Raw genomic sequence first — 144,179 nt, forward strand, 5'->3', positions numbered from 1 at the left:
TTGGCATAACTGAACCGCCTGTAGAAATACATTTCCACAGGCGGTTCTCAGTTACCCGCCTGTGGAAAAATTTATTTCCACAGGCCACCAATCAACCGCCTGTATAGTAGCTCTGTGTACTACTGGGTCGCCCTTGGGGGGCAGTACCCGCAGAAGGATCCACCTGTTGGGGGGCAGTACCAGCACCAGGTGCCCTCTCTGATTTCTGACCAGCAGCAGATCGCCGTTGGGCGACAGCACCAGGAGCCAACTCCGAAGCAGGAGCCACCAACGCGGAAGAGAAAGATAGCAGTTTGTGGGATGCTGGAATCTGACAAGAGAAATGTAGATGAGCTTGTTCACTTTGTGCCAGTTTTGGATTTCATTTCTAGTAACCCGCTTGTTGAAAAGGTTATCTGGGATCCATACCTCACAAAGGATTGTAGATTGGCGATCGGCAATGTGGTTAGCGTCAGTGATGAGGATGATCCAGCTAAGGAGAAGAATGATCCAGCAATTGAAAACTCAGATACAGGCTATTGGGTTGCAGAAGGTTTTGTCGCTGAGATATGTGATGCACATGAACATGGACTTAGCTGGGCTGGCAACTTTGAGGAGAAACACATGTTTGCATCAACCCTTGGAAATTTTGTCATAACAGCCAAAATTCCAACAGAGAAAGCAAGTGTTTGGAATAGGCTTCTGGATATTGGTAACCTCGCCTCACGACTTTTCAGTCGATATCGGCTTGGTAGTGGCATAAGACAACCTCCGTATCTTAAGGACTTCAATAACCGTGTTAAGAAGATGCTGAAAGAGCAAAATGAGCAGGAAGGTCTCTCACATAATTTAGAGGAAACAAACCAAATGGATGACGAGACCAAACTGAGCTTCTGGATGATAAAAAATCATCCATTCTTTGTAAGACCACTAAAGATTAAGGGCTTATTCGATTCATTCTATTCATCGTACAAATCAATAGATACTGCTGTGTGGGATGAGGAAATCAGTAAAAGGCAGAAGAACACCTGCAACAATTGGCACATTGAGAGAGTTCGAAAAAGTTCCTTTTTATATATGGTATACTGGTCAAAGTCAAAAAGAACACCCCCAAATGACTACTATACAAGAAGCTCAAAGTATAGGCCGAAGGATAACAGCTACAGCATATTTCCTTACACACATGAAGATGAGTATTTGGCTTTGTACATCAGAACTTGTTATGTGCATGGCCCTGATATAGTACATGTAAGTTTGGATTTATTTTTCACATTCGTTGTTTCACTGCTATAAATGTATATGCTATCAAATTTCTGTGGAGGTGCTATAAATGTATTCTTTTTGCTAGGATAACTGGCTTGGGTATCATGTACTCTTGAAGCAGATATTGGCCATTGTGGCTTATCACTTTGAGGACTTTATGCCTACATTTATAGAAGATGCTGCACGGAACCAAGATAACTGTGCTCAGTAAGTATTTGTATCAAGTTTCATTTAAAGAGAATCCATAATAGCCACGCACACCTTTTTAACAAAAATAATTGTTACAATGCAGCCTTACTGAGGGCAAAGAGACCTACATAGATCGAGAGCCAAGAAGTTGGAGGATCTTGAGTGCACGGCAGCACAAGCAGGAGCCACCTCCAATGGTCGCCCTTGGGGGGCAGTACCCGCAGAAGGATCCACCCGTTGGGGGGCAGTACCAGCACCAGGTGCCCTCTCTGATTTCTGACCAGCAGCAGATCGCCGTTGGGCGACAGCACCAGGAGCCAACTCCGAAGCAGGAGCCACCAACGCGGAAGAGAAAGATAACAGTTTGTGGGATGCTGGAATCTGACAAGAGAAATGTAGATGAGCTTGTTCACTTTGTGCCAGTTTTGGATTTCATTTCTAGTAACCCGCTTGTTGAAAAGGTTATCTGGGATCCATACCTCACAAAGGATTGTAGATTGGCGATCGGCAATGTGGTTAGCGTCAGTGATGAGGATGATCCAGCTAAGGAGAAGAATGATCCAGCAATTGAAAACTCAGATACAGGCTATTGGGTTGCAGAAGGTTTTGTCGCTGAGATATGTGATGCACATGAACATGGCCTTAGCTGGGCTAGCAACTTTGAGGAGAAACACATGTTTGCATCAACCCTTGGAAAATTTGTCAAAATAGCCAAAATTCCAACAGAGACAACAAGTGTTTGGAATAGGCTTCTGGATATTCGTAACCTCGCCTTACGACTTTTCAGTCGATATCGGCTTGGTAGTGGCATAAGACAACCTCCGTATCTTAAGGACTTCAATAACCGTGTTAAGAAGATGCTGAAAGAGCAAAATGAGCAGGAAGGTCTCTCACATAATTTAGAGGAAACAAACCAAATGGATGACGAGACCAAACTGAGCTTCTGGATGATAAAAAATCATCCATTCTTTGTAAGACCACTAAAGATTAAGGGCTTATTCGATTCATTCTATTCATCGTACAAATCAATAGATACTGCTGTGCGGGATGAGGAAATCAGTAAAAGGCAGAAGAACACCTGCAACAATTGGCACATTGAGAGAGTTCGAAAAAGTTCCTTTTTATATATGGTATACTGGTCAAAGTCAAAAAGAACACCCCCAAATGACTACTATACAAGAAGCTTAGAGTATAGGCCGAAGGATAACAGCTACAGCATATTTCCTTACACGCATGAAGATGAGTATTTGGCTTTGTACATCAGAACTTGTTATGTGCATGGCCCTGATATAGTACATGTAAGTTTGGATTTATTTTTCACATTCGTTGTTTCACTGCTATAAATGTATATGCTATCAAATTTCTGTGGAGGTGCTATAAATGTATTCTTTTTGCTAGGATAATTGGCCTGGGTATCATGTACTCTTGAAGCAGATATTGGCCATTGTGGCTTATCACTTTGAGGACTTTATGCCTACATTTATAGAAGATGCTGCACGGAACCAAGATAACTGTGCTCAGTAAGTATTTGTATCAAGTTTCATTTAAAGAGAATCCATAATTGCCACGCACACCTTTTTCACAAAAATAATTGTCACAATGCAGCCTTACTGAGGGCAAAGAGACCTACATAGATCGAGAGCCAAGAAGTTGGAGGATCTTGAGTGCACGGCAGCACAAGCAGGAGCCACCTCCAATGGTCGCCCTTGGGGGGCAGTACCCGCAGAAGGATCCACCCGTTGGGGGGCAGTACCAGCTCCAGGTGCCCTCTCTGATTTCTGACCAGCAGCAGATCGCCGTTGGGCGACAGCACCAGGAGCCAACTCCGAAGCAGGAGCCACCAACGCGGAAGAGAAAGATAGCAGTTTGTGGGATGCTGGAATCTGACAAGAGAAATGTAGATGAGCTTGTTCACTTTGTGCCAGTTTTGGATTTCATTTCTAGTAATCCGCTTGTTGAAAAGGTTATCTGGGATCCATACCTCACAAAGGATTGTAGATTGGCGATTGGCAATCTGGTTAGCGTCAGTGATGAGGATGATCCAGCTAAGGAGAAGAATGATCCAGCAATTGAAAACTCAGATACAGGCTATTGGGTTGCAGAAGGTTTTGTCGCTGAGATATGTGATGCACATGAACATGGACTTAGCTGGGCTGGCAACTTTGAGGAGAAACACATGTTTGCATCAACCCTTGGAAATTTTGTCATAACAGCCAAAATTCCAACAGAGAAAGCAAGTGTTTGGAATAGGCTTCTGGATATTGGTAACCTCGCCTCACGACTTTTCAGTCGATATCGGCTTGGTAGTGGCATAAGACAACCTCCGTATCTTAAGGACTTCAATAACCGTGTTAAGAAGATGCTGAAAGAGCAAAATGAGCAGGAAGGTCTCTCACATAATTTAGAGGAAACAAACCAAATGGATGACGAGACCAAACTGAGCTTCTGGATGATAAAAAATCATCCATTCTTTGTAAGACCACTAAAGATTAAGGGCTTATTCGATTCATTCTATTCATCGTACAAATCAATAGATACTGCTGTGTGGGATGAGGAAATCAGTAAAAGGCAGAAGAACACCTGCAACAATTGGCACATTGAGAGAGTTCGAAAAAGTTCCTTTTTATATATGGTATACTGGTCAAAGTCAAAAAGAACACCCCCAAATGACTACTATACAAGAAGCTCAGAGTATAGGCCGAAGGATAACAGCTACAGCATATTTTCTTACACACATGAAGATGAGTATTTGGCTTTGTACATCAGAACTTGTTATGTGCATGGCCCTGATATAGTACATGTAAGTTTGGATTTATTTTTCACATTCGTTGTTTCACTGCTATAAATGTATATGCTATCAAATTTCTGTGGAGGTGCTATAAATGTATTCTTTTTGCTAGGATAACTGGCCTGGGTATCATGTACTCTTGAAGCAGATATTGGCCATTGTGGCTTATCACTTTGAGGACTTTATGCCTACATTTATAGAAGATGCTGCACGGAACCAAGATAACTGTGCTCAGTAAGTATTTGTATCAAGTTTCATTTAAAGAGAATCCATAATTGCCACGCACACCTTTTTAACAAAAAAATAATTGTTACAATGCAGCCTTACTGAGGGCAAAGAGACCTACATAGATCGAGAGCCAAGAAGTTGGAGGATCTTGAGTGCACGGCAGCACAAGCAGGAGCCACCTCCAATGGTCGCCCTTGGGGGGCAGTACCCGCAGAAGGATCCACCCGTTGGGGGGCAGTACCAGCACCAGGTGCCCTCTCTGATTTCTGACCAGCAGCAGATCGCCGTTGGGCGACAGCACCAGGAGCCAACTCCGAAGCAGGAGCCACCAACGCGGAAGAGAAAGATAGCAGTTTGTGGGATGCTGGAATCTGACAAGAGAAATGTAGATGAGCTTGTTCACTTTGTGCCAGTTTTGGATTTCATTTCTAGTAACCCGCTTGTTGAAAAGGTTATCTGGGATCCATACCTCACAAAGGATTGTAGATTGGCGATCGGCAATGTGGTTAGCGTCAGTGATGAGGATGATCCAGCTAAGGAGAAGAATGATCCAGCAATTGAAAACTCAGATACAGGCTATTGGGTTGCAGAAGATTTTGTCGCTGAGATATGTGATGCACATGAACATGGCCTTAGCTGGGCTGGCAACTTTGAGGAGAAACACATGTTTGCATCAACCCTTGGAAAATTTGTCAAAATAGCCAAATTCCAACAGAGAAAGCAAGTGTTTGGAATAGGCTTCTAGATATTCGTAACCTCGCCTCACGACTTTTCAGTCGATATCGGCTTGGTAGTGGCATAAGACAACCTCCGTATCTTAAGGACTTCAATAACCGTGTTAAGAAGATGCTGAAAGAGCAAAATGAGCAGGAAGGTCTCTCACATAATTTAGAGGAAACAAACCAAATGGATGACGAGACCAAACTGAGCTTCTGGATGATAAAAAATCATCCATTCTTTGTAAGACCACTAAAGATTAAGGGCTTATTCGATTCATTCTATTCATCGTACAAATCAATAGATACTGCTGTGTGGGATGAGGAAATCAGTAAAAGGCAGAAGAACACCTGCAACAATTTGCACATTGAGAGAGTTCGAAAAAGTTCCTTTTTATATATGGTATACTGGTCAAAGTCAAAAAGAACACCCCCAAATGACTACTATACAAGAAGCTCAGAGTATAGGCCGAAGGATAACAGCTACAGCATATTTCCTTACACACATGAAGATGAGTATTTGGCTTTGTACATCAGAACTTGTTATGTGCATGGCCCTGATATAGTACATGTAAGTTTGGATTTATTTTTCACATTCGTTGTTTCACTGCTATAAATGTATATGCTATCAAATTTCTGTGGAGGTGCTATAAATGTATTCTTTTTGCTAGGATAACTGGCCTGGGTATCATGTACTCTTGAAGCAGATATTGGCCATTGTGGCTTATCACTTTGAGGACTTTATGCCTACATTTATAGAAGATGCTGCACGGAACCAAGATAACTGTGCTCAGTAAGTATTTGTATCAAGTTTCATTTAAAGAGAATCCATAATTGCCACGCACACCTTTTTAACAAAAAAATAATTGTTACAATGCAGCCTTACTGAGGGCAAAGAGACCTACATAGATCGAGAGCCAAGAAGTTGGAGGATCTTGAGTGCACGGCAGCACAAGCAGGAGCCACCTCCAATGGTCGCCCTTGGGGGGCAGTACCCGCAGAAGGATCCACCCGTTGGGGGGCAGTACCAGCACCAGGTGCCCTCTCTGATTTCTGACCAGCAGCAGATCGCCGTTGGGCGACAGCACTAGGAGCCAACTCCAAAGCAGGAGCCACCAACGCAGAAGAGAAAGATAGCAGATTGTGGGATGCTGGAATCTGGCAAGAGAAATGTAGATGAGCTTGTTCACTTTGTGCCAGTTTTGGATTTCATTTCTAGTAACCCGCTTGTTGAAAAGGTTATCTGGGATCCATACCTCACAAAGGATTGTAGATTGGCGATCGGCAATGTGGTTAGCGTCAGTGATGAGGATGATCCAGCTAAGGAGAAGAATGATCCAGCAATTGAAAACTCAGATACAGGCTATTGGGTTGCAGAAGGTTTTGTCGCTGAGATATGTGATGCACATGAACATGGCCTTAGCTGGGCTGGCAACTTTGAGGAGAAACACATGTTTGCATCAACCCTTGGAAAATTTGTCAAAATAGCCAAAATTCCAACAGAGAAAGCAAGTGTTTGGAATAGGCTTCTGGATATTCGTAACCTCGCCTCACGACTTTTCAGTCGATATCGGCTTGGTAGTGGCATAAGACAACCTCCGTATCTTAAGGACTTCAATAACCGTGTTAAGAAGATGCTGAAAGAGCAAAATGAGCAGGAAGGTCTCTCACATAATTTAGAGGAAACAAACCAAATGGATGACGAGACCAAACTGAGCTTCTGGATGATAAAAAATCATCCATTCTTTGTAAGACCACTAAAGATTAAGGGCTTATTCGATTCATTCTATTCATCGTACAAATCAATAGATACTGCTGTGCGGGATGAGGAAATCAGTAAAAGGCAGAAGAACACCTGCAACAATTGGCACATTGAGAGAGTTCGAAAAAGTTCCTTTTTATATATGGTATACTGGTCAAAGTCAAAAAGAACACCCCCAAATGACTACTATACAAGAAGCTCAGAGTATAGGCCGAAGGATAACAGCTACAGCATATTTCCTTACACAAATGAAGATGAGTATTTGGCTTTGTACATCAGAACTTGTTATGTGCATGGCCCTGATATTGTACATGTAAGTTTGGATTTATTTTTCACATTCGTTGTTTCACTGCTATAAATGTATATGCTATCAAATTTCTGTGGAGGTGCTATAAATGTATTCTTTTTGCTAGGATAACTGGCCTGGGTATCATGTACTCTTGAAGCAGATATTGGCCATTGTGGCTTATCACTTTGAGGACTTTATGCCTACATTTATAGAAGATGCTGCACGGAACCAAGATAACTGTGCTCAGTAAGTATTTGTATCAAGTTTCATTTAAAGAGAATCCATAATTGCCACGCACACCTTTTTAACAAAAAAATAATTGTTACAATGCAGCCTTACTGAGGGCAAAGAGACCTACATAGATCGAGAGCCAAGAAGTTGGAGGATCTTGAGTGCACGGCAGCACAAGCAGGAGCCACCTCCAATGGTCGCCCTTGGGGGGCAGTACCCGCAGAAGGATCCACCCGTTGGGGGGCAGTACCAGCACCAGGTGCCCTCTATGATTTCTGACCAGCAGCAGATCGCCGTTGGGCGACAGCACTAGGAGCCAACTCCGAAGCAGGAGCCACCAACGCGGAAGAGAAAGATAGCAGATTGTGGGATGCTGGAATCTGACAAGAGAAATGTAGATGAGCTTGTTCACTTTGTGCCAGTTTTGGATTTCATTTCTAGTAACCCGCTTGTTGAAAAGGTTATCTGGGATCCATACCTCACAAAGGATTGTAGATTGGCGATCGGCAATGTGGTTAGCGTCAGTGATGAGGATGATCCAGCTAAGGAGAAGAATGATCCAGCAATTGAAAACTCAGATACAGGCTATTGGGTTGCAGAAGGTTTTGTCGCTGAGATATGTGATGCACATGAACATGGCCTTAGCTGGGCTGGCAACTTTGAGGAGAAACACATGTTTGCATCAACCCTTGGAAAATTTGTCAAAATAGCCAAAATTCCAACAGAGAAAGCAAGTGTTTGGAATAGGCTTCTGGATATTCGTAACCTCGCCTCACGACTTTTCAGTCGATATCGGCTTGGTAGTGGCATAAGACAACCTCCGTATCTTAAGGACTTCAATAACCGTGTTAAGAAGATGCTGAAAGAGCAAAATGAGCAGGAAGGTCTCTCACATAATTTAGAGGAAACAAACCAAATGGATGACGAGACCAAACTGAGCTTCTGGATGATAAAAAATCATCCATTCTTTGTAAGACCACTAAAGATTAAGGGCTTATTCGATTCATTCTATTCATCGTACAAATCAATAGATACTGCTGTGCGGGATGAGGAAATCAGTAAAAGGCAGAAGAACACCTGCAACAATTGGCACATTGAGAGAGTTCGAAAAAGTTCCTTTTTATATATGGTATACTGGTCAAAGTCAAAAAGAACACCCCCAAATGACTACTATACAAGAAGCTCAGAGTATAGACCGAAGGATAACAGCTATAGCATATTTCCTTACACGCATGAAGATGAGTATTTGGCTTTGTACATCAGAACTTGTTATGTGCATGGCCCTGATATAGTACATGTAAGTTTGGATTTATTTTTCACATTCGTTGTTTCACTGCTATAAATGTATATGCTATCAAATTTCTGTGGAGGTGCTATAAATGTATTCTTTTTGCTAGGATAACTGGCCTGGGTATCATGTACTCTTGAAGCAGATATTGGCCATTGTGGCTTATCACTTTGAGGACTTTATGCCTACATTTATAGAAGATGCTGCACGGAACCAAGATAACTGTGCTCAGTAAGTATTTGTATCAAGTTTCATTTAAAGAGAATCCATAATTGCCACGCACACCTTTTTAACAAAAAAATAATTGTTACAATGCAGCCTTACTGAGGGCAAAGAGACCTACATAGATCGAGAGCCAAGAAGTTGGAGGATCTTGAGTGCACGGCAGCACAAGCAGGAGCCACCTCCAATGGTTGCCCTTGGGGGGCAGTACCCGCAGAAGGATCCACCCGTTGGGGGGCAGTACCAGCACCAGGTGCCCTCTCTGATTTCTGACCAGCAGCAGATCGCCGTTGGGCGACAGCACCAGGAGCCAACTCCGAAGCAGGAGCCACCAACGCGGAAGAGAAAGATAGCAGTTTGTGGGATGCTGGAATCTGACAAGAGAAATGTAGATGAGCTTGTTCACTTTGTGCCAGTTTTGGATTTCATTTCTAGTAACCCGCTTGTTGAAAAGGTTATCTGGGATCCATACCTCACAAAGGATTGTAGATTGGCGATCGGCAATGTGGTTAGCGTCAGTGATGAGGATGATCCAGCTAAGGAGAAGAATGATCCAGCAATTGAAAACTCAGATACAGGCTATTGGGTTGCAGAAGGTTTTGTCGCTGAGATATGTGATGCACATGAACATGGCCTTAGCTGGGCTGGCAACTTTGAGGAGAAACACATGTTTGCATCAACCCTTGGAAAATTTGTCAAAATAGCCAAAATTCCAACAGAGAAAGCAAGTGTTTGGAATAGGCTTCTGGATATTCGTAACCTCGCCTCACGACTTTTCAGTCGATATCGGCTTGGTAGTGGCATAAGACAACCTCCGTATCTTAAGGACTTCAATAACCGTGTTAAGAAGATGCTGAAAGAGCAAAATGAGCAGGAAGGTCTCTCACATAATTTAGAGGAAACAAACCAAATGGATGACGAGACCAAACTGAGCTTCTGGATGATAAAAAATCATCCATTCTTTGTAAGACCACTAAAGATTAAGGGCTTATTCGATTCATTCTATTCATCGTACAAATCAATAGATACTGCTGTGTGGGATGAGGAAATCAGTAAAAGGCAGAAGAACACCTGCAACAATTGGCACATTGAGAGAGTTCGAAAAAGTTTCTTTTTATATATGGTATACTGGTCAAAGTCAAAAAGAACACCCCCAAATGACTACTATACAAGAAGCTCAGAGTATAGGCCGAAGGATAACAGCTACAGCATATTTCCTTACACACATGAAGATGAGTATTTGGCTTTGTACATCAGAACTTGTTATGTGCATGGCCCTGATATAGTACATGTAAGTTTGGATTTATTTTTCACATTCGTTGTTTCACTGCTATAAATGTATATGCTATCAAATTTCTGTGGAGAGTCCAATTCGGGGACAACACTCCACCGACCTAATACTTCAAGGAAAACCACACGATCAATGTCGGTTTGATCCGACGGCCCAGATTCACTTGAAGGGACTCTAAAACCAGACCCTCCTGGCCCCTGGAGATCATACCTCTTCTACAGAATCAAAGCTAGGGTTTCAATTCTTCATCCAAGTAGAGAGGATCCCTCTAGTTCTTCTAGTTCTACCTCAAGTTCATCTAGTTCTAGTTCTAGTTCATCTAGTTCTAGTTCTAGTTCCTCTAGTTCTAGTTCTAGTTAGTTCTAGTTGTAATCTAGAAAATAGGGAGAGAGAAGAGGAGAGCGGAGGAGGAGCCGGGTCTGTCGGATCTTCCTCAACATTATACTTTTGCAGCAACTGGTTCGTTCTTCATCGTTCTCCAGGTTCTTCAATTCATAATTCCTGAGTTCTTTAATTACTTTTATTTACATTCAAGTTATTTATTGGATTCCCGCTTGCATCAAGTGCTCTAGTCTTTATAACGCTAGAGTAGTAATTAATAGATTAGACGTGGTGTTTAGTCTTGCGATTACCTGGAATTGCACCCAATCCTGCGGATTGTTGTGGTAGCCTTAGGGTAGTGACAGCCCTAACGGTCGACGTATTCCACCTCGTTCGGATCGGTGTTTGTAGGACCGTAGTCAGACCTTTCTAGCCCCCTTCTCATCTCTTTCCGTGGTTAGTGCTCTGATGTCCTGATATAGATAATCTTGAAGTAATTCTTGATTCTTGGATCAACTAGAGAACTCTCAGGAAACTTCCTCTCTTCCCACCAAAAATAATTATATAGTTATCCTTGGGCGATCTTGGATCTTAATTAGTACACTCACGTTCTCTGTGGAAAATCGATACTCTGGAATACTCCCGGGTGAAAGCTACATCGGTATCCGTGCGCTTGCGGATTTTTTCTGTTTGCGTTTAAAATACCCAACAGGTTGCATTTGGATCCTTTTCTTTATTTATTTGATGATTATATTTGGTACTTAAGGACCGTCAACACATGCTTGGGGAGTGCTAGTAAAGCCTCTAACTCACATATGGTTGATAGTGATCATCCGTTTGTGTGTGTGAGCGATTCTAGTGTGTTGCATTGAGAGATTGCATCGAGTGGCACTAGGTGTTGGTGTTGCAAGCTGGTGGTGCATGTTACTCTTGGAGGTTGCCACCTCCTAGATGGCTTGGTGGCTTGTGACTCCGTCGAAGCACGCAAGGAGATTGTGCAGTGCTTCGGAGAAGAGATTGTGAGAGGTACGGTGCTCACCCTGCAGGGATCGCGAAGAGCAACTCTAGTTGAGCGAGACATGAAGGGCGACAAGTGGTTCGGCCGGGTCAAGTGCTAGAGCTTGTGGTAAGAACTCCATGTGAGAAAGTGTGACTTGTGGGTCACCACTAGCAAGAGGACCGGCAGCAACCTTGGAGCTTGTCTCATTGGGGACATAGCTTGGTGGCAACCAAGTGAACCTCGGGAGAAAATCATCGTGTCAACATTGTTCTTTCTGTTGGTTTGCAAGTCTCTAACACAATCTTGTATTTACATTCATATATACTTGTGCTTGTGTAATTGCTCTTGTAATTAGTTAGCTTGTATAGCTTGCTAGTTATCTTCTTGCTTGTGTAGCTAGAAGTAGTTCCCCTTGCGTGGCTAATTTGGTTTGTGTAACCTTGTTAGTCACATTGCTTAGTTTGTGTAGCTAAGTAATTTGCGCTCTCTAATTTGGCATTAGTTTCCTTGTTATTGAGCTTTGCTAGTGAGCTTAGTAGCTTTGTGCTTTTGCTTACTAGTTGTGTAGGAGCTCCCCGGTTTGCAAAGTACTAGTGGCATAGGTTTGTGTGACCTTGCTCCTAGAATTGGTTAGATGAGTTCTTGCTAAGGTAGCACCTTGTTTGCTTGTTTAGAATCTTTTACAAGGTGCTAGAGAACTTAGATAGAGGGGTGTGGTCTTGGCTAGACCGATAGTTTTAATTCCGCATTTGTTTCGGTTAGCCGGTGTGATAAGTTTTAGAAAGGACTGTTCACCCCCCCCCCTCTACTCCGCCATCACGACCCTACAGCATGTCCTCATATACAAACGGTATGAGATAAATAGTAACACATTTTACACAGTAGGCCAAGAGAAAAGGAGCACAAACCAAAACAGTGGTGTACGCGTGGATGCCACAGATCTAAATGGGAATAGACAAACATATTCTGGACGCATAGAAGACATATGGGAACTAGACTATGCAGCTAATTTTAAAGTTCCTTTGTTCCGGTGCTAATGGGTGAAGACGACCGGAGGTGGGGTAACAGTCGACAAAGAGTATGGGATGACAACTGTGGACCTTAACAATAGTGGGTTCAAAGACGAACCATTCATCCTTACTGCGGATGTGAGTCAGGTGTTCTATGTGAAAGACATGTCTACTAAACCAAAGAGAGGAAAAATGATGACCACTTGATCGTCAATGAGCCAAAGCGCCACATTGTCCTTTATGGGAAAAGAAACATTGTCGGAATTGAGGACAAGTCAGACATGTCAGGCGATTACGAAAGGGGTGACCGAATTCCGCCCTTCATAGTCAACAAAGACGCAAACATTCTGTCAAACAATGAGGATACTACATGGTTACAGTAGGATCATAACCAAGGGTCATACGTTAAGAAGAAGTTCAATGTTGTGCCCAATATAAAGTCATGTTTAATAGTATGTGTTGTAAAATGTAAGAATTATATGAAACTATATGTAGAACTGCAAAAAAGGTCTATATATTAAATGTAGATCTTGATGAGTGAAACAATATTGGTATTCATGACTTTTCCAGTCGAGACCATATAGGGTTCCGAAAACCGATCCGTGGCTATGAATTCTATCAAAATTCAAAATTGAGTGGTTCAAACTTTTCCAAGTGAAACATTGACCATTAGACCAAATGTAGAACTTGATGAGTGTAACAAACTTTGTATTCATGACTTTTCCATTTGGGACCATCTAGGGTTCGGTCAAAGTGTGTGTTTGTAAAAACCAATGCTTTGACTTTGGTCAAACTTGGACTTGGTCAAATGACCCATTTGATGACTTGAAATGAAAAAATTTTGAATACAAAGTTGTTAGAGATCATCAAGGTCTACATTTGATATATTGTCCATTTTTCCATTTGAATAAATTTGAGTCAATTCTAGGCACATGTGTTTAAAATCCAAGACGGGTTTTGGTCAAATGACAAACTAAATTACTTAAAATGAAAAACATTTGAATACCAAATTGTTAGAGATCATCAAGATCCAAACTTTCTATATAGACAATTTTTCCATTTGAGAAAGTTTAAGCAAACAATACCCATCAAATCTTGAATCTCACACAAACTGTATGAAACTATATGTGAGAATTATAGATTTTCAACTACACCTTCCCAACACTTTGTCAAATGCAAAAATTGTCTATATATTAAATGTAGATCTTGATGAGTGGAACAATATTAATATTCATGACATTTCCAGTCGAGACCATCTAGGGTTCCGAAAACCAGTGTGTGGCTATGAATTCTTTCAAAATCAAAATTGAGTGGTTCAAACTTTTCCAAGTGAAAAGTTGACCATTAGACCAAATGTAGAACTTGATGAGTATAACAAAATTTGTATTCATGACTTTTCCATTTGGGACCATCTAGGGTTCGGTCAAAGTGTGTATTCATCAAGATCTACATTTTCATATGATAAATAGATTTTTTATTTGATGAAAATTGTACCCTACTCGCATTCTGAGTAATAAATGACAAAAATAAAAAATTTAATGTCAATATGATGAAAATAGATTTCCTTTTGATTGGATATAGTTTCTTTAAATTTATTGGAATAATATATTTTTGCATTAACAAAATACTAAACATTTGTTACAAACTTATTGAAAATTTAAAAAATACACTAAGATATTTAAGGTTAAAATTTTTCATGTGTACATTAAAGAAAAATACAATACATGTCACTTTTTTTAAAAAAATATTATGCAAAATATTTAATTTGCTATACAATTAATAATGTTAAGTGTATATATAAACAGTGTAAAAAGCTAAACCTAAAAAACAAGCGTGCATATGCCCTTTAGCACCGTCCCGTGGTTGGAACCGGTGCTAAAGGGTCCTGAAAATTTCAGGACCCCACCTGAGCCCACCTAAGGACCCTTTAGCAGCGGCCCGTGGCTAGAACCGGTGCTAAAGTGTCCCTTTAGCACCGGCTGGTGGCACTAATTATGTTCAGTTAGAAGAATTGTACCAATTATGTCACCTCGACGCTCTCGACAAATCTCTCGTCACGAGCTATTATATATATGTTGGTATAAATTAACTGCACTCCTTTAAATAAGATTTAAGTAAGATTATCTGCAAGCGCATATATATTGTACCAATGTCACATTTTACCCGAGGGGGGTCAAATATCGTATCCACAGGAAGGTCTATATGTAGGACTTAACTATAACATATACTATTTTTTGAGAGGGAAAACCGTGGAGCAGCAGCTCCCCGGCAACATTTAATTTAAAAGGTGGGACCGAGAGTTACAAGAGACTTACATACAAAAGAGAACTAACCAGCGGTTAGAGGCTCGAAAAGGCAAAAGCAAGTAGAAGACAGAGAGGGGGGGGAGACAGTCCAGAGCCGAAGCACTAAAACACTAACAAACTATTGACTATTGTAGATTACTGAGCCAGCCGAAGATGGACTGATGCAAAGAAGGCTTGATTCTGATCAGGTGGTCTTTGACCTCCCTTATAAATCTGGACTTCCAGGAGCTAAGCATTGGGATTTCATTGTTGAAGATGAGGTTGTTGCGTTCATTCCAAATGCACCAGGTCCCAATCAAGAAAACTTCCATGAAGAAGGGGTGCTGGAAGCTGTCCTTGGCTTTGTAGATCTTATCAAAAATGTTGAGCTCTTCATCCCAAGAGATACCAAGGGCAGACCACCGAGAAACCATAACTAGATCAATAATGTGAACGATAAACCATAACTAGAATCCTACTCATAACAGAGATAAGTCACTTGATAAAAGATATAAGATAATTGATGACCAGTCATAAAAAATAGATAAATATTAGAGCTCTTCTAGTCAAAGTAATACCTAGCTATTGGATAAACTCAGAAAAAATACTAAGGTAATTCTATAACTACATCAATGAATAACTCTAATTAGTGCAATTATATCTAGAAATCATTGTTAAGTCAATCCTATATCATAATCACATGCAAAGAGGCATCAACTAATGAGAGTTTTAAGATGCAACCGTCACCTCCTTCGCGACCGCGCCCAAGCTAGTCTTATGTACGGGGGGGTGGACTATAGAGAAACCAACGCAGCTGTCACCTACGCGGACTACCACACGACACGGCACGTCATGGTGCCCTCACAGATAAACAAGATATCTAGACACCACGTCTACATATTGTCTACTGTTGGGTATTTTAAACGCAAACAGAAAAATCCGCAAGCGCACGGATACCGATGTAGCCTTCACCCGGGAGTATTCCAGAGTATCGATTTTCCACAGGGAACATGAGTGTACTAATTAAGATCCAAGATCGCCCAAAGATAACTATATAATTATTTTTGGTGGGAAGAGAGGAAGTTTCCTGAGAGTTCTCTAGTTGATCTAAGAATCAAGAATTACTTCAAGATTATCTATTTCGGGACATCAGAACACTAACCACATAAAGAGATGAGAAGGGGGCTAGGAAGCTCCGACTACGGTCCTACAAACACCGATCCAAACGAGGTGGAATACGTCGACCGTTAGGGCTATCACTACCCTAAGGCTACCACAACAATTCGCAGGATTGGGTGCAATTCCAGGTAATTGCAAGACTAAACACCACGTCTAATCTATTAATTACTACTCTAATGTTTCAAAGATTAGAGCACTTGATGCAAGCGGGAATCCAATAAATAACTTAAATGTAAATAAAAGTAATAAAAGAACTCAGGAGTTATGAATTGAAGAACCTGGAGAACGATGAAGAACGAACCAGATGCTGCAAAAGTACAATGTTGAGGAAGATCCGACAGATCCGGCTCCTCCTCCGCTCTCCTCTTCTCTCTCCCTATTTTCTAGATTACAACTAGAACTAACTAGAACTAGAACTAGAGGAACTAGAACTAGAACTAGATGAACTAGAACTAGATCTAGATGAACTAGAGGTAGAACTAGAAGAACTAGAGGGATCCTCTCTACTTGGATGAAGAATTGAAACCCTAGCTTTGATTCTGTAGAAGAGGTATGATCTCCAGGGGCCAGGGGGTCTGGTTTTATAGTCCCTTCAAGTGAATCTGGGTCGTCGGATCAAACCGACATTAATCGCACGGTTTTTCTTGATCCTTTAGGTCGGTGGAGCGTTGTCCGCGAAACGTGTCCTGATTGGGCACTGTAGCTGGGCGGACGCCCTGCCTCCGAGCCCGATTTCCTTCCCGTTCGTTCCCGTGGCTTCTGGAGTCTTCTAGATGATAGAAAATTGCACGACACGTTAATATCTCTATGTAAACCCGACGTGTGGGCCTTTCTTCCATATTTCCTGATAACCCCCTACAGAAATAGACAAACACCAAAACTCATGGAATTCTGTCAGATAAAACCCTAAGTCTAGGTGTTGGTTCCATTTAGATCCTTTTCCATGATTAGTTGATGGTTAAATGTGAGCATTAAGGACCGTCAACAAGCTCCCCCAAGCTTAACCTTTGCTCGTCCCTGAGCAAAGATGGACTCAAGAGTTTCTGCAGTGGTTTCATAACTTAAAGATACACATGCGTTTAAATAAGATCTCATCTCTGGTTAGAGTAAACTGTTAAGACTTAAAACTTACTCATTTACCTTTCACCATGGGACTTGTAACCGTCACTTCTGTCTTGAGTAGTTAAAAGATAGAACAGTCTAGTCAAGCACCATGTCTCTTGTTCTTCGATTAACTATAGCTCTGGAGTTTTTGCAGATTTTCAAATAAAACTCAGAGATTCCTTGTATGACTCTCTCTAGTCTCTCTTTTGTGGTATTTCTGGATCCTTACCAAGGCAGTATTGGTATATGCCTTCTCTCAAAGTATGTGGTATTTGTGGTATAAGGCATAGTGGCATTGCCTTCTCTCTCACCCTACTCTTATAAGGTTTTGATATCTAGAGCTCATAGGTGGGAGACAGCTAATACATACTTACAAGACATTTATTGCATAGTCAAACCATGGATCCAGAAGAACAAGTCAATAAGTCAAATCAAGATGTGCATGTGTGGCGAATGAATGGTGCATGGTAATGATGGTGATAACAATGGTGAAAGTCTAATTCTACTTGTGCTCTTTTGAGGGGTACATACATTTCTTGCTCTTTTGAAACTTTTTGAGGAGAATGAGATGCTCTATATTTTATTTTTATTTTCTCTCAGGTGGGTATCTTGTACCCCTAATTCTACTGTCGGACACTTGTCCATTTTTACCTCTCGTCTCACTTTTTCTTTCTTTCGAGGTTCCGGGCACTTGCCCCTTTTTATTTCCTCGTATCATTTTTTTTTCTTCTTTTTTTTATTAGAGCACTCATCTCCTGAAATAATATAGCAAGTGGCAATAACCAAGATAACTTGAGCATTTATTTCACAGGGAAAAATAGAAATGTTTTTGGCTATTCTCTCCCAGATTAGGAGTAGAATATTTTTGGGTGGTTCTGGAGATGGAAATGGATATATGTGGATGGTACTTCCTGAGTAGAAGCAGCATGTATGAGTGAACGTGCAAGTGAATCTTGATTTAACCACATGACAAGCTCCTAAGGATCTACACAGCTTGACAACACTCAATGCTCATAAGTAGTAAAGTAAATGTGTGGTTCATAGTCTAGCAAGCATGTATATATGGCTGTGGTAGGAATTTAAACTCTCATCATACAGGAACTCATCATGCAACATTTTAAAGATTTTCAAAGATAAAATTCTCTAGAATTCTAGCATCTCTAGGAACAGGTAAACAGCAGCTCAACCTTCCCATATCATATCCGTTAACGACTTAGACTTTAGATCAAGTACTCTTCCCACAAGTTCAGGTTTAGAGCAAATCTTAATTAATAACAGTCATGCCTAAACTTGAGAGAGATTTCAATTTTGAGAACTAGTCATGGCAGAGCAACTATTCATCATTTCCATGTGAGAGCTTATCATGAGGGTTCATAGCAAACTTTATTTATTTATTTATTTAGCAAATTAAGCAAGGATATATATATATAAACACAAAATATTTATTTGGGTTTTTATGATTATGCATCTTTTTATTATTTGAGTAAAGTATAAAGATGAGTAGAACACTTAGCTGGATAAATGGGGGTGTTCTCCCCCAAGCTAGATTTTGACGTAGTTTCTCCTGATGTAGCTATCAGGTGGCGGAGTTGTATTTGAATGTCGGCAGCACCCTGACAGCGATTAGAATGTCCTCCACCGGCTAGTCTTCTTTGATCCTTGAATTCTGTGGAGCTCAAATAGACAACAAAGCTTTGTGGAACTAGTTAAGTGTTAGCATAAATATCTAGCCTTTATCATGTTGAGCCTCCTCAATAAATGTTACTCATTAGTAGGATCATAATTTTATTTTTATAATTTTATTTTTATAGGACAGGAATATATTTATTTCATTTTTATGCCACCACAGTGAATGTACTTATGGGTTTTATGCCATGAGCATACTCACATGGGGCTTACTATTTTTAACATTTTTATTTTCTTTTCAAGATGATATGAACCTCATTAACTAAGCAAACTGTTTTAAATAATTGAAAGGAAAAAGATAACTACCAAGTTTACCTCTTGGCAAGGCGTTCGGTGTTTTTAAGTCTTCCGAACGGGACTCTCTGTTTACTCAGTCGTCCTGGGATTCGCTGGATGGCGCAGTCGGTGGTTCCGGTGGAGCCTGCTCTTTATGTATAACTATCTTCTTTCTCCACACCTGACTCGGTGCTACAGTCTCCTCAGGACAGTTCTGTTCAAGTTGTATGTCTTCAGACCTCACTTCTTCTCCTTCGTAGTCTGCCCATCCATCCTTGATGATTTGCCTCCTCTGGTTGCGGTTGCGTCGTCTTCTTCTTGTCCTGATCTGCTTAGAGTCTTCAACTATATAGTTAAAGTCAGTAAAATAGCGGCGTACCTTCTCAGAGGGGAAGTGCATGTGGACTTCTCTGGTTCCAATGTAGATGATTGCTTTAACGGTGCTGAGGAACGGTCTTCCAAGGATGATGGGTGGATCGAATTCGTCTTCTCTGATGTCAATAACCTTCAAATCATCTGGAGCTGAATGTATGTTGGTTTTAGGGGCATGGTTCCGAATAGGAGCTGACAGGTGACTGGCGGCCATTATGTTGACGCCTGACCCGGTGTCGCAAAGCATCTTCTGGAAGTTGTATCCATCAATGCAGCACTGGATGCTTGGCATACTTGGGTCGTCCTTTTTGGTTAGGAATGGTGACTTAAGTCGACGATCTTGACCTCCTTGAACTGCAGTGACCATCTTAGCTGACTTGGTCCACATTTGGTTGTTCATGTTCCTCCTGTTGGTCCTCTTCCTTGTTTCATGTCGGGATTGCTCTGAGATTTGTGTAGTCTTATTCTTGAAGGTAAATGTCTCCGTCCTTCCCTTGATGTAGAAACTGATCTTGGCAGCACTAGCGTAGATGACAGCTCCCGAGGTGTTCAGGAATGGCCTCCCTAGGATGATGGGTGCCCTCTCATCAGTATCAGTCTCTATCACCACGAAGTCTGCTGGAGCGTATAAGGTACCAACTCGGACGTAGAGGTTCTTCAATATTCCCTTTGGGAAACTTAGTGTGTGATCTGCAAGCCTGAGCATAATGTTGACGCTGGAGCCAAAGTCGCAGAGTGCTTCTAGGAAGTCCACCATGCCGATGAAGATCGGGATGACGGGGCGTCCTGGATCGTCTCTCTTGACCGGCAGAAGGTTAGTACTTGCTTCCACAACGGGGTTACTCCAGTAGTTACGTCTCTCTTGACCGGCAGAAGTTTCTTGAGAGTTCTCTAGTTGATCTAAGAATCAAGAATTACTTCAAGATTATCTAAATCGGGACATCAGAGCACTAACCACAGAAAGAGATGAGAAGGGGGCTAGGAAGGTCTGACTACGGTCCTACAAACACCGATCCGAACGAGGTGGAATACGTCGACCGTTAGGGCTGTGACTACCCTAGGGCTACCACAACAATCCGCAGGATTGGGTGCAATTCCAGGTAATTGCAAGACTAAACACCACGTCTAATCTATTAATTACTACTCTAGCGTTATAAAGACTAGAGCACTTGATGCAAGCGGAAATGCAATAAATAACTTGAATGTAAATAAAAGTAATTAAAGAACTCAGGAATTATGAATTGAAGAACCTGGAGAACGATGAAGAACGAACCAGATGCTGCAAAAGTACAATGTTGAGGAAGATCCGACAGATCCGGCTCCTCCTCCGCTCTCCTCTTCTCTCTCCCTATTTTCTAGATTACAACTAGAACTAACTAGAACTAGAACTAGAGGAACTAGAACTAGAACTAGATGAACTAGAACTAGATCTAGATGAACTAGAGGTAGAACTAGAAGAACTAGAGGGATCCTCTCTACTTGGATGAAGAATTGAAACCCTAGCTTTGATTCTGTAGAAGAGGTATGATCTCCAGGGGCCAGGGGGTCTGGTTTTATAGTCCCTTCAAGTGAATCTGGGCCGTCGGATCAAACCGACATTAATCGCACGGTTTTCCTTGATCCTTTAGGTCGGTGGAGCGTTGTCCGCGAAACGTATCCTGATTGGGCACTGTAGCTGGGCGGGCGCCCAGGAGAGTTGGGCGGGCGCCCTGCCTCCGAGCCCGATTTCCTTCCCGTTCGTTCCCGTGGCTTCTGGAGTCTTCTAGATGATAGAAAATTGCGCGACACGTTAATATCTCTATGTATACCCGACGTGTGGGCCTTTCTTCCATATTTCCTGATAACCCCCTGCAGAAATAGACAAACACCAAAACTCATGGAATTCTGTCAGATAAAACCCTAAGTCTAGGTGTTGGTTCCATTTAGATCCTTTTCCATGATTAGTTGATGGTTAAATGTGAGCATTAAGGACCGTCAACATCTACCATCTACCCACCCATGGATTGGGTAAACGCTATACGAGCAATTACATGGATTCAATAAGATCAAACCAACTATCCTAGACATATAATCAAAGTAGACAATGACTATTGCAATTAAGGATATATAAGAGATTAAGAATAATGTTGCCTGAATCATAATGTTGAATACAATAAGAGAAAAGAACTAGAACAATACCGAACTCCGCGCTCCAGACAGAAGCCAGGGGCTCTGGATCCCGCTGAAGAACTAGAACTCTTCTACTTGTAATCTAACTAGACTAAAACTATGAACTAGAGAGGCTCTGATGAACTAGAGAAGGCTCTTGATGAATGGATCTCCAAATAACTTGATGCCTGTAACAGAACCGTCCAAATTATAAGAGATTAAGCATAATAGTGACTATTTGCACAGCCAAACCATCAAGCTTAAGCCCATATAATCCCGGTAGTCCATGAAATCTTGAGGGATTTCAAACCATATTTCGTACAGACAGTCAAGATCGTAATAAGTTCAGCGATCGCCATCCACAAATACATCCAGTTCACAGCATTTAGAAATTTCATCAAAGTTCAAACATAATTATTACAAACCAAGTTCAAGAGTAGCAGAAGCATCTCAGTTTTGAAATAACACACACTTTTAGTCTGATACAACGCCATAGTCTGGTTATTCCCACAACAGCAAAAGAAGATGTAGAGTGACCATTGCCCTTAGTCTAGTCATCACCTATTGCTGGGTACAAGCAGTGAATGCAATACCCATAGCACATCTGCCCAACTGCAAAACAACATGGGAATAGAACCCTGAGTACAAGAAGGTACTCAGCTAGACTTACCCGTCATAAACTAGAAATAAAAGATTCTTCAAGAATCATGAAGGCTGTATAGTGGGATAGCTGGACACTTTTGCATAAAAGCATTAACCATCTAGGAATATATCCTATAGCCCCTTTTTCTTTTATTTTTTCCAAGTTAGGTATTATTACCTACCATCTAGATTAGCACCTGTACTATTGCAAACAATTGTTGCGGTACGATAGTACCATATTATAGCATTCACAAATCATCCTTTACCATAACCACAGTGTTTCATAGTCCTTCTTACGAGGACAGGGCTCATGTCAAGTGCTCACTATCCAGGAGCGATGGCAATTCGAATCAATTTCTGACCAGCTGACGATTTATTCCCCACACAAACCACACTCACTGATCAAGTGAGCTACAGATCACCGTATTACACTATTTAGGACCAATTCGTGGGTTCGGCAGGCACCGCCAGTACCTGAGGACCATTCCGGCGACCGAGGTATCCAAGGGATACCAAGGTTGTGCACCGCACCCTCGTCGTTCTCCTCAACCATCACCAATACAATGTATTGCGGCTCGACTCCCGGCCCGGATAGTGTTCAGGCTTTGTGGTCAGAATGAATTATTCTTCTAGCTAAGTGTGGGGCACGTGTTCAACATGGCAAGAGGGCCGTCAACGATCGATCCTTAATCGACACAGGCAGGGGCACTACGGTCAATGTTGACGGTCCTTACGTACTAAATTTAACCGTTAACTAAACATGGAAAAGGATCAATATGCACCAAACACCTAGAATTAGAGTTTTATCTGACAGAATTCCATGAGCTTTGGTGTTTGTCTATTTCTGCAAGGGGTTATCAGAAAATATGGAGAGAAGGCCCACATGTCAGGTTTACAACGAGATAATTACGTGCCGCGCAATTTTCCTTAATCTAGAAGAGTCCAGAAGCCACGGGAACGAACGGGAGGCCGATCGGGCCTGGGGGCAGGGCGCCCGCCCTCCCCCCTTGCGCGCCCGCCCTGCCTTGGTGGCAAATCAGAGCAGGTCTCGTGGATCATGCTCCACCGCCTCTAATCTTCAAGAATAACTGTACGATTAATGTCTGTTTGATCCGACGACCACATTCACTTGAGGGGGCTATATAAGCAAGGCCTCTCCACCCCAGGGGAGGAGGAGAAATCATTATCAGAGGAAGCCATCAAAGTTAGGGTTTAGGAATTTCTCTCCCACAGAGAATTAGAATTAGCTACTCCCAATTCCTTCAAGTTCTATAGGGTTGATTAGATAGAATTAGAGAAGTAGAGCCTAGCGCTCTGGATTTCGGATCTTCATCAATAAAGATTGGTATTATTTCATATCTTTCTCTACTACTTTATTCTAATTGCATTATGTCTCTATTTATTATGTTCTTAGTTTGCTCTAGTTCTATATTTGATATAGTTATGATTGATAATGAGTTTATGTATAAGTTTGCAAAGCGCTTAGCTCTTGACGCGCGGGAGTTAAGTGGTAGATCGTATGTGGGCGTGGTGCTTAGATATTATTTACCTGCAAATGTATCCTATTGGCCGGGTCCTGTGGTAGTTCGTGATGGTGACAACTTCGTTGATTCTTATATAGTCCACCCTCCGTTGATAGGACATACAGAATTTGTATTGCGGAGTAAGTCTTGCGATGTTCTGGTTAATTTAGCAATGTTCCTTATACATGAATGAAGAGTCTTTTATGCTATATATGATCCTGTAGATAACTAGAGTAGATTGTGACTTAGTAGGTAGTAGATACTTAGAATCCATTCTCTAGCTAATCCGACGTCACCTTACATATATGAGGAGTAGTCTATTTTCTAATTGCTGTGTTATTTACCCATGAGCTTATATTTCATTATCTTTATTATTATGGCTTACCCCCTGCCAAAGCAAGTGACTGTGTGACGAGTTCCTCATTAGTAATTATGTTCTTGTAAGTTTATCTCTAGTCTATGCCTTGATAGATTTTACCCACTTCCACCGTTCTCTTAAGCAAAATTATAAATAACGATACTCGAAATACTTTTCTGGTCAAATGCTACAATGAGGTATTTTATCTGTGCGCTTGCGGATAGAATAGATTATTTTCTAGAGAGCCTTTACATTCATAAATACCTTTGTACACTCTGGCACCATGCTGAGGATGACAACCTAGTATCCAAGTGGTGTTAGTAAGTGTCAACAGTCAACACTACCATAAGACCCTACCTAGTCTCAGATTCCTTCCCACACTTGGTTACTGTCGACGAAAGCTAGTCGGCAGTCTACCTTGGGGTATACCCACGGTAGTAGTTTATCGGTAGATGGTGCGCAAGCTACGAACTTGATGGTGACGCAAGACACGGACAAGATTTTTATCCAAGTTCGGCCGCCATGTGGGCGTAATACCTACGTCCTGCGTCTGATTGTATTGCTGTGGATTGTGTCGAGTTGAGATGAGATGTCCTAGGGGGTCCCTTGCCTCTCTTTATATAGTCCAGAGGGCAGGGTTACAGATCTAGAAAACTAATCCTAGTCGATTACAATTGCCATAGATAACACGATATGAATTCCTATTCTAACCGACTAGAATCTAGCTTGATCTCCGTGTCTTGTTTCCTTGCATGAGACTTCGAGCAATTGGATCAAGCCTCGAACTGTTTCGTGATGGGCCAAGCCTCCTGGCCCAAGTCTAGCCGTAAGGGTATAGGGGTTTATACCCCCACAGCTAGTCCCCAAGCTCCATGTATTATGATGTAACACGCTGTCTTGAGCTTCTTCGACAAGTGAGGCTTGACGTCTTCGATAAGCAGGAAAGTCGCCCGAACAGTTGCAACGGTATTTTAACCAACTTGAAAACCAGTTGATCAACATCAACATCGAAGAAGCAGGTTGTTCAAAGAATGCATGGTGCTCTTAATCAAAAAAGATTTCTTTCCTGGTGAAGTGTGCCCACTTTACTTTTCTAAAAAGTATAGACTCTCAAAAAGCAAGCGAATTCACCGCAAGGTGAAGTGTGCCCACTTAGTCCCCGAGCCTGGTAATAGGTGACGTGGGCACGTGGTGCCAGGGTCTAAAGAGAAAAAACCACATAGAAAATCTGATACTGAAATGCATCGCCAGATGCATCGTACCGATGTAGTCCCCGAGCTTGCTGGAAGACGAAGTATGAGCCTTGTAGCAAGGTCTAAAAAATTAAAATTATCCAATTAGATGTTATGCAATTGAATTTACCAGTCCCCGAGCGTATGACGCTCAACAGACGGTACAATCCACAATCAGCGAATGAGTAGGCTGGTCGACTAGTCCCCGAGTGTATCATGCTCGGTGGTCGGTTCAGTCCCCAGACTTTCAAACGAGCGTGCTGGTCGACCAGTCCCCGAGCGTGTCATGCTCGGTGGTCGGTACAGTCAACCGAGATGTCGAATGGGCAGACTGGTCGACCAGTCTCCGAGCATGTCATGCTCGGTGGTCGGTACAGTCCCTAAGTATATCGAATGGGAAGACTGGTCGACCAGTCCCTGAGTATGTCATGCTCGGTGGTCGGTACAGTCCCCAAGTATATCATGTTTGTCTCACCAAAAGTCCTACTTTTCTTTTTGAAAAAACTGTATCGCCGTATTAATGCGCGGTGTGACGGAGCATCCTGCCACATTGTCAGGCTGTTGCGTAAAAAGGTGCGTCTGGTAACTGTGCAACCGCTCTTTGCGTGGTCCAAGAAAAGGAAACCATTAATTTATGTAGAAAAGCCACCAAATTAACTGCGATAATTATTGAAAACCGAAACGCCGCAACTGCTGCAAGATCCGCCCACTTCCCTAGAATGAGGGAAGTGGTAGAGGTGGGGCTATTGTTATAAAAAGCCCAAAGTCGCACCCTTGTTCTTTACCCAGCAGTCATATACTATTGCCCAGCCTTCATCTTCCTCAGCCCCTTCAAACCCCAAATCCGAGCTCGAAACTTTCCACAAGAAGGAAATGGCGAAGAGCGACGCCAAGAAGAGGGCCGAGATGATGGCCAAGGAATGGAAGAAGTCCCGGAGCAGCACAAGATCTCTCAACGACCGCGTCGAGATGGGACTCCTGCACAATTAGGAGCTCGGCGACTAGAGAGCACCAGAAGGGGAAAGTTACCCCGATCCTCGCGCTAGTGAGTGTGACGGTCCTTAAGTACTAAATTTAACCATCAACTAAACATGGAAAAGGATCAATATGCACCAAACATCTAGAATTAGGGTTTTATCTGACAGAATTCCACGAGCTTTGGTGTTTATCTATTTCTGTAGGGGGTTATCAGAAAATATGGAGAGAAGGGCCACATGTCAGGTTTACAATGAGATAATTACGTGCCGCACAATTTTAATCTAGAGGAGTCCAGAAGCCACGGGAACGAACGGGAGGCCGATCGGGCCCGGGGGTAGGGCGCCCACCCTCCCCCCTTGGGCGCCCGCCCTGGCCAGGCAACCAATCAGAATCAACCTCGAGGATTATGCTCCACCGACCTAAAGGATCAAGAAAAACCGTGCGATTAATGTCGGTTTGATCCGACGGCCCAAATTCATCTGAGGGGACTATATAAGCAAGGCCTCTCCACCCCAGGGGGAGAGGAGAAATCATTATCAGAGGAAGCCATCAAAGTTAGGGTTTTAGAACTTCTCTCCCACAGAGAATTAGAATTAGCTACTCCATAACCTTCAAGTTCTATAGGATTGATTAGATAGAATTAGAGAAGTAGAGCCTAGCGCTCTGGATTCGGATCTTCATCAATAAAGATTGGTATTATTTCATATCTTTCTCTACTACTTTATTCTAATTGCATTATGTCTCTATTTATTATGTTCTTAGTTTGCTCTAGTTCTATATTTGATATAGTTATGATTGATAATGAGTTTATGTATAAGTTTGCAAAGCGCTTAGCTCTTGACGCGCGGGAGTTAAGTGGTAGATCACATGTGGGCGTGGTGTTTAGATGTTATTTATCTGCAAATGTATCCTATTGGTCGGGTCGTGTGGTAGTTCACGATGGTGACAGCTTCCTTGATTCTTATATAGTCCACCCTCCGTTGATAGGACAGGCAGAATTTGTATTGCGGAGTAAGTCTTGCGATTTTCTGATTTACTTTAGCTATGTTCCTTATACATGAATGAAGAGTCTTTTATGCTATATATGATCTTGTAGATAACTAGAGTAGATTATGACTTAGTAGATAGTAGATAACTCAGAATCCATTCTCTAGCTAATCTGACGTCACCTTACATATATGAGGAGTAGTCTATTTTCTAATCGCTGTGTTATTTACCCATGAGCTTATATTTCATTATCATTATTATTATGGCTTACCCCCTGCCAAAGTAAGTGACTGTGTGACGAGTTCCTCATTAGTAATCATGTTCTTGCAAGTTTATCTCTAGTCTATGACTTGATAGATTTTGTCCTTGTTCCCACTTTCACTGTTCTTTTAAGCAAAATTATAAATAACGATACCCGAAATACTTTCCTGGTGAAATGCTACAATGAGGTATTTTATCTGTGCGCTTGCGGATAGAATAGATTATTTTCTAGAGAGCTTTCATATTCATAAATACTTTAGTACACTCTAGTACCATGCTAGGGGATGACAACCTAGTATTCAAGTGGTGTTAGCAAGTGTCAACAAGCATTTCTAGCGCTGTTGCCGGGGACACGAAGGGGAACGGTAAGGAAAGTCAGGAAGTCAGTCAAGGTTATTCACATAAAAATATTAGACTAGACTATGGAGAAATAATTGCATAAATAGCTACTAAGTGAGAAATCATAACAAGGCACCTCTGCTTTGGCAGGTTCACCCTGTTGTTTCTCTATGTTTATATTTTTATACAGGGTATATCAGGATTGACTTTGGTACATTCAACTCTTCATCATCAGAACCAAAGCAGTCAAGAAAGAAAGAAGAAGCTACCTACCAATTGCTGAAGCTATGACACAAAAGACCTTGCAAGAATTCTCTGCTCCAAGTCTTGAGAACATTCCAACTGGTCCAAGATTTGCAGTAGAAGAAGGAGCACCCGAGTTCGAGCTCAAGTCAAGCCTCATCAATTTGGTGCAAGCTACACAATTCAGTGGAAAGGCACATGAAGATGCTAGTGCACACTTGTAGAATTTCTTAGAGATTGGAAGCACAATCCGCATCAACGGAGTTGACAAAGACGTCATACTGCTTCGCCTCTTTCCATTCTCACTAGAAGGGAAAGCGAGGAAGTGGTTCTACACCCATCAAGATAACATCAACAACTGGACGAACTTGTCAGATGCCTTTCTATCAAAGTTTTTCCCTATAGGCAAAACAGCTGCCTTAAGACAAAATATTGTCAGTTTCCAACAGTAGAGGACAGAAACCGTTTCAGAAGCATGGGAGCGTTTTCAAGGATACATATCAGATTGTCCTCACCATGGATGGCCAGATGGTTACTTATGCAGACCTTCTACCATGGATTAACCCAAAAGGCTCGTGAGTGCCTAGATGCATCCGCTAAAGGATCATTCTTAGAGCTTACAATTGGAAAAGCAGAGATACTTTTGGATAAGATAGCAGAAAATCAAAGCTGGTTCCAAGATAAAGCTCAACATTGTCATCAAACTGAAGAAATACACGAAGAAGTAAATGCACTATCAACCAAGATGGAAAATTTGCTCCATTGGATTGACCAAAGGGCCAAGTTCAAAGAAGATCAAAGGGCCATTGAGACAGTATACAAATATCAACCCACTTCGAGTCAACCCAATAGCAAAGGTATGAATTCAGGTAATACTTTCAAGCAACTTTCATTAAAAGAGATAATTGCTCAACAAACCAAAACTAATGATGAAGTTAAATAAAGGTTAGATACAAATGAATCATCTCTAAAAGATATACACAATAAAATGGATTTTCTATTAACTGCCTTTGATGAGCAAAACACTCTTAATAAAAGGGTAGAGCTTAAATTAATAAAGCTAGCTGCTGCATTGCCTGTTGCTACTAACATTGAGCAGGTAAAGAACATAACTACTAGAGGAGGTAAAGCCACCAGAGATCCCCCATACCCAAAAGAGAAACAGAGAACATCAGCACCAGTGAAACCAGCAGTGATAGAAGAAGAAAGCCCAGTTGAAGCAGAAGATCTGCTACAACCACCAAGAGCTGGAGAAATGAGGAAAGATTTTTACGACACCAACTATTTACCACTTCCCTGAAGAAATAGAGGACTGTAGTCGGATGAGCAGTTTGGTAAGTTTGTAGAGGTCATTCAGAAATTATATGTCAACATACCTCTGCTTGATGCCATACAGGTACCCACATATGCAAAGTACATCAGAGATATTCTTAACAAGAAGAGACCACTGCCCACCACTGAGGTTATCAAGCTGACAGAAGAATATAGTGCGGCCATCCTAAACAAACCACTAAGGAAGAAGAAGGATCCAGGATGCCCCACCATTGATTGCTCGATTGGAAACCAACACTTCAATAATGCACTTTGTGATCTCGGAGCAAGAGTTAGTGTGATGCCAGCATCAGTCTACAAGAAGCTTGAGCATACGACCCTAGAACCAACATCAATGTGCCTGCAACTAGCAGATCAATCAGTTCGACACCCGATGGGCATCGCTGAAAACATCCCAGTCAAGATAAGAGATTTCCTTGTGCCAGTAGAATTTGTGGTACTGGACATGAGTCCCGACTCAAAAGTGTCCATCATCCTTGGAAGGCCATTTCTGAGCACTGCCAATGCCCACATCGATGTCGGAAAGGGAGAAATCAAGTTCAACATAAATGGACAAGAAGAACATTTCACATTCAAGCCTAGACCAGAGAGAGACTCTACAGTGAAGGAAGTTCATGAAGAAGAACCACTGGAGACACCATCTCCGGAGGAAGGTAATTCAAAAGATTAAAAAGATTTGGAGGTCCAGCTTGGGGGACCTAAAAATCTCAAACCCTCGCCGGGAGGTAAATCGGTATTTATCCACATTGTTTAAATTCTTACATTAGTCATATTTATTCATAGCATTATTATAATAATCAAAAGCCCCATATAAATAATATTTATGGTGTGTAACAACCCACATCTATTAATTATTGTGGAGGCACAAAAATATTTTCCATTATCATTTCAATGAGTTTCAATTTTCATAGATTTTCCTGCATTATATTTAATTATAGCAACCTTCTAGAAGCATGACCCACACCCCTTGGGTCCCACATGTCATACACACACATCCCACCACATTACTTGATCCACCAACATATCTCCACTCACCAGCACTTTTCCACCGACCAACCACCACCCATGAATTATTTTTTGGCGTAAAGATTAAGCAAAGGAGGGAGTGGAGAAAAGGCAGCCAGGATGGCCACCAAAGGTGGGCGCCCACCCACCTATAGAGGGTGGCTGCCCTGTCCATCCTTCAGCCTATAAAAGGCCACCTCTTGCCTCCAACTTCTTCACACAAGCATTCTAGAAAACCACGCAAGTTTCAGTTTTCAGTTTCAAGAGAAGGAGTTCTTGTAGTGAAGTAAGAAGGAGAGTAGAAGGGAAGAGAAGAGTGGAAGAGAGGTTGGTAGTTTTTGAGTGAGAACAAGGTTCATTAAGTAGTGATCCCGCTGTCCAAAGCAGAATTAAAAGTTGTTTAGGGGGAAGTGCTGCCAAAATAAAAACTTGTCTCAGACGACTAACCCCTGGACTACTGACATTTCGGACAGCTGACCACTAACATTTTTTCTCTCACATTTTCCACTAGTTGTGTGTGTGTCAACTTTTGTCTACAGGATGTTCAAGAAGGTGAAGAACGCAGGGAAGGCCCTCAAGAACATTGGTATGAGGAGTTCGTCCCGACACTCCTCGCACTAGTTAGAGATGAGCGTCGACCCGACGCCCCCGCAAGCTCCGTCATCTTCATATGATCCGCGAGTCAAGGTCCTCCTCAAGACAGGAGACCTTGGACTGAAGACCCGCAGGGAAAAGGAAGTTTTCCAGCAGCTAAAGAATAAGGAATTTCATTCACACACCCACTCTTGATCCTATCCTGCTACAAGAAACAGGTATGGATACTGAATTTGACTTGATTTTCCAGATGGTGGGATGGACAAATTTTTGGAACATAACTGAGCTGGGTTCCCGTCTTCTCACCATTGAATTTCTTTGCAATTTACAATATTATGAGGGGCGAATCGCTTTTCGGATGTTCAAACAGGACATTATGTTGTCTTGGAGAGAATTGAGCGACCATCTTGGTTTCTCTTCAAGATGCATCCTGGACATTGACTCCGACTTACCCAATTTTGAGAGACACCAGTTCTGGAGAGAGATATCTAGGGATGAGTTTTATAGTCAAGCTCGAACTAGCGACATGGAACACCCCACTCTTAGGATGTTCCACAAATGGCTCGGGTACAATCTTTTCCATCGTGATGATATTAGAAAAGTAAGAGTAGGAGATTTACAACTTCTATATGCTGCTATAAATAAAATACCCACTTCACCTGTTACTCTTTTGGTTTCTTATTTGCTTAGTATACCTAGTCTTCAGGGACCTGTCGGTTGTACTTCACTCATCACTCGTCTAGCTTCTAGACTTCATTTGCTAGAAAACTCGTCATTGGAATTCATTGACGAGTTACGAAATTATCATGGCTATGACACATTTAGGCAAGCTCAGATGCTGAAAAAAGAGGGAAACATAATGTATATGTTATACGATAATAAAGGCAAGATTCGGTTACCTAACTCGAACCTTGGCCTCTATGTCATTCAAAATTATTTGATTGAGATTGCAGTGGCACCGGTAAATCAGAGAGCTCCACAGCGAGTGGCATCCGAAAGGACGACCACCCATCAAGAACGCACCTGGTATGGAGCTGATCCCGGGCCAGAAGAAGCAGCGCACCTGCATTACCGCGACTACAACCCCCGAGTCCTTCGGGACCCGTGGGTTCGACATGCTCAGCCACAGGAGCCAACACAGGAGACATGGCCGGAGGACCAAGATCACCATTGGGCAAATCCACCTTTTAGTGCCGGCAGGTACTCCACTGATCCATATGGAGCTTCAGGGTCTAGGCCCCAACTCCAATTTGATGCAGGACGATACTCCGACGCCTCTTATGCTATCACGAACGACTACTACCAAGAGGCTGGCGCCTTCTTCAACCGCACTGACAACACCCTTCTCGCCATCCAGAAACGCAAGCAGAACATGGACGACTCCTGGAACAGCAACAGAAGTGGAACCTGGACCACGCCACTGCAGTACAAGAACTGAGGCAAGACACCACGATGATGAACGACAACATCACCACCATGATGCGATTCTGGAACATTGGGTAAGACCCACAACCACATCCAGCTTGGGGGAGTTCCTCCCCATTTTATCAAGTAAGTTTTTATTTGCCCTTCTTATTTATTCTTTTTTGTTTTAGTGTTTTATTTATCTTAAAGAGAAAAACTTAGAAAAACCAATAAATAATTTCTTGCTTTAATTTACTACATTCTATAAATATGAAAACAAAATAAAAAGGGTGTGCAGATAAGTGTGCTTTATTTATCCGCTAAGTGTTAATCTCTAGAAAAATAAAAAGACCAAAAAAATGCCTGATGGAAATGATGAACAGTTGCTCTGTTTGTTCAAGTACCTAGCTTTTACATTAGAGTTCTCCCACGAATTACTAAAACTAAAATTTAATATCTATAGGAGCATGAACCTAAAACTAAAGTCTAGGTAAGAGAAAGTCATGATATAAAGTTTGAGCTACTGTTTATCTTGTTCTTATAACACTGAGTTCTGGAGATTTATTTTGAAAACTTGCAAATCACATGATGAGTTCCTAGCATAACAAAATTCCTACCACAACCATACTTGCTATAACATCTTTTGCTACATATATTTGCATTGAGTTTGATCGAGCTGTGTAGACCCTTAGGAGCTTTTCATGTGGTTAAATTAAGATATTCACTTGCACACATCTACTACACCATCCACCACCATTCATTAAAATTGCTAAAAACATTATCACTCACTGTCCCAAGTGTTGTTATTCTCTCTCTCCATAAAGATTCAATACAGAAGAGGCATGGGTTATGTAAAAATATGCGAGAAAATAAAAAGGGGCAAGTGCCCAGAACCTCGAAAAAGAAAGAAAAAAAGAGTGAGGTGAGAGGTAAAAATGGACAAGTGTCCAGAGTAGAATTAGGGGTACAAAGATGCCCGCTTGAGAGGAAAAAATGGAGAAGTGTCCGATAGTAGAATTAGGGGTATTTACTACCCACCTAAAAAAAGAGATAGCCCATGTTCTCCCAAAGCAAGATCAAGAGGAGGACAGATAGCAATATGAGGAGCAATGAGAAGTAAGTTTTATCATTACTTATATTTCCACCATTACTATCATTTACTCCACCACACATGCACATCTTGATTTAATTATATGCTGATTTCCTTTGGATCCATGGCTCGATTAGACAACATATGTATGAGCTGTTTTTTCACTCCTATGAACTCCACTTAAATATTCCATTAGCTATAGGTAAGTGACATTTTTGGTAAGGATCCACAAATACCATGGGGTGGAGAGGTATTTCTAGTATTTGGCTTCTGGCTAAGCTATCCTAAGTAAACTGAGAGTTAACTACCTTCCTACTATGGCTGGTAGGTGAAAAGGGTGTGGCGAAACACTTCCCTAGGCAGCTACCATGCAGTCCAACTATTATTTGCAACTTGCCTAACAACACACTGAAGAGAACTCCTAATGTCCAGCAGAGGCCTGTCACGCTTCACTGCTGGCATTCTTCAGGTGCGATAAGAAGTTCACAAGGGCAAACTTAGTCTAGACACCACGTCTACACTAATTCTACTACTCTAGACCCACCTACAGTTTCGAGCACTTCACACAAGGCAAAGCAATGTGCCAGTAGGCCGGTTGTATACTTAAAATAAACTAAGACAGAAAGTAAATACTAGAAGTACTCAGATGAAAGGAAACTAGAAGGAAGACTTACTAGAAGACAAGCATCCGCTGAGGCACTCCTGGAAGAAGACTCCCGACAAGCCGGGACTCCTCCTTGGGGAACTCCTCACTCTCTTCCCTCTCTTCTCATACTTAGCTAAGAGTAGCTCTTCCTAAGATACATCATGCTTAACTAGGCTCTCTAAGGGGGTATTTATAGGGGAGAGATGGAGAAGGGGCTACTCCAGCTCCATGTCAGCAATCCGCGTGACCTCCAGCATGCACTATTGGATAAAGTGACCTTAGAACCACCATATGATCAATGGTTGGGGATTTCCATCACATGTTCATCATGGGGACGTTGGTGGGAGTGAACCGACTCAAGATGGGGCCCACATGTAGGTCGACCGACCTGACATTTGGATGACAGTGGGTCCCACTGACCTTCTGGAAGGTCCTTAGGTCGGTGGGAGGCTAGGCCAGGTGGCATGACCCGCCCTGGCCCACCACTGGCCTCCTGGTGGTGTCCCCACTTGTCATGTGAAGTGTTGTCCAAAGTTGAGTCTGATTGCACACTTGCTTGCTTCCATGTGGGCCCAAGGATCCATGTGCTAAGTGTTTGACCCGTTGAGGGCAAGCACACTTGGATCCAAGGGTTGGGATTGACTCCTTGGAGTATGCCATGGCTCATGCCATGGAGGGGAGCCCCTGGTGGGCCCAAACCATGGTCGGCCGACCGGGGTTATGGGGCCCACAGGGCTCATTTCCTTCTTTCCTGCATTGAACAAGCTAAGAGTACAAGTGGAACTTTATTAGTGATAAATATGTTCATGTGATGCTTATCTTCCTTCAATCGAGGACTGTTGACGGGCTTTTGAGTATATAGAACTAGGTCTTATTTCCCGTCAACACCTATGCATAATAATTAAAAGATGTTTTATTCATGACCACAAGATAGACTTATACCATGATAATTCCGAGAAATTCATGTTGTTGTTGGCAACTTTAATATAGGGACCCCATATTACTTAATTTGTTGTGGAAAGAGAGATAGTATGAATATGAGATCTTGATTTCTGATGCCTAGTCATTTGGAGAATTTTACTTTTCAAATCTTAAAATGATTACTATACTTTCTCCTCTGTGGCAAGAATTAATGTCCTACTAGAGCCATGCATGATAGATATAAACCAGCTCATAAGCTACTTTCTTTGTATTGAGTTTTGTCAAACATTATTGACCTATGTCGAGAGGATTGTCATGCTCCTAAGATCAAGATCATGTACACCCACATATATCTGCCATTCCTACACTGGCAATGCACACAAACATGTCTTTCCATTCACTAAAAATGTTTTACTCCTACATTGAGAGGAAACACAAAAAGAGTTTTAGTAGGAATAATTGCTTTAAGTTCTTTAAAAAGTCTTTCTCAATATTTTCTGGTTACAAAAGGAGGTGTGTGGCTATGCAAAATAAAAGTATTGAAAAAAATGAGAGAAAGAGAAAAAAGACAGGTGTCCTAGAAAGAAAGAAAAATAAAAGATAGCCCATACCATCCTGTGCAAAGACCATAAGTGCTTTAGAGAAAGAAAGACATTTTCAAAAGAGCAATGCAGAATTACGATTAGCCACTATATATTCCACACACATGCACTTCTTGATCTAAGAGTATGTTATTCCCCTCCATGGATCTGAGTTTTGACTTAGCAAGATATGCAAGGTAAGTATGCTATTTCCTTGAATTACCTTTAACTCCATATAAGCCTATATAGAGTAGGATGTATCTATCTACTTTGGTGAGTTCCACAAATACCACATATAATGAGTGATTTGAGTGTGCTACATGATGGAGAAGGATAAGCTATTTTTTCTTTGCAAAAATATTATAAAACTCCAAGTGACAGGGCTAAAGGAAAAGAGAACTCTATTTTGTACTGTTCCATCCTCAACCTCTCAAAGTTTTATGGTAGACACTTTGAATCCCGCAGTATAGGTATGACTTGGAATAAATCTAGTGATGTCTTGGTTTGAGGTTATGATTAAAATAGTCTATCTATCCTTTTTCCTCGAGGACGAGTAAAAGATAAGTGTGGGGGAGTTTGTTGATGGTAGATAACTCCTAATTTTAACCGTCAACTTAACATGAAAAGGACCTATTTGCATGCACTCAGTAGAAATAGGGTTATCACTAACAAAATTTTACGAGTTTTGGTGACTGTTTATTTCTACAGGGGGTTATCGGAATAATGACAAAAGGAGGTCCACATGTCAGATTTACATAGAGAGAAGACCGGAACGCCAACTCAGGAAGACTCTAGAAGACTCTAGGAGCCACCACCGGAAAGGTGGGGCCCATCTATCATAGGGCAGGGGCGGCCGCCTGGGGGCAGAGACCAATCAGATTTGTTCTCGTGGATCCTGCCTCCACTGACTTTGAGGATTAATCTTAAGTGCACGTTTAAGTCAGTTTGATCCAAGGGCTGTGGTGATTCCTAGGGGGCTATAAATAAAGACCCTACCCCCTGAGATGTAACTCTGAAATCCTAATTCATATTTTCCAGAGAGAGATAGATAGAGAGGGCTCCCTCAAATGGATCTGTCTCTTTAGAGTGATAGCAACAAGAGAGATTGAGAGAGTATAGGGTGAAGATAGGAGTTGAGGAAGCCCGGCCTATTGGTGCCTTCTTCTTCGTATCTTTGGAGTCAAGTCCCCTAACCCGTGTCGACGAAAGCTAGTCGGCAGTCTACCTTGGGGTATGCCCACGGTAGTAGTTTATCGGTAGACGGTGCGCAAGCTACGAACTCGATGGTGACGCAAGACACAGACAAGGTTTTTATCCAGGTTCGGCCACCGTGTGGGCGTAATACCTACGTCCTGCGTCTGATTGTATTGGATTGTGTTGAGAGAATAATGTGTATGCCTGTCCTCTAGGGGACCCCTGCCCCTCCTTATATATCGTGAAGGGACAGAGTTACAAGTAAACCATCCTATTTGGTACAATATCTTGTAGCCTTGCGGTGCACGTCGACCAGCGTCATGCGCTGCACGTCTTCGTCTTGTGGGCCGAGCCACCTCTGATGGTGCGGCCCACATCGGCCCATGAGGGTATAGGGGTTTATACCCCCACATCTAGTCCCCGAGCACCATGTATTGTGATGTAACACGTCGTCTTGAGCTTCTTCGACCAGTGAGACTTGACGTCTTCAATAAGCAGGAAAGTTGCCCAAACAGTTGCAATGGTATTTTAATCAACTCAAAAGACTCTGATCAACATTGACATCGAAGAAGCAGGTTGTTCGAAGAATGTATGGTGCTCTAAAACAAAAAAGATTTCTTTTCTGGTGAAGTGTGCCCACTTTACTTTTCTGAAAAGTACAGACTTTCAAAAAGCAAGCATGTTCACCGCAAGGTGAAGTGTGCCCACTTAGTCCCCGAGCCTGGTACTAGGTGACGTAGGCACGTGGTGCCAGGGTCAAAAAAGTCTTCATAGAAATTCTAAAACTGAGATGCATCGCCAGATGCATCGTACCGATGTAGTCCCCGAGCTTGCTGGAAGGCGAAGTATGAGCCTTGTAGCAAGGTCTAAAAAAAATAAAATTACCCCTTAGTTGTATATGAGTCCAATTCATATATAACTGAGAAGAACAGTCCCCAAACTGTGGTTGGAGAGTGATCGAAGCAAGCCCCGAGCATAGTGAAGGGAGTGATTGACGAGTCCCCGAGCACGGTTGAGAAAGTAGACGTGCTCGGTGGTCGGTACAGTCCCCGAGCACGGCGTAGGGACTGGTGGACAAGTCCCCGAGCGTGGATGGGAACGTAAACGTGCTCGGTGGTCGGCACAATCTTCAAGCACCGCGTAGAGAGTAGTCGACAAGTCCTCGAGCGTGGTTGGGAACGTAAACGTGCTCGGTGGTCGGAGCAGTTCCCGAGCACAGCGTAGGGAATAGTCGACGAGTCCCCGAGCGTAGCTTGTCGACTGGGCCAAACTCCTGAAAAATAAATATAGAGAATAGGTAGTACATAATGTATAAATAAACTTTAGATAAAAAATCAGTACTGAGATAAGTTTTAGATTTTTTGTTATAAAATTAGCACGAGTAGTTAATTCGTCCTAGAGCTTGTACCAGCTTTGGTTTAGCCAACAATCAGCATGAGGTGCGGAACCTAGACACGCGTGGGATTGCCAGCCTCGCCAGAGAGCTACTGCCGACCACCCGGAACGCAGAGGGCGGATCTCATGCACGTGTAGGGAGGAGTCGGAGACAGTACCGACTCTGGAAAACTCGTGTAGGAGAAAAAACTAGTCGGCTAACCAAAAAGTTGTTTTGAAGGATAATAAAAAATATTATGCCAAAAATAAATAAAATATTAGAAGTATACTTATCTTTGGACGAAAGTCTGGTTGGTGACGATAAAATTGTCTGGCCCTCGAGCTTTTTGACTTGTTGTCGTGACGGTGGTTGTTGGCGGTCCTTAAAGCTCACATTTAACCATCAACTAATCATGGAAAAGGATCCAAATGCAATCAACACCTAGACTTAGGGTTTTATCTGACAGAATTCCATGAGTTTTGGTGTTTGTCTATTTCTGCAGGGGTTTATCAGGAAATACGGAAGAAAGGCCCACACGTCGGGTTTACATAGAGATATTAACGTGCCGCACAATTTTCTATCATGTAGAAGACTCCAGAAGCCACGGGACCGAAGCGGAGGCCGAGAGGACTCAGGGACAGGGCGCCCGCCCTCCTCTCCTGGGCGCCCGCCCTCACATAGAGTCCAATCAGGACTCTCTTTCGAGATATTGCTCCACCGACCTAAAGGATCAAGGATAACCATTCAATCAATGTCGGTTTGATCCAACGGCCCAGATTCATCTGAAAAGACTATATAAGCAAGGCCCCTGGCCCCTGGAGATCATACCTCTTCTACAGAATCAAAGCTAGGGTTTCAATTCTTCATCCAAGTAGAGAGGATCCCTCTAGTTCTTCTAGTTCTACCTCTAGTTCATCTAGATCTAGTTCTAGTTCATCTAGTTCTAGTTCTAGATCTAGTTCTTTTAGTTCTAGTTCTAGTTAGTTCTAGTTGTAATCTAGAAAATAGGGAGAGAGAAGAGGAGAGCGGAGGAGGAGGAGCCGGATCTGTCGGATCTTCCTCAACATTGTACTTTTGCAGCAACTGGTTCGTCCTTCATCGTTCTCCATGTTCTTCAATTCATAATTCCTGAGTTCTTTAATTACTTTAATTTACATTCAAGTTATTTATTGCATTTCCGCTTGCATCAAGTGCTCTAGTCTTTATAACGCTAGAGTAGTAATTAATAGATTAGACGTGGTGTTTAGTCTTCCAATTACCTGGAATTGCACCCAATCCTGCGGATTGTTGTGGTAGCCCTAGGGTAGTCACAGCCCTAACGGTCGACGTATTCCACCTCGTTTGGATCAGTGTTTGTAGGACCGTAGTCAGACCTTCCTAGCCCCCTTCTCATCTCTTTCTGTGGTTAGTGCTCTGATGTCCCGATTTAGATAATCTTGAAGTAATTCTTGATTCTTAGATCAACTAGAGAACTCTCAAGAAACTTCCTCTCTTCCCACCAAAAATAATTATATAGTTATCCTTGGGCGATCTTGGATCTTAATTAGTACACTCACGTTCTCTGTGGAAAATCGATACTCTGGAATACTCCCGGGTGAAGGCTACATCGGTATCCGTGTGTTTGCGTTTAAAATACCCAACAGTGGTCGCGGTTGTCGTAGCGCCGTTCTTCGCGGCGATTATTATTGCGACTCGTGGTCAGAGCAAGTAGGCCAAACAACTTGGTCGATAGCCCGAGCAGGTCGGTATCGTCGATCTGCCTCCCTTTGTAGCAGAGAAGCGGCGACGCGTTGTCGGCGTGGTCGGAGACGTTGCTGGTGTGGTCGAAGCCGTAGCCAGCGTGGTTGGAGCTGCAGCCGACGTCGCTGAAGAAGTGATCGGCACAGATCGGATCTACGCCTCCTTCGCGGTCGTGGTGGTGAAGCTGTTGAAGCTGACGGTGAACGTGAAGCCGCCCGCCATGGCCGCGAAGTCAGGGATGATGGCCATCTTGTTCGTCTGGGAAGCTGTACGCACACCCTCTACCTGGCGCGCCACTATCGACGAAAGCTAGTCGGCAGTCTACCTTGGGGTATGCCCACGGTAGTAGTTTATCGGTAGACGGTGCGCAAGCTACGAACTCGATGGTGACACAAGACACAGACAAGGTTTTTATCCAGGTTCGGCCACCGTGTGGGCGTAATACCTACGTCCTGCGTCTGATTGTATTGGATTGTGTTGAGAGAATAATGTGTATGCCTGTCCTCTAGGGGACCCCTGCCCCTCCTTATATATCGTGAAGGGACAGAGTTACAAGTAAACCATCCTATTTGGTACAATATCTTGTAGCCTTGCGGTGCACGTCGACCAGCGTCATGCGCTGCACGCCTTCATCTTGTGGGCCGAGCCACCTCTGATGGTGCGGCCCACATCGGCCCATGAGGGTATAGGGGTTTATACCCCCACAACCCGAGGCTTGGTTCTAGAATCATTCGACAATTCAACTTTTGATACTAGTAAGTTATTGTTCTTATTGTTCTTTGGTTTACGAGTTTACTTTATTCGCTTCGCGTAGGGAATAGAGTAATTATTTATAGCGTAAGCGTGGTGCTTGGGCTAGAAATGCTCGTAGATACTCCCTGCTTGGCCGGATTTGTGGTAGCCTTTTGGGGGAAGCGACAATCCTCTTGGGTCTTAGTAATCCATGTCCCGTCAGGAGGTAAGGTAGGGTATATGGTACTAGGGTTAAGCACTCTCTGAGGTGTCTCTTTTCTCTAGTTACTCCCCTTAGAACGATATCTACACACTTACCATAGGTTATAAGAAGACTGTAGAAAGAGTTCTCTCTATATCGCTTAATTCTTGTTATCTTGTCTTGCAACCCGTGGGTAGTAGGTAGGATAAAAGGTTAGTCTTTTGCACGCTTTCTCCTAGTGGTAAAAAAATAAATACGATACTCTGGACTTATCTCCCGGGTGAAGTGCTCACCGATATCTGTGCATTTGTGGATTATTTCTCTTTGATTCTTTCGTGTGCGTAACTAATATCAACAGCGACTTCTCCAAACTTTCCACCGGTGCAATAGAAAATATGCGTTTCATTTTCTCAAAAGCATCGAATCCCGCCTCGTAAGCTTGGCGGGAGGGAGAGAGGAACCCAAACCCCTCTCTACCCTTCAACTTCCACCTCCTTCTTAAAGTGTGCCAACACCACCATGTGTGTACCAACATGTGCAAGTGTGTTAGCATTTTCACAATTATTTTCTTCAAAGGAGTTAAGTTAGCTCACTAGGTTCTAAAAGCATGCACATGAACAATGAGACCTAGTGGCACTCTATAACCGCTTAGCCAAAGAATTCCTCTCTTTATAGTACGGCTATCTATGCTAAATGTCATCAAACCCTTTATGGTGTCTTGATCACCAAAACTAAAACCCTAAGCAATACCTTTGCCTTGATCTTCATGGGGTTTTGTTTTTCTCTTTCTTCTTTTCCAAGTTGAGCATTTGATCATCTTGTAGTCATCACCATCATCACTATGATCATAACTTGCTCCATCACTTGGCATGTACCAACCTCATTAAGTCTACACACACTTAGTATAGAGGTTAGTACTAGGGTTTCATCAATTATCCAAAACCAAACTAGGGCTTTCACCCTCTTGATCGTATAGCCATCTATCATAAATCCAGTCATAAACTTCTCTACACACCTATGACCGGTGAAATGAAAATCCCCTAGGTTATACCTTTGCCTTGCGCTTTCCATTCCATCTCCTCCAATGTTGATGCACCACATGCACCAACCAATCACCAAATGATATAATCCACTTCATATTATCATGTGACCGTATTGGTTCATCGATCTTGACGCCACTTGCTCTTCACCATTGCATCGGTCCATCGGCGCTAAGTCTTGCTCAAGCTTTACCATCACACGCGGTCCCTCGTTTCAAAGCCTCCGACTTACCCTTCACCTTGCAACTGATCCATCGAGCCAAGCCTCATCTTGATCTTCTCCACCTTGGTCACATGACTCCATGTCATGTCTCATATGCAATGAGCTCCTCCATCATCACATATTCACTTGTGGACTAATCTCATGTGCATCTCACATAAACACTATTAGTCCACCTAAGTTGTCACTCAATTGCCAAAACCAAACAAGAGCCTTTCACAGATCCAAACAAGCTATTATGTTAACCCTCTATAATTTTCATTTCACCTCCACAACTAAACCAAAAATACAATATTTGCATAATCTAAATGAACATAGACTTAACATAGTATTACAACACAATATAAAGTTAAATTCCAAAATTTAAATTATCCACATCAACAAGAGGAATTAAAACAATATGCATGTCAAATACAACCACACTATGACACACCGTAGCATGCCCATGAATATCATCCATGGACTGATCTATGACACCTCTTGTTCCTTCTCACAGGTTTCTCTTCTTGTGTAATCAAACTCAAGATAAGAGCATCTTCATCAGACTCGTCCTCTTTCTCAAAGAATCAGTTCAAAATATTTTCCTCCTCCTCATCAAACAAAATCATCTATGAATACCCATGGGATATATGAAATCCACATGATTTCATTCAAGGAGGGTGCCGGGTAGGGCGGCATATCTTGCTAGAGTAGAGGTGTCGATAGGGAGATGTCATAGAGGCAAGACGAGAGGATGAGGGGCATCGGTGGGAAAACGACACCCAGTCAAGCAACAAGGGGTGTTGTGTGGAGGCGACGTGGAGCAAGGGGAAAGGGTGCCTGCGTGGATGCAACGCTGAGCAACGGAGAGGGGCGTCTACGTGGAGGCAAGGAGGAGGGGGCAATGTTGTTGATAGGGGACTGACATAAGGAGCCGACAAAGGTCATGGAGGCGGCAACTGAATCCGCTTGTGACGATCCCACCGGATGTAGAGGCACCAGACGCAGGCGTGGAAGGGATTGACGTTGGGCGAGCAAGGGGCGCAAGTGGAGAGACGAGGGGCATTTTGTTTGGTGTGTGGAGGGGAGGAGGGGTTGGCGACTAACGAATCAAAAATTAGGAGAACATTTGTTGGCCCAATAGAATTGAGTAGGATGAGAATTTGGGTGGCCAATAAATTCAAGGGGGCAAATAGATAGTTTATTGTAGAGAGTTGTTTTTTGCTCCACTACTAAAAAAAATAGAGTAAAGGCATTATTTTTAGCCTTTTAGAGATTATAGTGTAAAAGTCACCACTGCTGTAAGGGCATTATGTTTCTATGTTTTTATCTATTTCTATATATCTTATATATATGGTCCTCCACCTACTAGAGTTATATCTTGACATATAAGTTGTCCACCTCATCATTCTACTATCAGATGCAATTACAACCCAATATATAATTATTTTATGCAGCGAGACATATCATCCACTAACATACATTTAGTAGTCTATATAGTATGCCACGTCATACACCAAAGAATGTTTTATAATAGTTTATCCTTTCATATAAGAAATTATATAGTCTAATTTTTATTTTAAATCATTCACAATTTCGGTAACAGCACACGGTGTATGCTTCTAATTTCCGTATCTTCATAATCCTTCATTCTAAAGAGGTTCTTGATTTTTTTTGTTTGAACTGTAAAATATGAAACTTATTTATTAAATTTATCAGTTATTCAGCAGTGTTTTTCACTGACAATAAATTAACAAATAATATTTTCGGTCATGACTTTTCAAACAATCGAATAGGCTCATTGAGGGTTTTAATTGTGCAAGGTGTACAACGTCTAGGACACATGGAGGGTTTTCTCAACAGCTTACCTCAATTCTAAGCATTTTTTTTATTGACTTAACTGTTAGAAAGTTGTGTATATGTATATGATATCAGGAATCATAGAAAGATTTCATAGAAATTTTAGAGAACTGAGACGACGGTCATGCCAGCTACAGGGTGGGGTCAAATAAAAACTTTACTGCATCACTGTTTTCCCGACCCAGTCTAGGGTTCTTAATCACCAAATATTCAACATATATCACTCTTTTCTACTCCAAAGAAATGTCAGAACATTATAAAAAAAAACCGGCAGAATAAAAGTTCATACTAAACAACACTCATTTCTCAAAGAAATGTCAGAAGATTGCTGTACTGCAAACAAAGGAGATTCTTATTTTACACACATAACTTTTTTTTTACGGGAAACTCAAGTTACGTGCGGCCATATATTCCTCAGCTCAGCATTACACTAGCCACACATAGGCTCATTGTATGGCATACAAAGTTTTTGTTTTCATTGTTTTCCTTGGTCAGAGAACACAGCCTAAAGCCCTAGATTTCCTTTTTGTGAAAAGAATACGAATCAAATGAATTTCGGTCAGTGTTCGTGTTGTACAATAGAGTTAGCGTATTAAATTGCCGCACACCATTGTTACCAACAACAGAACCAGGGACTTGTGCCAGTGGTATTTCCATCCAGAGGAGATGTCATGTGAATTGACAGTGTATGGTGTGCCTGTCTTGTCGTCCTCAATTTTAATGCTCGACGAACCTGAAATTAGAAGCAGATGACCAGAGAGTTGAGGAAATAGGGGCGCAACCCACGAATAACATCTACAATTCAGAACAATGCAATGCTTGTACCAACCAACCATGCCCCCCCCCCCCCCTCCCCCCCTCCCAAACACACACACACACACACACATTTCTCTCTCCCTTTATTTGAAAAGGAAGATATTGTCTTTCACCAAAAAAAAAAAGGAAATAGATGTAGATGCAGTTTTATCCCAAACTATGTAATGGCGGTCGACAGTTGACAAGAATATAAGCTATTATATGCTAAGATTGTGGCTCCCAATTTCAAGCAAAATATTTTGGAATCAGTCAAGATTTCTGGAAAGAAAACAGCAAGCTACAACTGCAATCTATAATGAAATGAACTAAGGATGGGCAGATTTGAGCGTGCTAGCACTTACAGTTGTAGTCAGTCCACCCAATGACCTGATTTTCCAAGTCATAGATAACCAACTTGTTTGAAAGTACAAGGTCTGAATGAAAACAGAGTGTGAAAAACATGGCATTGGAAACAAAAATGGGTTTGCAAGTGCACTGCAATGCTGACCTCCCATAAGCACAATGTCCTTTCCATCTTTTGATTGTAATGCGCCATTTTGGAATCCCACACAGTACATGTCATTCTGCTCCAATGAATGAAAACATGGACCATAAGAGTCATGACCATGTATTATGCACTCGTAAATGGAACTTGCATGCTAAAAGCACTGCTATTTCAAACCACTGTTGTGCTTGAATCAAAATATCAGAAATGAACTGATTAACAACCTACTCAAATAACTAATAGCTATGTCTATATCTTATCCTGTACAGTTGTTTCAATTGTCAATTTGTCATGTGACCATAAAGGTTAAAAAAAAGAAAGTATTCCCAAAAAGAAAGACCTTCAAGTTATAAACATATAAAGAGAATGTATGCATATACAAAAATGGTAGGCTATTTTCTCTTTGTAAGCAAAATAATAAAGAGGATGAGAAGTACCAGAAATTTTAAAAGCAGAAAAGGCATGTACATGTCATCCATTTTGGCAATATGAACGCATGCTATTATTCTTTAACTTCTCTACAGCGTGCATGAACTTTGACATGTAATCTTCAAGTACACATAAAGCTAGATGTGCTGTAAATGTACTCAGGGTTTGTCAGCAGTACCCAAGTTTACTAATTTTGAAGCGAAATTAAGTACTGATAGGTGATGACCGTGGTTAATCATGGGAATTGCCACCACACCATTAGTGAAATTGCACTTTTGCCAACACGCCATCGAGTGTGTCTATGACACTTGGGACCAAGCTGCCAACTATCATAATGATAGATCTACGCCATTTTGGCAATGTAGGTTTAGAGTTTTTTGGAAAATTTTCCTTAGTTGACACCTTTATAAAAGAATACCTCTGTTGATTTCAGCAAAATTTAGACAAAAAGAAAAAACAACCTGAAGTTTGATATGGAATGATTGAGAAATTTTTGGAAAGCCAAAATCCTAACAAAGAAACATTGTAACAGAAAAAGAGAGCATAAGATAGGTGCTTCATATATTCACATATACTAAATCAAGGTTATCAAGTCATCTGACTAATCGCAATTAGTCGGGCTTATTGGTTCCATGCAATCAGTTATGCACTACTTAGTCCCAATTAGTCACGATTAGTCGACCTGATCGATGCTATAGCAACTAGGGTCAATTAGACGAGTTGAAAACATTGTATTAAATTTAGTGATTGTTTTTCATATTGATTACCAATGGCCAACATTATTAAAATTACAAAAGTATTATATTTTAAAAATTATCATGTAGTTTATGCAAAAGGGGTGAAAGGAAAAAGAAGGCACTGAAGCCACTTTTTAAGTGCTATAAGCTGGAACCAAGCTGAACCCATGCAATTGGTGAATTAAACGTTCTCCACTAGGAGAGAAATGTCATGTTACCCCATTTGGGAAAAAGTACTCATGTGGATACACATGCAGTGCAAGATCATCCTCAAAATGGAAGGTGATGGTCGGGAATCCATCATCTACACTGCAAGAGAAATGAACAAGAATCATAATCATAGTAAGAGAACATAATCTGTGGGCTGGTGATTCATCTTGTGCCAATTCAAATGAAACAGAGCAAGTATGAAGGGACCATGAAAGAAGTATGCGAGGGCATTATCGATATCAGGATTCAGTAATAACATATTTCGTCATGTATGAAGTGCAGCACTGAAGGAATTGCAGGTAATTTAGTACACTTCCAACTGCAGCTGTATTGTGTAAGCCATACCTTCCAGGATATTGGAAACACATAAAATCTTGAACATTATGGAAGACTATATCTTGATGCTTGTTAAATATCTACAATTGGTTGAGAAATACTATACTATTAAAAGGAAGGAATATGGTCCTCTGTTATAAGGGACAAACTAGCATAGGATCTTTGTCATACCGCGGCCATTACTTCTTTGAAAACCAATTCTGGAAGGTATGTTAAGGTAGTACCACTGTCGATTATGGTGCCCTTTCTCTCTCCTGTTTCAAAAACATGAGCTGGGAGCTGTAATGTAGTGCCACCAACATCAATTGACTTAAGGTTCACATTGTAGTGCGGCCTGAAAAGTAAAATCATGACAGGCTATGAGTACAGTATAAATGAAGTAAAGCGGCTAGCTGCATGCATCACATCTAAGTAGAACTAAAACACTATGTGCCAACAAAATATGCGTTCATATAAGTTTGTAACAATGCCATTGATGTGAGGTTTTTACCAACTCAAAACTTACAAAAAACAGTGGTATGTTCAAGGGACCATGGACAAAAAGGTACATGAAGTAGCACTAGCACAACAGCATTGGTGAAACATCTGTTTGTAGCATGGCACAAATGCCAGTGAGAGAACATTTATCTACTGAGCAGAAGTTTTAATGTGCATATATCCTTCTTTCCTTCGCACATCCAAGTTTGTCAAATCTTATTCCACACTTAATAAGGGTGCAGTTCTCATATCATTTTTTTCCTTGTTAGTTGGATACTAAGCAAGTAAGCAACATGCCTAACCAATGATTATCACTTGTCAGAATTAGCTCAGCAGTGAGCTATCTTTGTGAGGGCTCTGATGAAATAGTAACACGTCAGTTGCCCACCATTTTTTTATCGAACATGCAGTAAGTTGCCCACCATTTCATAGAACAAGTACAGCAACAACAGGTCTTTAGGGTTGAGAGTGCGATGGTTTCATTTTTTATTTTGTTTGAGGTTCATGTTCCAATCCTAGTGACTTAACAGCTATGAACAATTAGCAAAAACATTATATGACCAGTGAAACTGAAATGTGGCCCACCCATAAGTGTAATGCAACCAACAAGATAATTAGTATGACAAGGTTAACATACATACATGTCAGCTACCAATGGTGTTGTTTTTACTTTTGGCTGAACCACATTTCCAATAGCAAAAATTCCACCACCTTTTATGGTATCCAGGCAATGAGCAAATATCTTCTTCACTTTACCAGCAGCAGCTAGCTGTGATAACATTGACGTATTTGCCTGACCAAAACCTAGAATTCCATCAAGGGCTTGGTTGGAGCTTCCCAAATCCCCACCTTGCTGAGCACCACACCTACAAAGGAAAGAAGAATCATGTATTCCCAATTAACACTTCAGCACTATTAACAAATGCTAATCGGTTGATGCTTGTTTCCTACTCAGTTCTTCTATTGCACTATGATAAAGAACATGGGACACATAGTAAAACCCACAGCAGGGTTGATGCTTTCCCTGATACCTATCTTTTCAATGAAGTAATAGCACAAGGACATTGCCTGGATAAAGGGCCAAGAATACAACTTCATAACCTCATACTGGGATAAAAAGAAAAATCAAGCTCATCCTAATAAAAGAACATTAACTATCTTTGTGGCGATGGTCAAGGATCATGCTGATCTTTTCAGGCAGCAAAATAGCCCATCATGAATGTTGTCCAACAAAAAAAAGGTTGCAATGTGATGAACTGACATGACCCGACTCACCCGAACGTGACAGTGGCATTGCCAGGCTGTGTCTGCCCATCCCCAGTCACCTGATCAAACTGCAGCGCATCGGTAACGAAGAACCCAGTCGTTGAGCTACCATCACCGTACATGACGCTGTACTCGCAGGGCACATTGGCGGTGCACCCCGGCAGCTTTCCCCCATAGGTGGCCGCACAGAATCCCTGATCGCAGGACACCGTGCTCCCGCTCGAGGACGCCTTGGGGTCATAGAACGTCAAGTCTAACTGCACAGAGGTTTCACATCAAAATGGACACAGCTGAACTAATATGTACTAGTTCAGACACAAACAAGGAATTTGAAGTGGGGAAGCGGTACCCCGAGTCCGCTCTTGCGGGGGCATTTTTCGCAGGAGATGCAGTTAACCCAGAGGATGTCGCTGCCAGTATCGACCTGGACGTAATAGCGCTTGGGCGGCGTCCCGAGCTTGATCTCCGTGAAGTAGAGCCTGTGCGCGCCCGGACCAGCACAACAATCCCCACAACCAAATCAAAGCACTCCCACAGGGAAATCCCAAAATAAAGAAGCTAGCAAGGGCCAGCACGTACCCGGTGTCAGTTGGGAGGCCGAGACCGCCGAGTGGAAGGTCAGCAGCTGCGAGGAGGCGGCCATGGCGGCGACCGTCGTGGACACGAAGAGCGCTGATGTTGGCGCTGGCGCCCCCTCCAACTCCGGCGGGAAACTTGCGGCGCACCTGGAAGACGCCGGTTGCCGCGGCGCCGGCTGCCAGCAGCAGCAGCAGCAGCGCGGCTAGGAGGATGAGGGCGGCAAGCCGAGGCGGAGGCGGGGCCATGGATTATTCGTGGGTAGCAGACGGCAATTCGAAACCGCCTGCACGCAGGGGCAGGGTAGCAAACAACAGCAATTGCGGGAGCGGTCGGGCTTCGGGCGGCGGGAGGCCGGCTACTTTTCGTGTCCTCCCCCGCTGGCCGCTGCTCCTCCTCCTCCTCCTCGCCGCGGCCTCCGAGCCTTGGAGGCGTTTGAGTGAGCACGGAGCACAAGCAAGGCACCGGAAAACGGGGAGGAAAGCTGGTCGGCGGACAGCTAGTTGGGACTGGGAGTGGGAAGTGGGGACGGCCATCATATCTCGGGTCGGGCGGTTTCTGTTTCGGGTTGGGCCGTGGAGAACCTGGGGGAAAAAAATCTCAGCCCGAGGAGGCGGCCTTGAGGCCTGAGCCTGCCAGGGGCCCGACCCAACCCAACAACGACCTGGTTGACCGACCCGATGGCCGGACCTAGGGAAGTGGGCCGGTGGGCTGGAGGCTTTGCCGCTGTCGCCGTCGTGAAGAATCACTCGTCCGTCCGTCCGTCCCCAGTCCTCCGTCACCGCCTCCCTCGAAACCCTACGGCGCAAGCATTTTGCTTAAACCCGCGAGGCCACGGACCCGGATGCTGTTCCGCTTCCGCCTGGCCCCCTCGTAGCCACCGCCTCCGTAGCGCCGCCACCCACCCGCCGGGCGGCCATGGCGACCCCGTCTTACGCGGCGGTGAAGTGCCTCAACACGTCCTCGTCCAGCCGCAAGCGCTTCTCGGTACGCCTCTTCTCCGACTGCTGTTTCGTCGCTGACAACCGAATCCAGCTCGCGGAAGAGTTGTTTTTTTTTTTTTTGGATGCTAATGGACTCTGTGTTTCCTTCCGCAGTTCAAGAGCTTCTCGCAGCGGGTGGAGGAGATCGACATCGATGTGTACCGCAGCCTCCACACGCTGAAGGCGGAGCCATCCAGTGGATCGTCCTTCTTCCTCGACGCAATTGTGGAGTGGAGGGTATGCGACTTTTTCTTTTTTCTTGCTTCGTTTATTCCAGTCTTTGCTATCCTTAAATCCACTTTGGAAGTAACAGGGGAGCTTAATTTGGTGCTTAGAGCATCAGAAAGAGTTTAATTGCCTTAATCATTGTTTGTTATGCTGCCCTGTGTGTTATATTGTGTAATAAAATTCCACTCAGCGTGAAATGGACCTTAGTTCCATCTAATTTGCTTATTTTTCTGATTGAGGAATTAACAGAGTTCAAGGTTGTTCAGAAACTGCACAAGTACAAACTTTTGTTCACAAACTGCACAAGTACAAACTTTTGCTTTAGTAACTATCTAATAGAAGCATAGAAAACCTAAAAGTTTGAACCACTCCTGTTGCCAGCCCCTCCCAAACAATTAATTTACCTAAACTTTTTTCTATCTCAGCATTCCTAGTATTCTCGGTTGCCATGCTTAAGCTGCATCATGCCTCAATCAACTTTCTGGCCAATGCCTGTGCCATGGTTGGCTAGGTTTCTGCCTGAGTGAGTGCAACACTCTCAACTCGAATTCCACCTATTGCTCCCACCATCGTACTCACTTCGCATCACCTGCTACTGACAAAACCACACCACCATATATGTCTTCACTTTATACTTGCACTTGGTGTCTAAGTGTGTTACAGTTCGATCAACTTCTGTGGGCATCATGTTTGATGCATGAAACAGAGGTGCCAATATGGAAAAGGGCAATGAACTCAATCATATTGTTAATTTCTAGCCAATAGATTAGTCTCTCTAGCTGTCCTGAATGTACTCCCTCCGTCCCAAAAAGAGTGCACATCCCACTATTCAAGGGGTCAACCAATCTCAAGTTTGACTAAATACATACAAAAGAAGGTACTAACATTTATGATATCAAATAAGCATTATTAGATTAATCATGCAATAATTTCATAAGATACCTATTTGGAGATATGAATGTTGATAATATTTTCTTTAAATCTAGTCAAACTTGAAATTAATGGACTCCTCGGAGAGCGAGATGTGCATTCTTAGAGGGACATAGGGAGTATGAAGTTGCAGTAGGTTCCTTTCCATGGTCCTTTTAATTGCTATATATAGTAGTTACATAAATATGCCAATCCCCACTCCAGAGCCGATGCTAATATGATCATAAATGGTGCGATATGAAGCTTGACATTGGCCAAGGGTGTGATGGGGCTGAAGGTCCAACACATTCACCAGTGCAACTCTCTCGGTCTTGTAATGGAGTTAAGGGCATGATATAGGCTGAGCAGTTTCTGCAGATGCATGAACTGGGCTGTGTGGGGGCCTATCTGGAAGGAGTTTTGAGTTAAATTGTTGCTAGTTTTCTGGTGCCGAAAGATGCACTAGCAGGTCTCGCTTGGGATAGTGATGGAAGTTAGGGCTTGAAGTAGACCAAGCAAAACGGCAGAGGCATGGCTTGTGCCCAGCATGAGCACATCTAGAAGGGATTTTTTGATTATATCTAGGCCATGTGGGAACTTGGTTCTTTCTATTGCAAATAGATTAGTTATAGTTATAGGCATTTAACGCTTGTTTCTTTTGTTTCTTATGTGAATCCAGGAGCTCAATACTGCAGAGGATTTCATCTCATTTTATGAGGAGATGATACCATTGGTACAGACACTGCCTCAAATTGTCTTACACCGTGAAAAGCTCTTTTCCGCACTTGTACAAAGGGTTAACATGAGTGCAAGATTGTCCCTGGAGCCGATACTCATGTAAGTATATCACACATTCATGAACTTAGTTGAAATGTGATGACTTCAACTCTGCTTCTATAGTATTAAATGTGTTATATGCTGTCATTGCCTTTCCTTATTTGTCTGACCTACATATGTGAATGATGCATGATTACTCAAGTTTGGGGTTTGTGTAACAATTTTGAAAAACTATCTGTACAATATAATAAGAATAAAAATTTGGAAATGAAGTCAAGTTTGCCATTATTTATATCTGATCATCTGACAAAACTTGCTGCGCAGGAGATTGTTCTATTGGGCTGTAAATGGAACCTGCCTATGTCTGTACTTAGTTGTAGATGTTTTGTTATATCTTTGTTGGAATGGCTACTGGATCAGCATATAACCTTTAAACAACATTAATACTAGGTGATCCCATATTTTATTGCTCTCGACAATTGTTTTTTGTGTATGGAGGCACGGGGAGTTGAAGAGCCTCAGTTTATTGTCCAACTCTTGGTTGCACACATGCCCTGTTTTCTGTGTTGTTCTATTGTAACTACTCAGCTCTATTTTGCCTATTGCAATCCTTTGTGTTGAATTAAATGTACTTCTATCGAGTAATGGGCTCCAGTACGTTGTAGCATCAGAATTTCAGTTTCAGTAGGTCACTAGTGGAATCGTACTTTATGTTTAATATTCAATAGCTCATGTTTGGTTTGTGATGATTTAACAACTATTGGATGTCTAAATGATTTATTTTTTACATGCAGGTTGATTGCAGCTCTCTCCAGGGATATTCTAGAAGATTTTTTGCCGTGAGTTTCGGAGCTCCAATTCAATAAGTTACTATAAGGCTACTCAGCATGGTTGTTAGTCTGTAGCATTATAGTGTTGTGTAGGCCCTGGTTCTTATGGCTTGCTTGTTTTGTTTTTTGTTATCTCAAAGATTATAATCTCTATTTTTTCCCCAGTGACCTAAATTAAATCAACCTAAAAGGATTATAATCTCTATTGTTCTACTGCAAGAGTTGACTGAGACTTTATTTTCATACAGAATGAGAGGTTTCAGAGGCCCTTATCCTTGTTAGTTATGCTTGACCTTCTTTTCTATTTTTTTATTGATTACAGCTTTTTAGGAAGACATGCTAGTGCCCTTTTATCTCTCCTTAATGATGGAGGTGATCGTGACCCCGAAATCCTGGAGCAGGTTGGTCTGCTTATTGTGATTCATAAGTATTGCTTGCAGTTAAGTAGCAGAAGTCATATGTTCTGTTGTATTTCAGGTCTTCACATCCTGGTCGTATATAATGATGTACTTGCAAAAGTATCTAGTGAAAGATACTGTCCAAATTCTTAGGTGAGTTTGCATCTTCAAAAATGAGGCCTATGTATGCTATTGGCTCATACCTTGTTTAATGGCCTTTGCCCCCATGATTGGATAAACCAGCTGCATTTGTTATTATCCAATATAAAATCAGTTGCATTTGTTGATAATATGATACCCAAATAGCTATCTAACTGACTGCCAAGTCTTTATGATTGTTGAAGGATCACAGCAGCGTTGAGATATTTCCCAAAGGACTATGTTAGAGAATTTATGGCAGAATCTGTATCATTTTTGCTGAGGAATGCACCTAATAATCAGCTAACGCAAGGTATTTTCCTTTTCTCACTTATGTTCTTTTACTGGATATGGATATATCATGTTTCTGAAAGGTAGGGGTCTTTTTTGTTTTCCTTAACTTTTTGGTGTTGGTTTCAATAATGCTATGCCTATGCAGCCACTAGCATTTCATATTTAGTCTAAACTCCAAAATTAGCCTTTGTGGTATCTGTGGGCTCAACTTAAACATTATCTCCATTGTGAATTGCTCAAAGATATGACATAGTTTTTGTGGAAGTATTCATTCTTAGCCAAGCCTGAAACTGAGGTCTCAGAGGACCAACTGAAAGTTGTGGGAGTAAAATAATAGATAAAGATGGAGACTTAAAGGGCATCTCCATTTATTTTTCATCTCAATTCTACTAAATTGGTTCCTTTCCTTTACCTTTTTTTTGGTTTTGTCTGGCTTGTTATCTATTCTCGATTGGAAGATGAGTTTGATGAGGCACACTGCTTACACTGTGGTTCAGTTTCAAATCATTTCTATAATGAGGTTTACTAATTTTCTGACTTTAAATATTGAAAAAAGGCGGATTTCCCACTACATTCAAGTGCTTTTGATGATTTGCTCTCAGTTATCTCAGGCCCCAGGACACACACCATTCAAGTACTAATGAATGGAGTTTTAACTGCGCAGATTGGTGTTTTCCTTTTTTCCACTGGCTTCCTATCTTTCTCAACTTTGCCATGTTTTCTGTTTGCTGAGGCAGAAACCTCTTAACATAGGGAGAACTGTGTTTTCCATATAAAGTTGTGTTATATAGCTTCATCACTACTCCCTTCGTTCCAAATTGCAAGCTGTTTTGGCTTTTCTAGGTACATAGCTTTTGCTACGCACCTAGATATACATTATGTCTAGTTGCATACTAGAAGCTATATGTATCTAGAAAAGCTGGAACAGCTTACAATTCGGAACAGAGGGAGTACTGGTGCTAAAAAGTTTAGGCTGAGCTACCAACAATGGTAATGGGCAGCTAGGCTGTCATGCTTGTTTAACTGAGGTAGCTAATTTATTTTAACTTGCATTTTTCTTGATTGGTCCTTAGGTCTACTGAAAGTTCTATTTGACGCTGCTAAACAACCATCACCTACACGGATAGACGGGGTGGTCTCTTTGCTGTGGCATGTCATGAAAGGAACTTTCACAAAGCTACACTCCAAAGCTGGGCAGGTCTTGAAGTTCTTGTTGAGCAAGTCAGTTGTTTCCACTCTCCGTGATAAATACCCTGATGGTCAGATAACTTTCTGCGAATGACACTTACTATTTGTTTTTTTTTTTGGCTTTGCTTTTTTGCATTGTCCCTATGTTCCATATGTTCTACCTATTGCTTGTTTTCATTGGGCCACCTCATTATCAATTATGGTTTAGCTATATTGATCAGTGCCTCATTATTATTATTATAATTCATAAGTGAGTTTTTAGCCTCCATATTTTATCTATGCCATGATGGTCAGATGATTTTCTGCCAAATTCCCAATGACATTTACTATTGTGATTTCCTTAATGTTAGTTGCGCTGTCCTTTCAGTGCCCCATCATAATTCATAAGTGAGTTTTTAGGCCTCTCCATGTTTCAGAACCACAATGCAAGACCTAACATCATTTTTTGGGCATAATCATGTCAGGAAAAATCTGTTTACACTTCTTTATTCAATAATAATCAACGGATAGTACAAAATGCAGGGTCTTCTACTATTCATGAGGTCATGACAGGGCTGATTCAAAGATTATGCGATGAAGTGGATCCAAAAGAATTACCATTGATGTATACTTGTTTATTTGAAGAAATCAACTGCTGTCTTAAGGATGGCTGTTTGGAGCATTTGAAGTGCTTGATTGATTTCCTTGCATTTGCTTTACAGAAGAAGCAAAGCAATGTATTCGGTCAGATTTACCATTTTTCTGTCGATATTCTTTCACTGCTTGAATTCATTGTTAGTTCAGATTAGATGATTAGTAGATTCTTCTCTATTTTGCCAGATAAGGTGAAGATGATTAAACTTGTTGAGGTGCTGGTTAATAGATATGTGTTGCCTTGTAGCAACATAACAGAAGCTTCTTCATCTGAGGTTCTTGGAAGTATTCTTGACTTTCTGCTTTCTGTTCTGGATGTTCCAACCATATCTGGCAACTTGTCCATCGTATCACCTTTCTATGCTCCAGTGTTCAAATTAACAAATCCAAGGTAAATTTTCCCTTGCTGATGGTGTTTACTTTGTTAACTCCTGGACATTTTGCTTCTTATCAAATGGTAGTGATCTAGCACCTAACATGGATTTCAACTCTGTATCCAGTGTGATTGTCTTTATAAAGAAACTTTTGGCGACCGGTCCTCAAGTTACACAGCATTTTGAAAGTCAGATATTGAGGTATGTAATATATTTTCTTATATTCCTTAAAAGAATTGTTATGTCTATTCGCAATTCACACACAAAAGGTTTGACCATGCAATTTTATGTCTTGTAGTGCAATGGATAATTTCATTGCAAGTTCACCCGAGGATGTTATCTTTATCCTTCTAAATTTCTTTAAAGGATCAAAGAAGCAAATATGTCTTCGTAGCACTGATGGAAATCATCTGGATTCAGTGGAGAAAACTTACAAGTTCTTTGAATCAAAATTTTCTTTCTGGATAGAGTTATTAGATGATACAGTCAGCACTGGTAATCGATCTAGTAATAATCAGGTCAGTGAAAAGGAAGCTGCTATACTGTGGGGATCTATTTGCTGCTATCCTAACATGAAAGGTGTACATCAAGATGGTTTGTCACTGCTGAGGAAGTTAATCTTCAACTTTGATCGGTTGCTTGAAGTGGGAGAAGGTGATTTTACTTAAAGATTTCTTTATCCTAATATCACTGTAGTTAGTCTTTCTAAAAGGCATAAATTCAAATGATTGACATGCAGAGAACATGAATGGTCTTCCAATGACTACCTGGAGAAGTCTACTTGGTGCAGCATTGTCATCGTACCACGAACTATTGCTGGTCAACACCAGCAGAAATTCAGAATTTAGTTTTTTCATATCGATTGCCAAGAGTCACAGTACATGCCCACAAGTACTGTCTGCTGTAGCTGAATATTTGGATTCCCTGCAAGGGTAAAGCTACATGTACTTTTTATCCTCCACTTTAATGATTTGTCTCCTTAATTTATCTGATTAAGGCAATTCTTCATTTTTTTTCTGTATGCTTCCGTGAGCAGACTACCATCCCTGGAAGTGACCAAAGAATTTGATCCACAAAATCTCTTGGATCTGTTCTCCATCTTTGCTGTCAATTTGAGCAGTCCAAGCAAGAATGTTCGAATTTTAACCTTGAGGATTCTATCATATTTTGTGAAGATGGATAAACGTCTTATCACAGATGAGGAGCGACCACACAAGAGGCAGAGAACAGAAGTTTCTGGAGAGGAAGCTGTTGCTAAATACGCTAATGTATGTCTTGTGAACTAATACTTTTATTTGCTATTTTCCTGGCATTGCTCTAATGTTTCCTTGAAATCAGGTTGTGGATACTCTTTTGATTATTGAGTCGACACCAATTTCAGTATCTACTAGCCGTAAAATTGCTATCTTCATTTCTCGGATACAAATGAGTTTATCTTCGAAGATGGTTCATGATGATTACATACCTCCTCTCTTACATGGTATTATTGGCATATTGTACAATAGATTTAGTGATCTGTGGCCACCAACACTGGATTGCCTTGCTGTCCTCATTAGACAACACAAGGAGCTTGTTTGGGGTCAGTTTGTTCAGTTTATTGCAATTCACCAATCAAAAGGACTGACTGTGAAAAATCAGGAGAAGCTGGAAGCTGCAACCCAACCACAGTGTATGTATCAGTTGTTTGTCTAATGTACTTTTTGTAAGATAATCTGCTGCATTCTCCTGATCTTTTGCTACAGCAAGGGTTAGGCATTAGGTCAACTCTGCTGTCCTCTATCTACCGTAGCAGTATGGCAGTAGTGCTAAGTAGTGGCTGATCTCAGCCCAATAGTAGATAGCTGTAGCAAGTAGTGGCTATAGTAGAAGTAGTGGTACTAGTGTACCTTGTAGGTGGTTGCTAAGAGTTGTATATATCCAGTTTGCTTGGCAATGAAAGGGCAGTTGAGTTCAGCAGCATTTGCACTTGTGCTCGTGTGTGCTCTCTTCTCACCCTTCTCTTCCTCTAGCCCAAAATCCAGTGTGTGTGAGAGAGAGTGAGCTGCTGCTCACCTGTGCAGGGCTTGCTGGCTGCCAACATTTTAGTCATTGTTCCCTAGAAACACACACATTGGACAATCCAAAGCCTCTAGTAACCGTTTGTATATGTCTTCATTCTTTACATACACATCTATGCTTTGAGTTGCCCTTTTCATGTCCTTTGCTGCTGTGTGGTCATATTCCTATTTCTGCTCAGAAATTCTTGACACTTTATGGGGATTTTGTATCGTATTTCAAATGGTGCATTTGCAGGCTGTGTGGATGTAATAATATTATTGCCAGATCTGGCAGATAAGCTGTGATTTTTATGACAAAGTTCTGATGTGATATGCTTTTAGTTACACCTGATGGTACATTTGAGGATACTGGAGTCTTATCTTACCTTTTGAATTATCTACCGGTGCTGACTTTCTAACTTAGTGTTTTGCATGCTTCTACATCAACAAATGAACAATAGTTCCTTCTGTTCAACTTGGTTTACATAATGAAAACTTAATTTGTTGGTTTTCACATATTTGTGATTTACTTGTAATGGCATACAGAAATCCTTTGTAAAATGCTTAGTAGTAATTATAGAAAGCAACTGTTTTGAAGCAGTAAGAGTTGATGTATCTTTACAATCTTTCTGATATTATTGAGTATTCTTGTATACATTCTCCTTCGGCTCTGTTTATTCTTTTTGTACTGCTGTTTCTTACTCCATGTTTGGTATTGCAGCTATTTTTGACTGCTTCAACTTGTATCTTGCTATGGACTTTGATTGCACACCAGCTGAGACCATGGCTACCTTATTGCTTCAATCGCTTCAAAGGATTCCTGATGTTGCTGAATCCCGATCTCGACATCTTATACCGCTATTTCTCAGTTTCATGGGTTATGATGATGGCAGCGTCTTTAGGTATTTAGATGACAAACCATCTTATTTCTACAATTTTGACCTTTGGAAGTCTGATCCTTATTGATACCTTTTTTAACTGACTTCTGCAGTGCTGATTCATATATGCCTGAAAAATGTAAAGGCAAACAATGGAAAGTGATTCTAAAAGAATGGTTAAACTTATTGAGGTTAATGCACAATGCAAGATCGTTATATCAGAGCAAATTTCTGCAGGAAGTGCTAACTAAAAGGTCTGTGAATAAATAGTTATTTATGTGCTACTGCGATCTGCAGATGAATTAATGTGTTTTATCTGTTCTGAATTGTGTTTTAATTTACAATTTGTTCCCAGGGTTCTTGATGAAAGTGATCCTGACATACAAGCAAAAGCATTGGATTGCCTTTTGAACTGGAAGGATGAATTCTTGACCCCATACAGTCAAAACCTTAAAAATCTGATTGATGTAAAGACTCTTCGTGAAGAGCTGACCACATGGGCAGTTTCACATGACTCCTCGTCAATTCTGAAAGACCATAGAAGTCGTGTGGTTCCTCTGGTTATCCGTGTGTTGGCACCGAAAGTAAGGAAGCTGAAGCTACTTGGTTCTCGAAAGGTTTGTGTTTGCTTACTGCCTATCTATCAACGATAATGGTATTTGTAATTTTTCATTTGCTTTGTGTTTGACCTCGTCATTATTTTTTTGCATTCTGCCAGCACACAGGTGTCAGCCATCGAAAGGCAATTCTTCGTTTTCTTTTGCAGTTAGATTCAAATGAACTTGAGCTCTTTTTCTCATTACTTCTGAGGTCCTTGATCCCTGGCGGCCTCCAGCTTAAAATGTTTGGTTCTCAGTCTGACAATCTACTTGGAAATTTCACTGACATTGTTGGAACTTCAACAGAAATTTGTGTAGAGAACTTTACATGGAAAAAGGCAAATGGTTTCATTCATCTGGTTGAAGAAATTTTTGGTACTTTTGATATGGCACATATAAGCCCATTTCTTAATGTTTTATTAATCATTGTCGCTCGCTTGCTGGAGAGTTGCATGCGGAATCTTAGAAGTGGGAGTGATGGGAAATATCCTTGCAACCAATCAAATGACCATGATAATGATTGCTCCATAAATTCTGAAGTGGGCAATTCTGTAAACTTGGATGAAAGCCGTAAAGAAATGCATCTAGGAGACCATATGGAGGTGCGCCGTAACCTTTACCGATGCTCTTATCTTTCAGTTTTACTCTAGTACCATATGTGACATCTTTTGCTGAACTCCCAAAGTAGCTTTGTGTTACTCTGGTAATCAAGCTCAGAATGCCAACTTACTGAAATAACTAGTACATCTGAAGGTATTATAGGGAAGAACTAGTTACATATAGCAAATCAAGTAGATGGTTCTATCAAATTCTTACTTCAAGTACTTATTATTTGTAAGCTTGTGTCGTTATTTCTTATCATGAAGCTACTATGCATTTTATTCGCCAAATGTTTATATCTTCTCTTAACTAATTGCTACAGGAACCTCACTCTTTCATGCAGACAAGTGTATCCATCAAGCAGTTGAAGGATTTGAGGTCTTCATGTATTAGAATTGTCTCTTCAGCCCTTAGTCACTTTGAAAGCCATGAGTTTGGAGAAAACTTCTGGAACATTTTTTTCTCTTCTGTGAAACCTCTGGTAGACTGCTTTACACAAGAGGCTTCCAGTAGTGAGAAACCAAGTTCATTATTTGCTTGTTTTATGGCTATGAGTGGGAGCCCAAAATTAGCACCACTGCTGGGGTCAAATAATCTTGTACCAGCTATTTTTTCTATTTTAACTGTGAAGACAGCATCAGGATCCATCACCACCTATGCACTTGAGTTCATTGAGAATCTGTTGAGGTTGGATGTTGATTTGCAGCAGCAAGATGACCATTCAGTGAAGAACGTTCTTCTTCCACATATGGATGTTCTTATCCATAGTCTCCATGATTTTGTTAATCATCGCAAAGAGCTTAACAGGTTACTCACGCCATTACTTAGTAATACTGCTGTGCAGAATGCAAAACATTGACCACTTCAATATACTAAAATACTTCCTCTTTTTCACTGTATTTGTTCATGCCGTTGGTGGTGGTTGTGGGGAGGGGAGGTTACGATTCAGTATACCTGTCCATTGAAGAATTCAAAAGTATAGTTATTGTAATGTTTCACAGTCTACCCCCAATTAAACGCCTTGAAGGAGGAAGATTAGTTGTAGCATGTCATTTAATTGGGTTATAGATGGTGATCTTACACTGAGTTTTCTTTGAACTATTTTCTTGGTTAGTGCACATTTTTTGGGCTACGGACAAGCATACTCTATCAAATGAGAGTGATCGTAAAAAATACCAACATGTCAGTCATTTAATTTATATTTTTTCCATTCATAGAAAATGTAATGAACCATAGCTTACGTAAAAAAAGAATCATACCATAGATATTAACTTCCTATAATGTTTTGTTCATCTATTATGGTGGTTAAACATCTTCTTATGAGAGACTCAGGACTTCAATAGATGTCTCTGTTTTGTCAAGCAAGTGTATAAATTTTATTAGAGTTCATTGCTTGGGTCGTATCCTCTCTTTCAAAATTCTGTTCCACATTGCATCACATTAATATCTTTGGACGTGTTTACAGCACATTTGGGAGCATATGCATTGCATCACATTAATATCTTTGGACGTGTTTACAGCACATTTGGGAGCATATGCATGTGACTTAATAAGCTTGACTTAATTTCCTGCATTTTTAATATATATACAGGAGATCTGGTACATGGCTTGGGCAACGCGAACTTAGGCTGTTCAAATTATTGCTAAATTACATCACAGATCCCTCAGCTGCTGATAATTTCATAGACCTTATTCTTCCATTTTTCAGTAAGAAAGATTTGAACTCCGGTAAGCCTTATATGGAGTAAATTTTTTGTGCACATCAGCCTGCATATCGTATGATTGTTTTTTAAAAAAAAAAAATTGCAAATGCCCAACCTTGACATGGTCTGCCCTATTTGTCTCGTCTTTTATATCGCAGATGATTGTTTGGAAGCACTATGTGTTGTGAGGGGAATAATTCAAAATCTGAGATGCAAGGTATCTGTAAAAGTTCTAAATGCACTGAACCCATTACTTGCGATTGTTGGATTGGAACTGCGGCTATGTATCTGTGATATTTATGCTGAGTTGTCATTGCATGATCCTTCAATGTTGTTTCTGGTAATTATCACTATCTGTGATGTCAATTATGTCCACTTTGCCACGTTGCTTGTTCATGTTTCACAGTTTATTGTGGTAATTTGCTTTTTTGACAGGCTGGGTTCATACGAGATCTGAATGCAGTTTCAGCTTCAGAACTTGGTGAACTAGATTATGACACAAGACTTAACACCTATGACAAGGTTAGGCCACAGTTGTTTCTTGGCTTGACAGAAGAGCATGTGGGCGCCATATTGTCTCATTGTGTGTATGATATGTCATCTGAAGAGTTGATTTTGCGGCAAAGTGCATCGAGGGCTCTGCAGTCATTCCTGGATTTTTCTGCCTCAGTTATGAATGATGATCTGTCCAAATTCTCTATTGATGATAAGTCTAGAGAGAATAATACCAGAAGCATTTGCACGATGGGCTGTATTCAGAAGATATTGGAAAAAACTTATCTGCACAATATGGGAGTAGCAATGACTAAAGATATATCAATTCAAAAGGTGTGTATATATTTACTATTTTTTAGTTTGTAGTCTATAATTATTGATTGAAGGGCTGAAAATGATGTTGTATTCAGGAATGGGTTATTTTACTTAGGGAGATGGTCTCCAATTTTAATCATTTAGCATCCTTAAGATCATTTAGGCCTCTCTGTAAGGAGGATATGGAAGATGATTTTTTCCACAACATAACTCATTTACAGGTAAGTGTGCTTGATTCAGTTACACCAAAGGCCAGATAAAGGACTGTAAAACTCATTTATATTTACTAATGCAGGCTGGTAAAAGATCAAAAGCATTGTCGCTTTTCAGACAGGGAATCAAGGAAAACAACTTTTCAGAGGTAAATGATAAGAGAACGCTCTAGTTGATGTCAGTATGATATGTGCATATTTGGAAATTAAATTGCTGATAGTTGATCATTTGTTTCGGCTGTTGAATTGAAAATCTAAGTACTTGTTTGGTGGACCCATGATGCAAGTACCAGTTTTTTTTATGAAAGAAAAATAGGTACTTTGTCTCTTTGCTTTGTCAGGCTAGTATGGCTTCACAAATGTTTATATAATATTGCTGAAGAGATGTGAGCCTATTTTTTACCTTTACCTTAAAGGCCCTAAGAGATTTGTGTCACAAGACAGATTTTCTTTGAAACTGTGTAACGGTGTACGGATCTTGCATCACAAGCAGCAGAAATTTGTCTTCTAAAGCAGCGCAATTCTGTCTTGCAATACTGTGTTAACAAAGGAAGTCTTAATAGTTGACGACTACATGAATGTTAATGTGTTATGGCAGTTAGTTAGCACTCAGCAGTCAGCACCTAGAAAAACGAGATGTTCAGAGAGTACATTTTCCTTTAAAGAAAAACATTAATATGCTTGTTGCTATAGTATCTTTGTTTCCACCATTGGTTCTTGCGTTTGCAGAAATTTTACCAGCAAAATGGATGGTCTTTCCTTTTTGTTTAGATACATTTTTTTACCTTGCATAAGAAAAGCATTCTGCACATAAATCGCAACTCACCAATCTCAGTTTCATGCACCTGTGCCTGTTGCATAACTCAGATAATAACTTGTGCAGGTAGTGTTCAGTGAACTGAACTTGTTATCTTCTCCTGTTTACTTTTTCATTAACATCACTTTGTGCTTTCATTTAGGATATCACTATGAAAGTCTTTGTTCCACTATTTTTCAATATGTTTTCTGACGTAAAAGCTGGGAAGGGTGAACAAGTCAGAGATGTATGTTTGGATACACTATCTGCTGTTGCTGCCAAAGTGCAGTGGGAACACTATAGAACAATATTGAAGAGATGCTTCCAAGAATTAAACCTTAGACCTGATAAGCAGAAGATCATATTGAGGCTGATTTGCTCTGTGTTAGATGCATTCCATTTCATGAAGCCTGCAAATGATGCCTCAGGAAATTCTGATGCTATGAGTGAAGATGCTGATTCTTCCCTTACATTCTCTTTGACTACGGTCTCTTCTGAGAAGCAACAGTACCTGCAAAAGGTTGTGTTTCCGCAGGTTCAAAAGTTGTTAGGATCAGATCCAGAGAAAGTCAACGTCAACATAAACCTGGTAGCACTGAAAATACTTAAGTTGTTACCGGTGAATTATTTTGAGTCACAACTTTCGAGCATCATTCATCGAATCTGTAACTTCCTCAAGAATCGTCTTGAAAGCATACGTGATGAAGCTAGGTCTGCTTTAGCTGCTTCTGTGAAGGAACTTGGGATTGGGTATTTGCAGTTTGTGGTCAAGATATTAAGAGCTATACTTAAAAGAGGTTTTGAGTTACATGTTCTGGGCTACACACTTCATTATTTATTGTCAAAAAACGTTACTGCTGATATGTATGGTAGGCTTGACTACTGTTTAGAAGATCTGTTGGCAGTGGTTGACAGTGATTTACTTGGAGATGTTGCAGAACAAAAGGAAGTTGAAAAACTTGCCTCCAAAATGAAAGAGACAAAGAAGAGAATGTCATTTGAGACTCTTAAGTTGATTGCTCAAAGTATTACATTCAGGACAGATTTACTGAAGAAGATAATATCGCCTGTTTCTTTACATCTTCAGAAGCAACTTACTCCAAAGTTGAAAACCAGACTTGAGATGATGCTACACAATATAGCCTTAGGGATTGAGTGCAACCCATCTACTGAAACATCAAACTTGTTTATCTTTGTGTATTGTCTTATTGAGGATACTATTACAGGAAGTAGATCTGAACGCAAAGAGAATACACAATCTAGTCCTGATCAAGACAGTACTGTAGGATTCCTGGGACTAGGTGATAGTGGTGCACAGAATTCTTATATACTTACCAAGTTTGCACTTGACTTACTTCGTAATCGTCTGAAGAGCATCAAGCTAGACAAGGAAGATGAACAACTCGTGAAGATGTTGGATCCTTTTGTTGACCTTTTGCAAAAGTGTATGAGTTCCAAACATGAAACTGTTCTCTCAGCCACTTTTAGATGTTTTGCCTTGTTGGTGAAACTTCCTTTGCCATCTCTCAAGGACAGTGCAAATGTTGTAAAAAATGTACTTATGGACATTGTACAGAGAACTGGAAACTCCAATGGTCATTTGGTCACATCTTGTTTTAAGCTACTTGCTGATCTACTTAGAGGATTCAGGATTTCACTTTCAGATAATCAGCTTCAGATGCTTGTTCATACCCCTATGTTTGTGGATCTTCAGACAAATCCTTCCCCTGTTGCCTTATCACTTCTCAAAACAATAGTCAGGCTAAAATTGGTTTCCCACGAAATTTATGATATGGTTGTTAAGATAGCAGAGTTGATGGTAACAACACTAACTGAATCTATACAGCAGCAATGCATTCAAATTATGCTACAATTTTTTCTGAACTATCCACTTTCTGAGAAGCGCTTACAGCAACATATTGACTTTTTTCTGGCAAACTTAAGGTATGATGAATATCCATCATTACTTACCAAGCTAACATCTGCACTGTATGCTAACACTCTGGAAAATTGCAGCTATGAACATCCTTCAGGAAGAGAAGCAGTGCTTGAAATGCTCCATGACATTCTTACCAGATTTCCCCAGAGAATTATTGATGATCAGGGTCAAACTTTTTTTCTTCATCTTGTAGTTGCTCTAGCGAATGAACAGCATCAGAATGTGTCTTCAATGATCCTCAGAGCTATCCAAAAGCTGTTAGGACGCATTGGTGATCAGGGAAAGAGTTCCATTTTCGAGTATTCCCTTTCGTGGTACACTGGTGAAAAGAAAAGTCTGTGGAGTGCTTCAGCCCAGGTTACCATCTAGTAGCATTGCTATATTTTTCCATATACTAAAAAAAAGATATACTGTACATTTAGCAGTGGACTGGGTGGGTGGTTGCAATTTGTTTTTGTATTTGGGTGGTATTGAAGTACTTAGTCCCTATATGCTTATGTTTCAAAGGACTATTGTCTTTTTACATCAATTATTGAAGTGGTTCTTGCACTTTATAGGTTATTGGTTTACTTGTTGGCGATCACACATTACAAACGGGCAAGCACCTTAAAAGTATTCTACCTGTTGTTAAGAAAATAGTGGAATCATCTGTCATTGCTTCTGGAGCTATACAATTAGGTTTATCTGATGAAGCTATCCTGCCATTGTGGAAAGAGGCTTACCACTCTGTTGCCATGATGGAGAGGTTACTTCTTCGCTTTCCGGAGTTGTATTTTGAGCAGAACATGGAGGTATGATTACCTTCGTGCACTACTATTATATCAAATCGCAGTTGTATGTACTTTTTTTTTTCTGATCTAGATCTTGCCATGTCTTTTATGTCACCTCACCTCATGCCTTAGTCGCTTAAATGTATGGCGATAGTCAGTCGCCACGCCTCGCTTTACCGCTTTGCTAACCTTGGTGTTGTGAAATAACCATATTATTATTTTCCAGCATTCATTTTTTTGCAGCCATGTCTTTTTACTCATCAATGAGATTTGTACTACTAGACTTAAGTATTAAGTATTCAAGGCACATTTACTTATTTAGTATGGGGGTCTCAGATTTATTTGTTCTTAAACATAGTATTACTTTCAAACCTTGAACTGGCCATATCCCTTGCAACCTCAAGTTTATGACAGTTATAATTTGCAGGACATATGGATAATAGTATGCAAGTTGTTGATCCATCCTCATTCGATGTTGCGTAGTATTTCAAGCTCTCTGGTAGCATCATATTTTGCTACAGCAGAGAAGAGGAAACGTGAACAGAAATTGGATGCCCCATCATGGTTGCTTGTTCAACCAAGCAGGCTATTCATAATAGCTGTTTCCTTGTTGAAACAATTGAGGACTGAACTGAGTGATACTACGGCAAATAATCTGATTGTACAGAATCTTGCATACTCAGTCTGCAACTTGCATATGCTGATTAGGCAATCAACCTCAACACATCAGTTTTGGTCTAGCATTAGTTCTGACCTTGGTGCTTTCCTTGAGGGTTTTGAATTGCTTGGTTCAACAAAAGTGAAAAATATGTTTCTCCTTTGTACTTCGACATCTAGTGATGTATCTGGATCTAACCTTGGCATTAACGAAGAGCCTACATCTTTGTTAGTTTCGTCGATCCTAAAGAAGATGGGAAGAATTGCAATGCAGATGCAGGATACACAGGTAAGCTCCATTCCATCAGCTAAGTCATTTCCTTGTATGTTTCTCAGGATGGCAGGTTGCAATTTCATATGAAATACTTATTTTTCTGTCCATATGCAGATAAAGATCGTGTTCAATTGCTTCAGTATGATTTCATCAGCTCTTGGTGCTGATGAATCACTAACCTATGCTGATCACCTCTTGGCCCCATTGTATAAAGTTTCTGAAGGATTTGCTGGGAAAGTTGTTAGTGGTATGTTAATATTCCTGTCTTGGTATTGTTCATTATTTGTTTTCAGCATTTCGGAGATTCAGTGTAGGGCATGTTCAGTGCTTAGGGCTTGTCATCTGTCTGAGCTTATCTGAGTACCGTTTTGCTGTTGTGGTTTCAGATGAAGTGAAGCAACTGGCCCAGGGGGTCCAGAACAAGTTACGTGACCTGATTGGCTCTGAGAAATTTGTTGAAGTCTACAAGAGCGTTCGGATGGGCCTGAAACAGAAGCGGGACGGTAGAAAGCAGGCACAGAAGATTGTTGCAGCCGTGGACCCAGAACGGCATGCCAAGCGAAAGCAGCGTATCGCATCCAAGCACCGGGAACACAAGAGGCGGAAGATAATGGCTATGAAGATTGGCAGGTGGATGAGGTAGTTCTGTATTAGGCTCTGCGGAATTTGGTGGCAATGGGATCATCTAATTGTAGAGGTTTTGTACTGCTAATTTTTCGTGCCAAAAGTGGTGGCATAAAATTAAGTTAATGTTTAAGTAGATAGAAAATTTTGTTTTATACGCTGTGTCACTAACTTTTGACAGGCCGACCTAATTTGTTGTTGATGATGAGTTGCGGGATCATATTGTAAGTAAAATGTTCAGAGGCATCTGCAATGAAGGTATCTGATTGATTGGATTAATTTATTTATTGGGGAAATAAGTAATAATAGTATATTAATCGTGCAAGCAAGAATTATTGCATGAGGTTTGCAGCTCGCATCATCTGATACCCTGGGCCGATCAATCGGTGAAAGTGCACCGGTGAAACTGATACACCCGAGCACTGACATGCTTGTCTGAGAATTGATTTTAATTTAATCAAGATTTTATATGAGTGGCGGTCCGAAGAATCTGGGTGTTGGAAAATCCTGATTTTTTTTCCCATGGATTCTTTGTTGTTAGTGTAAAATGACATATATGTCCTAAAGACTGATAATAGCCTAGTTGTTTACTAACTACAAGCTGAAAGCAACAATGGTACTAAATTTTAGTTTGTGTAAAATAACTTAAATGTCCCTAACAGGCTGAAACTTATGGTATTTATATTACATGAGAAATATATAATTTTTAGTGAAATATATGTGCAATGCCTATATTATAATATAAGAAACAAAACAGGTAGAGCCTATATTTTCGTATCTCTTTATTAATTCTAGCGCCACAGCATCATTTCGATTAGTTGACTGTCCTAAGAACATTAGGAAAGCAAAGTTTCCACCAATCGTCAACACGCCCCGCATGTGTGGGACGACCGTGTGCGGCAGGCAGAAGACGACTCGCAAATTGACCCCTCGGCGCCGTGGCACCCGTAGCACGGGCCGGCACATCCGTGGCTCTGTCTCCGTCTCATAATAATAATAATAATAATGGCTGACGGCCTGACGCAGTGACACGAGCCCTTCCATCCATTAGTCAAAGTCTTGGGCCGGTCCACGGCGACGTCAACCCTATCGCCGGTCGCGCATCCGGGGGCCGTAGTACGTGGCGTGGCGCGGGGCCAGGTTTCCTGTCAAAAGTTAGTCATGCTGGCGTGCGCAGTGCGCTCCGGGCCGCGCCATCCGTCGGAGCTCGATCGGTGGCAGAGGGTCCAGCGCGCGTGCATGTCTTTATTGGCGTCTTCACTTGCTGCCGTTGACGGCCTGCCCAGGTCCGCTCGGGCAGGATAAGAATAAGAGGCACCCTTCTCCCGCTTGCTCGTTTACCTCTTGGTGTTGCCGAGCTGTGACATGGACACTGGCACACGCGATTGATCGGTTGCTTTGCCGGCCGCTTCTCCGGGGGACCGGACGGGGCGATCGATCCACCGACCCAATGTCGTCGTCCTACTCGTCACTCCTCTCACCGAGCCGCGCCCACGCGGACGATCATCGGGTTCTTCTCGGCGGCGATGCCGACGACGACGACATGGCGGCCGTGTCAAGCTACCTCTCACTCGACGACATCGTAGATGATGTCGTCGGCGGGGAGTGGTACCGCCCGCTGGCGGAGGAGTCGTCGTCGGCGGCGGCGGCTGAGTTGCAGCCGGAGCCACTCTTGTTTGCCACGCTGCAAGCGGAGGATGGCTACTGCGTCAGTGGCAGCGGCGGCGAGCAGAGCTCAGCGGCACTAGCCAACGACAACCACGACAGGATCGACCTGACGCAGTAAGCTTTTGATTGTTGATCAGTAAGCTGCCCGAGATGAGATGATCCTCTCTGTTAATTTTATTTAATTTCCTGACAAAGTAACTAAACGTTTGCTAATTTGCTGAATACATGGAAAAGGGACGGAGGCTCGAGGAGGCTCCTGAGGAGCGAGCACGGCAAGATCGCCTTCAAGACGCGGTCGGACGTGGACGTGCTGGACGACGGGTACCGGTGGCGCAAGTACGGCAAGAAGCTGGTCAAGAACAGCCCAAACCCGAGGTATATATTACTATATTATATCTATCGACATGTATATTACGTATCTTTTACTCTGTTCAATTATCGTCTCTCTGATGAACATGAACATTTCATCATCCAATTAATTTGCTCGGGCCAAATCAGGAACTACTACCGGTGCTCCAGCGAGGGGTGCCGCGTGAAGAAGCGGGTGGAGCGGGAACGGGACGACGCGCGCTTCGTCATCACCACCTACGACGGCGTCCACAACCACCCGGCCGCCGCGCCGCCACGGTCGCCGGCCTATCGCCTCGGGGAGCCGCCGCACGGGCACCACGTCTAGGAGCCAGGCAACCAGCGTCCAGCGGCGGCGGCACCGCGGCCGTCGATCTCTTGGCGCGTCTAGAGCTCTGTTCTTTAAACCCACTCTTTAGATCATCAGCCTTTCTAAAACTCACTCATTATTTCCTTTTATTTTTTTTTAAAAAACACCACTCTTTTAAATCCTTGTTGAAGAGCTATTCTAATATAAAAATCACTCTCTATCTCTCTTCGCACTTTAACAGCTTCTCTATATTTTATTAGAAACTTTTCATAGCCAGCTCCGTTGTCTATGTTTGACAATGAGAAACCAGAAATATCAGATGGACATGTTTGAAGACTTATAATATTGAAGAAGTTGTTAGTGTTTTTTAACAAAAATTCCTATTTTTATTAATATGGAAAGATACTTTTGGATTTGCTGTAGTTTCTCCTATCGATGCACGATTTGTTTATCACGATGGTGATTCATTATTGCTGAATCTTCTACTCAGCTATATGCTATTAATGTTCTACTTCTTCTAGTTCAGTTTCTAAGACATCTTCTAAATTACATTTTTGACTATTTATATATTTTATATTACATTATTTATAGTTATAAATTTATAATTATATATTAGATAATACATTTGATTAAAGATTTAAATAGTATCAAGTTTATATATTATAATACTTTAAGTTTTTAACTAAATTATTGATCAACGGATACAAAATTTGACATACACAAAATGCCATAAAAACTAGACTGGAGGAGTACTACATAGCCGAGTTTCTATGATCATGGGGGCCCAAATACAGCGCAGCCCCTCTGCGTTGTGGTCTTGCTGTGCCAGACCAACCTAGTTTTTCTGCACCATAACATGAGCGTCACTTAAACTGTTGGATTTGCTAGTGTGACTTTACTATTGGACTGCCTTATTAGAGTCGACAAATATGATTATACTAGACTCTAGTTTTATCAGAAGTTATGACTTTTAGCCAAAATTACTCCACATTCAATCAATGTGTCAAACCTAGTATTGACAAAATAAATTTTTAGTCTCAAATTTACAAATATGCCTATATTCTCTATTTTAATTTATTTGACAAATGTTGAAGATTTTTGTAATGCCACTGTCATATATCGCAAAAAATGGCATTGTTTTTTATGTCAACTATGTTAACAATGTTTTTAATATTTGCTTGCTCCTCTGTGTTAAAGGAGAGAACAAAAAGCTTTTTAAGTGAGTCTTAACGAACCTCAGCTTAGTTGGGTAATCAGAGTTTTGGCGCTGATTCGTTGCGTTGGAGGCCTCTTCGAAAGTAAGACTCATTCTCTAAACTATTATCTGAAGAGTCGTTTAAATAAAAATTATTTTCTAGATCTTTTTTACTCTCCAACAGTTTTTTATATCTTGTACGCATTTTAGAGAGTCAGTCTCGTTGTTCATCTTTGACTAGCGAGAAATCCAAAATAGAGAATCACACTATTTAGATATCCTTTCAGAGAAGCTAATGGAGGATATTCTTTTATAAAGATCTCTATTTCTGACAATTAGAAAGAATATAGAGAGTCTCTTGCTCTTTGCATCAAAGGCTACCTTAGGCACTCATCATCATAAAAGCGTGTTCACTTGAGTATGAATCACATTGCTACAACAATTGCTGATCGGTAGGAATGCAAACATGTTTAACCACAAAACTTATAAACAGAACTTAAATTTTGTAAATTATATGGCGATTTGCAAAATTGACACTATAGGTTTTTAATTTTTTATGGATAGACCCAATTGTATCCCTACTGATTGGGACCCATACGGAGTGAGACAAGAAAAAGAAAAAACAAAACAAAACTCGTAGGCAGCGATCCCCAAGTAAGGGAATATTCCAGGCTTTGTGCCATCCATGCGGCCGTGCATCCGGTCACCATCTCAAAAGCCCATCATTGAGTTGGAAATCAGGCAAGGTTTCTAGAATACAAAATGTTAATCCTTCAATAAAAATTAAATAAAAAAGCTATCAAGATTTAATAAAGTGACTAAAGTTCAGCTAGCTAAAATTTAGTAAGGGAACCAAACAGGGCCTACGTTGGTATTGCTAGTTTTGTAGTTGTGCGTGTCCAGAAACAACACGAAAATAGCATCGGCATCTTAAGATAATATACTTGGTTACAAGGACTAGCTCTCTTGTGCATTGAGTTCGACTGACTCATGAGGATGGAGGTTGGTGGAGTTTTTGACTATTTATTTATTCTTTCAGCGGAGTTCAAATGACTTCATGAATATGTAGATGTATGGTTTACGTGATAGAGATTTAGAGAGGTGGCTGAATCTAAAAAAATTGGTCTGAATCCAAAAAATCTAATAGGGAGGTGGTGTATAGTTTATACGTGATAGGGACTTAAAGAGGTGGCTGAATCTAAAAAAATTAGTATCAATCTTAAAAAAACATAATAGGGAGGTGCGTGGTGTATGGTTTAGGGAGGCTGGATCTAAAAAAACTTGGTCTGAATCTAAAGAAACGTGATAGGGAGGTGGACCCATTTCACTTTTAGGCCTTGTTTAGGGCGTCCCCAACGGTCTCAGTTAAATCGCCGGTTACCGTGTCAGCGAGAATAATAAAAATATGGAACAAGTTAACTTTGGGCTTGTTTAGATGCAAAAATTTTTTGGATTTTGACACTGTAGCACTTTCGTTTTTATTTGACAAACATTGTCCAATTATGAAGTAACTAGGCTTAAAAGATTCGTCTTGCGATTTACAGACAAACTGTGTAATTAGTTTTTATTTTTATCTATATTTAACTCTCCATGCATATGCCGCAAGATTCGATGTGATGGGGAATCTTGTAAAGTTTTGGGTTTTTTGATGCATCTAAACAAGGCCTTTGAACGCATGTCAGAGACTCAGAAAATTTCGAAAGACGTGCGAGCTAGGCGATTTCTTCGTCGCTAGCGCTACAAATTTTCTCACTCTCTCTCCTCCTGATTGGACGAGTTAGTCCTCCTAGCTAGCATGCTGTCAGCCATTGCGGACGTCCTTAGTTCCTTGCTGAAATTTTTTCGGAACACTGTAGCACTTTTCGTTTGTTTGTGGTAATTATTGTCCAATCATAGACTAACTAGATTCAAAAAATTTGTCTCGTAAATTTCGACCAAACTGTGCAATTAGTTTTTAATTTCGTTTATATTTAATACTTCATGTATGCATCTAAAGATTCGATGTGACGGAGAATTTTAAAAAGTTTTTGGATTTTGGATGGAAGTAAACAAGACCTTACACGGCATGGACACAGAAAAAGGTTTTTCTATTTTTTTCTGTCACTTAGGGCACTCACAATGCGGACGATCATAGAGTCTAAAGTTATTTATTACCTCGAACAATATGAACTTGGAGTCTAAATAAGACTTGGAGTCTTATTTTTTCTACCTCTTTCTTCAATAAATATGCTGCCACATCAGCAAAATACCATAAATAATATGTAATTAAGTGTCTTAGACTTTGTGATAGAGTCTTGCATTGTGAGTGCCCTTCGCTGGTGGGCTCGACATGTAGTGCAAAGTAATAAAAGTTAGTGCAAAACAAGTTTTGTTTTCCTTGAACAACTTGTCACAAAATTTGCAGCGATCGAAAAAAGACTAACACTGCGAGCTCCAAATGCACCAGAGAGAGAGGAAAAAAGAAAACAACACACGAGGCCACAAGCCCTTTTCCCTAATAATCCCTAACAATAAAGAAAGAAGCCAAAGCCCTTATTAAAAAAAAAAAGAAGCCCACAATGGCGACGGCACACGTGTTCTGATGTCGCGTTTCCACCAATTGTTGACGGGGAGCCCAAAACGCTACGCAGGGTTCACGAAAAAGACAGAAGAAAATTGGAAGGGATCAGATTAAAAAAAAGGCAATTAAGCTCGATGGGTGTGTGTGATTTTTTTTTGTAAGGACATTATAAATCCAGGGGAGCAAAGCATAGGAAAGGGAGAAAAATTCATAGCAATAAACAACAACAATAATAATAAAAGAAAGGTGGCGTAGAGGATAGGAGGAGAACAAAGGTCGCGTCTCGAAGGTTCTTGCCTTGTTGGGAAAGGGATGGCGTCGGAGGTGGAGGACGACGCGGCGGCCGCGGGGGCGCCGCTGGTCGCCAACGGTGCAGCCGACGTCCGCCGGAGGGTGCGTCGCCGCGCCGCTGCCCTGCCGTTCGATTTTCGTTTTTTTCTCTCGGATTTGGTTGCTTTTGGCTGCTTTTATGAGTCCTCCTGATCTTGTCCGGCGGGTTCCGTGGTGTGCAGAGGGATCAGGCGAAGGCGATTCTGTCCAAGCAGGCCGTCAAGATCGCCACCAAGGCCGAGCAGCACGACAGCTTCATCTTTAAGGTCATTTCCCGACTCTGCCTCCGTTTAATCTCTTCATCGCTGCCTTTCTTCTGCAGTTGATGATGTTCACGAATCTTGCCGCTCCCGTGCCCCCTTTCTTTATCGGAATCTAAGGGAATTATTGACCTGTGTTTTCCGTAACCAATCGAGTCCGCAGCCAATTTTGGTGGGCATTGTGTGATGTAACTGTTCGATGAGTACGAGAAAGTATTGGCGATGGATTTTTGTTATCAAGCATTTTAGCGGAAAGGAATAAGTACCTGCACACACTTTGTGCATTTATTGTTCGTACTGTACTGCAGAGATTGTGGTAACTAATAATTGGATTCGCTGGACTGGGTCTAGGGAATGTTCTCATATTGTGCTACTCGTTTTAAATGTGCAGGTCACACACTTGCTGGGTGTTCTTGGATTTGGGGGATTTTGCTATCTCTTGGGTGCCAGTAAGCAACCGCAGCATTGATCTATTTGGGTGTACTGTACATCGAAAGATTCTTGTTGGTTCCACTTGTAATGCTCTCCATGCTCTGTCTGGTGTTGCTTGCAGGACCACAGGATGTGCCATATGTGTACTGCCTATTCTATATCATATTCGTTCCGCTCCGCTGGATTTACTACCGCTACAAGAAATGGCATTACTATCTCCTGGTGAGTCCATTATTGTCTCACATTGGAAATGCGTCAAGTACCAGAAATGTGCTTCCTCAGAATTTTACTTAGTTCATAACTTAAAACATGTTGGTTTCAGTGTCTTAGTTTACTTTAAAGTTAGTTGTTCTTCACACCACAAATCTTGCAATAGAAAGCTTTGTTGAATTGTAAATTGCACATACTAGTATGATGAGTCACCGATATACTGTTGTATGACATTGTGCCGACATCTTGCAGTTGCATAATATTCCTATGTGCCTATTTGCGTAAGCGCCTAAGCGGTTAACCTATTTTCACATCTCATGTCTTTATCCTTTAAAAGAGGAGCCACTCCATTCTAATGATGTGGAATGTTGATTATATTTTTTAGCGCACCATACCTGATAAATAGTATGCCTACATTATATATCTAGGTCAATATTCTAGGTTCTGTTTCATTTTACATTTTGAATATTGTCACAAATATAAGTTTGCTAGACAACAGTTTTGTGTTCTTTTGATGGGATCTTCTCCATTTCTAAAGCCATCATCTTGTGTGTAAAACCTAGAGTTTTTTTCATCTTTCTGCAGGACTTCTGCTACTATGCCAACACCTTTCTCCTTGTAATGATTCTCTTCTATCCAAAGGATGAAAAACTTTTCATGGTTTGCTTCTCGTTTGCAGAGGTATGAAAAATACCCTTGTTGATTTGCAGAGCTTGTCCAGGATGTGTTTAATCATTTTAAATCCTCACAGGGTCCGCTTGCTTGGGCATTAATTGTGTGGCGTTGCAGCTTGGTTTTTAGTTCATTTGACAAACTTGTTAGTGTCCTGATACATCTCTTACCTGGTAAGTGATCTCAGACATGAATATGTGGATTCAATACATACATCATTTTACCTTTTCAGGTAAAACATCATTTTAGTCTAGTGAAACTATTTAACCATTTCAGTTTATTGACGTATTTGGGTTTGACCCGTTCTGTGAGTAATCTATGGGGACTTTACATTATTTGAATTTGAACTATTTCTTCGCTTTGTTAATTAGTATGTAATGTTAGTGTTCTTGCTCATGATTCTTTAACCCACACATCTCATTTTTGTCTGGCTGAACTTCCTTCTTCATTTATCTCTGAAAGTTTCATGGAAACTACAAATGGAGTTGTGATGCCAAAATATGAAACAATGAGAAACACAAAAGTATTGACACTTAATCTGAGGAATTCAACAAAAAAAAGTGCAATTGGACCCTTTAAGAATCAGTTGAACTACAGAAGGGCTCATCCTGAAGTTTGGTCTTGGATATACTTGATTCCTTCTCAAATTTTCTATAGGTCGTTGGTATACTAGGATTATGTAGTTCTGTTCTGTATCAATTGCATTTTGTTTCTGAATATTGGACGGGCTTCATGACTGATTGAGTGCCTCTGCAGGGATTGTTCTATTCACTATCCGGTGGTGGAATCCACAAACATTTGCTGCCATGCACCCAGAAGGAAGAGATGCCAGAGACACATGGCCATATGTGGAGCACAAATCATATCTGTGGACATGGCTCTTTTTTGTTCCACTAGCTGCTTACACCCTGTGGCAACTTATGTATTTCCTCATAGTTAATGTCCTGCGTCGACAGAGGTTGTTAAGGGACCCTGAAGTCATGACATCCTACAGGTATATGCTTGTATTTTATTAAGGTTTAGCATGGACTATATGTACTGGATTACTTTGTTTTGCTTGCTATGCATCTGTATTGTTGCATGCCTTCTTGCTTTGTACTGAGAGAAATGAACTCAATAGCCAAAAGGTAGGGTTATGAAATAGCAAGGGAGGTAAGATGGGTTTGTGTTTGCCCCTGACACACTTACTGTTTGCATCACTTGGTCACCAATGAATAATGATATTGGAACTAATTAATCTCGTTAATCACAGGTGAAGTTGTATTTTTTTGTTAATTACACAAGAAATCTGTTTATCATCATTTAAAGAAGGGAAGAAAAAGGATCAAAGAAAACCATCCAAACACTATGCGGACGTACACACACACACCACAAATTTACATATGCTAGGTAATTAGAATAAACACACAAAAGACATTAAACCGGGGAGGGACCTAGATGAGCACCATGACCCAAGTTCCTGAGATCCCTGGCCTTGAGAGCACATGGATAGTTCCTTCTTCAGCCACCATCCTAACTACCATAATCACATATGGGGAGTGATATTACTGGATACACAGTCTTAACACTGCTTGCACAGCTCTAAAGCAACAAGGGTAGTGTTGAGGCCTGTTCTGAATTGCTTGTCGGCTCCCAAGCAACAAGGAAAAGATATAGTTCCTTGCAATAATGACTCTCTCATTTACATTAATGTAGTTTTGATGGTTTGAGTTAAACTTTGGATTTGTATACAAAAACTCTCCTCATGCTGTGTGCCTTAAGTTTGCACCTGTTTTGCGTTTTGCCCACTTGCATTTCCTGGGTTCATGAGTCCTTGTTCGAGTAATTGTTGGTATTCTCGAATCTCGAATACCCTTGATCCCAACATAGAACCTAATGTTTATCTTATAACGAACTGTTTGCAGGGAGCTCTCAAAGAAAGCACAGAAAGCGAACAACATCTGGTGGAGGCTGAGCGGACTGCTGGGTGACCGGAACCGGCAGGTCATGTACATACTACTCCAGGCGCTGTTCACAGTGGCAACAATGGCCCTGACCGTCCCTATATTCCTGTCGTACCGGATGCACGTGGTGTTCCTGATACTCAAGGTGTGCGCGTCGACATGGAATGGTGGCAGCTTCATCTTGGAGGTGATGCCTCGACAAGTAGTACAGAAGCAGCAGAAGAAGAAGCTGGACATGAAGCCCATCGAACAGGGGAGCTCGACACAAAGTGCGCCAGGTGATGATGGTACATTGGGTAACCACCACCATCACACATCCGAGGAGCAAATCCAGGAGTGAGGAAATTGAAGCTGGATGTAAGATTAGATTTTGCTGTTTACTGATGCAACCTTTGTTTTTACTGAGTGTTCTTTGTGTTGTTTTTCTTTAGCTCTGCCCAAGTTGTGATATCTATAGGTTTAGGTTGAATGATATGGGGCTGGGAATATGATGCGTGCCCATGTTTGTCAGGCTTGGGCAAAGATAACTTTTTCTTCTCGCTGTGGCAGTTGTGAATTGCGTGAAGCTGTTGCATTGTTCGTTTGAAGATGATGATTCGATGATGCCATATGCTGATTTTATTGCTTCGTGTTGAAGGACAGACTATAGATGAAATAATGCTTGGTGTAGAATCATGCATATTTGCTGCGTGAAAGAAAAGATTCCTGGAAGATGCCCTGCAAATGCAAAGGGTGACCACCGCTGTTGACTTGGACTAAGTCAATAGGTAAACTTAATGTTTTTTCTTTGTGGCTGGTAAAAAACGGTGTGCAGAAGAAGCACGATACTGGATTCTGGAACAAGGTGCGTACCAGATTATTTGTTTTCGTCTGCAAGTCGGTTCACCGCTGTACTGAACGTGATACGTACGCATTTTTTTAATTAAAAAAACGTGTTACGTACGCGGCGGAATGGGTACAGAAACCTTGCTTGACCAGTTGTCATACATATACGTCATCGCGATGAGCTGAGCAGCTTAAATGTTGCGTCGCCTTAAATCAATCGTGAACATTGCTTCGCAGCAGCATTGGCTCGTTTCCTTGAAGTAATTTCCAGTGAATTCCAGGCGCGAATATCTTCCACATTTCTGAGGAGACCCAAAGCTGCTTTGGTCAAGCTGCTCCTCTATATAAGCATGGGCCAAGAGCTTTTTAGTTTTTCCTTAATTTTGATTTTTCTTTTACTACTCTTACATACCATTTTCCGAGAGACCACAGCACAGCCTCCTGCGATCGGAACCGTGTGATGCCTACTGTGATCACAATGTGGGTTTGCACCGTGCCACCGTCGTCCGCGCTGGCCGCCCTAGCATTTGCGCTGTTCCTACTCAACTCGGGCGTCGCAATGCACCGCGCGCTCGGCCGCGGCGACGCCTGGGTGGCAGCGTTCGTTGCGGCCGCCACGGTGCTCGTGGCCGCTCTCCTCGCCACGGTGCGCGCGCACGAGGAGAGGCGACGCCGACGCGGCCTGTTGAAGGCCGCGGCGTGGGCTCAGTCCGCGGCGCTCACGGCTATCTTCGCGCACCGTGTCGCCGCCGCGCTCGCGCCAGCCATGGCTTGCCTGGTCTGGACAATGGCCGGCAGCACGGTAGCCGGAGGGTTCTACTGCCTCTTTCTGCACGGCCGGGATGACGATGGCGTCGTCGCTGGTGGCCGCGATGCACGACGAGCGTAGCTAGTTGCGTGTCGTTACTGTCATACAACTGAAATGTAGTAGTGAAATTAGCTACTTGAGACATACAAATCCTTGAGTCCTTGTTACCACATATATAGCACTAATAAATTGGCCACCACCCTCCAGTATGGTGTGCGATTGGTTGAGCATGTTCCTTTAGCTAATAAGCCATGACTGAATTGTTCCCTGATTTATTGTGTTCAACAGATAAGCTCAAGCAAGTAGGCTTGCCTTCTTTGGTTTTCTTTTCTTGAGGAAAAAGGAGGAGCCGGGTCTCCTACTGAAAATAAATCAAAGGAACAAAGGTTACATACACAAGTTTGTAAAAGAAAAAACAGTGGAAAGACTGAGATTCCTATTGGGACTTCTGCTCAGGTCTGTTCTGCTCAGCTCAGAAAATTAGGGATCAGAAAAAGAGAGGAAGAAAATCCAAAGAACTACAAGTTTGAGTTGATCCATGATTCTAAAAGAGGTGAGATTCTAGCTTTGCATCTGTGCAGTAAGAGTAGGGCCTCCACAATGATGTAAGATTTGCAGGTTTCCACCGAAAGTACTTTATTTCTGAAGATGACATCATTTCTCATCATCCAAATACCCCAACAGAAGAGGATGATTTGGTTGCTGTTCTGGCTGATCACCGAGTCTTATGCCCTTCGAAAATGTAGACATTAACCGTGCTATATCCATGTTGTGTGCGGCTGGTCCGGTGCCCTCGTGCGTGCACCACACTCGCACTGTCGCACAACTCACGGGGTGCGATCCTTTTACATCCTTCTACCTACAGATAGGATCACTAAAACAATCATGTAAATATGAGAATAGAAATGAAACATATCTTTTGTTAGGGCTCAATTTTTATGTTTTGTCGTGTTAGGATACCACAAATGAAAAACAAAAGCAACATTTATATAAATGATAACGGTTTGCATATTGTTTTCGACCGTTTTAGCAATTTACTACTCTATCCATTTCAATTTATAGGCCATTTTGGCTTTTCCAAATATATAACTTTTACTGTTTATTTAGACGTATCTTATATCTATATATCTAGAAAACTCAAAACAAACTTTAATTTGGGACTGAGGGTCGTATTAATATTTTGAACAGATATTATACATTTTTCTTTTCCTACAACCCTACACTCCCACAGTTTCTATGCTAATTGAACAAATCACCTATATAAAGTTTGTATCCATTAAGTTTGAAGATCTTCGTTGTACCCTAACAACTTGTGCTTTGGCTATAAGGTATCAAAACATTATCCGTTGGCGTTGAGTTTTCCATCTTTGCATGACATGCTTGGTGCTCGCTCACCTGTTGCTAGGGTTTCGCTGCTATTCCGGTGGTGCAGCGCATGATGCGGGGTTCAGGTCCTTGATGGTCCAATATGGAGGAAGAAAGAGTAGGGTAGGAGCCAGAAGAGAGATGGATGAGAGAATGATGAATGGCCCCATGCCATTTAGCTCAATCTCTCTAACCAAATAGAAAATAGAGATGGACTCATCTCTCTTAACTAAACACAGAATAGGAACATCCATCTAAAATCAAGGATGAAACCATCCCATCCTAGGATATTTCCAAACCAAAAACATACTCACCCGTATGGATACAGATTGATGAAATATCATAGGCATCTCACTGTAGATAAAATATAAGCACGTATATCACGTCGAGAACTTGAACTTTGATGAAAAGGTTCCACCACAAGGATCCAATTATTGCTTGGGTGATCGTTGTTTTTCTTGACATTTAGGGGTTACAATCCTTCTACGGTTTCTTGAATCAGCTATTGAAGAGTAATTTGCTTTGGCGAATGTTTTTTTCTTGACAATTAGATTTATTGGACACGATCATTGTCCTTTGTCAACGGATGGAACAAAAAAACAGGATGTAAAGTGAGTGAAGGAAACATATATGTAGATGGACAGATGATAGTGAGACTCTATGATCAAACGAATGGGTTGATTCACTGACATGGTTTCATGAGGACTATTGAGTTTTAGAGTAAGGCCTTGTTTAGTTCACTCAAAAAACCAAAAACTTTTCAAGATTCCCCGTCATATCGAATTTTGCGGTACATGCATGGAGCATTAAATATAGACAAAAATAAAAACTAATTGCACAGTTTACCTGTAAATCGCGAGACGAATCTTTTAAGCCTAGTTACTCCATGATTGGATAATATTTGTCAAACAAAAATGAAAATGCTACAGTGTTAAAATCTAAAATCTTTTTGGACCTAAACAAGACCTAATTATTGATTTTTAGTGGTTTTCATCTATAGACATTTTGGATGGATTAGGACTAGTTACTAGTTGAGCTAAAAATTAGTTCAAATTAACTAAGGTTGACTAGCTAGTTGACTAATAACTAGTTAAAGACTTGACTAAAAAATTAGTTCACCTATTAATTAGAGTTAATTTTAGCTAACTCTTAAATAGTTAGCAATTAGCCCTTATATCAAATACGCAGAGACCCTATATATTGTACTATATAGTAGATATATAGGATACGACGTAGCGAGAATGCCCCATCCCAGGAAACATATATAGCCATGGATCGGTGAAGTTTCTCGACTTGTTCTTTCCACGCTTTGCTTGTTGTAGAAGAAGTGACTTCAACGGAGGCACGCATTAATCTGTGGTACGTCAGTTAGGATAACAGCTAGCTATAGCGTGCCGCGTGCGCCGTGCAATATGAGCGTTGTCTGAGCAATTTCGTCCTCGGAACTCCGTGCAAAGCAAAGCTTAGCAGTTTAGCATAAGGCCTCTATAAATAGCACCATCCTTCAGGCTAGATGATTTCTGTTTCGTTTCCGATCATCCTATTCCCAGTCTTGTGGACGACTGGAGAGGTATACAGCTGGTGCTGCTTGGTCTTCCAATCTTCCGCAGTAGCGAGTATGGCTGTGAGTGTGACAAGGCATCACGTCTGCACCATCCTCATGATCAGCATCGCGCTGTTTGTGCTCAGCTCGTGCGTCGCGATGCGCGCCGCGCTCCGACGCCGCGACCACTCGTCGGCGACGTTCGTCGCGGCAGCCACCTTGCTCCTCGCCGCTCTCCACGTGACAGTCCGGGCACACGAGAGGGTGTACAGCGGCGCGGCGAGGCGCCGCCGCCGGGGCGCGCTCAGGGCTCTGGCGTGGGCGCTGTCCTCGGGCCTGACTGGCATGTTCGCCCACCGCGTCGCCACGATCACCCCGGCGCCACCGCCGTTCGCCGTCCTGATCTGGAGCGTGGCCGGCGCTGCAGTGACTGGTGGATTCTACCTCCTGTTCGTGGTGCACGAACATGGCATGGAGATGGAGACGCTGCCGTACGTCCCTAGGTACGGAATTGACCATCGACAGGAATCATGATACATACGGCTGGTGTGCCGCTGCCTCCAAGAAGTGATCTGGTGTGCATATATGGCTGGACGAAAAACTCGAAGCTCGTTAGCTCGCTCGGCTCATAACTGCCTCGGCTCAGCTCGACTCGGCTCGTTAGCTATAACGAGCCAACTCGAGCTAGCTCGCGAGCCAAACAAGCTATAATATTAAAAAAAAATCATCATAACTTATATTAATTTTATATTACTTCATGTCTTACACTTTATAAATAGTTGATATGTTAGCTCATATAAATATTTTGTTGAACTTAATACTATTGCATATATTATTATTGTATTATTACTATTTTTAAGCTTTAAATAAATATAAATATCATATTTTATGTACTTTTTATAACTGGCTCGCGAGTTTAACGAGTCAGCTCGAGCTTTTAACGAGCCGAGCCGAGCCAAGCTGACTTTCTGGCTCGTTAATATAACGAGCCGAGCTAGCTCGTTATCCTAATGAGCCAGAACGAGCCGAGCCAAGACGAGCCGAGCTGGCTCAACGTTATCCAGCTTTAGGTGTGCAGCTGCCTCATCTGTACAGTAAATTGTTTGCATGTGATGCAAATATCTATATCCCTTATAAACCAAAAGCCCACTAATACTATTTCAACTAAAACCCTACTAGTTTAGATAAGCTGGAATAGTTCCCGGGCCAAAACGCAGCCTTACTATTTCAACTCCTATTGAATTTTGGTATTCCAACTCCCACATGCCTTTTGGAATCTTTCAAGGATTAACAGTGAATGTTATTTAAATCTTTATATTCTCTTACCAGCTTCATCAGATATCTGATTACCAATCATCTTAGATCACCCTCAGAATACCAGCGGCAATGCGCAGCGAATTCATTTCTACGTACCAGAACAGAACTCCAGAAGCATGAGTTAAAACATGATAAAATTGATCATCAGAATCCAAAACAAGGTATATGAAAATGACATCATGATGCTTTGCTTTGGTCAGCAGAATTTCCTAAGCTTAGCCTACTGAGTTTCTGCAATTCTGAAGCTATGAACCAAGTACAGAGCTACAGCCTTGAAGAGTACACATCAGGGTATCCAATTAGCCAGTTTGCTGGAATCATATCATTGTGTGCCTCAGGTGGCTATTTTCCCATTGCAAGCAGATGCATATGCATCGGCAAGGCCAGGAAGAACATCCTTATGAGGATGTACATACCTTGAGCAGAACACGCTATCACTAGAAGCGACCATCGTGTAGATGCTCAGATCTTTTCGGATCAATCCTTTCTCCTGGAGCACCTTCATCACGTAATGCCGGGGCACCAGCCTTCGTTCCAGACTGTACATCAGGATTGTGGGCAAGCCCTGAATGTACTTGGTATCCACGCCGACGACTTTGGTCAGGAACTCACAGATGCCCTGAATCGTCTCCGTGGAGCGCAGCAGCACACACGGGTTCCTCTGCACCATTCTGGCAACCTCGGCATCTGAGCACCCGAGAATCTTGGCCATCATCTTGAGCTTAGCGGCCATGGTCTCCCGGCCGAGACCCGCCACGACGTTCACAGCCTGCCTGAACAAAAGCGTGTTGCGGGGCACGCCAATCTCATCAGCACGCACGAGGATAGCCCTGGTGCTGTCCGGCTTGCCGGTGAGCAGCCTCGGGTTGGACACGCACATCTTGCCAATTTCCTCGACAGATAGACCGTGCTCCTGGAGCAGCCGGACGTTGGTCTTCACCACCTTGTGGAGGTCGGAGGCTACGAGGTACGAGTTACGCCTGAAGATGCGGAGGAAATTGTCGGGCGAGCCGAGCAAGGGCATCCAGAAGCCGAGCTTCTCGTCGATGTTGAAGGTGCGGAATGAATAGGGGGCCACGCGGACGAAGCTGCTGATCTGCGCGGCGGAGAAGCCGTAGCTGCGGAAGCGGCCCACGCGGACCCGCAGGGTGTTGTCGACGCTGCAGTTGAGGATGCGCGGGTCTTTGGCCACGAGCAGCGTGATGTCGGCCTTGGACAGGCCGACCGCCGGGCCGGTGAGGAAGGAGAGCACTGCGTCGGCGTTGGAGTACGATTTCCAGTGGGAGGTACACTTGGCCGCTTTCGCGGCTTGCTCTCGGGTGATGCCGCAGGTGGAGACGAGGTACTCATCGGCGGCGAAGTGGCCCGGAGAGGCGGTGGAGAGGAGAGCGCGCTGGAGGGAGAGCTGTATGAGGGATGCGGAGCGGTGGACGGGAAGGAGATCTTGCAGGTGAATGGAGAGATGTTTTTGGAGGCGGAGCATGGCGGCGGCGGCGGTGCCAGGATTCCGACCTCTCACGCACCCCTAACCCCTTCTCCCTCAGCAACCCCCACCAGCGCGACCGGACATCTGTTGGGCTGAAAAGCATCATTTGAGCCCACAAGTGTCGGGCCGAATCCAACATAAAGCGCGCGGGCACACACACAGGCCCTTGTTTAGTTCAAAATCCAATACTAACTTAGATTTAAAAGATTCATCTCATAAATTATAGATAAATTATACAATTAGTTATTTTTTTATCTATAATTAATGTTTCATGCATGTACTGCAAGATTCGATGATACAGAGAATCTAAAAAATCGAACTTTTGTGAAAGTCTAATTTTCCTTTTTGAACTTTAAAAACGGATAAACCACCTCCCTTAATTTTAAAAACCGTGTGTATTACCTTTCCGATCCGGTTATAAGTGGTTTTAAAGTAGGTTTTATCTTTTTTATTTATTTTGGCTGAATTTTTAAAAATTTATAGTAAATCATAGAAAAAGTAATGAAAATCTAATTTTATTGTACTCCACGTGAGTAGATCTACACATTGAACTATAATCTGGTATGCTTTAGTACATAGTTTTTCCTGTAGATTTTGATTTGTTATTTTCTATAATTAATTAGAATAATTCATAACTGCGGTTTCTATCGTCTAATTGTGGTAAAATTTTTATTATGGCCTAACTATTGTATGTTCAAATTGTAGTAAAAATTTCATACTCAGTAATGCTTTGAAAGCCGATGGAGCACTAATTTTCACAGGACAATCGGATACAATCCTATTAAAAAGTACTCCCAACTAACTCCACCTATATAAGATGCACAAGCTATAATTATTTTAAGGAAATAGGAAAAATATGACACCATATATTTCATTTTATGGCGAGTCTTTTTCAACCACATATGACATACATTTGAATTGCCGGATAGACCCTCCAAAAAGTAACGTCTCCAACAAAAAAAGAGGAAGAGGACTTACTATGAGCTAGTTCTAAGCATTTTATAATTAAGGCAGCTCCAATAATTTAAGCATTTTATTAGAGCAGCTCCAACAATGACTTATGAGCTAGCTTTAAGCATTTTATTCCATGTTTTAATAGAAGAGAGAGAGAAACTAGTTCTTGATCAAGAACTAGTCTTATACACGTTTCAAAATCATATGAGGTTGTCATGTGGCCTAATCATATTTAACATTATTAGAGAAATCCGTGAAGTACAACATATATATATGACAAAATTAAAATTCATAGACCCCTTTGAAATGGAGTGAAAATTTCCTGTTTTCTAAGCTTTTCTCTGAAAATGAATTGATTTTTGTAAACTTTTTGTATAATTCTTGCAAAGTTTCTGCATTCTCCCAGTAATGCTTTGAAAGCCGATGGAGCACTAATTTTCACAAGAGAATCAGATACTTCTACATGCTCAACGATAAAGCACGACCAATTGCTCGGAGGTTCTGTTCTTGTTTCAGATCTCAAGGAGCTTAATTATACTAGGGGGAGTTTGCATGACCTGCTTTACCGCAAGCTAGCTTTTTATGCTGCAAATAGGCATTAAGTCGGTGTTTGGTTTGTGAAATAATCTCATTTTAGATGAGGTATTGTGTCATGAGAATTCATAGGTTGAATTTTGATGGAATCGATGTATTACTCGTACCTGTAGTAACAGCTTGTTTGATACCAAGTCACCTAAACTTTAGTTCTAGGTGAATTAAAAGTGAACTGATTTTTAGTTCCCAACCCACTAGCCATTAGTTCATTAGTTGACAAATGTGGACTAAAAGGTGCGAATGAGTCTATGTCTAAAAATGCCTTTTACTTTTATTCTATGTATCCAAGTAGCACTGGACTAAAAATGGTCCACCTAAACTTTAGTCTACCTAAACTTTAGGCTCTAGGTGATCCAAATAAGGTCTAATTACATTAGTTTGTGAGAGTTGAGATGACGATGAATCAACACCATTCCATTAACTTAAAAATAGGAGTAAGAAGATATAATGGACAAATAAATTCTTGAAACCAAACACCCGTGAGCATTGAAAAGCTCCCTCTTGATTATATATAAAAGAAAAAAGTGACCATGTGGTGAGGGCAAGATATTATATGTGTATATGTATATATTACGGAAAGAAGTCGACATGCTTGTACTAAGAGCATCTCCAACCATTATGCATTTAAAGTTATGCATTTTAGGCAAATTGCAAACCCCCAAATGAAAATGGCAAGGCTAAAATCGGGTGATCTCCAACCGTTATGCAAAATGCCAAGTCCATTATCTTTTTTTTCCGGAAATTTTGTTTCGCGGCACTCCTTCCCGCGCGGCCAATCGATCCCGCGCCAAACAGCCCGCCGTGGTCTCCCGTTCACCAATTCCCGCGCCAAACAGCCGCGCAGTACCGATTGTGAGCTGCGCAGTTCGTCGTTCCCGTTCGCAGTACCGATTGCAGTACCGATGTCCCGTTCCGTTAGTTCCCGTTCACCGTACCAGTTCGTCGTCTGTTGGCCATCAGTTCGTCGTCGTACAGGTTCGCCCCTTGGCTCCAGTACCGATCTCCATCAGGTCGCCGCCATCAGTCAAGCTGGCGAAGGAGGACGTGCGGTGCTTCTCCTATCGCGCGAAGTGGTGGCGGCGCGAAGGGAAACCGCGCGAAGGGAAGAAAAAAGCCCGCGAGGTGGAACCGAGAATCCCGTGATCTCTATTTGCATAGCCGGACTCCTTTGGCATATATGCCAAGTTTCCCCCTCCAAATGCATAGCTATGTAAAATGCAAAGTCCAAATGCATAACGTTGGAGGGTTTTTTTTTGGAGTTTTATGCATTTTGATAAATGCCAAGTCTATTTGCATAATGGTTGGAGTTGCTCTAAGGTGGTCTGATTCATCTTCTAGGAGAATGAAGCCCCAGAATTATTCCATTATCTTAAAAAAAAGAAAGAAATTGACCCATTCCAAATTATAAAATTTATCATTTTTAGAAACACAGCTAACTATGTATTTAGATATACACTATGTGGAGATACATATTTAAACAAATGTATCTAACAAAGATGGAATATTTTATAGTTGTAAAACCTTGGCGTAGCTTTGAAAGTTTGAATTTGCAGCGTTCATCACGGCTTCACCCTTTATTAGTATGTGAGATGATGTACATGCATGGAGGTGAATTGGCATACATATTGGTACATGGGTGTATCTACTAGACATTCGAGTGTTTTAAGGGAAGATGTCACTCGAGTATCACATCTCTTAAAATCACTCATTCCAACAAACAAACACAATCAAGCGTTCCGATCTCTGCCATCACTTGAGTCCTATAACCGCTCCATCACATCTAACGATACAAAAAAATATATTCAATAAATATAAAAATTGAATTATAAAATAACAAAAAATAGCAGATAACTACTATGAAGTACAAATTGATACAAATGCAAAGAAAAAGCAATAAAACATATACAAACAACAAATAAAAAATGCAAAAAAAAAAATAATCAGATCATTTCTATAGAAGCTAAATTGGAAAATTTCAAAGACAAACCAAATAAAACATACATAAATTCAAAAAAGCCAAAAAAAACCAGATTAATACTATGAAAGCCAAATTAAAAAATTTAAAGGAGAACCAAATAAAACATACAAAAGATCAGAAAAAAATCAAAAAAGATCATATAATAGTTCGAGTAATTCTAACTATTTCTATTTACAAATAATCAATTTACACCAGTTAAACATAGAATTTACACCAAAATAGAAGTAGTAAAATATGTTACAATACCGTGTAATCTGCTCTCGTAAAGGAAATATCATATACTCTTATGGGGCTAGGTGATTTGATGGGACAACCTGACCCTTCACCTGCAAAATAGAAAGCACTGTAGCTGCATGCACTCCACCGGCGGCGTAGTCGGCTTGGAGCAACATGCACGTGATGCGCCTGCGGTTGGGTCTTCAGTGCAGTTGCGTTGAGAGGAGAGCAGGCACCCTGGCCAAGCGTCCGCATGCAGCGTTGAGCGACCGCAACACCTGGCCCACGACCACACCACAACTGAGCATCCAATCCATTGGCAGCGTCATCCGACGGCCACCAGGAATCGAGTGACCGGAGTCCAAAAATCACTCAAGCAACGTGTAGATTTAGCGTACATATTTGCATGGTTGTAGAAGTGAGGAGTCGAATCCGAGTTAACCATCCATTTAGTCGCAATTTTTCTTCATAATAATGTGATCACATTTGCACGGCAAATTATCAAAAAGCTAATTATATTATGTATATTGCAGCACATACTGTAGATTTTTATAATTAATGATGAATTTCTGCTCTGCTAACAAGATCGATCCTACTACACAAAGCTTACTCGAATGCGGTACTGTTGACGACGTAACTCAGCCGGTGGGTCAATCCGACTCCTGCAGGCCAGCAAGCACGACGGAGCCTACGAACAGCCCGGCGGCTCCCGCCGCGAGCACCGTCGCGACGACGGCCTGTAGGGCGACGAGCGCGGCGGAGTCGTCGGGCACGACGACCACGGCGACGACGGCGGCCACGAGGAGCGGCAGCGAGACGGAGGCGAGGACGGAGGGCGACGTCCCCGCCGCGGTCTCGACGAGGCTGAGCAGGCCCAGGTCCTCGGCCTTGGACAGCAGGCCCAGCTGCTCCAGCGAGGAGAGCGTCACGCCCAGCTCCTCGGCCTTGGACAGCAGGCCGGCCTTCTCCACGGTGCTCAGCACCTTGCGCCGCTCCAGCTTCTTGAACACGTCCACGGTCACCTCCTCGCTGCCCTCCGCGAAGAGGCCCGCGCCGAACCACTGCTTCGACCAGTTCTCGTCGTAGCGGTTTACCTGCACGACGACGAACACGAGCATGCATGCTGAAATTTCTAATTTTTAAGCTGAAATATTGTTCGCTGATTTATCGTGGGAAGAAAACATTAGTGACAAAAAAGTACGGACAAGCAAAGAACAGAGTAGAGTTGCAGAGTTCGGAAGGGGGTGGGAGGTTAGAGACCAACTAGTACCTTCTTCTTGGGCGCCATGGCCGTGACCTTGAAGCGCCTTCTGCTGCTTGTGGAGGGCAGGAGGCCAGCAGGCTGGGACAGGCGAGACGAAGAGCAGCAGCCCGAGATCACTGCAGGTATTGCAGCCATTTCTTCCTGCTCCTCTTCTTGCCTGACGCAACAATGTAATTTGGGGCAGCCTTGCCTTGCCTTGCCTTTGCCTTGTTTCACCAGCTCTGCTTCTTGGGATTCTCCTCAGTTTCGCTGTCTGCAGAAATCGAAGAAATCTGAATGTGACCACTGGTTGAAAGGCTTATCTTTTGGGCTGGACCCACGGGCGACGGGCGCAAGGAGAGCGAAACTCAGCCACATATAATGTTGCGGCGATGTTCCCTTCCCTACCGTTACCGGCCTACTCGCAGGCCACAGAATTTACACCAACACAACCACAGCCAGCCACATGGCCTTGCGCCCTTGCCCTGCTTGCGCTGCCCTTGGGCAAGCACGCTCAAGGCGTCAACGCGACACCGTGGACAACGGCTTCAACGTCCACGTTTGCGCTGATATTGGTGACTGTGCAGGTTGTCATAGGATCTTGTAGAAGTACTCCACCTCGTCTAACAAAAAGCCAGAGCACTCGTTAGCCTAACCGTTGGAGCTCGATGAGAGCTATGTGTGTTACGTGCTTTTACAATTGGACCGTTGGAGCTGGAAAGAAGGAGAGAATGCTGTGGCTTGCGTTGGAGACATCCAGTTGACATGGCCTGCTACTTTTGTTTGGGGCTAATGTTCTTGTTAGCTTGCATTGCTATTGCTGTCGGAGGTGAGTTGCAACTTTTATGCTCGGCAGTTGATATCGTTCTGTTCATTTGTTGTTTCCAACTTGCCATCTTTTACTTCACTGTAATCCTCTTCACTTACTATTAAGATGCATATGCAGTGATTTAACATGTTTTTTTGGTCGTGTTAGGACGTTCGGTGCGCAAGTGCGTCTAGACGCCGATGCTTTAGGTAACACCGCTAGCTCCATCGAAAAGAAGAAAGGAACATGTCAGCCCCGCTTGTCCCGTATGGGAGGTTTGAACCCACCCTGCCCTCGCTCGCCCCGCACGGGAGGAGGAAACCCTTCCTTCAAACCCGCACTGCCCCTACTCGCCTCGCACGTGGGTTGGAAGTAGAAAGGAAACCACTCTTCCTTCGGACCTACCCCTCTCCCCTATGCGCATGAAATTCGCCCGCTTCTAGCCTTGCTGGCCCCCATCACGTTCGCCTACTGCCAGGTCGCCACCACAGCTCCCCTTCCCTCTCCCGCCTGCACGCTGTAACATAAGGATGAAGGCACTGAAACACCAGAAATCTAATATTGCAACTATGCCTGACGAACTACTGCAACAATACGTTGTTGCAGTTGAAACACCATGAACATATAAAAGTGCAACATCAAAAAAAGGACAACAGTTCCAACACTGGGATGATGAATTGAAATACCTTGAACATATTATTGCAATAAACAAGAAAAAAACAGCTGAAACATTTGGCTGCAACTGCTGAAACACAATGAACATGCTACTACTACAACACCCGAACAACTGCTTCAACAACAAGCAACAAACTACTGCAACATGCAGATTGAACTAACTGAAAAACAGCACAAAACAGTACTACAACAATGAATAAAAACCTACTGCAACATCTAGAGAGAACTATTGCAACAATGGCGAGATCTGAACACGAGAGCTCACCGGAACCCTAGCCTATTGCAACATCACTTGAAAACATACATCAACAACCAGAGAATACCATTGCAACACGCGTGAGAGCTGAACCCCGAGATCTCGCCGGAATCCTAACCACCACCACGTCCATTAGATCCAGACCTAGAGGAGAAGGATGAGGATGAGGAGCAGCAGCAGCAGGAGGAGGAGGAGGAGGAGTGCTCAGATCCAGGACACACCTACCTCACAGAAAAGCTACAATGTAGCCCTCATCTCCAGTGGCATGGAGGTCGCTGATGGGGAAGGAGGGAGGCAAGGAGGGAGAGATGGCGCGGCTCACTGAAAGCCACCACGTCGCCCTCAACTCCGGCGCCATGGAGGTCGTGGAAAAGGAGAGAAAGTGAGGGAGGGAGGGAGAGAGAGAAGGGAGAGGAGAGAGGCAGGCAAGGAGAGATGGCACAACTCGTCGGTAGCCGCTTGTCATCATGTTGTGCGGGAAGGAGGAAGGGTGACGACTTCCGAGCGGAGCGAGACAACAGGAGGAAGAGAGAGCGAGCGGGGCGAAGAAGAAAGAAAAGTCACGGACGGGCGGATAAGGATGAGCGGGCTGTCGAGTCGCCCTATGACACGCGTCCGGATGCATTAGACGTTAGGGTCTGAGCACTACCGATGTTTTTTTACGACTATGCCTAGACACATATTTCAGTAAGTGGAGGTAGAAAAACATTATAATATACAACCTGTCTGGTGTTTTAATCGTATGGTGTTTTCTAAGGGGTGTTGTGGTTAAGAATATTAAAGTTTAACAGGTACTGTAACATTTTTGTCTTATTGGGCAATTAGTGTCCAATCATGAACTAATTAGACTTAAAAGATTCGTCTCACAAATTACTTTCTAGCTGTGGTTTTAGTTTCGTAAATAGTCTGTATTTAGTACACATGCATGTATCCAAATATTTAATGTAATGAGAGTTAAACTTTACCAACACAAATCAAATAGGGCCTTGTCAGGTGCTTATGCCGAAAAGACAATAGAATACAAAGAATATTTTAATTTTTTTCATGAAAGTATAGAATTGTAGAGAAAAAAAAAAGAAAAAAGAGTACAACACACTACACAGTAGGATTTTTGAAAAAAAAATGATACTCATACGCATGAGATTTTGAGAGCACATGAGAGCTGTCTAATTTTAGTTTGGCCCATTTCTTTAATCAGATATAATTTGGACACATACTGTTAAGATTAGATAATTATTGATCAATTAGATAATCTCATCATTAGCAACCGCTAATGACGGTTTCCTGTAGTTTTGTGTAGAGGCATCTATTCTGACACCCATTCTTTGGGCTTGTATATATACGAATATTTTGTTTAATAAAGGCATTGTAGCATTTTCGTTTGTAAATGTATAATTGATTATTTTTTTATTTACATCTAATACTCCATATATGTGCCGTATGATTCGATGTGATTGGAAATCTTATAAACTATTAGAATTTTAAAGGGATCTAAACAGGCCCTAAGATAATCAATCGGTCATTTTTCATTGATCGCTCTTGCTTTCACTTTTCACTCTCAATAAGTTATCACGTAGTTTGTTCTAACCAAGTGAGCCATCAGCCATGGGTGAAGGGGAACACGGAGAGGACTCGTCGATGTTTCCCAAAGAAGTTCGCCAGGGACTTGCGAAGAGTTGGACGACGTCGCTGTCTCGGTGTCTCCCGGCAGCCCGCACGTTGGTTCCCTCCGTGAAGAAGAGAAGGCCGTGGGAACGGGAGAGATTCCAGTGGGGAAGATGAAGAACGGTGGCTCTGGATCGAAATCCAGGAGATTGGGATCGAACAAGAGTCGTAAAAACAAACAAACACACACACATATATATATATATATATATATATATATATATATATATATATATATATATATATATATATATATATATATTATATGTATGAATATCATCGATATTATATTTTTTTTCATATTTCTAGTTAGATTTGGATTCGAATACGGATAATATCAATCATATAACATATGATTAGATATCAATATCACAAATATATGATTTAAATATTTGACGAATAAGGAATAAGATATTGTATTCAGACTCAATTACAGACAGATGTAAACTTTTTTAAATGAATTCGATCTCGAATACGATCGAAAAATATCGGTACCGAGGCACGGCGCTCCTGCAGTCGATGGAGGCGGTTGGTGGCCTCGCGTCTCGGCATGGCTCCTGTGACCGCGGCTAGGCGGCCTCCGTGCCCCGGTCCCGCGCAGCCTTGCGCCTGCGGCCAGGTAGCCTCCGCACCTCGTCTCCATGCGGCCTTGTGCGGTTGTGCCCGCAGCCGGTAGGCTCCTAAGACTACCCACAAAGTAGTCGGTGTTGAAAAACAATACACCATGCCACCTGTGCCAATGTTTTAAATGGCATTGAGCACATAGTGTCAGCACCGATTTAATTTCATACAAGTACTATTTCACCAGTACTGATTCTTTCTATAATAAAGCCTTGTTTAGTTCCAATTTTTTTGGGGGAAAATACACTGTAGCACTTTTGTTTTTATTTAACAAACATTGTCCAATCATAGAGTAACTAGACTTAAAAGATTCGTCTCACGATTTACAGGCAAACTGTGTAGTTAGTTTTTATTTTTATCTATATTTAATGCTCTATGCATGTGCCGCAAGATTTGATGTGACAGAAAATCTTGAAAATTTTTTAGTTTTTTTGGTAAACTAAACAAGGCCTAAATAGAGACTGTGTACTAGAAGATAATAAGATAGTTTATTCACTTGGCATCGAGGCATGTAGATGAGCTGATGCCAATACTTTTGATTTTAGCACCGGTATCTGTAATGGATTGCATCGATTCTTGAACCTCTCTTCCCTAGTTTGAGCATCGGTTGCATGCAACACTGCGGGTAGTCTAAGGGCAGCCCCAACACGGTTGTATGCCTGTATAAAAAGTTGCTCTCCACCTAGACATGCGTGAAATGAGGATGCTAGACATATTACATTGGTGAAAAATGCTACCAAGTCTATCTCTGCAATATCCTGTAGCTTTTTGCTCATCTCTGTACTCCCATTATTGAAAAATGCTGTTGAGTCTATCTCTGCAACATCCTGCAACTTTTTGCTCATCTCTACAACATGCATGTCGCTTTCAACTTCTCTCTCCAGTCTCCACTCTTATTAGAGTCTATCTCTCTCCTGTGAAGCATGTGTGTCAGACGAAGCCAACGGCGCATGTGGAAGTTGCTATGTACACCTGCGAAACCACTACCATGCATGACATGGAGGCACCGTGCTTATGTGGACGTTGGGGCATATATCCACCGTGGTGCATTGGGGAATACCTAAGCCCACAGCTAATGGCCCTATGGCCTCGGCTCCCAGCGGCCTCCACGCTCAAGCGGCTGACGAGCCTATGAGGCTGTGACTTTTAGCCCCCGCACAGCCAACTACGCCGCAGGCATGGCGACTGGCACCTCCCTGCCGTGGCCGATTGGCCCCGCGCCTGCAGCCTGGTGCGTGTTAAAGTTGAGCATCCGAGCCACTCGGCACGACACGGCTTAGGCCCGTGCCAGGCACGGCCTGGTCGGGCATGGCACGGTATGGCTCGCGTGCCACCAGGTCGTGCCTCCATTGTACACTGTGCTTAGGTGACGGCCCAGGCATGACACATGGGTTGTTTTTTGTGCTCTGCCGGCCTGTGGAGCACGGGGCCCAAAACTGTACCAGGCCAGCCCATGACCCGCTATCTAATAAACCCTAGCTTCAATTAAGTTTTCAAATTTACACAAGTCATAACTCATAACTCATGGAAGGATCACAAATCATAGAAAGATGAAAGCCAAGATGTTTAAAAATTGAGTTGTCGTGCAATGTCGTCTCATTAAAAACATTTCTAGGTAAAACTCACGTCTCGTGAGAAAAAACCTAGAAAGGTAAAGAGTACGACCAGCTCAAAGTTATTAAAAGGTTCAACCGTTCAAAGTTATTACAAGCCATTGTCTCAAATGTCTCAACTCTTACTCACTACCTCACACTCTCATAAAATAAGACTCAATAGAATACTCAAGTAGATACAACAGCACTAGCACCAGATTCATCATTGAAAGAGCATCTAGGCCCCTAGTAATTTCGGTGATTAATGACAATGTTGATTACTATGACTAACGTGTGTTTTGCAGAGGCAAAGTCATTAGTAAGGTCATGGTAATAGGTACTCGATGGACAGGGACGTACATGCCTACTTAATAGTGGAAATCATTTCGGTTTTCAAAGGATGGATGGACATCATCAAAACTAGACTAGGTCTAAGTGCCATATGGTGAAGAAGGGCACTTAGAGTAGTTTAGGACTTTGTTTTCCTTTGACCGTACTATTAAGAGGGGCTTTGATCTAGTAGCTTGACTTAGGCAAGGCTTTAGGTTTAGGTGTGGTGCACACTTGGTAAACCTAGCACTAAGCAGCTCAGAGATAGTCCTTAGATCGAGAGGAACCAACTTCGTTTTGGAGCGATCGCATTTCGACGAAGTTAGGGTGCCTAAGGGGGCACCGGACGCTGCACCGGACGCTCTGTGAGTGCGTCCGGTGAGGTCCTTTGCCGTTGGAAGTTTTCGGTGCTTAGGGTTAGGCACCGGACGCTGGCACCGGACTCACTGGGCAGCGTCCGGTCCCACACCCAGGGAGGTTGTAAACTTCCCTTGAGCACCGGACGCTAGCACCGGACGCACCGGGTAGCGTCCAGTCCCACACCCTGGGAGGTTGTAAACTTCCCTTGAGCACCGGACGCACCGGGTAGCGTCTGGTCCCATACTCAGGGAGTTTGTAAAACTCCTCGGAGCACCGGACGGTGCCACCGGACGCTAAGAGGTAGCGTCCGGTGACCTGTCAGACGCAGGTACAGTTAGCCGTTATGTGTCACCGGACGCTCGGTGCAGAGCGTCCGGTGCAACATTAACCGCGTCCGGTGACCCCGTTTTCAGTGGAAAACGGTTGGCTGACCTTTGGACTTCGTGGGGTGTATTTATACTCTTCCACCTCGTCCATGAGAGGTCTCTTGCCCATTTGAACATCAGAGAAACTTGTTGTGGAGCAAGAGAGTAGCAAGAGCCTAGAGAAGATTGAGATTTGAGTGATTTCTTGAGAGAATCCTTCTCTAGTGAATTCCAAGAGTCAAGTGTGCATCCACCACTCTCTAGAGCCTTGTTTGGGTCAAGTGAGATTTCTTTGCTTGTTACTCTTGGTGATCGCCATCACCTAGACGGTTCAGTGGTGATTGGAGGCACGAAGACCGCCTGAAGTTCTTGTGGGTGGCTCGTGTCAAGCTTGTGAGCAGTTTTGGGCGATTCACCGCGACGGAGTGTCGAAGAATCAGCCCGTAGAGAGCACTTGGTCCTTGCGCGGACCAAGGGGGAGCAAGACCCTTGCGCGGGTGCTCCAACGAGGACTAGTGGAGAGTGGCGACTCTCCGATACCTCGGCAAAACATCACCGAGCAGTTTCTTCCACTACTCCTTTACATTCTAGCATTTACTTTGTGTCTTTACATTCTTAGAATTGCCATGCTAGAATAGGATTGGAACTAGGTTGCAAAACTTTTATCCGGTAGCTCTCTAGTCACACTAGGCATAAGAGGTTGAATTGGAGCTTATAGGTTGCTTAAATTTTTAGAGAAGCCCAATTCACCCCCCCCTCTTGGGCATCTTGATCCTTTCAATTGGTATCGGAGCCTAGTGCTCATTATTTAGGCTTCACCGCCTAGAGAAAGATGTCTAACGAGGATGGACCGCCACCCATGTTCGATGGGGATGACTTCCCGTATTGAAAAATACGGATGGAGTCATACCTTGAGGCATGTGATATAAAGTGCCTAAAAGCCGCGACCGAAGGCTTTACCCCTCCGAAAAAGGACACCGCTCTTACTCCACAAGAGCAAGAAAATGAGAAGTGGAATGCAAAGGCCAAAAACCACATCTTTAGAGGTCTTTGCAAAGAGGTGTTCAACCGCGTTCGGAGCCACAAAACCGCCCATGCTCTATGGAAGGAACTTTGTGCGCTCCATGAGGGATCAAAGAGTGAACGCGAGGAACGCTATCACTTGGTGATGAACAAGCTTGCTTCCCAAAGAAAATGCTAATGAAATGTATTCTCGCTTGAATGTCATTGTAGAGGAGCTTAATGGACTTGGGCTCACTCAAATGAGTGCGGCGGATGTCGCAAGGAAGATACTATGTGTGCTCCCCATTGAGAAATATGGGCACATAGTAATGGTGCTTCATCAAGGCGATCTCTCCACCGCTACACCAACTGCCATATTGGGGAAGATCAATGCTCATGAGATGTATATGCACATGAACCCCCAAGATGGCTCCTCATCGGCCAAGAAGGAGAAGAAGGACTTGGCCCTCAAAGCTTCTCACAAGGGCAAAGCCAAGAAGATTGAAGTTGAGTCATCAACTTCAAGTGATGATGATGCTTCCATTGCCCTCTTGGTGAGAAGAACCACCAAGATGTTGAAGAAGCTCAACAAGAATGGAGTCAACTTTGACTCCAAGAAGAAGAAGTTCTTCACAAGTAGCAAGAGAAAGCCCATCTCCGAGATGGATTGCTACAATTGTGGTGAGCTTGATCATCTTGCTCATCAATGTCCAAAGCCTAAGAAGGACAAATACAAGAAGAAGAACAAAGAGCAAGATGATTCAAGTGATGATGAGAAGAATGAAAAGAAGCCATACAAGAAGAAAGGTGGCAAGAAAAAGAAGCACTACAAGAATAAGAATGGCAAGGCTTACATTGTTGGTGATTGGCTCACCGACATTGAGAGCTCAAGTGGTGACTCTTCCGGCAATGAGAGTGATGATGAGAAGGTTGCCGCCATTGCCATTGATGCTCCATCACCATCATCTTCACCACCATCTACATCCTCTACACACCTATGCCTCATGGCTAAGGGTGACCGAAAGGTACAAAGTGAGGATGAGAGTAGTGAAAGTGATAGTGAATATGAATCACCCTCTTATGACGAACTTGTAAAATTGCTAAACAAATACACAAAAGTCATAAGAAAGACTAGAAGTGAAAATGAAAAGCTTGAACTTGAAACTGAAACACTCCTAGCAAAGCTTAAGTCTAGTGATGAGCTTAGAGATCAAAATGATATCATGACCACTAAGCTCAAGGAGCTCAAACTCTCATTAAAAGAGCTCAAAGAAAAACATGATAAACTTGAGAGTGTTCATGATGAGCTTATCACTAGATATAGAGCAATGAAAGAAGAGCTAACAACTCTAAAAGCCAACTATGACAACCTTGAGATTGCTAATGAGCTTGCAATTGATGAAACACATGTTGCTACTAACCATGTTGCTAAGCTTGATGTAGCCACATCTTGTGATGACTTACTTGTGGAGAGCACAAGCAAATGTGTTGATTGCAAGGGCAAGAAAGTGGTAGGGCCGAGAGCTATGAGGACACTATCAAGCTCAAGGAAGAAATTGTCATGCTCAAGAAAGAGTTGCAAGAGCAAGCCAAGCGCAAGACCATTGTGATTGAGTCACTTGATCAAGACAAGAAGCTTGCATATGAGAACAAGTTGCTCAAGGAAGAAAAACCAATATCTCAAGCTTGGTTTGATGTATGACAAGCAAGAAGAAGATGAGACATTCATCTTGGATGAGTTAGCTAGCAACAATGACCCAATCATCAAGAAGCTAACTCAAGAGAATAGCAAGCTCAAGAAAGAGAAGGAACATCTAACCATGGGGTTAGCAAAGTTCACAAAAGGGAAGGACCTTCAAAGTGAGCTTTTCATGAACACCGTCATGAAGATGGACAAGAGTGGGATTAGCTACAAGGCCCATCAAACAAAGCTCATCAAGTCACTAGCCACTCATGATCAACCAAGCAAGCCAAAGCCAAAGAGATGCTTTGAGTGTGGTCAAGAAGGACACTTTGCTCATGAGTGTAAGGCACCACTACCACCACCCTTGCCCAAGCATGCAAGACCATTTGCCTTCAATGCTCACTACATTGTAAGGAAAGACAAGAGTGGCAAGGTCAAGGTTAGCTTCATGGGGCCGTCCAACAAGCAAAGGCCAAAGAAGATTTGGGTGCCAAAGCAACTAGTAGAGAAGGTCAAGGGCCCTAAGCAAATGTGGGTCCCTAAATCTCAAGCTTGATCTCTTGTGTGTAGGTGAACTACAAGACCGGTGGATCACATTGGGTAATTGATAGTGGTTGCACTCAACATATGACCGGAGATCCCTGGATGTTCACCTCTCTTGATGAAGATGTTGACAACCAAGAGAAGATCACATTTGGTGACAATTCAAAAAGCAAGGTCAAGAGACTAGGAAAGGTTGCTATATCAAATGACAACTCCATCACCAATGTGCTCTATGTGTAATCATTAAGTTTCATCTTGCTCTCGGTTGGACAACTTTGTGATCTTGGATTTGAATGCTTATTCAAGAAGAAAGAAGTAATTGTGACCAAGGAGGATGACAATGAAGTTATATTCAAAGGCTTCCGACACAACAATCTATATGTAGTTGATTTCTCATCCGATGAAGTTGATGTCAAGACTTGCTTATTCACCAAGACCTCACTTGGTTGGTTGTGGCATAGAAGGTTAGCACATGTTGGAATGGGCACACTCAAGAAGTTGATGAAGAAAGAATTGATTAGAGGCTTGAAGGATGTGACATTTGAAAAAGACAAGCTTTGTAGTGCATGTCAAGCAGGCAAGCAAGTTGCAAACACTCATCCAACCAAGGCCTACCTCTCTACTTCAAGAGTGCTTGAGCTACTTCACATAGATCTATTTGGACCAACCACATATGCTAGTCTTGGAGGCAACAAATATTGCTTGGTCATAGTTGATGATTTCTCTCGGTACACTTGGACATTCTTCTTGCAAGACAAGGCCGAAGTTGCATCAATATTCAAGAAGTTTGCAAAGAATGCCCAAAATAAATTTGAAGTCAAGATCAAGAAAATTAGAAGTGATAATGGCAAATAATTTGACAACACCAACATTGAAGAGTTTTGTGATGAAGTGGGAATCAAACATGAGTTCTCCTCAACATACACACCACAACAAAATGAGGTTGTAGAAAGAAAGAACCGGACATTGATCACCTTGGCAAGAACCATGCTAGATGAGTACAACACTTCAGAGAAGATGTGGGCTGAGGCAATCAACACCGCATGCTATGCATCAAACCGGCTCTTTCCCCACAAGTTCCTAGAGAAGACACCATATGAGTTGCTCAATGGGAAGAAGCTTGATGTCTCATTCTTTAGAGTGTTTGGGTGCAAATGCTACATCTACAAGAAGCGCCAACACTTGGGCAAGTTCCAAAGAAGATGTGACATTGGCTACTTGGTTGGCTATTCATCAAAGTCCAAGGCATATAGGGTCTTTAACCATGCCACAAACATGGTTGAAGAAACATTTGATGTTAAATTTGATGAAACTAATGGCTCCCAAGGAGCAAGTGATAATCTTGATGATGTAGGTGGTGAACCATTGAGGGATGCTATGAAGAACATGCCGGTGGGAGACATCAAGCCAAAAGAAGATGATGATGTGCAAGTCATTGATCCACCATCCACCTCACATGTACCACAAGATGAAGACAAGGATGTGAGAGATGCTCATGAAGACACCCAAGTCACTCATGAGCAAGCGGTGGTACAAGCACAAGATGTTGATGCTCCCCAACCAACCCCTCAAGTGGCGCCAAGAAGAACATCACATCTCCTCCAAGATCACTCTCAAGATCTCATCATCGGGAGTCCATCACGTGGTGTAATTACATGCTCTAGACATGCTTTATTTATTGAACATCACGCTTTTGTGTCTCTTGAAGATGAACCAAAGACTATAGAGGAAGCTCTTCGTGATGCGGATTGGATCATGGCCATACAAGAGGAGTTGAACAACTTCTCTCGCAACCAAGTATGGACACTTGAAGAGCGACCCAAAGATGCAAGAGTGATTGGAACAAAGTGGGTCTTCCAGAACAAGAAGGATGATCAAGGCAAAGTGGTGTGCAACAAGGCAAGGCTCGTGGCAAAAGGCTTTTCACAAGTGGAAGGTCTTGACTTCGGTGAAACCTTTGCACCAGTGGCAAGACTTGAAGCAATCCGTATCCTACTTGCATATGCATCTAGTCATGATATCAAGTTATTTCAAATGGATGTGAAAAGTGCTTTTTTGAATGGATATATTAATGAGCTTGTCTATGTTGAGCAACCCCCTGGTTTTGAAGACCCTAGGTACCCCAAGCATATCTACCGGTTGTCCAAGGCTCTCTATGGTCTCAAGCAAGCTCCTAGAGCTTGGTATGAGAGGCTTAGGGACTTCCTCATTGAGAAGGGATTCAAGATTGGGAAAGTTGACACAACACTCTTCACTAAGAAAATGAATGGGGAAATCTTCATTTGCCAAGTTTATGTTGATGATATTATTTTTGGCTCTACTAATGAAGATTTTTGCAAGGAATTTGGTGATTTGATGTCCAAGGAGTTTGAGATGTCCATGATTGGCGAGCTATCCTTCTTCCTAGGATTTCAAGTCAAGTAAATGAAGGAAGGAGTCTTCATCTCTCAAGAGAAGTACACACAAGATCTTCTCAAGAGGTTCAAGATGATGGATTGCAAGCCAATCAAGACTCCCATGGCATCAAATGGGCATCTCGACTTGGATGAGGGAGGTAACCCAATTGACAAGACTCTCTATCGCTCCATGATAGGAAATCTACTCTACCTCACCGCATCTAGGCCCGATATCATGTTTAGTGTGTGTATGTGTGCTAGATATCAAGCAATGCCTATGGAATCTCACTTGATTGCCGTCAAGAGAATTCTTAGGTATCTAAAATACACACCTTGCCTAGGTTTGTGGTATCCCAAAGGTGCAAGATTCCAACTTGTAGGCTATTCCGATTCGGATTATGTCGGGTGCCGCATTGATAGAAAAAGCACATCCGGAGGGTGCCACTTCCTAGGTAGATCACTTGTCTCTTGGATGTCGAAGAAACAAAATAGTGTTGTCTTGTCAACGGCCGAGGCGGAATACATTGCCGCCGGTGCTTGTTGTGCACAAATACTCTACATGAAACAAACTTTGCTAGACTATGAAGTAGTACTAGACAAAGTACCTTTGTTGTGTGACAACGAAAGTGCCGTAAAACTTGCTAACAACCTGGTTCAACACACCCGCACAAAACATATTGACATCCGCCATCACTTCCTTAGGGATCATGTTGCTAAAGGTGACATATCTCTAGAGAATGTGGGAACAGAAAATCAATTGGCAGATATCTTCACAAAACCCCTAGATGAAGCTAGGTTTTGTATGTTGAGAAATGAACTTAATGTGCTTGATCTCTCTAACTTCACTAAAAAATGAAGTTGTGTGTTGAAATTTGTAAATAGCTTTTGCTTTGCATATCATGCATACCAAAACTAAAATTGAAAAAGAATTGTGTGTAGGGCTTGTCTAACATGGTTAAGATAACCCCCTTGTGTGTGTGAAAAAGCTTAACCTTGGATCAAACTTGACAAGCATTAGTTTACTTTCAAGTATTGCATCTCAACTCATATCATATGCATGCTTGTTAGTTGACCGTTCCTTTTCGATTATTCTTTGAGCATCTGCTGTGTTCATCCATAGATAGGGGGAGCATTCAAAGCTCATCATTATTTAAACCCCTAGCTTTATGGCCATACGATGCTCCTTGGTGATTTCTCGGACTATTTTCATAAAAACTACTAAGCCTATGGCTAAATATTTGTGAAAACTTGAGTGTCTGAGAGAGGTCACTCACACCAGTTCCACTTGGTGTTTATTTGTGTGTCTTTGAAGTTGGAACTTGGTTGGGTCAAAGTCGGACGTAGTGCTAAGTTGAAAAAGGACTCAGAGGTGCACCGGACGCTGCACCGGACGCTGTCTCGGTGCGTCCGGTGCGGTGAGTCTGTCGGATTGCACTCACCGAACGCAGGAACAGTGTCCCTGCATCGTCCGGTGAGGAGCGTCCGGTGCTCACCAGGCGTGCCCTAGGGCATCGGACGCTAAGGCCAGCGTCCGGTGGTCCGCAGTTTTGAAAACCTCTCTGCGCATGAGTCCGGTGGTCACCGGACGCGTCCGGTGCCACATTAAGAGCGTCCGGTGACCCCGTTTCGGGCGGATATAACCCGCGCCTGGGGCTCTCGGCTCGGGCAGTTTCTTTCTCTCTGAGATCTCGCCCGACCGACTCCAAGCCCTAGATCGCCGAGCCGCCGCCGCCGTCAAGTTCTCCGGTGAAATCTCGTCCTCTCCGCCCAGATCTGCTCAGGAACTCCTCCCCTTCCCTCTCTTCGCGTCAGGATCTCATTCTCGCGCAGTGATTAGGGTTTGGGTGAGTTCTTTGAACCCTGCCCTCAAGGTGCTCGAGTTAATGTTTGAATGGATTAAATTGTTGTTTTTGATGATGATTTGATTCGACTCATCTTTGCAGCACCTTGACGAGTCGTTTTTCGTTCCCCGGTGGTTCTCGATCGTGATCTTTCGTCCGAAACGCATCTCGACATCGGATCGTAAGCAGTTCGCGCCCGTTCGTCATCTAATCTTGCGATCTATAGGGTTTTCTCACCTCTAGCTATTATGTTTGCTTATGTATGCCCTATCTATTCTATCTCTTGCAGCGCGTTGATCTCTCGTGCCAGCTTGTCAGTTGTCGGTAGTTGTTCAGGCAGTGATTCTTGCGATGGCTCGTTGCAAGAATGTCAGTGGCCCGACACCTAGCGCTGGTGGTTCTCCAGGAGGTGATGGTGGAGGTGATCCTCCCCGTCGCCTGTCAGCGGCAGAGAAGGGCAAGGGAAAGAAGCTGGCCACCAAGAAGAGGAAGGCCAGCGACAGAGAGGCAGAGATAGAAGAGGCAGTTGCAGCACCAGCAGAGGCAGCTGAGAGTGGTGGACGCTCAGGTGCCCTGAGGATTGGGGCCGATCTCACGCCACGTTAGAGGTGTGCAGTTCTTGAGGCAGAGGCTATGCATGGATCACCTCCTGGCACCATCATGCTAGGAGGTCAGCGTGTCAGGATTTCAGTTAGAGATCCAGCTCAAGAGGACCCGGACACAGACACAGAGGCAGAGGCCCAGGCAGAGGGCCCAGTAGAGGCTCAGTAGCAGGAGCAGCCTCTCAGGAGGTCGACTCGCGCTCGTACTCAGGCCATCCCCAGGACTGGTACGCAGGGTCAGTCTACCTCCGCTGCTCGCTCTACACCAGGTCGAGGCACTCCAGCTCCTCGTCAGGCACCAGTCAGGATATACAGGGACCTCACTCAGGTGTCAGCTCGAGAGATCCAGCAGCTGCGGTTTGTTTCGTTTCCTACCTGGTTTCCAGCTACCAGGGATTCGAGAGCCAGTGCCAGGTTCTACATAGTAGTCCAGGAGGACATCTACGAGGCTCTGGTTCGCTCATAGGCTCAGTTCAGGGAGCACAGGGTGCTCGATCTTGAGATTCTAGGGAACGTGGTTGGGGCAGACATCAGACAGTACTTCACTTACCTCCACGGGCTCCCAGAGTTACTTGCACTCCCTGGTACTTATTGTGAGCAGTGGGTCAGAGAGTTCTACGCCTCAGTGTGGGTTTCTCCACATCACAGTTATATCCACTACGCACTGGCAGGGACTGACTACAGGGTGACAGCACAGCGTGCCAGAGAGGTACTTGGTTTGAGAGCCTACTCCACCAGGATTCACCAGCTGTGCTATGGGAACTTCGAGCCCCCTCATCGTCCTCACGGTGGTGAGCTACCGCCGGTTGACTTTGTGGCTCCTTGTTTCCGTCAGCCTTTTGGAGAGGGCTCCAGCAGGACAGTGGGGGACTTGACACGCCCAGCTAGGATCCTCGACTTTGTGTTGAGGAAGACACTCTTTCCTAGGACAGGCTATAGGGACGGTTTCACCAGGATACAGCAGTGGCTGGTAGCTCACCTCATCTCGCAGACTCCGTTTGACTTGTGGGATCTGATAGTCTCAGAGATTGAGGATACTATTTCAGAGAGCTTCAGGGGATGGCGTCAGTTGCCGTATGCACACTGGATCACCCTGCTTATTCTTCGTGCTAGGCCAGTGCCCCTTCCAGCTCACCTGCAGAGAGAGCTGTCAGACTCAGACACGGTCTTCCCCCACTATGACGCTAGGCAGATGCTGAGAGCACACTACGACCTCCGAGCTCCACCACCTCCTAGTGCACCCCGTGGCCCGGTGCCCCCACCTTCTCCTAGGGGCACTCGTAGTTCAGGAGCAGTCCCAGAGACTGAGGAGCAGCAGGACATAGCTATTGGGGCATTTGCAGATGCAGAGGCTGAGGGGGAGTTTGATTTTGCTTCGGACAGCTCAGACGATGATTATCGTCCTCCAGTGTTAGATCTTCCTCTGAGGGCACACGACCACGAGGCAGGAGGTTCCTCGAGTGCTACGGACCCTGCACTGCTAGCTATACTAGAGGGGATGAGGGCTGATCAGCGTAGAGCAGCTGAGGAGCAGGCCAGGAGGGACAGGGATCAGGCTGCGATCAACGCAGCTATTCACGCCCGACAGGATGAGCTTCAGAGGCAGTTTCTAGCTTTTCAGGCTCAGTAGACAGCGATGATGGCCGCTCTTATGGCCGCCTCAGGGATTCAGCTTCCACAGATTCAGATTCCAGGCACATCGTCTGTCAGGCCGTCTACTCTAGCGCCGCAGAGTCAGTCACAGCAGCCTCTTCAGCTCCCCGCTCAGAGTCAGCCGTTCTCGATGCCATAGCACCAGGTCTCTCAGGGTGCCATCTCGTCTGGCTTTGAGCAGGTGCCGCAGTTCACGCCTCTATGCTCTGGGTTTACACCGCAGTCAGCTACAGCGTCTCAGCTCGTGTTGGACTCGTCGGTAGGCCAGCACATCAGCTTCTCGTACAGTGCTCTGACTGGTGACCCTACGCCTCCACCCCTGCAGGCTCCTGCATCCTTTACGGTCCCAGTTACCACCACCGAGCGCCTGTCGTCATCGGTAGCTTCGTCCGAGCAGCTTGCACCGTCTTCTACTGTGCCAGAGACGTCAGCTACGACGACTGAGTCCGTCCAAGCTTCGTCAGCAGGACTCGAGCAGCCAGCTCAGCCCGTGATAGCTTCAGAGCCCCCAGAGTAGACCCAGACCGCTTCGCCAGCTCTTGCAGCTTTAGAGGGTCACTCCACCTCCTCTGACTCGACGGCCGATGGATCCGATGATGCAGCTCGCTTTGAGGCCGTGCCGAGGGACTCTACTGCTCCGCCTCCACCTCTGTCTTCTTAGGTTTTTGGCGCTTGATGCCAAAGGGAGAGAGAGAGTTGTAAGTATGAGAGTTAGGGGGAGCTAGAGAGCTAGAGAGGGTTTTTATTCTTTTGATATACTCTTTTGTGTGCTACTTCATCATGCATCACGTTTACCTTTATGCATTGCACTTGTGTGAGATACTCTTTGGTTGTGAGACATGACTTATGCTTATTTGTGATATCTCTTTGTCATGTGTTTTGGCTCATATTACCTTTGCTTCCGCGTTCTATTCTGATGTACTTATGAGCCATGTGTGTTTATATCCTGTTGTACACATCTCACATATTTGGATGCAGGATGTTAGACTTGGTTGATATAAGCATGCCTAATCCCTTTGCTTTTATTGTATCATGCTTATTGAAACAAAGTCATTTGAAAACCTCATCTCCTTTCATACTCGAGGTTATTGTCATCAATCACCAAAAAGGGGGAGATTGAAAGAGCATCTAGGCCCCTAGTAATTTCAGTGATTAATGACAATGTTGATTACTATGACTAACGTGTGTTTTGCAGAGGCAAAGTCATTAGTGAGGTCATGGTAATAGGTACTCGATGGACAGGGACGTACATGCCTACGTAATAGTGGAAATCGTTTCGGTTTTCAAAGGATGGATGGACATCGTCAAAACTAGACTAGGTCTAAGTGCCATATGGTGAAGAAGGGCACTTAGAGTAGTTTAGGACTTTGTTTTCCTTTGACCGTACTATTAAGAGGGGCTTTGATCTAGTAGCTTGACTTAGGCAAGGCTTTAGGTTTAGGTGTGGTGCACACTTGGTAAACCTAGCACTAGGCAAGTCAGAGATAGTCCTTAGATCGAGAGGAACCAACTTCGTTTTGGAGCGATCGCGTTTCGACGAAGTTAGGGTGCCTAAGGGGGCACCGGACGCTGCACCGGACGCTCTGTGAGTGCGTCCGGTGAGGTCCTTAGCCATTGGAAGTTTTCGGTGCTTAGGGTTAGGCACCGGACGCTGGCACCGGACTCACCGGGCAGCGTCCGGTCCCACACCCAGAGAGGTTGTAAACTTCCCTTGAGCACCGGACGCTAGCACCGGACGCAAGCACCGGACGCACCGGGTAGCGTCCGGTCCCACACCCAGGGAGGTTGTAAACTTCCCTTGAGCACCGGACGCACCGGGTGCCACCGGACGCTAAGAGGTAGTGTTCGGTGACCTGTCAGACGCAGGTACAGTTAGCCGTTATGTGTCACCGGACGCTCGGTGCAGAGCGTCTGGTGCAACATTAACCGCGTCCGGTGACCCCGTTTTCAGTGGAAAACGGTTGGCTGACCTTTGGACTTCGTGGGGTGTATTTATACTCTTCCACCTCGTCCATGAGAGGTCTCTTGCCCATTTGAACATCAGAGAAACTTGTTGTGGAGCAAGAGAGTAGCAAGAGCCTAGAGAAGATTGAGATTTGAGTGATTTCTTGAGAGAATCCTTCTCTAGTGAATTCCAAGAGTCAAGTGTGCATCCACCACTCTCTAGAGCCTTGTTTGGGTCAAGTGAGAGTTCTTTGCTTGTTACTCTTGGTGATCGCCATCACCTAGATGGTTCGGTGGTGATTGGAGGCACGAAGACCGCCCGGAGTTCTTGTGGGTGGCTCGTGTCAAGCTTGTGAGCGGTTTTGGGCGATTCACTGCAACGGAGTGTCAAAGAATCAGCCCTTAGAGAGCACTTGGTCCTTGTGCGGACCAAGGGGGAGCAAGACCCTTGCGCGGGTGCTCTAACGAGGACTAGTGGAGAGTGGCGACTCTCCGATACCTCGGCAAAACGTTGCCGAGCACTTTCTTCCACTACTCCTTTACATTCTAGCATTTACTTTGTGTCTTTACATTCTTAGAATTGCCATGCTAGAATAGGATTGGAACTAGGTTGCAAAACTTTTATCCGGTAGCTCTCTAGTCACACTAGGCACAAGGGGTTGAATTGGAGCTTATAGGTTGCTTAAATTTTTAGAGAAGCCCAATTCACCCCCCTCTTGGGCATCTTGATCCTTTCAATCATTAAGCCAAAGGTTTTTGAAGTAGTCTTCTAACTCCTTGTCCTCCACAACATGTTGTGCCTTTTCTTGGCCTTGCTCCCAATCCTTGATGCAAATCAACATCTCCACAGTCTCTGAGCCAAATCATCATCGTCGCTCCTCAATGATCCTGGCAGCAAGACTGAAACAAGACTCTGAAGAAGTAGTTGAGACAGGAACATTCATAATATCTCTAGCCAAGACAGAGAGAACTAGATAGGTTAGTTTATGCTCATGCCACCAAATAACGATGTCAAAGTCATCGTCATAGGCCACAATATTGTCATTGTCACTGTCAAGGTAAACAATGAGCTCAAACAAACCACGAGCCACAGGGGTAGATGAACCAGCAGCCACAGATCCAGAAGAAACTGATCCTCCAAGATTTTTGCCCCATGTCTGCTTCCTTTTACCTATTAGTCTAGATGGATGGTTGGTCCTAGCTGCACCAAACTTAAATTCATACTTGTCATACAATTTATGCAACTCAGATTTAACCTAGGGTCTAGAATAAATGCAAATGAATATAAGAGTGGTATGTGCTTCCAGTACTTGAGAAATTTAGCTTTTATTGGCACAACTACAACATCAAGATTATGATCATGTTCATAGTCATGCAAATGGCTAGCAATTTCAAGGATGTGATGCAGTACTAAAGGACTGGTGGGGTAATAAACACCAGAAAGCACAACAGTTGAATCATAGAACAATTCAAGGAACTCCAATACCTTTTTGGCAATGTATCAATGTTGCTCATTCAATAGTGGATAGCCAGAGTGAGTATTGATGAACACAGAAAACACAGATCTATATGGCAACAAATGTTTAAGCATAAGATAGGTTGAGTTCCCTCTAACATCCATATCCAAAGCAAATTTACGAGGCCACATACCCTTAGCATTGCAGTAGTTTTTGAATTGGGCAATGCGGTGAATTAAGAAAGTTAATTGTAGTTCTAAAAACCTCTTTGTAAGGTTTAAGCCTTTTCAAACCATATTTAACAATTAAATTAATTATATGGCAAGCACAACGCTGATGCACAACATGATAGTTTTTAGTATGATCTAATGGATCCACATCACAGCCCAAGTAACCATCAAGTAGAGGAGTCAAAGTAAGCATGGCAGTTGTATTAGCAGATGCATTATCAAGGCTAATAGATAAAACTTTTGTCAAGCAGGCCCCAATCTCTAAGCACACCAGAAATACATTCAATAATGTTAATACCATTATGACTCACTTCAATCAGTTTAAAACCAAACACAGATTTCTTAAGTTCCTAATCAAATGTAATATAGTGAGCAACAACAATGATGTAATCATCCTTAGCATTACCAGACCATATATCAGATGTCAAGCAAATAGAAGACACACTAGGAAAGACAACATTTTTAAGGTGATGCAATTTTTCATTGAAAAGGTTATACAGATCTCTAGATGTGGTAAATCTAGACATCCTCTTGTATCTAGTATTATGAGCATGTTGAATGTAATCATCCCAAACATCAGTGTTAATAATAGATAAAGGGAGATCTATCTAGCAACCAAACGACAAAGCTTAGCCCTAGCAACATTAGGTCTATATTCCCAGTTTCTATATGATCCATTAGGGTTTAAAGCAAGCCTACTTTGCACCATATTAGCAGGATCAGCCTTCTTCTTACAAGATTTCTGGTGTCTAAGCAAATGTCTAGTGCCATGAGCAGAATTAGTAGACAACCAAGACTTATAGAACTTGCAAATAGCAATTACCTTCTCTTCACCATCAATAGTCTCCTTGAGTTCATCAAAGTCAGCCCAAACAGGAGATCGGTGCTTACCAGTGGTGGATGATGCCAAAAGATGCTGCGTTACTAGAGCTAGTGGCCGTGGCCCTAGCAGCAACGGCAACACTAGTCGCGGCACCACCAGCAGAACCACTAGCACTAGCAGCACTCACACCAAACAAGGCATGAGCAGCATCTCCCATGTCATCGATGTTGTCAGGGAGCTAGCCTAACTCGATGAGCTCTTCATTGATGGTTTGAGGGTAGCGGATTCCATCATCAGCTTCACCATCATGGCCGGCCATGGCCACCCCACCTCTTCTTCTTCACCTCTCGGCCGCGTTCCTCAACAGCTTGTGTCGCACCAGCTCAATGCACCAAGCATCAACTAATGACCTACAAACAGAGAGAGAAAGGTTAGGGTTAGGGATCATGCCTAGTAGATCTAGGGTTAGGGTTAGGGGTTGAGTTGCTTTGCTTACCTGCATGGAGCCAAAGCCCAGCACCAAAGAGATAGAGAGGAAGACGAGCGATGTCAATTGAACCTCCCAGACATATGTGACAATGAGATCGACCGATGCAAGACACCGAGCGAGTAGAGAGAAAGTCGGAGGAAGAAGAGAGTATGAGATGTCAGAGGAGGAAGACGAGATGTCGAGATGTAAAGATCCGACAGAGAGGTCACCGGAGATGGTGAAGACGACGTCAACGACGAGGGCAGTGACCAGTTGCGGTCCTGTCCACAATGGGTCGACATCGACATAGGATCTCCAAGATCCGTTGCTACTGCAGGTAGTGGAGAAGTCACCAGAGTCGAGTAGGACAGAGGTGGCAGGTGGACGGCATCGCCACGATGGCGAGAGGAGGATTAGGGTTTGAGAGGTGCGGTGTTGGAGCGAGTCAGGAGAAGGAGGAGGGGTGCGGCGCGGCGCAGGGCACGGGATTAAGGTTTTAGGGTTCGGGAGTGGGGGAGGCACCGACAATGGCTACTTATATACACCAGCGTCAGTAGTAGGCTACGTTACACGGATACAGATACACGTATCGGTATCAGAAGGATACAGATACGCGGATACGTCAATTTTCTGAAAACCTGATACGCGGATACGTTTAATAATTAAAAAAATAAAAAATACATCGGACAATATGTCTCAAATATAGTAGTCTCAATTCTCAAATTTAGAAAACTAATAGAAGGCTTCAGGCTTGCAATTCATGCAGCCTACATGCAGCAGGACAACAGCAAGCCAGCAAGGTCTTATTCCCTACTCAGTTGTCCCATTGTCATCCACTACATCATGATGCTCGTGCTCATCATCCAAACCAAAAGTCATAGCTTGAAATTCTGGTTCATCAAGGGATAGGTCAGCCACTTCAAGAATGCCAATACCACCAAGTGAATCAAAAGAGTCCCCTCCTACATCCCACATCCTTGTCTCTCCTGTCTTGTATGCATCACTTCTTCTAGACAGATGCCTCAGATTTGTGTGCACAAAGACCAGATCTTCAGCATGCTCTGGAGTTAAAGCATTTCTCTTCACACTATGGATAAAGCTGTAGGTGCTCCAATTTCTTTCATAGCAAGAAGATGAGGCTGGTTGGCTAAGCAATTTCATGGCCAAACTCATCAACATGGGAGCAGCTTGTCCATGATTTGTCCACAAAGTCATAGGGGAAATAGCCCATCTATCATGGATTGAGTCAGGATCATTAAACTCTTCAGAACAACTAGAGAACTTTGCATACTCTTCTTTTACTTTTGCTAAGTCTTCTGGATTGGGAAAGAACTTCTTGAAGCAAACCATCCTCATTTTTGACCTCTTTATCCTTGTGGGGTGGTTCATGGCCAACACCTTCTTCAAGTCACTTTTTGCTATAATATCTAAAGTAGTCAATTTGGCTTTATGATTTAGTCAATGGAAGAATATGAATGACACAAGTGACCTGTGAACTAAATAAAAATACATGAATGTCAATTTGTACCTTGGATTAAGTGAATGAGCTAAACAATGAAGTGGATCATTTCCTTTTGTCCACCTAGCAATCAGTATGTCATAAATAACAGAGTACAAGACTGAATCCTCATCTTCTTGCTTGCCCTCATCTCGATATATGACTTTCTTCACTTTCTCTATCATTGAATCCCACATCTCATAAACTAAGTGAAGACATGGTGTGTCGGTGTCTGTCATACGAATCATTTCATATATGGGAGTGGTAATCCTAAGAATATAGTTTACCTTATCCCACCATACATCATTAAGTATCAAGTCCTTCACAATTTGGGTTGTTGGAGTTGGAGAATCATCTCTCACTTCTTTGTAGATGCTCCATTTGTCACTAATCACCATTTGTTGGAGGGCTAATTTTACCTCAACAAAGCGCTTCAGCATGCATACAACAGAGACAAATCTAGTTTCAGCAATAGAAAGCAACTTCAAACGGCTGAACTCATTGAACATTGAAAGCCGCATGCCATGATTCATTATGAAATTCTTTATCACAGCAGCCTCAGATTTGACATCATGTATAAATTCAAGCTGCTCCCAAACAAATTTCTCGTCATCAGAAGGATTATTTCATATTTTAGGTTCACATATACTTTTCAAAGCAAGATTGAGGGTATGCACAACACATGGTGTCCAAAATATATTATTATACTCTGCCTCAATTATTAGACCAGCACCTTTGCAATTTGCAGCATTGTCAGTAATTATTTGGACCAGATTATCTTGACCTACTTCTTCTATTACTGCCCTCAATTTTTTAGCAATGTATTCCTTGCTTTTGATCTCACCTTCACAATTATCAGCTCTCAAGAACATAGGTGACTTGTCACAAACAGCCACAAAATTGACTATTGGTCGCCTCTGAGGATCTGACCAGCCATCAGTGCAGATTGTGACTCCCTTCTCTGACCATGTACTCTTTGTGCTCTCCAACAAACGCTCTATGTGCCTCCTTTCTTGCTTCAAAAGTCCTTCTCTAACTCTGTTGTAACCAGGCATCACATAACCTTGCATGTTCCTGCTGCAAGCAAAGGCAAAAGCTTCTCGAAGATATGGATTTCTCAAAAAATTGAAAGAAACCCCTCCAGAATAAATTGCTCTACTGATTAAAGCATCCAAGTGATTACGGTCTTCCGCTCTCCTAGCTTTTTTCCAATGCAGAAGTAGGCCCCCTCTTAGACCTCTTGTTGGTGTCATCAGTATTGCTCGAGGAAGGAGCAGTAGGTAGTGAAACCATTCTGGACCTAGATTTTTCCACCAGATTCTTGCACCTTTCAATTTCCTTTCTCATTGCACTCAACATTTCAAATGTGACATTAGGACATTTACCTATTCCCTTTCCTAAAATCTGCAGCAAATGAGCCTCAACTCTAGTGTAACTACTCAGTTTTTGCATTGGGCAGAACTTGTAGCGCCACATAGCATTTCCTCCACCAGCTTTAGGCTTCTCCAGAATAGTCACATGATCCCAAAGTGGAGCCTTGATGTCTGTTGTCTGTGTGGCTGCAGATCCGACACTACCAGTACTACTAGCACTAGCACCACTCAAATTGGGAGACGCCATCTACAGCAATCAAGCAACATGAATCACTAACTCTAGCTCCACTACTGAAATAGAACAGATCGAGAATGGGGAAGGGGATTCACTCACCGCTCACTGGAGCTCGACCCTGATCCGGTGGCTGAAGACTTAGCGAGCAGGGACAGACAGTGCGGCGGACAAGTGCTTGCCTGCTGCCGGCGAACGGAGAGCAGGGAAGCCAGGGAGGGTCGCGGATGGGAGCTCGTCACCGGAGAGGGAGAGCAGGGAAGCGGAAGGTCGGACTTAGACGTCTGCTCGTCGCCGGTGGCCGGCGGGTCGGGGGTCGCGACGCGCGGGGAGTAGAGGAGGCGGCGCGATTCGTCCGTGCGTGCGGTCTGTCCGTGCGTGAGGGTAGGACGACGGAGGGGATAAGTGCCTGACTGGGTTGTTGTTGGGCTGGGCTGTATCCACCAAGGCAGATATGCGAATCCTGAGACATATACATATCAGCCCAGCGTATTCGATTTTTTCAAAAATAATTAAAATTCGGATACTCCATGGATACGTATCGGCGGCGTATCGCATATGTATCCGTGTCCAATACATATCGGATACGCGATACGCGCCTATCCTGAAGTATCCGTGTAACGTAGGTAGGAGGCCTCTACCGAGCCGGCCGTTGAAAAACAGGTCGTGCCGTGCCGCTCGACGGGCCAAGGTGGCAGCCCAAGCACGGCCTGTGGACCGGGCCGTGCCTGACATGGGGCCAGGGGAGAAATACCAGGCTCCGTGTGGTGCGTTTGAACCTCGAGCTGCATGCTCAACTTTAGTGCCTGTGACCACATGGAACTGCTGCTCTGCGCTGGGTGGCCCGTGGTCCCTACGCTCGATGACTCACAACCCTGCTTCTAAGACACACAACTGCTCCCTCGCGCGGTTGGCAGCCTCGGCCAGCCCGAGCCGGTACTCCCGCGCCTGGCACCCTACTTTTATGCATGATATAAATGCTTGTTTTAATAGATGATTATGATGCATAAACATATTGCAAATAATAGTTAATTTTTGAGAGTTATGAGTCTTGGAAATTGCATCATAATATATTATATTGCAGATAAATTTATTATTGTCATGTTTAGATACGTTTATTGTGTCAATGATTTTCTGTTTTAGTCTGGGACTCTAACTGTAATAGTATCGTAGAGTTTTTACTCATATACATTGTTTGTTTTTAAGATCAGAAAATTGTCCATATCTAATCTAAACAAGATAGTTTGTCGGTTTTGTTGTTTGCCAATTAATTTTGGCTGCAACAAAATTAGATCCTCTTAATTAATTGATTAGTTAATTATATGGATGAATTTAGGCTCATATGAGCCTACTGTGAACAGCCAAAATGGCATGCAACCATTTTTGCTAGTAAGGCTAACATAGGAAGTGGATTTTTGCTTTGACCCTACGGGGTTGCATAATTATGACAGTAAGCAACTATAGCATTATTTGCTCAGTAAGTTTCCTGTATAGTAGAGTGTTTATTCCTGTGCTTTGTTGACCTTGTTAATTTAGTAAATTTTCCATAATTTACATCTTAATAATGGCAGATCATATTAATTAAGCATTTCTTATTATTGTTGGATTATGCAAAATTGTTATATTCATATCTTGGATACATTCGGGATCATAACACAGGTGGAGTCCTCTAGGCATTGGCTGCACTGCTTTGCCCCAGAGACCTGCCTATGACAGTGAGTATTCACCCATCATTGAGAGGTCTATATCATGTTTGTTTAAACTTGATAATTACCTACATTGTGTTGTCCCAAAATAAGTGTTTTGGAAATATGAGAATACATCTTTATGGTGACTACCATCATTCATTATTAAAGGCTACACACAGGTAGTGGAGTCTTAGGCATTGGCTGCTATATATTCATACGAATATATCTGCCCGGAGACCGTGCCTATAGCAGCAATTTGTTTACCTACCACTGAGATATCTACTCTATGTTTTGGACATAGAGATTATCTACAATGTGCGTACCAACATTAATAATGATTGTTTGTGAGGTCTACACATCTTGTGATTACTATTGTGAGGTTTACAATTTGTTGACTACCTCCACCTATCCAAAAACAAAGTTCACAAGATATGGAACCCCTCAATTTTGCATTGGAGATTACAACATCACCATAGTGATTTTAATTTACGTTAGGTGTAAATTAATTAAATCAATGATTTGTCACATGTTGTGGATACTGACTTCAGAGAGAGTCTGATGAACTCGCTCTTGATGGCGGCCATATCCTACATGGACAATGGTCATTGACATTAGTTTTGTCCCTACACTAATGGAAGCATTTAATGAACCTCAATTAGGGGTTGCTTTCATTATAGATCAAAGGAAATAGTGCCTTATTGTAGTTAAGGTACTACATCTATAAAGGTTTTTGATAAGAATATCTTGTGGAAGGGAATGCACATATTTTATGGCATACTCTTCAATAGTATTATGAACAATACTCATATAGCTTCAGGCTAATCATGAGTAGATCATGTCTCTAGTTTTTCAAACTATTGAAGACTATGATCATATTGTTCATACAATTTGCTTCCACTAGTCAAAGCAAAAGGCCTGATGTGCAATATGAGTGATGCAATGTGAACCCAAGAATGACAAAGAGTAATGTCATATATGAAGTTGTGTTTAGCATAGCGCTAAACAATGCCATACTCTTAAATTTGTAGTTGATCTTTATCCACACTAAGGGATGAAACAAGAGCTACACAAATAAGATATGAAGGGTGTTTGGTGTTTCAATCTTAAAATCTAAAATTACATAGGAGGTTGATTGTTCGTGCTGAATCCGATGCAACGATACTTGCATACATGCACGAGCATGACCAAATTGTTGTGAAATACTCCATCCATCTATTTATCGGAGTCATTTTAGGGTCGTGTGCAGTGACCAAGGAGAAATTAATTCGGCCAGTGAAAGGAGCTGCATGCAGACGGTTGAATTAATTAGACCAGTGAGAGGAGCCACATATGCTTGAAAAAAAGGTGAAAATATTGATCCCTAACTTAGATAACTCCAATTCTTAGAGATTTTTTTTTTTGATAAAATGACTCCAATAAATGGATGGAGAGAGTATGTCGCTAGCAACTCGGACTTTGTCCACTGTCTCACGATCAATATAGTTGAGACAAGTAGATGAACACAAAGGCATAAAGTAGGAAAACCATTCATTAGTCACCAAATATTTATAATTACGTTCAGTCAAAAAAATATTTATAATTACAGTGTTGTGTATATATAGTCCGAACAAAGCCCAAAAGTTTGGTAGAGTGATAGAGTCCACGTAAAGAATGGACTAGAATTGGGATTCATCCCCCTTTCGTTCCTGGTTGGAGTCCATATGTGTTACAACACCAAATATACATCTTTATTTAATCACAAGGGATCATCCATGCAATTGACAGAATATTATTTATATTAACAGATCATGAGGTGGCATGATTTCTAGTGGGTTTTGCATGCCTCAGGCAGAAAGACTTGAGCCTCTCCATCCCATCCTCCAACAGAGGAGGATCTACCGCGAAGGTTACACGGAGCCAGTTCTTCATCCCAAGCCCACTGCCTGCATTACACCCATAAAACTCTAATGAATTGAGAATTTAAGCAGTGGTTCAATAATCTATTGTTTATTAGTTAATAAACGATTACCCAATTTCATTCCAGGCTCAGACGGTTTCCTGGTTGAGTTTTATCAAAAGTTTTAGGAAGTCATTAAAAGTAACCTACTACATATGTTTCAAAATTTTCATAAAAGGGATTCACCATTGTTTATTTTAAACATTGGTGTTATCACCCTCATTCCAAAGGTGCTAGAACAAAATTGAATACATAAGTATAGATACATTTATTTGCTCAATCTTAGTTTTAAATCTTCAGCAAAGTGGCTACTAATCGCATTAATATGGTGGCTGATGTTCACATAATAAGCCTAACTCAATCAGCTTTCAAGAGAGGATGCAACATCTATGAAGGGGTTGTTATCCTACATGAGAAATACATGAAGTCCACTGAAGGAAACTAAACATGGTTATTTTCAAAACAAATTTTAAGAAAGCCTGATAAGGTTAGATGACCTTTTTGCTACAAACTTTGTGTAAGATCCTTTGCCCAAATGGATCAAATGGATTGAAACCTTTGTCCTTTATGGGAGTGTAGCAAATTAATAGTGTAAATGATGAGATTGGATAGTATTTCCAAAAAAAGAAAGGCCAAGAGGACTCATTATCTCCTTTTTTCAGATCATTGTTGCTGACATGTTAACAATCGTCACTAATAGAGCCAAAGAAAGAAGGGCAGTTAAGTGGAGTGATGCCACATCTGGTGCATGGTGGTTTATTAGTTCTGCAATACACCAATAACACAATAGCCCTTATGGAACATGATCTAGAGCAAGCCAACATGAAGCTATTACGTAATGCTTTTTAGCAAGTATTACGTCTTAAACTAAATTTCCATAAAAGTGAACTGCATTTATTTAGCGAGGCCCAAGAAGTAGAGACCAATATACTGAGCTTTGTGGAAGTAAATCCAGAGCACTTTCCTATGAGACACATATAGGGATTTCGATTCATTTTAGGAAGATGAGAGATGGAGATTGGCAAAGGTGGAGGAACATTCTGAAAACAGGTTAAATAGATGGAAAGGGAACATCTGTTAATAGGAGGCATGTTGAACACTGATAAACTCAATGCTGAGTAGTATACAATTAACAATGTATTTCTTCAGCTACAAGAGGCGTGCTGAAGCAATTAGACTACATTTTCTCTACATTTCCAAAGTGACAACCAAAAGAGCAAGTATCACCTTGCCGTATAGAACATACTTTGACATCCAAAAGATTAGGGGGTTAGAAATTCATGAAATGGATATTGAAAACGTTGCAATTCTTTGTAAATACTAGCTACTTACAAGTTACAACACATGTGACAGGTAGCAAATAATTTTGGAACAAGTATTTGGGTTCTAAGACTTCATTTCAAGCTTAATGAAGAAATCGGGACACATTTTTGGGATAGTCTTATGAAGGTGGAAGAATATTTTCTGTGTTTTGGATCCTTCTAAATAAAAGATGGATCCCTTATGAGATTCTACGAAGATAAGGGGTTGGAAAACTCAACTTTCAAGGAAACATATGCTTACTAATACAAAATTGTTAGACATAAAATACTATAATCGAGGTCTTTAGTACATCTCATCACCTCTAAACATTTTGTGTAGACATGAATTAATTGGACTTAAATTAGTAGCCTGAAATGAACAACTTCACATTGCTACCATCACGCTTACACAAGATCATACGAGTTTCACTGGAACTTTTAACCAAAGAGTCAGTTCTCCGGTGAAATTATATTTTTGAAGTCGGTTCGAGAAAATTATATTATTGTGAGGTCTGATTCATGTATAGGTTCCCAATTTAAACAAAAGTCATTTTGAAGTGGATTCATAATTATCGTATCAAACTAATGTAATGATTATAAAGTAATAAATGTTTCCTTTATAAAAAATGTTCTATGCACAGTATGCCATGCCCCCCCCCTCCCCCTCAAAACCATAGCTAGTGCATCAACCTCAATTACAATTTTTACCATCATATTCTAAATATTATATAATTAAAAACAATTTTTGATTTGTTAGAATTATGTTTAAAAAGTGTTGGCTACAGGCCTATGAATATATATTAGGAGAAGACATGTCTCCATCACCTTAAAATTAATGAACTTCTCGAATTTCCATAGATGTATGGATTTTGTTCAAAACCCCCACAGGATAATCAGATACTACTTAAGGATAATTTGTTTTACCTGGGCAGATCACAACACACTCCTCTTTGGCCAACTTGGTGCAGAAGTCAATATCGTCGTCGATGCCATTGAAATATGAGATATCCAGCTCTACCTGTTGAATTTCAAGCTACATATCATCATATACACTAACAAATAACACCAATCGTTGTCGTCAATATCTTTTTTTTCTCGAACTACACAGGAGATCTGTGTGTCATTGCATTAAGACATGAATACAAGACGAGCTGGATTTAGAAAGAAACCTAACTCACCGAACAAAACAACACCACACCCACCCACCCTAACCGAATAAGAAAGGGTGGGGTTGATTCTATACAAGATCAGGACCTGAACAACAAAAGTACCCTAGAAGTTATGCAAACTGGACCAAAGACCTTGCAAGCAAATCACTAAGTTTTGATGCTCCAGCCATGCATCATAAACTGCACTCATCTCCTATGATTTGCAGAGTTTATGGATACTGAAAGGCTCCTTCAAACACACAAGAATTCTAGTGCTTCCAAACTTCCCAGGATACGAGTGTTGTCATCTATATCACTGTCCATTTCTTTATAACAGTCAGGATGAAGATCTATCATCATTATTGCTGGGTTGAAAAGATCTATTAGTAGTAATGTATTATCACTGTTGGTAGGTCAGTTTGTAGTTTGAACCGGCGTGATACGAGGTCCAGGGACACAATTTTGTTTCAATTGAATATTTAAGTGGACCTCATGTCCACTTCTCCCCTCCATCCCTAGTACCTCATCCTCTCCCTCTCTCCCTCTGTATCTCTCGGCCGCTTTCCTCTCCCTTCCTAGTCCTCCTCTGCCCCCTCCTTCTGCATCTCTAGCTCCATCAATCCTCCTCCCCTCCAAGACTTCCTCAGGCTCCGAGGTAATGGCAGTGAATAATATGGCTGCCTCACAGCAGGGAGGCACCACATGCTGCTCGATATCATCTGACACGGTCAACGACCATCCTCCCACCAGGTGGAACGGCAACTGCGTCTGACAACAGCTGCCATGTATTTTTTTTTTTTGGCAAGAACAACTGGTTCAAAAAACAGCAGTGATAGCTCAATGCTACCATTGCCAATTTCAAAACCGGCAATGGAAAAGGCTCTAGAACCAGCAGTAATGGTCAATCCGTAGCAGTGATATATCATGCTATGGAGCAAATGTAGACTGATAGACACTAAAAATGTAGACTGAACATTATTCTGTCTAATTCTGATGACATTTCAGTCATTTTGGAAAGCATCTGGGATCAGCTAAGGGTACCTTTTTTCAGGGATATCATTGTTACAATGTGTTGGGCTGTTTGGATTATGAGAAATGACATCATCTTCAGGAATTTAGCACACTCAGTTCAGAGATGCAGAGGTGTTTTAAGAAATGAATTTGCTCCAGTTATTCTAAGAGCAAAAGCACGATATCATCCTCATATAGATCAATGGCTAGAAGACTTTGTGTAATTCTTGCTATTTTCTTTCTCTCCTTTTATGTATCTTGATCATACTGATGCGCTGTATTTTTTTATTAATGAAATTTCAGTAGGGGCTCCACCGCTCCTGTTTCATAAAAAAAATGGAGTATGGAGTTTCTGAGTGATTGCAAACCATGACAAACATGGATCCCTCTGGCTTATGAGGACAAGTGATGCACTCCATGCACTTTAGCCTCTGGTAGCATATCTCTGCGGCCTCTCTCATCGTGTTCATAGCATTTGTGAAGAAAACATCATCCGTGTTTGCAATGATTTGGGGTATAGCTCCCTGCTCACAATAATATGGCGTCAGTTACAAGTAATTAATGGATGTTAACCATCAGGGTAGCAGCAACCCAGCTACTCAAGTGGAAAATTAAATGCATGGACTTCACAAAGAATCCTCAGTAGTAACCTGAATAATTGCTGCTGGGTCTACTGAGATGCCACGGTAGATAATGATGGACTCAAGAATCTATATATTGGAGAAACAAGCTCATCGCTAAGTAGATATGGTAGAGCACACAAATAAAAGGAAGAAAAAGAAGTCAATGTATCACCAAGGAATGAAATACCTTCTTCTTCCTGAGGATTCCCTTTGGATCAGTCATTGCAATCCAACCAAGCCGCCAACCAGGCACCATCCACCTCTTGGATATGCCGCCCAGCGTCACCACAGGAGCTATCTCACCAAACACACCCATGGGCACGAAGGGCTTGCTTCCAAATGTGCAATGCTCGTAAATTTCATCACAGATTACCATTATCCCGAGCTTTCTTGCTGTCTCTGCAATCTAGAGAGTTGAAATTGTGACCACTGGGTTAAGGAATGCAATGTGTTATATGCATAAGATTTCCTACGGTGGTAGCCCACAAAGTGAATGATCCTTCATTCGTCGTCAAATTTCGACAAAAAAAAATTAATATTCATTTGTCAATGTACGCTTTGATGCCAAACTATAAGCACTATGATTATCACATACTCTGTACTTAAAATGCGTTAGACGCTTACCTTGGTCAGGTGCTCATAGGAGTAGACGGACCCACAAGGGTTATTCGGGTTGACCATAACAATGGCAACGGTGTTCTCATCAGCAAGGGCCTCCACACCTTCAATGTCAACCTCCCATCCTTTGTCCGGAAGAAGATTGTAGTGCCTGAACTCTAGCCCACCCAACGCTGCGCGTGCTTCGTACATTGGGTATCCTGGCCGTGGCAGCAATACATTTGCGCCCGGCATGGCAAGGACAGCCATCATGATCTCGATGGCATGGTTGCAGCCCGCGGTAAGGACAATGTCGCCTGTCGACAGCTCGTAGGGGAGGTATCGAGATAGGTATGCAGCCACAGCGCTTAACGTGTTCACCAGAAATTTATTGAAAGGACGTCAATTTGCAGAAAGCTTTCAGAACTCATAGGCAGACATACATACATATACACTCTCTGCTGTGCAGATTTCTTATAGGCAACTGAAGCCAACGAGGGTTACATTTGACTTTCTAAGATCTTTAATTTCGGCCTTATTTACTTTCCTCCCAAAACCCAAAATTTTTCAAGATTCTTTGTCACATCGAATCCTTAGACGCATGCATGAAGTATTAAATATAGACGGAAATAAAAAATAATTATATAGTTTAGTCGAAATTTACGAGACGAATCTTTTGAGCCTAGTTAGTTTATAGTTGGACAATAATTACCATAAACAAACGAACGTGCTACAGTGTCATGAAAATTTTTCCTTTATGAACTAAACACAGCCTTTGTTACAACATGGTGAAATTTCAACTAGTATAGGATCAAAGAACCTTTGAACTTGATTTTTAACTTTAATTTGGATTCCATTTTGACACTTGGACAAACTTCGTATAGATACTGAGAATTTCCGAACCCCCGAAGTCCATTGTTAAACAATTGAGAAACCTTTATCTTGAATGATGCACAAATAATAATTTAAAGCGTCAAATCAAAGAGAAATTTGTGGTGGATTAAAATTTCACGAGCTCTCTATATATAATCTTGATCTATCTGAATTAGTATAGAGAAAGAAATGCTGACAAACTTCTAGCTAACCAACTAAATAAACTAACAAGCAGTTGTTATATGGGGACAAAAAGCTTGCGTGAGCATAGATGCTCCGCACATGTGTCATGTGAGAACCAGAAGGCTGGTAATCAGTCACAGATTCACAGTGGTTGCAGGATCAGCAGCACAGCTGGAACACTAATTAAACTACTGCGCCTTCTGATCTCAAGTGTCTTACTCTTGTATGTGCCTTCTGACCTTGCATTGGCTTCTCCACACACGACATTGAGCACCGATATTCCAGTCCCCAAAATTTTAATCTTATTTTAACATGGTGCTGCAGTTTTTTTTAAGTTATCTTGTTTATTTATTAAGATATCCAATCTCTTAGTCAGTCCTTGGACACACATCAAAGATTCTAAAACTAAAAAAAAATGATCGTAAAGAAAGTAGCTATGGCCAAGCATTGGAGAACTACTGGGCAAGGATCTTGAAATAACCATTATGTACACTTATCTCTACTTGCAGCAGATTAAGATGACCAAACCATAGGACGAGTAATTGTTAGCACCTATAATGTAGTAATCGATATTTACATAGTAAAACCCATATGGATGGAAATCTAAAACCCTGTAGCAAACCGACAAGTTGAACTGTGGAGCGAATAGAGATTAAGCTAGACACCGGTAACTATTGAGGGAGCAAATGACAGCGGCCGGTGCGGCGACAGAGGAGATAAGAGAGGATCGCGGGAGGAGCCGGTAGATCCAGACAAGTTTGCTGCATGTACCTGCACGCCTCGGTGAGGCCGGCGGCGGTGGGGTAACTATTGTACTTCCCAGAGGTGGCGGCAGCGGCGACGGCCTCTTCAGCCGCGGCGGCTGCGCGGAAGCACGCGAACGGCGAGGGGTCACCGTGGCCGAGCGGCGCGAGCGGCCTCGGGTCGTTCCGGTCCACGCAGCCATAAAGCCGATGAACCAGCGCGCGGATGCTCAGCGCGCTGGCCGCCTCCAGCGATGGGTTGGCCGCCCCGAAACGCCAAGCCACCTCGCCGCCGCCGTTGTCCTCCATTGGCGCGCAGGAGCAGGAGTGCGGGTGCCTGCGCGTACAGCGGCGCGGCGTACTCAACTCGTTGGCCAGGCGCCGTTGCCAACCCATACATATTCATATTCATCTCTATAAGTAGGAATGAAAACAAATAAATAATACGGATATTTTCCGAGCGTAATTGATATCGAATTCATTTATAGAGGTTTAGATATGTCCGTATTCGAGTCCGAATATTCAACATCCGATACCGCATCCGTATCTGAATACTTAAATCGTATATTTATAATGTCGACATCTAATCATATCTTATCCGGCATGATTGACATTATCCGTATTCGAATCCGAATTCGACCAGAAATATGAAAATAAATATGATATCAGTGATATTCGTCCGTATCCGATTTGTTTTCATCCCTATCTATAAGCCATGGCTACCTCTTTGTCTCTTTCTCGTCCTTTGCACAATGATGTAGCACGTGACAAATAGTTTATCATTTCATAATTTTCAATTAAAAGATGTTGCTAGATGTTAATGAGTTACTCAATACTCACTCCGTTCATTTTTATGCCGCATTAATTAGTTTTATCTTAAATCGGCTCACACAGCTCCAGCATTAGTTATGGCGGCATGTGGCGTAGAATTTCTAATTAATCGCATTAGTTTCATCAATATTCAAATAAAATATCATTAGTGGACTAAATACTCTTTATGGCCATCAATAATCTTCATGCATTATTTAAATGTTACCTTTTTTGAGGAAATTTAAATGTTAATGGCACATATCCTACTACATTGCTTTTGTCGTAGATTTTGAGAAACGTTTAGTACATCACGAGACCTACAATTTTTTCCTTAGGTATTTATAGCGTAAGGCTCAAATAATAATCAATTGCAAAAAAAAAGTTTTTGTCTAGCTAAAATAATACTATCTTCGTCCACAAAAGAATGTAATTATTGGATTTCAAGGAGTCAAACAATCTGAACTTTTATTAAATTTATATAAAAAAGTATAAACATCATGATACAAAATAAGTACCATTTAATACATTGATTATAGAATATATGTTTATAATAGTTTTATTTAGAAATTCAAATATTAATATTATTTACTATAAATCTGATTAAACTTAAGTTCTATTGACCGACATAGCCAATGTATTCTTTTGTGGATGAAGAAATTTTTTTTATTGAAATGGAAAACATAAAATTATAATTAAACATTATGATGTCCAAGTTGGAGACAAATCCATCCGATTATTTATACTCGTGGATATTCAGATCTATATTTAAAATTGCCAAAAACACATCACAGTTTTTTTTTTTGCCAGTTTCATTAACTACCGTACCTGCAACGTGCCACAGCACCACTGCAGGTCGTAGTTCAAATTCTACTCCACATGCTGCCATAAGCTTAACGAGAAAATCCAACACCACAATTTTGGTGTCGCTCCTCCTTTGTGGCTCGGCGTGCGTAGGCACAAGCCAAACAGACCTAAAGTTTTGCATAATTGAGTTGGTATTTGTTATTTGCAAACTCCCAAAATAAAATGCAAAAGTCTAAAAATAGATCATCTCCAAGAATTTTGCATAATTAAGTTGGCAATTAGCCAAAATAGACCTTTTTTTTTTAGATAATGGAAAATTCCAGCTTCAGCCTTCTTCTAAGAAGAAGAAGCATTAGTCCATTTATTACAGTAGCACACCCATAATTAAAACTTATTATAGGTTCAGAATTAATGTTTAAGACGGTAAATGAAAGACCATCCATGCGATGCGAAGAACTTCATTCTAGTAGCTTGCAAGCGTCACGAATCTGTTCCTTGTCGTCATCCGAGCGCTGCAACAGAGCCCAAAATCGTAACCAGTGTGTCCCCCTGAAAAAAACCTGCAAAAAAGTTTTTGGGTGACCTTTGTCAAAGACCACATCGTTCCTTGTGATCCATATTGCCCAGCAAATCGCCACAGCCCCAGTTAATAAAAGATGATTATGATTGGATCCTCCTAGCTTTGACCAAAGTGGACCTGACAGCGATTTTTTTTCCTTCGCGCACGCTCGCGATCGTCTTCCCGCGCGACTTTCGTTCGCGCACGTAAAGTCGTTCGCGATCGGCAGTGGATGGCGGCGGGTGAGGAGAGAGTTTCTGCGTGATATGGAGTCGGTCGCGATCGGCAGCGGACGACGGTGCGTGGAGGGCCGGTGCTCGCGATGGAGTCCCTGGCGACTACGATTGGCTGCGGACGGCGGCACGTGGAGGGCTGGGAGGGTTCTGTCGCGATCGATGTACCATATATGGTGCGAAGAAAGTCCGGGTCGCGACGGGGACCGGGAGACACGCGCGATCAGCCTTTTGCCAAGCCGTGCGCGGCTTGGCATATTTGCCAAGTTGCCCAAAATGCAGACTCTAAATGCAAAACTATTGGATACCTCTTTTTTGTGATTTTTGGCAAATTATAAGAATGCAAAGTCCAAATGCAAAACTCTTAGAGATGCTCAGTGTACTAGCCGATTCAAAAGCTAGGTACGACGCTAGGGACCATCTCAAATTGAGAGGGTTGTCCTAACTAAAATTGGCTAGGCTCTACATAGGGTAAGGGACAATGTTTGAGGTGAATAGAAAAGTTCAAGAACTAGAATGCACTTTGGTAATTCATAGATGAATTTGAGCCTAAAATACAAAGTTTAGGGGACTAAAATAGTCACATTTATAATTCTTGGATATAAACTTTGTTTAAAAGAAAACAAAATACAGACTGAATGACCATTTTAAAAGTTCAAGAATACTTTTTAGATGCATGTAATGGATTCAGCCTGCTCGCTATACCTAAGAGTCGGCACCACGACAATGTCTAGGTCCACCAAAACCTACAATCAACCAAGGCCTTAAGCTTATTTCAACACAAAAGAATTATTAGGGAGCTCGCCGAGATCAGAGCCTTATTACAATCAACCACGACAATAATTACTAAATAAAATAAAAATACTAATACATGTTAAACTTTAACACCATCAACCAAACATACCTTTATTAGGAAGCTCGAGGAGATCAGAGCTCGGACGTGTGTGTTGCAGGCTCCACACTCGATAAGACCTCCAAGAGGGTTGGTGAAAATTAATGTCGACATGACATGTGGCTTGAGGTATGGAAGGATACACCGATGCGTGGATGTGGTAGAGGAAGTACATGCAGCGAAAGGCTTGCCTTGACTTGTGATCTTGGTTTTCACGAGCGACTGTGCCAACACGGTGAGAGGCATCCAAGGCGAGGGGATCGGCAACTATGGGCCCATAGTTTGGGAGATCAATGCTAGGAGAAGGAGCTTCACAAGAGAAGATTTTGTTTTCGAAGGGCTGAGATCAACTCTTCATTAGTACCCCAACATTACAACTGTGAGCAAGTGTTGTTATTTCTTATATTTATTGGATAATTCTGCACGTGCACAAAATATACCGTTATAGCACTTTACTCGAAAGTGTTCCAAGGCAAGGAAAAATGGTAGCTAGGAATGATAATAAAACAGAGATCCTTATATATACCACAACTTAGTACCAATTAGTGTAATGGGGTAAACGAAATATGGTAGGAAGGGATGATGCCAAAAGCCAAGATAAAAATGATAAAAGATAATTAGTAAAGCATAGCTAGTTGGGAGAACAACGAGTGAGTAAAGGATTTCTGATGACAATTACTACATGAGGACAATGAGTGAGTAAAGCATAACTAGGTGGGAGGACAACTAGTGTACTATAGACTAACCATATGTGTATCTCACATAATTCACATTAGTCAACCTATGGTTATCACTAAACTACCAAAACCCAGTAGGGTGCCCCTGATGAGAAAATACTACTAGATCCTCAATCCGTAGATACATTTGCAATACCCTACTCGCAACAGGCCCCAAGCGAATGGGACACAACAAGCAACAATGTTCCTCATCTATATTAGACTATCTCCAACAATCATCACCCAAAATACAAGACCTATTTGTCTTTTGGATAGCGCTACAGGTAAAAGGTTCCATACCTATTTTTAGTCTTCTCCAACAACAAGACCTAAAAGACAACACTCTCTGCAAATGGGTCTCGAAGAGAGAGGATACCTAAATTTGGGTTATGCCTCTCCTGATACCTAAAATGGGTCTTCTGTATGGGTATTCTGTTGGAGGCTATAGGTATTGTGTCGGAAACCTATTTTGGGTTTGGGTTCCCATATGGGTTTCTTATTAGAGACAGCCTTAGGGCCTTGTTTAGTTTAAAAAAAAATTACAAATTTTTTTTAAGATTTTCTGTCACATCAAATTTTGCGGCACATGCATTGAGTATTAAATATAGATTAATAAAATAACTAATTACACAATTTGTCTATAACTTGCGAGACGAATCTTTTAAGCCTAATTAGTCTATGATTGGATAATATTTGTCAAATGCAAACGACAGTGTCCATTTTGTAAAAAATTTGCAACTAAACAAGGCCTAGATGTAGGATACCCCATATTAATAGGGTTACTAAAGGTATCGACTAGAGGCTCCGTATCTTGCCTTATACTGTACATGGGCAATGTTATAGAGAGACCATACCTTCATTTGCTTACTGATATGTTTCCTTGTTTACTACAACAAGATCCGACTGAACACTTAACATGCATATCTACCTATTCCTTGTATATATTAAGTAACTGAGAGACCCTTGAATACATGTTGGCTCTAGCTAGTCAGCTTAGCCCACCCTTGTACCAGGGCGGCTTTGACCTTTGTGATGATACCTATGGGCCATGTGCTCACTAGATTTTGCAGTAAAGTAGACGAACCTTTTATTTGTTGTTTCTATATATTTCTAGTCAAATATTTTAGTTCTTAGCATGACAAATAATGAAAAAAACTTTTAACTGTGCTAGCAGATTTTCAGGTGCGTTTACTTGTCATTATTGTTTCCCAAAAGTTCGCTCTAGTCGGCAGTTTAGTCCCTAGGGCCACAAAGTGTGACTACTTCTCACTGTATAAGTTGTTTTGGTTATTCTAGCAGTTTTTCAAGGAACGTGCATTGACTTATTATTATTATTATTATTATTATTATTATTATTATTATTATTATTATTATTATTATTATTATTATTATTATTATTATTATTATTATTATTATTATTATTATTATTATTATTATTATTATTATTATTATTATTATTATTATTATTATTATTATTATTATTATTATTATTATTATTATTATTATTATTATTATTATTATTATTATTATTATTATTATTATTATTATTATTATTATTATTATTATTATTATTATTATTATTATTATTATTATTATTATTATTATTATTATTATTATTATTATTATTATTATTATTATTATGTGAGGTACTTTAAATCTATAATCTATTAACGTACAAGTCATTTACATACGCTATTTGTTTCATCACCCATTCCTCTATTATGTAAATATTCTATTTGTTTTTCTTCTATTATCTTAGCAATTTTTTACCAGATCTGATACAATAAAATAATATGTAAGTCAAATTCATAGATACATGTATACACAACTTATAAAGATAAATTTCACTAGATGATTTCTCTCTTCATGCAAGGTGTCAACATCATTCCCCACTAAGCCATCCCACTAAATGTTATATTTCTTCATGCAAGGTATCCACATCAATCCCCACTAAGTCTATGTAATCCCTTATTAATTACAAAAAGTGTTCATGTCATCTCTATCATATGAGGCACTTCAAATCTTTAATCTATTAACATACAAGTCATTTACATATGCTATTTGTTTCATCACCTATTCCTCTATTATGTAAATATTTTATTAGTTTTTCTTCTATTAGCTTAGCAATTTTTTACCAAATCTGATATAATAAAATAACATGTAAGTCAAATTCAAACATACATAGAATAATATATAGAATATGATATAGTAATGGTATGTATATAACAAATTTATTTTTAAGAAAATCCCATGGTAATGCGCGGGGTATACTCCTAGTTTTCTATAATTTAATTGTCATTTTAGTTCATGAAGCCATAAATGATTACAAACTTCTCGTTGTGCTAGGGTTTTGGTTCTTTGCAAATGATTTTAGAGGAAAAGTTAGTGATACTAGGGTAAGAATTAATTTATTCTCATTATCAACCGGCATGTCAGTTCCTAGCATCACAGATTATGCAAAACTTCTTACTACACGACCAACATATTTATAGGTGTGGGGGTATAAACCCCTATACCCTTACGGCTAGACTTGGGCCAGGAGGCTTGGCCCATTACGAGACAAGTTCGAGGCTTGATCCGACTACTCGGAGTTTCATGCAAGGAAACATGACGTGGAGATCAAGCAGGATTCTAGTCGGTTAGAATAGGAATTGATACCGAACTATCTATGGCAATTGTAACCGACTAGGATTAGTTTCCAGATCTGTAACCCTACCCTCCGGACTATATAAGGAGAGGCAAGGGACCCCCTAGGACACATTATTCTCTCAACACAAATCAATATAACGAGACATAGGACGTAGGTATTACGCCCACACGGCGGTCGAACCTGGATAAAAAGCTTGTCCGTGTCTTGCGTCACCATCAAGTTCGTAGCTTGCGCACCGTCTACCGATAAACTACTACCGTGGGTATACCCCAAGGTAGACTGCCGACCAGCTTTCGTCGACAGTGGCGCGCCAGGTAGGGGGTGTGTGTACAGCTCTCTCGGCGAACAAGATGGTCATCATCCCAGCTTCCGCGGCCGTGCCTGAAGGCCTCACGTTCACCGTCGGCCAGATCACGTGGACGACTCACGGCGGCGACCTCACGACCACGGTTTCGGAAGAGCCCTAGATCCGATCTGGGACAACAGTGACATCGACTGTGACCACGCTAACACCGAGCACTCGGCCACCGCTCCCTCGTTACAAGGGAAAGAAGGTCGACGGCTCGGACCTTTTCCGAGCTCTTGATCGCGCTGATTTCAAGCTTCTCGAAGTTTCCCGACTAGTAGATGGGATCTCGCGCCAATCTGATCAAGTCGCGCCAACGGACTTTTTCGACTCCTGCCAGCCAACTCGTGTCATCACACAAGAACGGTTGGGGATGTCCCTGACAATAACTTCCACCCCCTCAGGGCGGTCCGTTGAACTCACTGCAGGCCCAGACCAGGGTTTCCCTTACGGGCTAAACGACTCAGCCGTTTACTACTCACGGCACATCCAATCCCTTTTTAACGGGGCGGGTTGGTCGCTAAAACGGAGCAGTCGACCGGCTCGTCACTTCGTCAACATGGTAACGATCCGAGAACTACCGGGCGACCAAGCTTCCAGCACAAACTCCAGCACTGGGTCCGTCCCCACCGAGGTTATAAACTCCGAGGACGAAGATTACGACCTAGATTTACCACCGTACCCTCCGGGTTTCTCCCGTTTCCCGATCTTTCCACCCCAGCGGGGAGATCTCGTCTTCAATGTCAGCGGGGACGAACCGGTCGTCGATGGAGAGACAGACGAGCAGAGGCAGCTCCGCGAACGGCGCAATGCTGACAGCGCTCGGCGACGCGCGGACGAGGAACGACAACTCCCGCCGCATAACCTCAGCGACGCTTTCGACATGGTCGGAGATTAGCAAGTCTACAGAACGCCAAGCGCCAACGTGGCCGTCGCTATGGCCAACCTAGACCGACTCCCTGATACTCCCGAATGCCAGAGCGTCCGGACCAGCGTACGCGCGCATCTGATCGCCGCGATGGGACAGACAGCCACCTTGCTCAAAAGAGTCCAAGCTATCTCCTACGCAGAGGTCTCCTCCGACCAGACTCATCACAGCCGGACCTCACCACAACCCTGCGAGCGCCACCGTAGCCGTTCCCCCAACAACCGTCGAAAGGGTTCACGGCGTGACAACGGTGGTCGGGACGCCGGCGGCTACCACGAGCAGAATCATGGGCGTGGTCAGGAAGTAAACCAGGACAGGGATCTTCGGTACAACATCCCTCCCAAGGACGCCCGGGACCGCATCAACAGGCGCGCCACGGAGAGAACGGTGCACGAAAACCTGCGTCGCATTGAGTACGATGCCACGCACCGTCCCCCGGGCCTAAGACAGTTTTCCTCACACCTTCGCCAGGTCGTGTGGCCCCGCAATTTCAAGCTCGAGAAACTCAAAAAATACGATGGCAAGGAAAACCCAGAGAACTGGATCACTCTCTATGAGATTGCAGTCCGTTCAGCAGCAGGAGATGAGCACGTCATGGCCAACTACTTCCCAGTCGTCCTCGACCAGGCTGGTCATAAATGGCTCCTGGGCCTGCCCGAAGACTCTTTCGACTCCTGGGAAGAACTACGCCAAGCGTTTATCGACAATTTCATCGCTACCTGCGAGCAGCCTGGGAACAAGTACGACCTCGTGAGGATAAGGGACAGGAAAAACGAGCCTCTGGGCGATTACATCCGACGATTCTCGGATATGCGTCTTAAAATCCCAAAAATTTCTCACGACGAGGCCATATCTGCTTTCATCAAAGGGCTACGTTTCCACGAAGCACTGAGGAACAAGCTACTGCGCAAAAGGCCAACGACGATGGCCGAGCTCCTTGCCACGGCCAAAAATTACGCCGATGCAGAAAAGCTCATCCGGGACGACGCGAGAGGTCCCGACCAGCCTCCTCGACGAGACGACAGTCGTGGTCGTTTCGACAACAGGAATCATCGTCGCCCCGACAACCGCGACCACAGAGAAGGTTGGGACAGGCGGCGTGACAATCGTGATGACTTCAGAGGCAAGCGCCCTCGCGACCACGACCACGAGGTGAATACGGTCAAGCGTCCCAATGGGCGGCGAGACTACCAAGAAGACTACAACAAGACGTTGAAGGGACCATGCCAACTGCATCCAAAATCCAACCATACGATGGAGGAATGTCGCGTCCTCAAAAGCATCTACACGCGGCGGGCTGCTCAAGACGATCCCGCCAAGAAAAACGGGAAACAGGACGAGCGCGATCACGAAGACGAGGACGAGGACCAGGATAGGTACCCACGACACCAGTATGTCAGTCCCACCGACGTGGTCCACTCCATCTTCGGGGGCAAAGTTTCCATCGAGTCTAAGCGAGAAAGAAAGCTCTTGAAGAGAGCCTGCCTCAACATAGACAGCACAGATGGTCCGATCACCGATCCGAAATTTCCTCCCTGGTCGCACAGGGAGATCTCCTTCAGCAGGAAGGATCAGTGGGCTGCCATCCCGGAGCCAGGACGTTTCCCCCTAATCTTGGATCCTTGCATCAACAACATCAGATTCGAGCGCGTGCTCGTCGACGGGGGAAGCTCCGTCGACATCCTCTTTCGCAACAGCTTGCCTGCTCTCAAGATAACCCCAGCACAGCTAAAGCCCTACGACGCTCAATTCTGGGGAGTCCTGCCAGGTCAAAGTTCAGTACCCCTTAGACAGATAACACTGCCTGTCCAGTTTGGAACATCTGACCACTTTCGAATAGAGTTCGTCAACTTCGTGGTCGTCGACTTTGATGGAACTTACCATGCAATACTGGGCCGACCATCGCTGACAAAGTTCATGGCAGTTCCGCACTACTCATACCTGGTCCTCAAAATGCCTACAGAGAAGGGCGTCCTAACTGTCAGGGGCAATGTCTACACCGCATACACTTGCGAGGAGGAAAGTTTCAAGATCACCGAAGCAATTGATCTTTCAATCCGCATGGCAGAAACAATAGCCCAAGCTACACAAGTACCACCCGACCAGCTCCGACTACCCGAGCAGGAAACTGCAAGGAAGAATTCAAAGTCCAAAGAGCACAAGGAAGTACAGCTGGTCGACGGGAGCACCGAGAAGACGGCCCTCATCGGGGCCAACCTGGACCCTAAATAGGAAGACGCGCTCGTCAGGTTTCTAAGGGACAACGTGAGCGTTTTCGCATGGAAACCCGCAGACATGCCCGACGTCCCACGAAACCTGATCGAGCACTCCTTAAACGTCTCGAAGACCGCAAGACCCATCAAGCAAAAGCTGCGACGGTTCGCTCGTGACAAAAAGGAGGCTATTAGGACAGAAATAACACGGCTTCTACCAGCCGGATTTATTAAGGAAGTGTATCATCCCGATTGGCTCGCCAATCCGGTTCTTGTACGAAAAAAGAATAATGAATGGAGAATGTGCGTTGATTACACTGATCTCAATAAACACTGTCCTAAAGATCCTTTCGGTCTCCCTCGCATCGACGAGGTGGTCGACTCAACGGCCGGATGCGAACTCCTCTCTTTTCTAGATTGCTACTCTGGTTATCACCAGATCTCGCTAAAGGAAGACGACTAGATCAAAACATCTTTTATCACTCTTTTCGGCGCGTATTGCTACACGACCATGTCTTTTAGACTCAAAAATGCTGGAGCCACCTATCAACGGGCCATCCAACAATTCCTCCACAACGAGATTCGCGATGACCTCGGCGAGGCTTATGTAGATGATGTCGTCGTCAAAACAAAGGACGCGAGCACTCTAATCGACAACCTAGACCGAACTTTCAAGGCACTAAATAAATACAAGTGGAAGCTTAACCCCAAAAAATGTATCTTCGGGGTCCCCTCCGGTCTACTGCTCGGCAACGTCGTCAGCCGCGACGGCATACGGCCGAATCCCTCAAAAGTACAAGCAGTGCTCAATATGCGATCACCCAAGAATGTCAAGGATATTCAAAAGCTCACTGGATGTATGGCTGCTCTCAGCCGTTTTATTTCCAGACTGGGAGAAAAAGGCCTCCCCTTCTTCAAGCTCCTAAAGGCGTCAGAAAAATTCTCCTGGACAGGGGAAGCCGACGCTGCGTTCACCCAGCTCAAAACCTTTCTCACTTCGCCACCCGTTCTCACAGCGCCTCAACCCAACGAGGACCTGCTCCTTTACATAGCAGCCACCGACAGGGTCGTCTCCATGGCGATGGTGGTCGAGCGAGACGAGCCAGGCCACGTCTACAAGGTCTAGAGACCCGTTTATTTCATAAGCGAAGTCTTAAACGAGTCCAAGACCAGGTACCCACAGATACAGAAGCTCATATACGCTATCCTAATAACGTCAAGGAAGCTAAAGCATTACTTCGACGGTCATCGGGTCCTGGTAACCACCAGTTTCCCTCTGGAGGACATTTTGCGCAACAAGGACGCCAACGACAGAATTGTAAAATGGGCAATGGAATTATGCCCATTCTCCTTGGATTTCCAGAGCCGCACCACTGTCAAGTCTCAGGCCCTGGTCAATTTCATCGCAGAGTGGACGGACCTCAACGAGCCTTCCGTTTTTGACATCCCCGACCACTGGTCGATGTTCTTCGACGGGTCCTTAAACATCAATGGCGCCGGCGCCGGGATACTCTTCGTATCACCTAACAAGGACAAACAACGCTACATCCTTAGGATCCTCTTCCCGGCGTCAAACAACGTCGCCGAATACGAAGCATGCCTACATGGCATACGATTGGCCGTCGAACTGGGAGTCAAACGCCTCTACGTCCACGACGACTCTGCTCTAGTCATCAACCAGCTAAACAAGGAATGGGACACAACCCACGAGAAGATGGACCTCTACTGCAAAGAAATCCGCAAATGGGAATCCAATTTCTACGGCATAGAATACATCCATGTGGTCCGGGATAAGAACCAGGCAGCGGATGCGCTGTTAAAGCTAGGGTCATCTCGGGCCCAGATCCCACAAGGCGTTTTCGTTCAGGACATCCACACGCCAAGTGTGGGCACAGACCTTGTCAAAAAGCAACCTAATGAGGCAATGATCATAGACGACACCACTCCGACAACCAGCAACCGTGACTGGCGTGCCCCTTTCATCAGGTATATATCGGATGGATCAGGCTTTCAGGATAAAACGGAGAACGAGCGCCTCATTCGACGATCCAAGAATTACATACTGGTGGACGGCAAACTTATGCGAAAGAATGCAACTTCCGAAGTGCTGCTCAAATGCATATCCCAAGATGACGGCATCAAGCTCTTAGATGACATACACGTTGGGTCCTGCGGCAACCACGCAGCCTCCAGAACACTGGTCGGGAAAGCATTTCGAGCAGGTTTCTACTGGCCAACCGCGGTCGCCGACGCTGAGAAACTAGTCCGGCATTGTGAAGGATGCCAGTTCTTCGCTAAGAGGACTCACGTGCCTGCTCACGAGATTTAAACCATCCCGTCATCCTGGCCTTTCTCCTGTTGGGGCCTGGACATGATCGGGCCGTTTAAGCCGGCCCCCGGCAACTTCAAGTTCGTCTTCATGTTAATTGATAAATTCTCGAAGTGGATCGAGTACATGCCATTGGTCAAAGCAACCTCCGAGAAGGCTGTGAAATTCCTCAACTAGATCATGCACAGATATGGGTTCCCAACAACATAATTACCGACCTGGCACTCAGTTCACTGGCACTACATTTTGGGACTTCTGCGATGAGAGGGGCATAGTCGTAAAGTATGTGTCAGTAGCTCACCCATGGGCCAACGGTCAGGTAGAGCGAGCAAACAGAATGATTATCGATGCTTTGAAGAAAAGGGTGTACAGAGAGAATGATAGAGCACCAGGACGATGGATGAAAGAATTACCAGCCGTGGTCTGGGGTCTCCGAACACAGGCTAGTCGCAGCACGGGTGTATCACCCTACTTCATGGTTTACGGCACCGAGGCAATGCTTCCGTCAGACATAACCTTCGGATCTCCAAGAGTTGAAAACTTCGACCAGTCTTCGGCTGACATCGCCAGGGAACTTGAAATCAACTGCGCAGAAGAAAAGCGCTTATCCTCATGCCTCCGAACAGCGAAGTATCTCGAAACCATCAGGAGGTATCACAACAGGAACGTCAAAGACCTTTCCTTCGTGGTCGGTGATCTTGTACTCAAGTGGAAAACAAGCCAAGAAGGAACGCACAAGTTATCCACACCTTGGGAAGGACCCTTTGTGGTCGCAGAAGTCACACGCCCTACATCTTACAGACTGGCGTACCCAGACGGAACACGCCTGCCTAACTCTTGGCACATAAACAATCTGCGGCCTTTCTACCCATAAGTTCCAAGAACATTTCATTTGTAAATTTCCTGTGATCAGCATTTAATAAATTCTTTCGTTCTTGCTATGTATTTCTTTTATATGCAGAGCTGCCGACAAAGTGCAACAACCACCTCTATGACAAAAAGTCCTTAAGAGTTATTAACTCCACTCAGTGACACGTCACTCAGACAACATTACAACGCTCAAAACCATGGTCATGACACAATCAAACTTTATTACAAACTTTATATAAAGAGCTTACAATAAACACCCCTCTAGGTGGCTCCTAGTCTACTCCTACAGACTACCCTACAGGCCTACTCCTCGGGCTGATCAGTCGCTCGGCCTTGCTGCCTAGTCAAAGGGGTTGGGGCCACCGGCGCCTGGTTGGTCGAGACCGCAGACGTCGACCGCCCATCTCCAACAACGGACGCTCCCACCAACTCTCCGGCCGACCTATCTGACCCGGGCTGGTCGGGGGGAGTTGCCGTCCCGCAGAGGTTGATGTCGCCGATCACCGTCGACGAGTCAAGTAGACCAACACAAAGGTCATCTGCCTCCCGCGGACCAACCTCCTTGGGATACCCCCGCTCCAGTCTAGACAGGTCGACCAGAGGGTAATGGGTGCGCACCATGCTGAGAACGTGCGCTCCGGCGAACTCTCTGGCGTCCTTGACAAACTGTTGGAGCCAGTCCCATGCCCGCTGCGCCTTCTCGATCGTAGTCAGCTTCGGTGCGCAGGGCTGGTCCTCAGGGAGCTCGGGGCTGATCAAATCAAGTACCGGGGCCACTCCTTTCCAAAGCTTGATGCAGTTGGTTTTCCAGGAGTCCCGGTCCTTGATCAGCTTGTCGAGATGCTTCTTAGTGTTTACTTTGAGCACTGGAAGCCAAGCAGCAAGTTAGTACATACATAAGACAAGGAATGTCGGCCAAGCAAAGAAGAAGGGCATACAGTTCTTACCAGCCAACTCCCGATTCTTGTTGCTTAGCTCCTCGCCAGCTCGGCGCCCAGCCTCCAGCGCCCCAGCAAGCTCCTGGTCGAGCTCTCCCTTCTCTTGTCGGAGGCGCGCAACCTCCTCCTCCAAGTCTGCAAGAGCGGTTTCTAGTCAACAAAAATGACTACGTGGCTACATACAGCTGCTCGGAATATACAACCGACCTCTCCTTTGCCGATCATGTTCGGCCAACCGCCAATTGAGGTTGAGAAGGCGCTCCTCCTGAGCACTCATCTCGGCCGTCTTCTCCCCGGCCTCCGACCGAAGCCAATCCACCTCCGCGGATAGGGCCTTGTTCTCGGCCACGATGCCTCAATCTGGTCGAAGCACCTTTTCCGGTACTTCGCCATTTTCATTGCGCCCTACAAGAAGAAAACGTACTGAATCCAGAAACAATGTATATAAACTTTGGGCAGTCTAAAAGACCACTTACCTTAACCTCCTCCACAAGCCGTTTCGCCGCACGCTCCACCCTCGCGGCCTCCTCCGTCTCCGTGAGTTCCTCATGACCGATGAAGTGGTCCCCGCGCTGGCGCCACACGTAAACGTGCTGGTGACCATCTTGGGGACGGCCTTGGATCTCCTCCACTTCATCGTCGGAGGTCGTCTGGGTCTCCTCACCCACTGCACTACCCCTGGCCGTGGTCGAAGGCATTACTGGACCCTGATCCAGGCCAGGGGAGCCTCCCGGCGATGAGGCCTCTGCTCGGGACGGGGTTGGGACTCTCCCCTCTTCAGCTGGCGGGGGAGTAGGAGCCCTGCCCTCTTCCTCCATAACGGGTGTCCTCGCAGCCTCTTCGTCCCTCACCGAGGTCGGATGCTCCTCAGTGCTCTCAGCCGCGGTGGTCGCCGCAGGTTGCTCCTCGGTGGTCTGCGGCGCGGCGTCTCCAACGACAGCCGTGGGCTCGGCCGCCCTCTGGCCAGCCATGTGGTTAGGGTCAACGTCCGACGCCGCGCTAACAAAAAGGCGACATTTAACCAACGTCGACAGCAGCAACAAAAACACAAATCGAAGTACGAGATCGAACAACTTATAGGTCGGAGCGCCTGTGTGTCGCGGTGAAGAACCTCCTCCTGGTCCTACTGGTCGGCGCTTCTGCCCTCGTCTCTACGACGCGCGTCGGCTCGACGTGCGGGGCAGGAGGGTCGCTGGTCATCCGACCAGTGGTGGCCGGCGCAACGTCCGGACGACTGCGCGGCCTCCAGACCAAAGAAGGTGCGGCCTCCTCTTCCTCGTCGTCGTCGTTGGTGATCTGGACGATCCGACGGCGCTTCGGCGCCTGGCTGCTCTCCACCGGCAGCGTCTCTGCAGGGGACGGATCCGCCACCAGCGGCCTTTTCCCCGCCACTCTGTCTTCGGTGGTCGGGGCGGGACGATTCTGCTCCTCCTCGCTGCTGGTGTATTGAGGACACCGAGCAGCATCGTCCTCCGGCGGGTCCACTCCCGCGGGATTCTCCATGCCAGGTGCCAGTGATATGTACACTACGCACCGGTCAACGTCTCCAATCTGTAGTAAAATCAGAGGCAAATCAAGAACTGGGAGAACAAGTACTCAGAAAGTAAATTCAGTAAGTAACATTACCTTAGGAGCTGGTCGTCCCAGCTTGAAGGCCTGCATCCGATCACCACTTCGGACAAAGTTGTCGTCTGCAAAGTTGAACAACTCGTTCAACAGCTGCTGCACTTCTGCCTTCTCCAGAACATCGGAACTCATTCTGGTCGGATCCTGGCTCCCCGCGTACTCATACGCCGAGTGTACCCTCCTCTGGCAGGGCATCACCCGACGACAGATGAAGTTGCCGTCCACTCCTGGCCCGTCTAAACGGGACCAGTCGATCAGCTTCATCAGGTCTTCCACCTGACCAGCGAACTGCGGGCGGTCCATCCAGCTGACCCTCTTCTCGGGAATGTAGCCCACGTCACAGAACGTGGAGCTGCCCGGCTCTTCCCTGACGTAGAACCACTTCTTGTACCATTTGGTGAGATAAGTATTCCACGGGCAGTTGAGATACCAGTTCTTCATCCCGTCACGCAGATTGAGGTATACTCCACCTGCAATCTTGGAGCCTCCAACTGCTCCTTTCTTCCTCAAACAAAAAAGGTAGTGAAAAAGATCGAAGTGCGGCTCTAGCCCAACATAGGCCTCGCACAGATGGATGAAGGTAGAAATAAGAAGAATGGAGTTCGGGTGCAGATTGCAGATCCCGATCTTATAGTAAAGAAGAAGACCCTGAAGAAAAGGGTGGACAGGAATCCCAAAGCCCCTCTTGAAAAAATTCTCGAAAACCACGATCTCACCGGCACGAGGGTCGGGGTAGCTCTCCCCTTCCGGCGCCCTCCAGCCACCGAGCTCCTGGCTGTGAAGCAGCCCCATGCCGACGAGGTCGTTGAGGGACCTCGCGCTGCTCCGGGACTTCTTCCACTCTTTAGCCATCAGCTCGGCCCTTTTCTTGGAGTCACTCTTCGCCATTGATGCTGCGGGAACGACGGCGAGCTGGGAGAACTGGTGGTGATTGCAGAAGACAGGGATGGCAAGATTGGAAAGCTCAAAGGCAAAGGCAGGGTAGAGATTACGGGGGTAATGTCAAGCTTTTATAAGCAACGGCTCCACCCCTCCCACTTCCCGTATTCTTGGGAAGTGGGCGGGCCCAGCGGCGGATGCGGCGTTTCGGTTTTCAACAATTACCGGCAGTTAATACGGCGGCTTTTTTGTATAATTGATGGTTTCCTTTTCTTGAACCGCGCACAGAGCGGCTGCACAGTTACCAGGCGCACCTTTTCACGCAGCCATCTGACAATGTGCCAGGATGTCTCGTCACATCACACATTAATGTGGCAAGATGCTTTTTTCAAAATAACAGACAAAAATTGGTGGAGGACTGACGTTCCTGGGGACTGCACCGACTACCGAGCACTATACGCTCGGGGACTGGTCGACCAGTCTGCCAGTTTGGAGACCTAGGGACTGCACCGACCACCGAGCACTATACGCTCGGGGACTGGTCGACCAGTCTGCCAGTTTGGGGAACTAGGGACTGTACCGACCACCAAGCGTTATATGCTTGGGGACTGGTCGATTAGTCTATACGATGGCAAACGAGCATGATATGCTCGGGCACTGGATAATTTTAATTTTTTAGACCTTGCTACAAGGCTCATACTTCGCCTTCCAGCAAGCTCGGGGACTACATCGGTACGATGCATCTGGCGATGCATCTCAGTTTCAGAATTTCTTTGAGGACTTTTCTTTTAATCCTGGCACCACGTGCCTACGCCACCTACTACCAGGCTCGGGGACTAAGTGGGCACACTTCACCTTGCGGTGAATATGCTTATTTTTTGAAAGACTATGCTTTTCAGAAAAGTAAAGTGGGCACACTTCACCAGGAAAGAAATCTTTTTTAATTAAGAGCACCATGCATTCTTCGAACAACCTGCTTCTTCGATGTCAACGTTGATCAACTGTCTTTTGAGTTGGTCAAAATACCATTACGACTGTTTGGGCGACTTTCATGCTGATCGAAGACGTCAAGCCTCACTGGTTGAGGAAGCTCAAGACGGCGTGTTACATCACAGTACATGGTGCTCGGGGACTAGCTGTGGGGGTATAAACCCCTATACCCTTACGGCTAGACTTGGTCCAGGAGGCTTGGCCCATTACGAGACAAGTTCGAGGCTTGATCCGACTACTCGGAGTTTCGTGCAAGGAAACATGACGTGGAGATCAAGCAGGATTCTAGTCGGTTAGAATAGGAATTGATACCGAACTATCTATGGCAATTGTAACCGACTAGGATTACTTTCCAGATCTGTAACCCTGCCCTCCGGACTATATGAGGAGAGGCAAGGGACCGACACATTATTCTCTCAACACAAATCAATACAACGAGACGCAGGACGTAGGTATTACGCCCACACGGCGGCCCAACCTGGATAAAATGCTTGTCCGTGTCTTGCGTCACCATCAAGTTCGTAGCTTGCGCACCGTCTACCGATAAACTACTACCGTGGGTATACCCCAAGGTAGACTGCTGACCAGCTTTCGTTGACAATAGGTAAACTGAATGTACTTCTCACCTTTGTTTTCCCTATAACTATAGCCATTTCCTTCACTTACAAACATGTGCAGCAACACAAAGTACATCATAGGATTATGGTTTAAGAATGAAAAGAGAGGAAGTGCCTTCATAGCTAGAGTTATTGCTTGCAACACAGTTCTTTACCATATGCACAAGCCATTTTCTTGCTACTCGCAAATTAGATGGAGTATAAATGAGCAACCTAAATCACGTGTACACAAATTTTTGCTATAGTTATGAGTAATGGCACTACGTCCTCACCACTCACAGCCAGAGGTACCGTGACGCAAAACCTGCCTTTTTGGCACAACAATTGCACTGGCTTTTCTATGGGATTAATTAGAAGTTGTACCAACTATTGTATATGAAGTGGTTTCTAACGCCAAAGAGAACAGAAGCTAAAGTGATTTCACATTAGAAGCCCAAACTGCATGAATGAGACTTTGTTTGGCATTTTTGGGCCTATACATTCATAAATTTGAAAATAGTGATCAAGTTCATAAGAATTACAGGCAAAATGCCACCATGGCTTTCTCTCATGCGCAACTCAAGACAAGTACTTTGGATATTTTCCCTCTTCTATTCCTTCTTCCTTCTTTAAAAAAAGAGCCATTTTACCGAAGGAGAGCTTCAACTTCATCCTAGAGGCTGCTTTTGCAAATAAGTCAAAACAATAACCTTTTTGGAAAAGCTAGATTCTTATCACATGTTGATGTCGATTGCTTAGTAGGAATGTTGCCTAACTGATTGAACACAAATCCTTTCCATTCTTTCGGTTTGCAATAAATAGTGCTAGACTGGTGAGTTAGTTCATCACCATCTGCATCACCACCACTTCAACAAAATTCCCCAAACCCATCATTGCTCTTTTGGGTCCCATCTAGGTACAACCATGGAGGGTAT

At 43.0% G+C, this 144,179-nt stretch overlaps 7 protein-coding genes across 13 annotated transcripts; 3 read left to right on the top strand and 4 right to left on the bottom strand.

Annotated features, from left to right (window-relative positions):
• LOC8078223 (aspartic proteinase-like protein 2) lies at window positions 44,360–49,941 on the bottom strand. 2 transcript variants are annotated; one of them, XM_002458005.2, is made up of 10 exons: window positions 49,440–49,941; window positions 49,210–49,339; window positions 48,870–49,117; window positions 48,236–48,460; window positions 47,289–47,451; window positions 47,127–47,197; window positions 46,790–46,880; window positions 45,409–45,484; window positions 45,263–45,334; window positions 44,360–44,838 (listed from the first exon to the last, which is right to left on the bottom strand). In XM_002458005.2, exons 1-10 carry the CDS (start codon window positions 49,682–49,684, stop codon window positions 44,690–44,692), a joined length of 1,470 nt encoding a protein of 489 aa, XP_002458050.1. In that variant the 5' UTR covers window positions 49,685–49,941; the 3' UTR covers window positions 44,360–44,689. The 2 variants fall into 2 exon arrangements, with proteins under 2 accessions (XP_002458050.1, XP_021313607.1); XM_021457932.1 differs by lacking the exon at window positions 46,790–46,880.
• Window positions 50,211–68,369, top strand: LOC8078224 (small subunit processome component 20 homolog). Of its 2 annotated transcripts, none has more exons than XM_021455226.1 (31): window positions 50,211–50,423; window positions 50,534–50,656; window positions 52,236–52,393; window positions 53,128–53,172; window positions 53,486–53,564; window positions 53,641–53,714; window positions 53,906–54,012; window positions 55,067–55,252; window positions 55,704–55,904; window positions 56,001–56,205; window positions 56,315–56,389; window positions 56,487–56,842; window positions 56,928–57,120; window positions 57,225–57,456; window positions 57,527–57,857; window positions 58,946–59,126; window positions 59,216–59,356; window positions 59,458–59,719; window positions 59,821–60,303; window positions 60,624–61,108; window positions 61,893–62,029; window positions 62,163–62,344; window positions 62,440–62,832; window positions 62,910–63,035; window positions 63,110–63,175; window positions 63,986–65,766; window positions 65,839–66,118; window positions 66,319–66,552; window positions 66,959–67,477; window positions 67,577–67,709; window positions 67,849–68,369. In XM_021455226.1, the coding sequence occupies exons 1-31, from the start codon at window positions 50,355–50,357 to the stop codon at window positions 68,103–68,105; spliced, it is 8,094 nt and encodes a 2,697-aa protein (XP_021310901.1). In that variant the 5' UTR covers window positions 50,211–50,354; the 3' UTR covers window positions 68,106–68,369. The 2 variants fall into 2 exon arrangements, with proteins under 2 accessions (XP_021310901.1, XP_021310902.1); XM_021455227.1 differs by having other exon boundaries at window positions 60,645–61,108; window positions 67,849–68,339.
• Window positions 69,380–70,783, top strand: LOC8078649 (probable WRKY transcription factor 51). The gene is made up of 3 exons (XM_002455805.2): window positions 69,380–69,868; window positions 69,989–70,129; window positions 70,253–70,783. The coding sequence occupies exons 1-3, from the start codon at window positions 69,537–69,539 to the stop codon at window positions 70,428–70,430; spliced, it is 651 nt and encodes a 216-aa protein (XP_002455850.1). The 5' UTR covers window positions 69,380–69,536; the 3' UTR covers window positions 70,431–70,783.
• On the top strand, window positions 74,309–78,655 carry LOC8078650 (uncharacterized membrane protein C776.05). 2 transcript variants are annotated; one of them, XM_021457197.1, is made up of 9 exons: window positions 74,309–74,560; window positions 74,680–74,763; window positions 75,149–75,206; window positions 75,311–75,411; window positions 75,985–76,080; window positions 76,151–76,244; window positions 76,828–77,065; window positions 77,976–78,371; window positions 78,564–78,655. In XM_021457197.1, exons 1-8 carry the CDS (start codon window positions 74,480–74,482, stop codon window positions 78,352–78,354), a joined length of 1,131 nt encoding a protein of 376 aa, XP_021312872.1. In that variant the 5' UTR covers window positions 74,309–74,479; the 3' UTR covers window positions 78,355–78,371; window positions 78,564–78,655. The 2 variants fall into 2 exon arrangements, with proteins under 2 accessions (XP_021312872.1, XP_002455851.1); XM_002455806.2 differs by having other exon boundaries at window positions 77,976–78,650.
• On the bottom strand, window positions 83,990–85,503 carry LOC8078652 (transcription termination factor MTERF2, chloroplastic). Its single transcript, XM_002458006.2, has one exon. The coding sequence runs from the start codon at window positions 85,353–85,355 to the stop codon at window positions 84,207–84,209; it is 1,149 nt and encodes a 382-aa protein (XP_002458051.1). The 5' UTR covers window positions 85,356–85,503; the 3' UTR covers window positions 83,990–84,206.
• Window positions 88,453–90,679, bottom strand: LOC110433388. 3 transcript variants are annotated; one of them, XM_021455369.1, is made up of 3 exons: window positions 90,371–90,679; window positions 89,711–90,194; window positions 88,453–88,686 (listed from the first exon to the last, which is right to left on the bottom strand). In XM_021455369.1, the coding sequence occupies exons 1-2, from the start codon at window positions 90,497–90,499 to the stop codon at window positions 89,751–89,753; spliced, it is 573 nt and encodes a 190-aa protein (XP_021311044.1). In that variant the 5' UTR covers window positions 90,500–90,679; the 3' UTR covers window positions 88,453–88,686; window positions 89,711–89,750. The 3 variants fall into 3 exon arrangements, with proteins under 3 accessions (XP_021311044.1, XP_021311043.1, XP_021311042.1); XM_021455368.1 differs by lacking the exon at window positions 88,453–88,686 and adding an exon at window positions 89,025–89,378; XM_021455367.1 differs by lacking the exon at window positions 88,453–88,686 and having other exon boundaries at window positions 89,538–90,194.
• Window positions 117,977–125,246, bottom strand: LOC8078226 (nicotianamine aminotransferase A). 2 transcript variants are annotated; one of them, XM_021457530.1, is made up of 7 exons: window positions 124,894–125,246; window positions 123,094–123,433; window positions 122,657–122,875; window positions 122,497–122,556; window positions 122,215–122,370; window positions 120,612–120,705; window positions 117,977–118,372 (listed from the first exon to the last, which is right to left on the bottom strand). In XM_021457530.1, exons 1-7 carry the CDS (start codon window positions 125,172–125,174, stop codon window positions 118,236–118,238), a joined length of 1,287 nt encoding a protein of 428 aa, XP_021313205.1. In that variant the 5' UTR covers window positions 125,175–125,246; the 3' UTR covers window positions 117,977–118,235. The 2 variants fall into 2 exon arrangements, with proteins under 2 accessions (XP_021313205.1, XP_021313206.1); XM_021457531.1 differs by lacking the exons at window positions 122,215–122,370; window positions 122,497–122,556.

Source organism: Sorghum bicolor, chromosome 3, assembly GCF_000003195.3.
Source record: "Sorghum bicolor cultivar BTx623 chromosome 3, Sorghum_bicolor_NCBIv3, whole genome shotgun sequence".
In the NCBI taxonomy this organism is placed as follows: Eukaryota; Viridiplantae; Streptophyta; class Magnoliopsida; order Poales; family Poaceae; genus Sorghum; species Sorghum bicolor.

Excerpts from the sequence above, each read along its gene's own strand:
- LOC8078226 (XM_021457530.1), bottom strand. The coding sequence starts at position 125,174 with ATGGAGGACAACGGCGGCGGCGAGGTGGCTTGGCGTTTCGGGGCGGCC. Across the intron at positions 122,876-123,093 it reads CCTATGAGCACCTGACCAAG|ATTGCAGAGACAGCAAGAAA; the intron begins GTAAGCGTCTAA and ends TCAACTCTCTAG. Across the intron at positions 120,706-122,214 it reads AGGGATCCATGTTTGTCATG|GTAGAGCTGGATATCTCATA; the intron begins GTTTGCAATCAC and ends GAAATTCAACAG.
- LOC8078652 (XM_002458006.2), bottom strand. The coding sequence starts at position 85,355 with ATGCTCCGCCTCCAAAAACATCTCTCCATTCACCTGCAAGATCTCCTT.
- LOC8078650 (XM_021457197.1), top strand. The coding sequence starts at position 74,480 with ATGGCGTCGGAGGTGGAGGACGACGCGGCGGCCGCGGGGGCGCCGCTG. Across the intron at positions 74,764-75,148 it reads ACGACAGCTTCATCTTTAAG|GTCACACACTTGCTGGGTGT; the intron begins GTCATTTCCCGA and ends TTAAATGTGCAG. Across the intron at positions 75,207-75,310 it reads TTGCTATCTCTTGGGTGCCA|GACCACAGGATGTGCCATAT; the intron begins GTAAGCAACCGC and ends TGTTGCTTGCAG.
- LOC8078223 (XM_002458005.2), bottom strand. The coding sequence starts at position 49,684 with ATGGCCCCGCCTCCGCCTCGGCTTGCCGCCCTCATCCTCCTAGCCGCG. Across the intron at positions 49,118-49,209 it reads CCCGCAAGAGCGGACTCGGG|TTAGACTTGACGTTCTATGA; the intron begins GTACCGCTTCCC and ends ACCTCTGTGCAG. Across the intron at positions 46,881-47,126 it reads TGTTTCCAATATCCTGGAAG|TGTAGATGATGGATTCCCGA; the intron begins GTATGGCTTACA and ends TTTCTCTTGCAG.
- LOC8078649 (XM_002455805.2), top strand. The coding sequence starts at position 69,537 with ATGTCGTCGTCCTACTCGTCACTCCTCTCACCGAGCCGCGCCCACGCG. Across the intron at positions 69,869-69,988 it reads GACAGGATCGACCTGACGCA|GGACGGAGGCTCGAGGAGGC; the intron begins GTAAGCTTTTGA and ends TACATGGAAAAG. Across the intron at positions 70,130-70,252 it reads AAGAACAGCCCAAACCCGAG|GAACTACTACCGGTGCTCCA; the intron begins GTATATATTACT and ends GGGCCAAATCAG.
- LOC8078224 (XM_021455226.1), top strand. The coding sequence starts at position 50,355 with ATGGCGACCCCGTCTTACGCGGCGGTGAAGTGCCTCAACACGTCCTCG. Across the intron at positions 57,457-57,526 it reads CTGTTGCTAAATACGCTAAT|GTTGTGGATACTCTTTTGAT; the intron begins GTATGTCTTGTG and ends CCTTGAAATCAG. Across the intron at positions 65,767-65,838 it reads TTTTTTCTGGCAAACTTAAG|CTATGAACATCCTTCAGGAA; the intron begins GTATGATGAATA and ends GGAAAATTGCAG.
- LOC110433388 (XM_021455369.1), bottom strand. The coding sequence starts at position 90,499 with ATGGCTGCAATACCTGCAGTGATCTCGGGCTGCTGCTCTTCGTCTCGC. Across the intron at positions 90,195-90,370 it reads CCATGGCGCCCAAGAAGAAG|GTAAACCGCTACGACGAGAA; the intron begins GTACTAGTTGGT and ends GTCGTCGTGCAG.